Source organism: Capricornis sumatraensis, chromosome 17 (assembly GCF_032405125.1).
Source record: "Capricornis sumatraensis isolate serow.1 chromosome 17, serow.2, whole genome shotgun sequence".
Lineage (NCBI taxonomy): Eukaryota > Metazoa > Chordata > Mammalia > Artiodactyla > Bovidae > Capricornis > Capricornis sumatraensis.
The window spans coordinates 52,009,984-52,132,908 of record NC_091085.1 but is presented as its reverse complement, the minus strand read 5'-3'; the positions used below and the strand labels follow the sequence as shown (position 1 = coordinate 52,132,908).

General features: G+C 52.8%; 3 protein-coding genes across 6 annotated transcripts; all 3 read left to right on the top strand.

Annotated features, from left to right (window-relative positions):
• Positions 1–1,773: 1,773 nt before the first annotated feature.
• On the top strand, positions 1,774–23,906 carry MMP17 (matrix metallopeptidase 17). The gene is made up of 10 exons (XM_068989609.1): positions 1,774–1,917; positions 12,115–12,247; positions 13,060–13,189; positions 13,876–14,159; positions 15,055–15,231; positions 16,725–16,824; positions 19,101–19,183; positions 19,273–19,425; positions 22,318–22,575; positions 23,593–23,906. The coding sequence occupies exons 1-10, from the start codon at positions 1,774–1,776 to the stop codon at positions 23,904–23,906; spliced, it is 1,776 nt and encodes a 591-aa protein (XP_068845710.1).
• A 43,776-nt stretch (positions 23,907–67,682) lies between these two features.
• Positions 67,683–90,586, top strand: ULK1 (unc-51 like autophagy activating kinase 1). 3 transcript variants are annotated; one of them, XM_068990279.1, is made up of 28 exons: positions 67,683–67,948; positions 68,288–68,380; positions 68,463–68,504; positions 76,358–76,390; positions 76,695–76,731; positions 77,427–77,600; positions 77,677–77,750; positions 78,055–78,156; positions 79,200–79,258; positions 79,348–79,430; positions 79,874–79,924; positions 80,230–80,318; positions 81,155–81,308; positions 82,000–82,060; positions 82,267–82,356; positions 82,862–82,987; positions 83,401–83,549; positions 83,678–83,764; positions 84,598–84,830; positions 85,489–85,682; positions 85,966–86,075; positions 86,164–86,307; positions 86,744–86,937; positions 87,035–87,207; positions 87,288–87,406; positions 87,749–87,906; positions 88,736–88,871; positions 88,957–90,586. In XM_068990279.1, exons 1-28 carry the CDS (start codon positions 67,838–67,840, stop codon positions 89,010–89,012), a joined length of 3,132 nt encoding a protein of 1,043 aa, XP_068846380.1. In that variant the 5' UTR covers positions 67,683–67,837; the 3' UTR covers positions 89,013–90,586. The 3 variants fall into 3 exon arrangements, with proteins under 3 accessions (XP_068846380.1, XP_068846379.1, XP_068846381.1); XM_068990278.1 differs by having other exon boundaries at positions 84,562–84,830; XM_068990280.1 differs by lacking the exon at positions 82,267–82,356 and having other exon boundaries at positions 84,562–84,830.
• A 3,758-nt stretch (positions 90,587–94,344) lies between these two features.
• PUS1 (pseudouridine synthase 1) lies at positions 94,345–104,491 on the top strand. Of its 2 annotated transcripts, none has more exons than XM_068990015.1 (6): positions 94,345–94,363; positions 95,154–95,385; positions 98,183–98,320; positions 99,183–99,285; positions 101,944–102,635; positions 104,193–104,491. In XM_068990015.1, exons 2-6 carry the CDS (start codon positions 95,164–95,166, stop codon positions 104,238–104,240), a joined length of 1,203 nt encoding a protein of 400 aa, XP_068846116.1. In that variant the 5' UTR covers positions 94,345–94,363; positions 95,154–95,163; the 3' UTR covers positions 104,241–104,491. The 2 variants fall into 2 exon arrangements, with proteins under 2 accessions (XP_068846116.1, XP_068846115.1); XM_068990014.1 differs by lacking the exon at positions 94,345–94,363 and adding an exon at positions 94,671–94,846.
• Positions 104,492–122,925: the final 18,434 nt, after the last annotated feature.

Below are 122,925 nucleotides of genomic sequence, written 5' to 3'. Positions count from 1 at the left end.
TTTAGATGGCAATTTCCCCTTCCTCCCCACCACCAGGGCAGGCGGTTCTGCTCACTTCCATCCCCTGACCACAAGGTTGGTTCAGGGCTGGGCACATGGTCCACAGCATCCAATGAGAGATGGCCTCCGGACTGTGGCTTGACAGTCAGTCTGCTGGGTTTGCTAAACTGCCTTTGCTGCCGTTTGGAGAAATGTTGCCTGAGGATGAAGCCAACACAGAGATGGAAAAAGAAACCGTATTCTGATCACGTCTTTGTGCAACTTGATCCAGCCCTGCCTGACGTCAGTGTGCTCCGAAATGCCCCAGTTTACTGAGCCTATAGATTTCCTTTCCCTGACCAGAGCCAGTGTGAGCTAGGTTTTCGCCACTAGCACTTGAGCAAAGTTGGGGGGTATGCCTGTGAATGGTCAGGGAAGGGTCCTTGCTGAACCTGATCTCAGCAGATCAATATAATGGTCTTCTGAGCAGGTGCAGAGTCTCCATGCTCCAGAACAGGCCACTGAGGCTCTGAGAGTAAGGGTGAGGGTTGGCGGGGAGTAGGATAAGCAAGACCTTCCCAGAGGGAGCCAGTAGGGAGGGGACTCTGCCCTGAAACCCAGACCACACTTCAGTGGAGGGGCCACCGCTCCCCTCACACTGGGGGACGTGGGTTCAGAAGTGCCTGGGCCTCTAGAACTGGACCACAATCGACAGCTGGAGCTGAGAGTGGGGTGGGGCGTGGGAGGGGAGAGGTTGTAGGAATTGTAACTGAGGTGTAGGAATATTTGCATTGGAACCTTGGCCCCCACATGCCCTGGGGATCCTTTGATCCTTTGGCTCTGTGACCTCCCACAAGTTGGTTTATTCCTCTGAGGCCTCAGTTTCCTCATTTGAAAAATGGAATGATAGTTTCTATCTCGAAGGATGTTGTGAGAAGTAAACGGGTATATACGGTAGGCGATTAACTAGTGCACGGCACACACTAACCTCTCAGCAGACTTCAGCTATTAACATTGCCCTCCCCACATCCTCAATAAGCGTAACCCCGGGTCTTCGCTGACCCCTAGTAGCTCCCAGACCCCACCAGAGTCGGTCCCACCGCCCCAGCTCTCATTCCAGCCCCTCCCAAGATTCCCCCCGCCCCAGTTTCACCGCAACCCGGCTCCTCCCCCTCGCCCACCCCCCGACCCCCTCTCGGTGCCCACCCCTACGCCGACCCCTCCCACTCTCGCACCTCGCGCCTCACCCGACCCCCACCGCTCAAGCCCACCCAGCCCCCACCTCCTTTCTACCACGGTGCAAAGGCTCCCCCAAGCGTTCGCCGGGCGCGCTGCGGCTGCCGCTCCGGGTCCCCACCAGTGACCGCGAATTCGTGCTCAGCTCGAGGTCCACGTTCGCGCGGTCTGAAGGGAGAGGACGGGTCCGTCCCCCGGCGGGCGGCCCCGAGCTCCGGACTCTGTGCTCCCGCCAGCAGGCCTCCGCTTCCCCCGGGGCCGTCTGGAGACACTTGAGAAGTGCCTTCCTTCGGGCCGCCACAGCCAAGGTCCCCGTGTGGATTCGCCAGGCGGGGGCGTGCGCGGAATCTGAGCATCCTCTCGGGGGCGCGGGACGCGGACCCTTTAAGGAGGGGCGGGGCGAGCGCCGCCGGCGGCGGTCATTAGCATATATTAGCATGTCCCGCCCCGCCGCTGGGAGGCGGCGCTGGGCTCAGTCGGGCCGGGAGCCGGGCGCGGGCGCGGGGCGCACGGGTGCGGGGGGACTGCTGCCGCTGCGCCGCCCGCCCTTTGAGCGCGATGCTGCGCCGCGCTGCCCGGGGACCCGGCCCGCCGTTCCCCCGGGCCGGGGTCCCGCCGCTGCCGCTGCTGCTGTTCGCGCTGGCCGCTCGTGGGGGCTACGCGGCGCCCGCGCCCCACGCGGAGGACCTCAGCCTGGGAGTGGTGAGTGTGCGGCCGGGAGGCGGGCTCCCGCGGCCCGGGAAGACCCCATCAGGGCGCCTGCGGGAACCCGGACGCCCTGGACCCATTTCCTGGGCGGGAAAGCTGAGGCTGGGTCGTAGGCTGTGTCTGACGCGCGCCCACCCGGCTCTGGGAGAGGCGCGCTGGGTCCCTCCTGGGCTGCGTGCGCCGGGAGCCCGCCGCAGTCGCAGGAACCCTCGGAGGTTGGCGGCTTACCTGGCCGAAGCCCTGTCCCCGACTACGTGCAGCCCCAAAGAGGCCCCTGAGGCGGATGGGACAGCAGAGCTGGGCATCCCGCGTGCGTTCCCAGTGGGAGTGGCGGGGGTGGGAGGTGCGCACCCACAACAGAGAAAAGGACGGAGCTGCGGAGTGTGGGCGCCCCGGAAAGCTGGTGGTTTCGAGTTTGCTCCGTTGAGGATGTTGAGGAACAAGGGAACCGACCCCCAGCCCTCCACTAAGCATGGACCTTGGCCCTATTTCCTGTTCCCTTCCACCCCCAGGACGGCCAGCCTTGCCTTGCCACCCTTGTCCTCGTCCTGAACCTGATGAGGTGCCCCCCACAATTCGCAGGCTCGGATGTAGCCCCACCACCTTATCCTGCGCTTCCCCCCGCCCAGTATCAGCTGTGTCCCACTGGCTTGGAAACCATACCGAGGGGCTGCGCAGTGGCCTCTTCCCACGTCCCCTCCCCTGTTCAGTCCGCCAGGCTTGGAGCCTCCTCCTTGGGACTTGGAAGATTTAGATCACACTTTATGAGTCTCCACCCCCAAGCCCGAGGAGGCCAGGTGTGGGCACAAGGGGGCTGATGGATTAAGCAGATTCCTTCTGAGGCTTCCACCCTGCAGTTGCCCTCACTTGGGCTCCCTGCCTCTGCACCTGGCCCTCGGTAGTCTCCTAGAAGGATGCTGGCAGGGCTCCGCTCCCAGGCTATTAGCATTCTCGAGCTCCAGGTGGATTTCAGGCCAGTGCAAGCATTTGGGGGGCATCCACAGCCCCGTGGTTGGCAGGACTTGGCCACAGGTTCTGGGTGAGGAACAGTCTCTGGCCGCCCCCACCCAGCTGCCCTGGCCCCCCTGCAGTCATCTGGGAGGGCACAGCCACAGTCCCTGCTGGCTGCACTCGAGGGACCCCCAGAGCCGCTTCCTCCCAGCCAAACTGCTCTGAAATTCGGGTGCCTTTACCCACCTCTGGGGCTTGGGGTGTCCTGAATCCCCTCTTGGGGTGCAGGCTCTGAGGGCATCAAATCTCTAGGTCTGGGCTGGGTGGCAGTAGAACCAGGCTCTTCAGGCCCCCACCATCAGGACATGGAGCTCCTGGCCCAGTCAAGTTCATTCATCAGACCCAGTGCTGTTGTGAAGCTTCTCGATGCCCACCCGGAGGGAGCGGGTCAGATACATTCCTCCCGGTTTGCACCTCCATGCCTCCTCCTCTGTCTGCCCCTCTGGGTTCCCCGACACCAGGGGGTCCCCCGGGCCCACACCCTGTGGGAGGCACTAGGCAGGGGATGTGGCCCCTTAGTCTGGAGCCCCAGAGACTGCAGGGCCTTGGCATCTGACCCAGCCGATAAAGAGCAGAGGTTGCTGCCCTTGCCAGGAGAGACCCCCACCAGGGGAAGGCCAGGTCTCTTCCAGGCTGGTGTGGGAGAAACCTTCCTGCATTCTGCCCCCAATTTGCGGGCAGAGGGCGGTCTCTGGTGGTCTTCCAGGGAATGACACCTCAGTGCATCAGACCCAGAGGTGCAGGAAGACCAGCAGGGATTTGCAAGGAGGAGGGGGGACCTCCTTTCTACCCACCCTCTGCAGACCGCCCCCAGGGGCCCACTGACTCTGTATATTCAGGTCTAGGGCTGCCAGTGAAGAGAAGGGCCCCTTTGTAAGTGTGACCCAGCTTCTGCCAGACAGAGCCGTGCCCAGCGGGTCTCTCAAGCACTGGCTGCCCCCGGGAGGGGCTCCCTGGCCCAGCCGCCGCTGGAGCATCAGAGGAAAACAAAGCACCGGATTGAGGCCCGCTGCGCCGGCCCAACAGCAGGCTTTCAGGCCGCGGTGGAGCGGGACAAAAGAGCCCCATGCCCTCCTGGGGTTGTCGGCTGAGCCGCAAGTCCTTCTGGGCCCGTTTTCATTATTTTGTTTCTGAGTAAGTAATATCCACGGCAAAATGTTCAGGCCATACAGAAGGGTCCGCGGGGGCGATCGTCTCCCTCGTTTCCTAAGGATTCTTCCAGAGGTTGTCTGGGCATATAAAAGGGCATGGGGCCTCAGCCCCTTATTTCTATGGATGACAACCTGCTGTCCACTGCTGTCTGCCCTGCTGTTTTCACTTCCCAGTCTGTCTTGGGGAACGGTCGGTATTGGAACATCTTTATCTGCCTGGTTCTTTCTGTCCACCCATCGCATTTCACTGCAAGGATGTGACTGACATCCGTTAGCCAGACCCCGGCCCGGACGTGCAGGCTGTTCCTAATATTTCACCGTAGTCAGGAGCGGCCAGAACGCCCAGTCACTGCAGCGTGAGTATGTGAGGGGCTCAGCCCTGCGGGAGCCTGGTGACAGGCATGCACGGAACATGTTGCTAGCTGACAGATTTGCCGGCCAGTACTCTGAAGTTTGGGCTTCCCTGGTGGCTCAGTGGTAAAGAATCCGGCTGCCAATGCAGGCAACGCAGTTTTGATCCCTGGGTTGGGAAGATCCCCCGAAGAAGGAAATGACAACCCACTCCAGTATCCTTGCCTGGAAAATCTCATGGACAAAAGAGGAGCCTGGCAGGCTACAGTCCACGGGGTTGCAGAGTCAGACATGACTTAGCAACTGAGCACACACCTCTAAAGTTTGTTCTCAGGTTTCTATCCCAGCAACAAAGTCTTTGAGCTCTTGTGCCTCCTACCATGCGTGTTAGCAGTTCTTTTGGTTCTCTATGGTTTGTGGCTGAGAACGTGTGAGGGTGGCCGAGAATCACCAGGGCCCTCCCTCGGTGGCCCAGGGGGCTGGGCAGGGGCTGGAACACCTGTGAGCACCTGTACCCCTGCAGGGGTGGGGAGGGGGTGACGGGTGGCCATCACCCTGGCCTCAGCCAGTGGCCTCTGGGTCCCTGCTTCTCAGTACCAGCACCCAGGCAAGCCTGTGGGCGCTTGGTGTGCTCAAAATCCGCGTCAGACCTGGTTTGGAGCCAGAAATATTCCTCTTGGTGCAGTCAGAGAACCCAACCCAAGGGAACAGGGGCAGTCTCCCTGAGCGGCAGGGGGAGAGCCTCAGCTCCCAGGTCTCCCGCCCACCCCTCCAGAGCTTGAATTTAAGTGTGAAGGCCTTGGGATCCCCTCCCCATTCCCACCCTGCAGGCATGTTGTCAACAACTGAGTTCATTTCCTGGACACTCATTGCCCTGGGCATCTGAATGACTGAGAAGTCTTTGTGGCACTTTCGTGGGGGCCCATGTGGTGTGGGCACAACCACGCTGGACGCCTGTGGTCTGAGCCCTGGGAGTGTGGACTCACTAAACAGGCCGGTGACCAGCCTGGCCGCTGAGGAAGTGTCATTGCTCTTTCAAGAGCTCTGGAACCAGCCTCTGGGCGAGGGTCCCAGGCTGCTGCCTACCAGTCTCGGGGGAATCTGTGCTGTGCCTCAGTCTCCTTATCTGTAAAATGGGGCCATGAGAACAGAACAGTTGGGATATTACCTGACTGATGCCCCTGAATCACTCACCACAGAGTCTTGTGGGAAGTAAGCTGCCTTCACACACTGAGGGAGAGTGGAAACGGGGAAGGCTGGGGAGCAGTTAGGGGATCACCGGGGTGCTCTCCAATGCGGTGCCTTCCTGAGGGTTTCCGAGGGTGCTCTGAGCACACCACATGGTTTTTGCTTCTTGGTTAATGGTGGCTCAGAGCTTCAGGTGAGACACTCCAGGTGCAGTCTGTGCTGTGCACGTGAAGGGTGACAGATGCGTGTGTCACACACTAGCTCAGCCCTCTGGGTCCCTTCCAGACACCATCCTGCTCTCAGGAGGTAAGGACAGTCATCTGGGCAGGATGCCAACCCCACTTCCCCTCCTTACCTGGCCCACTCGTCCACTTCTCCACCCTCTCTTCTCTCTGTACCCCAGTCCCACCAACTCCTTTCTGTTTCCTGAACTTCCCACACTGGTTCCAACCACGGGGCCTTTGCACTGGCTGTTCCTACTGCTGTGAATTTTTATCTTGGCTCATCACCTAGCCAGCTCCTTCTCATCTTTCAGGGCTCTGCCCAACGCCACCCCACCAATCAGCCATTTAAGGAGCCCCTCCACGCTGTCTCATTTCTATCAGCACAGGGTTCCTGGAAATAGGCCCTGAAGCTAGAGAGCCTGGGTCCCCATCCCAGCTCTGTCCTGTGCTGTGTGACTGTGGGCAAGTGTCCTGACCTCTCTGCCCCTGTTTCCTCATCTGTAAAATGGGCATAATAATGGCCCCTACCTATAAAATCATTGCAGCAGTTCTTTATTGAGCACCTGCTGTGTGCCAAACGTGGATTGAACCCCACGAACCGCACACCCCTGTCCTCACAATTTCCCCCTATAGCTGCTGTGAACATAACTCAATAATCATTGGCCATTAGGATCGCTTATCATAGTTATCACCGTGACACCTATTTTTCACATGGTTAGTGCTGGTCTTTCCTGTGAGACCGTCTCTCCTGGGTTGACAGCAGGGTGGGATCTCCCCAGGTCTTCACCGTGCCCCAGCACCTGGCACAGGGAGCCCTCAATGAGGGTGTCCAATGGATGGATGGACTGTCCAAGGCGGGGCCTGGGAGCATTCCCCTGGGGAAGATGCTGGGATGAGGGATCATCCCAACCACAAGCAGCCCCCGGAGGAATTCCCACCCTGCTGGGGAGCCCCCAGGTCCTTTCTCTCTGGGTCTTTATTGGCTGGACATCCAAGGAGGTCACACACAGACTCGAGCCAGAGCCACACCATGTGACCGCAGGCCATTTCTGCAGCTGCACCTAGGCGGGTGGTGTGTGGGTGGCAGATGAATGGGTGAAGGTCAGACGTGGCAGCACTCAGTGGGTGCTGAGGGTCTGTTATTATTTGGGTCTGGGGGCAGGTGCTCTAAAGCCGCTGCCCACCCTCCTCCATTGTCCCTGATGGGTGGCGGTGTCTGCACTGCCCTGGCCTGTTTCCTTGTTGGTGCCCTGGGACCAATGACAGCCACTCTGCATACCCCCACGAGGCCAGCGGAGTCCAGTCAGTGACGGAGTACAAAGTGGGTGGCGGACAGTTCAGCCATCTGTCCCCATGGTCCCCACTGGCCCCAGGCCCCTCACAGCCCATCAGACGGGTGTCCTGGGGTCAGCTTGCTTCACTCCAGTCCCACTGCTGTCACGCAGGGCAAACCCTTCTGCGCCTCCATTTCCCCACCTGAAAATGGGGCAACAGTGGCCAGGCCAGGGCTGGGGGAGGACCTAAGGAGGCACTGCACACAGTAAATGCCTCTTGTTTACTGGCACCATCCACATGCATTACAGCAAGGCCTTCCCTCACCCTCCAGTCTAGCCACGTGGCAGGTTGGTTTACCGAGTCCCCTGGGAGCTGGCGCTAGGGCCGTGGGTTGAAGGCTGACCTGCTGGGTGGAGGGACTGCTTAGGACATGAGGCTCAAACACGAGGCCTCTTTGTGGGGGCCATGGCCCACTTGCCTGTGACTCTGATGAGGTCAGGAGGGAGTTTTGTGGTGTGTGCGTGAAACATCGTTAGCACTGTGAACAGATACACATTGTGTCAACCAGTGATAAACAATACGGAGAAAAATAAAACCAAACAGGCGGGGGCTGGGGGGGTTGGGAAAGCCTTGGGAAGGGTGATAGGTGACTTCGTCTGGTTTGTGGGAGGGGCCAACACCCCACCCCCTGCCAGTGCCTTGAGTAGAGCACGAACATCTCTGGGCCTCAGTTTCCCCATCTGCAGTAATGGCTCAGCTCACGGGGGTCCTGGCAGGGAGGAGAAAGAGAGCACGTCCTTGGCTGTTAGGAATTACCGATGATGAGGTGGCCCCTGCAAGTTTGGGGCTCCCCCTCCTTCCCTTCCCCCACTCCTCTTGGCCTTCTGGAAAGTTCACCCTCTGCCCACACAGCCTGGTTGCCCTGGAGACACAGTCGCCGTGGTGACAGAGGGAGGACCGGTGGGTGAGCACAGGAAGGGGCTGGCCCAGGCGACCCACAGGCTCTGTAGGTATTAGAGGACAAGGGGCGGGACTGGAGACAGCTGGCTGGACAGGAGGTCTGGGCCCCCAGCCCAGGGGCTGATGTTCCAGGGGCACTACCGTGGAAGGGGGCAGGAAGAGGGGCTGCAGTGGCTCCAGGGGAGGCCTAGGCAGGGCGTTTGGCAGCCTTTGCCCTGTGCACGGACCTCAGCTCTGAGGTTGAGTTCTCAGCCTGGTTCCCCTCTGATGTCCCAGCCTGTACTAACTACCAGGAAAAAAAATTAAACCCTGGCCATTCGGGAATTTTTGTCTCCCCAGAAGATCGGGATGAGCTGGCAAGTTGAGAGGGAGAGAGACAGAGAAATGAGTTTTTAGACATCCCCTCCCTCCCTGGGCTCCAGAGCTGTTCCTTTCCAGCAGCGATGGGGGCTTCTTGTATGGACATGTGTTTCCACTGAACAGGGCAGAACAGGATGGCTCAGGGCTGAGCTGGGGTCCCCATGGGCTCTTCAGGACCAGCAGCCTCCCCCTAAACTTACCAGAGATTTGTCCTGTTGTCAGACAGCTCCTGAGGACTTCTCCCCCAGTGCCCCCCACCCCCTCCAATGGCCCCCACCGCCCGCCAACCCCCTTGAGCTGAGGGTTGTTCCCAGCCCCCATTCTAGCTAGTCCAAGAATTAATGCAGAAGCCCACCAGCTCTGTGGGGGCCAAGGGGAGGAGGTGAGGTGAGGGTGTGAAGAGAGGGGACAGGCTTTGTGATGGGGGAGTGGCTGCACTGGGGGCAGGTGGGACAGCTGAGCCCAAGCCTGTGGGGAGGGGGAGGATGGGGCCCCTCCCTCCCACCAGCCCCCCAGATCCCATCAGCATGCTCTCATGCTCTTGCAGCCAGCAGGGGCCACAAACGGCAGTGCTCCGGAGCCTGGGCAGGTACCAGCAGCTGCTGATCATGGCCCAAGCAGTGCCTGTCCCAGGGCAGCACATGCCCCAGTCCTGCCCTTGATCCTTAAGTGGGCACAGAGACCAGCCACTTGGACCTGCAGCTAAAATCTCCCGCTCTGCAACGTTCGCAAACAATTCCAAACCATTTGAAGAACTCTTGAGGCCTGAAGTCTAAAAATGTGCATGGCCTCCCAGCAAGGCTGGCAAGACCAGAGGAAGCGACTCCTTTGTAACCCCCGTGGAGCCCTGGGAGGGCTGGGAGCGGGGGGCTGCTTGGGTCAGACACCCAGCTGTTCTCCCAACCTATAGTGTGACAGTTGGGAGGAGGGTGGTCCTCCCAGGGTGTCTCAGCCCCAGCCTGCCCAAAGCAACTGGCCTGAGTGGGGAAAGGCTCTCACTTGAGTAGATCATTACCTGGCAGGGGAAATGGGGCCAGCATCCTCACCTAGCATCATGTGCTATCTAAGGAAACTCTGGAGGACTTCCTGGAGGAGGCAGCCTCGTGGTGCTGAACAGCCCCCAGCTCTTTAGCTCAGGCCTGCAGTGTTAACAAAAAGCTGCAAAATGTGTGTGTGTTTTCTGACTTACTTTCAGAAGGAAAATGGCAGAATCAAGATTTTAAAATATCTTTAAAAATTGCCCCCAAAAATGTGTAGCCACAAATACACATCTGTCTTTTTTTTTTTTATAATTTTTATTGGAATATAGTTGATTTGGGCTTCCCAGATGGTACTAGTGGTAAAGAACCTGCCTGCCAATACAGGAGATGTGAGAGAGGCAGGTTTGATCCCTGGGTTGGGAAGATCTCCCAGAGGAGGGCATGGCAGCCCACTCCAGTATTCTTGCCTAGAGAATCCCATAGACAGAGGAGCCTGGCGGGCTACAGTCCATAGGGTCACACAGAGTTGGACACAGCTGAAGCAACTTAGCATGCACACATGCCCGTAGTTGACTTACAGTGTTGTGTTAGTTTCTGTTGTATAGCTATGTGAATAAAAATTCATATCTGAAACATGAAATGCTCTCGGGCGTTTCCAGGGCCCAGTGATTAGCCCTGAGACTCGCTCAGTAAACCTTGTTGATAACTGATGGGATACATTTTTAAAATAATTGTATTATTTATGTATTTACTTTTGGCTGTACTGGGTCTTCGTTGCTGTGCGAGCTTTCCTCTGGGAGCGCTGAGTGGGGGCTTCTCTCTAGTTGCCGTGCACGGGCTTCTCATTGCGGTGCCGCCTCTTGTTGCAGAGCCGGGGCTCTGGAGTGCGTGGCCTTCGGTACTTGTGCCATGTGGGCTCAGTAGTAGTGGCACACAGGCTTCATTGCTCCACAGCATGTGGGATCCTCCCAGATCAGGGATCAAACCCGAGTCTGCTGCGTTGGCAGGCAGACTCTTTACCACTGAGCTACCAGGAAAGCCCCTGGGCTGCATTTTAATGTGTTTGAAGTGATGTGAAGGGAAGTCCTCCCAAAAGAAGGGTGCTCAGGGGTGCGGAGGCGCCAGCACCTCAGAGGGCAGAGCCCAGAGTGGAGATTGAGCCTTTCTGCCTGCTCGTCTGAGCACAGGATGTCACTCGGGTGTGTCCACTGGGAGCACCCTGTGGTTGCTGTTCACTGTCCTGCCTGACAGCCTAATAGGGGCTCCCAGACCTGAGAGGGGTCCCCTGTGTCCCCCACTTGGGCACATTCTTGGAGGCCCCCAGAAGTTAGGGAGGAAGTCAAGGAACAGAGAGAACCCCAGCAAGGATTCAGTGTTTCCTAGAAAGCAAGGGTGGGGAGTGAGGGGGGAATCCGGCTGGTTCTCTACAGGTGTATGCAAATCGTTGAGGACACTCCTGGTCAGTTGAGGCTCCTAGGCATTCCCAGAGGATGGACCCCCTCCCACTAAGCACCTGCCAGGCCCCTGGAGGTAGTGGGCATAAGGAGTCAATAGGCAGGAGCTATGTACTCACCAGCTTCCTGGAGGCCCTATAAGTAGTGTAAATGAATAGAGCAGAAAAAGAAAAAGGAGACCTGAGAGTCAGTACCTCTCTTGAAGCCTGACCTGGAAGGGAGTGGAGCTCAGAGAATCGCCAGAACCCTGCCTTCCAGCCACCCACGGGTCTTCCCCAGACTGGCTGGTGAGCCTGCCCCCTGGCACTGCGTCCACGTGGCTGAGTGCTTTGCACGGGGTTGTCACCCAGCTTAGGAAGTGGGCGCCTGCACCATTTGCCTTGGAAGAAACAGCAGCCCCCCAGGGGGTCCCCATGGATGGGATCGGTGCCTCCCTTTCCCCCCAGATGGTAAAGGTGACTGGGCCAGGGAAGGGGGCTCTATATGTGCCCGTGGCGTAAAGGGTTGCGCCCGTTCCTGCTTCCTGCTTGGCTCGGGGGTTCCCCCAGGGCGCTTTGCAGAGACCCATCCCCTGACAACCAGCACACACATGCTTTATGTGGAGGGTGCTGTTTCAGATGCTGACCTGAGGCTTTCCACGTTCCAACTCATCCTCACTTCCCAGGTGAGGAAACGGCCTAGAGAGGGCACTGACTTGCCTCAGTTGCACAGTGAGGAGGGGGCTAGGTAGGATCTGAACCCAGGCAGCCTGGCTCTTAACTCCTGTGTGTGTGCAGCACATGACCAGATTCTTAAAACCGGTTTCTGAGCCCATTGCCCTTCTCAGCGTGGGTTTCAGAACTGCTGCCTCACTGCCAGCTCAAGGCCTGAATTTGACACTCATGATGTTAAATAAATAACCTTTTAAAAATTTCAATTTTGTAAGTGTCCCTTGGGCATTTTGCTGTCGCAGGAGGAGGGTGGTGGGGCAGGCTTCCATGAACAGTTGTACAAGTTGTGCACTGCTGAAGCCCATCCCATCTAAAGGGCATTGAGTTTATCAAGACACTTCTGCAGACTCCTGTAAAGAAATTTAAGGAAGGAGCAAGAGACACCCTGTGGGCTAGTGGGCAGGGGCTGGAGTGTTGAGCTGGGCTGGGAAAGGTGTGCCCCTTACAGCGATTGGGCCCCGGGCCATGGCTCTTCAGGTGGCTGAATCCCCCCCTCTACCGCCCCTCACTCTGCTCTCTGCCCACAGGAGTGGTTGAGCAGGTTTGGCTATCTGCCCCCAGCGGACCCCGAAACAGGACAGCTGCAGACACCAGAGGAGCTATCCAAGGCCATCGTGGCCATGCAGCGGTTCGGAGGCCTGGAGGCCACTGGCGTCCTAGGTCAGTCCTCGGGGTTCAGTGGGAGATGGGTGCCAACCTGGCTTCTCCCAAGTACCCCTGCAGCCCACCTTGCTGTTCAGGGACGGGGGGGAGGATTCTCACTGCCTGGGGGCCCTCCATCATCCCCCTCTCCTCCCCATCACCATCCCCAGTGTGCACACGCCAGTGGGTGAGTGTGCCAGCTGCACCCAGACCCCATTTTCACACTTACAGTGGGATCTCAAACTCCATGCCATGGGCCAGGCAGACCAGGTGTGGGAGTGAGTTCTGGCCACCCAGGCCCCAGTTAAGCCTTGCCCCATCAGGGATGGGGGGCAGCCCTGTGCTGTCAAAACTCCCCACTTTCCAAGGGAAACCAGAAATCTGGGGTGTTTATGCAATGCCCCACTTTTTACATTTTGACAACAAATTCCAATTTTGTAAAGACTCTCAGCAAGGCTGGCCGATCGAAACATGTCTGTCCCCAGACACGTGTGTCACAGACAGAGCCATTGGGCTGTGTGTCCTGTGAGAGGCAAGAAGCGCTGGCAACGGTCCCAGTTGGGGTTGTGCCCCCTCCAGTTGCTCGGGGCCCCTGCCGTACATTAGTAAATGCTTGGGCAGCCCCCACCCTGTTCGTGGACACACCCCTGGCAGTGGGGCCTGATGCAGCTGGAGACCCAGGCCTCATCCCCCCAGTCCTGGGGCAGGGAGCCAAGGGGATTGGACTGGGGCTTGGAGCCCGTTCTCAGGGAGCTGCTGGGAATGCCCGGTTGGGGGTGAGTGTGCACAGGGCTGGACTCCTGACCTCTGCCTGCCCACCCACCCTGCAGATGAGGCCACCCTGGCGCTGATGAAAACTCCTCGATGTTCCCTCCCTGACCTCCCGGCCGCAGCCCCTGCTCGAAAGAGACGCCAGGCTCCAGCCCTGACCAAGTGGAACAAGAGGAACCTGTCGTGGAGGTGGGCAGGGCTTTCCTGGGGCCTGGGTATCACAAGGGCAGCCAAAATGAGCACTTGCAAACCAAGGCTGAAGAGACAGGATTTTGTCCTCTTGCTTCTGGAGATCAGAAACCCAAGATCCAGGGGTGGCAGGGACCCCTTGGAGGCTGTGAGGGAGAGTCCAGCCTGGCCTCTATCCAGATGCTGCGGGCAGCTCTGGGTCCATGGCTCCAATCCCTGCTTCCGTCTCCACACGGCCTCCTTTGATGTCTGTGTCCCCTTCTGTCCCTTATAAGGACACTCACTGGATACAGAAAGTGAAGGTATTAGTCGCTCAGTCATGGCCGACTCTTCGCAACCCCATGGACTGTAGCCCACCAGGCTCCTCTGTCCATGGGATTCTCCAGGCAAGAATACTGGAGTGGGTTGCCATGCCCTTCTCCAGGAGTTCTTCCTAGTCCAGGGATCGAACCCAGGTATCCCATATTGCAGGCAGATCCTTTACCGTCTGAGCCACCAGGCCGCCCTAATCCTAGATGACCTCATCTCCATCCTTGTCCCAATGACACCTGCAAATCCCATTTCCAAATCAGGTCCCCGGTGCCCCACTCGAGGCAGAATGTTCCCAGGAGTGCACTGCAGCCTGGGCGGGGGCGCTGGGCCTGTCCCTGCGGCCTGACCCCGGGCTCTGACCCCACCCACCCCAGGGTCCGCACTTTCCCACGGGATTCGCCCCTGGGCCGCGACACAGTGCGGGCACTCATGCACTACGCACTCAAAGTCTGGAGCGACATCACTCCCCTGAACTTCCACGAGGTGGCCGGCAGCGCCGCCGACATCCAGATCGACTTCTCCACGGCTGACCACAACGACCGCTACCCCTTCGACGGCCCGGGTGGCACAGTGGCCCACGCCTTCTTCCCGGGCGACCACCACACCGCAGGGGACACCCACTTTGACGACGATGAGGCTTGGACATTCCGCTCCTCAGGTGTGTCCAGGGCAGCCCCAGGGACCCTGCATCACCCCCCCAACCCCCAATTGACCCACGATGGTGTAGGGAGTCACACCAGTGCCCCAGCACTGGAAACCGCCATGGCCTCCCCCTGAGCCATGCCCCGCCCCCAGCCTAAAGCCGTGGGCACCTGTCCAACTCGGGAGGACAGCGCTGTGGTCCTCGCCCAGGCTGATCTCACCAGCTGTCTCTGGCACAGGCAGCCCACCTGGCTAACCCTGGCTGGGATGTGACTATGTGAGCCCAGCTTGTCCTCATCCTGGTCTCCACTTCCAAGATGGAATGGGAACTTGCAAGGCCTTGGCAGGCCTGGGCACATCATCACTTCTGCTAAGTCCCACTGGCCAAAGAAGTTGCAGGCGCCCAGGTTCGAGGCGGGAGGAGGACCACGTGGCACAGGGCATGACCACAGACGGGGAGGTAGGACCCTTGAGAGGGTGGTCTCTATATCAGGCTGAGGAGCCCATCCCAGCTGGAGGAACCAGCAGGGACCCCATGGAAGCTGCAGGTTCTATGCCATGATGGGACCTAGGAAATCTGTTCAACTCTGTGGGGTTCAAGGAGCTTACAGTGACCCCTGAAACTTGGCTCCTGGTGGCCTGCAAAGCCTGAAGTATTTAACATGTAGCCTTTACAGTTTGCCAGCCTTACTGTGAGTGGCACATGTGGGGTGGAGAGACCAAGAGACCTCAGGGCCTAAGACACCCCTGAAGATCCCATCGGGCCTCCACAGAACCCCTCTGTCCAGGACTGGGGCCTCCTCCACAGCCATCCTGGCGGGCCCATCACATCCCACCCCACAGGTCCCGTCCCGGTGGCCCAGCAGGAGCTGGCAGCCCCTCCCCTGACTCACCAGCTCCTGTGTCCCCAGATGCCCACGGCATGGACCTGTTTGCGGTGGCTGTCCACGAGTTTGGCCACGCCATCGGGCTGAGCCACGTGGCAGCCACTCGCTCCATCATGCAGCCGTACTACCAGGGCCCGGTGGGTGACCCGCTGCGCTACGGGCTCCCCTACGAGGACAGGGTGCGCGTCTGGCAGCTGTACGGTGAGCCCTCCCCCCGAGAGCCAGCACCGGTCACCCGGGGATGGGGACAGCAATGCTGAGGACCCCCAGAGCCCGGAACCCCATGGAGGAGGGCTGGTGCTCTCTTCGCTGTGTGCCCAGCATCCAGGACCTGCACATGCTGGCTGCCCCTCAGTATGTGTGGAATGAATAAACAGGTGATTTCTGTCACCAGGGGCTTTTCACAGAGCTTGTCTCAGAGCCCCCGGGCAAGATCCCACGTTCAACCCCCAGGGGGTTTCAAGTTGTGACAGCTGACATTGATGGTGACCCAGGGCCCCCGCAAAGCACTTATATGTACTAAGTCATCCAGTCTTTACAAGCTGTGAAGTCCATACTGCACCCCTACTTAGAGATGGGAGAGCTAAGCCAGGACTGGCCCAGAGCCAGGGGTCACCTCAGGAAATGTGGCCGAAGGAAGCCGGTCCTGGGAGCTGACAGGAGCCTGGGGGTGGGGCAGTGATGGACCCTCCCCCATATACCTCCCCATCTTCACACTGGGACCCCTCACCCCCACCCACAGCAGCCAAAGCAATTCCCTTAAAGCCTGGGGTGGAGCCTCTCACCTGGGTGGGGGGAGGTCAGCCTCACTTTATGCCCCGTTGCAGCCCCTCCCCTGCTTCACTGTTGCCTTTGACGTCTATGGACTTTTTTCCTTGAATTCATTTATTTTTTAATTGCAGGATAATTGCTTTGTGATATTGGTTTCATTTCTGCCATACATCAACATGGGTTAGCCATGGGTGCACCTCTGTCCCCTCCCTCTTGAACCTCCCTCCCTAACTGTAGTAAAATTTGCCATTTTTACCACTTCAGAGCAAACCATTCAGGGACATTCGGCACATTAACGGTGTTGTTCAAGCATCATTTCTATCCACTTCTAGAACTTTTTCATCCCCCCACCCCACCTCCTGCTCCTGCTTCCCCCATTAGCAGTCTCTGCCCAGCCCCTGGCAAATCCTCAGCTCCGTTCTGTCTCCATGGATTTGCCTCTCTGGACAGTTCACATAAATGGAATCCTGCAATGTGTGGCCTTTTGTGTCTGGCTGCTTTCACTTAGCGCGTGTTTTCAAGGGTCATCCCCATCATAGCATGCATCAGGAATTCCCTCCTTTTGACGGCTGAATAATTTTATTTATGCATTCTTCCGGTGATGGACATTGGGGTTGTTTCCACCTTTTGGCCATGATGAATAATGTTGCTGTGCACATTCATGTGCAACTTTTTGTTTAAATTCTTGTTTTCTGAAACACTTGTTTAAGTCATCAAGGCACCCATGCCTTCTGCTCATGCGTCTCGATGCTCAGGCTTGGGTGGGGGGTGGGCATCTCCCCTGTCCTGCTCACCACCACAGTCCAGCTCCTGACTCAGTGCAGGCGCAGCACTTGATTCCATCCTGGCAGCTCCAGAAAGGGTGGTGGGGTCTACAGGGAGGCGGGCATGCCAGGTTCAATGCAGCCTCCTTGTCTCCACAGGCGTGCGGGAGTCGGTGTCCCCCACGGCTCAGCCGGACACCCCAGAGCCTGAGGAGCCACCCCTCCTGCCAGAGCCCCCTGACAATCGGCCCAGCACCCCGTAAGCCATGGGCCCCCGTCTCCACTCTGCAGCCAGCACCACCCTCAGCAGTGGCTTAGAGTCCTGAGCTCCAGGGTCATCTGGGCCTGCTGAACCCTGAGAAATAGTTTCTTTTCTTATGAACAGAACTGGAGGTGTTGCAGGAAGGGGGACCCCTTCCAGGGCCCAAGAGTGGGCTCGTGTCTAACACCTGGAAATGAACTGTCTGAGGAGACACACGTGCTGGCAAAGCAAGAGACCGTATTGGGAAGGGGAGCCTGGGCAGAGAGCAGGAGGGCCAGGGAACCCAGGAGAACGCCTCTGCCGCATGGCTCCCAGTCTCGGGTTTTATGGTCCTGGGGTTAGTTTCCAGCTTGTCTTTGGTCAATCATTCTGACTCAGATTCCTTCCTGGTGGCGCATGCATTGCTCAGCCATAATGGATGCCAGTGAGAAGGGTCTTGGGAAGTGGTAGGACACATGGGATCACCTTTTGACCTTTTCCGAACTCTTCCTGTTGGTGGTGGCTCATTAGTTCCGTGTTCCTTACAGGGACCTCCTGTCATAAACTAACTCACACAGATGGTTACTGTGGTGCCTGGGCAGGGTGGGCGGTTTCGGTCAGTGTGCTCCCCCTAACAGAAGGGACAACTAACCACCAGCCCAGAACTGTGCAGAGGCGTTACTTTCAAACCCACGATTTCCTCTCCCCCTTTGTCTCAGTCATCTGTCGCTGTATAACAAACAGCCCTGCCTTGTGGCATCAAACCACCACGTCGGTAGGCTCATGGATTCTGTGGGTCAGGAAGTTGGACAGGGCACAGGCGGCTGGTTAGCTCCACAGTGTTGGGAACATCTACTGGGGACTAGAATCCTCTGGGGGCATCTTGACTCGGGTCTGGTGCCTGGGCCGGGCTGACTCAGCTGGGCACTCCTCTGTGGCCTGTGCTGGAGGCTGGACTCCTCGAGTGGGTGTCCCAAGGGAGCGTCTGGAGGGTTGGCAGTGCCAGAGACCAGGCGACAGCTGCCTGTCTTTTAAGGCCCAGCCTCGGATTCGTCTCACTCAGTAGTAAAAACAGCAGCCAGAGCCCACCCACGCTCATCTCCCCCACCCCACCCCCACCCCGATGGAACAAGTGCCACTGAATCTGCAGGGGCCATCCTCATCCACCCCCCACCTCCACCCTCACAGCCTCCCTGCCCGCTTCACGCTCACACGAAACACACAAACAGAAATCTATGTATTTAGGCTTCCATGGTCCGGTTTGGTTTTCCAAGGGTGGAATGTTTTTATGCTTTTCTCACTCAGCTGTCCGTGGTGAATTTCCACTGAGGTCAACAGCTGTTGCTTTATCTTGTGTTGTTATTGTTCTTCCTTGCACTTACTTATTGAATAAGTAACACTCGTCAGTGTACACAGCTCCAGAGGCACAAAGAAGTACCCGCGGTGAAAAGTTAGTCCTCACCGCTGATGGACCAGCCCACTGCCCAGGGCACGCAATTGTTGATGTGCGTGTCCTTCCAGAGATTCTACACGCGTATAAGAACGTTAAGCATGTAGATACACACATGTGAACCGAGTGGGACGCTCGAGTGCTGGTCTGCACCATGCCTCTGGCCGCAGGGCCCGTGGAGGCCTCTGTGTCTGTGAAGACACCTGATTCTCTGAGCTTGAGCTGCTTGATGGTGCTCATGTGCCTGTTTTATTTTTTATTTTATTTATTTTCTTGGCCACACCGCATGGCATATGGGATCTTAGTTCCCCAACCACGGATGGAACCCGGAGCCCTTGCAGTTAGGAAGCACGGATTCCTAACCACTGGACCGCCAGGGAAATCCCCTGCCCTGCCCTGCTTTTTAAGTTCTGGATCGGTGGGCATTTAAGTTCCTGATCTTTTGTCCTCACAAATGATGTTGCTGTGAGTGCTGTCAGTGGGCAGAGCTGCAAGACCCAGAACGAGGGGACCCAGCAAGTATGCTCAGCGTTTCTATAGAAAGCGCCCGGCTGGCTTCTCGATGCTTCTCTGGCAGCATTGAAGGTGCCTGCTGGTGCTCTCTGACGCTCGCTCACCCAGTGATCCATCTTCGCCAACCTGAAGGGCCAGAATAAGACTTGTTTTCACCCACTTTTCTCTCCTGACTAAACTGCTGCGGTCAGTGAGCCTGCAGGCAGTGATGCAGGATGAGGGGGTCCTCAGAGGAGGCTCGTCCTGGTGGCCTTGTGCAGCCCAGCTCCCCAGGGCGGCTCAGCTCAGAGTGGGGCTGCCTCCCTGCCCTGCCCTCTCTCTCTGCCCCCAGGCCCAGGAAGGACGTGCCCCACAGATGCAGCGCCCACTTTGACGCAGTGGCCCAGATCCGCGGTGAGGCCTTCTTCTTCAAAGGTAACCCCCACGGGGTCCAGCGGCCGGTGGACGGAAGAGCGGGTCCCACCCCAGACCGGCCACCTGCAGCCCCACCCCATGTCCCCCAGGCAAGTACTTCTGGCGGCTGACCCGGGACCGCCACCTGGTGTCGCTGCAGCCGGCACAGGTGCACCGTTTCTGGCGGGGCCTGCCACTGCACCTGGACAGCGTGGACGCCGTGTATGAGCGCACCAGTGACCACAAGATCGTCTTCTTCAAAGGTGGGCGGGCCCCTCCCCGGGTGCCTGCCGGGCATCGCTGACCGGGGGGACCGAAGCCCTCACTCTCCAGGACCCCCAAGCTTGCCTCCGCCCAGGAGCACTGGTCCTGTGGATCTAGAGCTCGGCGCAGATAGCAGCTCATTCTTTTGTGCACTCAGCCAGTTTGTATTTATTGAGCACCTGCTGTGTATCCCGCACCTAGGTAGGCACTGCAGGCACACAGTGGGCAAAACAGATATATCCCTGCCCTCACTCTGGGCAGGGGGGGGACACAGTAAGCACCCACAAGTAACGAGGAAGTTAATTTCAGATAGACCTGAGGGAACAGCATTCCAGGCAGAGGGAACTGCAAGCGCAAAAGCCCTGAGGCAGGAACAGTCTTGCTGATTGAAAGACCTTAGAAGAAAGTGGTGAGGCTGGAGCAGAGTGAAGGATGAAGGTTCAGGGGAGGCGATGCAGGTCAGGGTGACGCCTGAGGAGCCGTGGGTGTCAGGCTGGATTTATTCTAAGTGCAGAGAGGAAACTGAGGACCTCCCTGGCCCAGGCCCAGCTCCCCAGTCTCAGTCCAGGGTGACAGGTCCACTGGAGGAGGGGCGTCACTTCACCCTCTAACACTTCCTCTCCTGGGCTGGGCTGGGGAGGCTGTCTCTGTTCCTGGGGAGCATGCTGTCTTTGAGGGGCAAAGGCAGGGTGCCCGCCTGCAGCAGGAGACCAACCCCTGCCAATTCTGTGGGCACTCGGGGCTCTGAGCCTTCCTCCATCTCATAGGCATGGCTGTGCGCACATACAGATGTGTTTTGGGGATCTGTAGCTCCCCAGAGTGAAGCCATCCTGCTGCCCTGATCAGGCCTCTTCAGCCTGGCCTTCCTTGAATGGGGCCCGAGTTCACCTGCTTCACACCCACCCTGGCACCACCACCACCCCCGACAGTGGAATCACTGTCTCCCAACCTGGATGCCTAAGGCGAGCTACAGTCGTGATGGTGGGACCTGCCTGGCATCTTCTAAATAATTTGGATTATTTCTCAGCATTTAAAACTCAGGAAATCCCCGTGAGAAACCATAGCTCTGTCCTGAAATGTAAGACAGTGTGGGCACTTGGGGCCTGTGCATTTGCCTGGCAGAGTCAGCTGCAGCAGGTCGGGCTGCCCTGGCCAGGTCACCCACGCCAGGCGCCCACTTGGAGGAAAAGCTCACAGCCCTTTTCGTTGTTTGTATGGGGCCCTTTCTGCAGCTGTGCCATCCTTTCCTTCAGTGATTTTCAGTCTCTGACGGAGGATATTTTAGAAATTATTTTTAATTGTGGTTAAAAAAAACACAATGTGAAATTTACTATCTTAACCACTTTTAAATGTACAGTTCAGGAGCATTAAATACATTCACCCTGTGTCCAGCCATCACCTCCATCCGTCTCTACAGCTTCTTCATCTTGCAAAGTTAGCTGGAACTCTGTCCCCCATGAACACTACCCCCCATGCCCCTCTCCCAGCCCCTGGCACCCGGCACCTGACTTTCTGTCTCCATGGATTTGATCACTTTAGGGGCCTCGCACAGTGGATCCATACAGGACTTGTCCTTCTGTGATCGGCTCATTTCACTGAGCATAAGGCTCCAAGGTTCATCCATGTTGTAGCATGTGTCAGAAACGCCCTTCTTTTTTTTAAGGCTGAATAAAATTACATTATCCTGGAGGAGGAAATGGCAACCCACCCCCGTATTCTTGCCTGGGAAATCCCATGGACAGCAGAGCCTGGCGGGCTCCAGTCCATGGGGTCCCAGAGCCGGACAGGACTGATTGAATGTTCCATTGTATGGATGGACCACGTTTTGTTTACTGTCTGTTGATGGACACTTGAGTTGCTCTCACCTCTTAGCTGTTGTGAATAACCATGAGTGTACAGACCGCTCTTGGAGAACCTGCTTTCAGTTCCTTTGTGTATATTCCCAGGGGTGGGGTTGCTGGATCCTGTACTAATTCCATGTTTAATTCTTTGAGGAACTGCCAGACTTTTCCACAGCAGCTGCACCATTTTACATTCCCACCAGCAGTGCCCAATTTCCCCACACCCTCAGCTACACTTGTTATTTTCTAGGTGTGGAGGGGGGAGGTTGATAATGGCTGTGCTAGTGAGTGTGAGGCGGTATCTCATCATGTTTGGACACGCGTGTCCCTGGTGATTAGTGATGTCAGAAGCACGTCTTCTCCTGTGCTGCTATCTGACCATCTGATTATTTTCTTTAGAGAACTGTCTACTCTAGGCCTTTATCCGGCCAAGGATTTTTTTATGTTTTGCTTTTTTTTCCCAACTGTTTTCTAAATAACTGGGCTAATTTTTGCTAAACCTGAGCTGGGGTAGGGGTACATGACAACACCTACTCAAACTTATTTCTCACATTCCCACCCTTGTGTGGCAGAATAGCTAACGATGTTTCTAGAGCTCAAAGCCCAGGATATACCCAACAAGCATCTTAATCACACCATTTTTGGAAAGTTGTACAAACATATTTGAAGTTCTTGGTGATTTCTCTGCTTCTGTGTAGTCAGACAAGGCTGCACCCAACCAGGTCCAGTTGGGCCTTGACCCAGTGCCCTCCTGCCCATGAACAAATTCACCCACCTCACCACAGATCTGACTGAACTAGGCCCCGCAGACCAAAATGGCTTCTCCGGGTGGGGGTGGGGACCCCCATCTGTGATGTGGCCGCCTTATCAGACCCCACGTCCTCTGGCTGCTTTGGTGTGGGACCCCATCCCAGCTCACAGCAGGTGCTCGGTGAATCTCAGGGGCGCGCGCACATCGGGGTGTCTGCCCGCGGGAGGAGCAAGGGCTGGGGCCCCCGCCTGGCGGGCTGGGCGAGCCCCGGCCCACGGCTCTTTCTCTCACCCCCCCAGGAGACAGATACTGGGTGTTTAAGGACAATAACGTAGAGGAAGGATACCCGCGGCCTGTCTCGGACTTCGGCCTCCCGTCGGGCGGCGTCGATGCCGCCTTCTCCTGGGCCCACAATGACAAGACTTATTTCTTTAAGGACCAGCTGTACTGGCGCTACGATGAGCACACACGCCGCATGGACCCCGGCCACCCGGCCCAGAGCCCCCCGTGGAGGGGTGTCCCCAGCACGCTCGACGACGCCATGCGCTGGTCCGACGGTGAGCCGGGCAAGGGCGAATCCCTGGCAGCCTCAGCCTCCCCACTTGGGGAGTGGGGATCCAGGGGCACAGGGGTGCGCCTGCCCCGCCTCCTTGGCCACAGACCTCCCCAAGAGCCCCCTGGCCTACTCCTCTGGCGCTTGTTCACCTCTCCCCTCATCCCTTCCTTGCCCCCGTCACCCTTCCAGCCGTGGCATCCTCACCTCTTGCTGCCACACAGACACGTGCGCACGCACGCGCGCAGGCACACACCCCAAGGCCTTTGCACTTGCGGCGCTTCCTCCTGGAACACTTTTCCCCCCGCATACCCACGCGGCTCCTCCTCTACCCACCTCAGTTCTCGCAAACGTCCTTGCAGCGCCCCCCTGCCTGCAGTGAGAAGTACACCACCTTCCTACAAGGGCAGTTCAGTTCAGTCGCTTAATTGTGTCTGACTCTGCAACCCCATGGACTGCAGCACGCCAGACCTCCCTGTTCATCGCCAACTCCCGGAGGTTACTCAAATTCATGTGCATTGAGCCGGTGATGCCATCCAACCATATCATCCTCCGTCATACCCTTTCCTCCTGCCTTCAATCTTTTCCCAGCATCAGGGTCTTTTCAAATGAGTTAGTTCAGGTGGCCAAAGTATTGGAGTTTCAGCTTCAGCATCAGTCCTACAAGGGCAGCTTGTGTTCTATTTTCAAAGCAATGTCCCCAGCATCTAGAAGAGTCTGGTACATACTAGGCTCTCAGTAACTATCCAGTAGGGGAAGGAAAAAAAAAAACAAAACAGGGTTACTTCATTCATGCCCCTGCCTCCAGGTGGCTCCGTGAGCTTTCCCAGGCCCCTTAAGGTTCTGAATGCCCACCAATGAGCTAGCCGGGGGCTGAGAGCAAGACTCTGACTCTCACCTAAGACATTTTGCATCTTCTCTACTGGCCCCGCAGCTCTCCGCTCCCGGTCCTCCTGCTGTCTAGCCTGAATCCCGCGTGCTGCAGCAGCCGGAGCTCAGGTGCCCGCTCTCTTCTCCCTAGGTGCCGCCTATTTCTTCCGCGGCAAGGAGTACTGGAAGGTGCTGGACGGCGAGCTGGAGGTGGCGCCCGGGTACCCACAGTCCACCGCTCGGGACTGGCTGGTCTGCAGAGACCTACCCGCCGACCCCGAGGGCATGGATGGAGAGGCCGGGGCCCACGCGCGGCCGGGACAGCGCGACCATAGCCGCTCGGAGGACGCCTATGAGGTCTGCTCCTGCACCTCCCTCGCTGCCCCTGCCTCGCGGGTCGCGGGCCCACCGCTGGCCGTGCTGCTAAGTTTCCTGTGGACAGCGGCCCAGGCCCCGACGCTGTGACATTCGGTGCTGGCCTTCTGGCCAGGGCCCGGAGCTATGAAGTACAAGGACTGGTGCCCGCCCCTCCAGCACCCTAGGCAAGCGTGGCAGCAGAGCGGACCCCGCCTTGAGGCTGGGGACGGGCTCCCCCTATTCCCGGGCCGAGGCCACCAGCTGCAGCCTCCCTAGCTCTGGCAGAGGCCAGCAGAGGGCGCTGCTCCTCGGGCCGTGGATGCTGGAGTAGCGCGCGCCTGGCCTTGACTGCCGGCTGTGAGCTGGGAAGACTTCTTCACGGCCCTGATGGGGGCCGGAGCTGTCTTTTTCAGCCTGTGAGTGACGGCGTCTCATGGAAATTAACAGAAGATTAATATCTCACGGAGACTGACAGGAATGGGCAGGAATGGGGGCGTTACATTAGGCCTCGGGGCCCCCAGCTCCGCAGGCCCTGGGAAGGGCAGCCCGGGGGTCCCACGGCCACCCCCTTCCCATCACCGGACCGCACTGCCGCCCCTGGTGCTTCCGCCCACCCGTGGGGCTTCCTCTCCTGGTCCCTGTGGGCCAGCTGGTTGCCTTGATGAGGGCAGCCTCCCCACACACCGGCGCGTCCCCAAGCTGGGGCCGTGGTGGTCTTGTGACGCATTTCAAACAAACACGACCTCTTCCTGCTTGGAAACGGCTCAGACTCGGCTCCCTGATGCGCCCAGGCGGGTGGAGACTGGGCAGCCTCTGGGCCTGGAAGGACTCTTGCAGCCCTGACCCCAGACCACCAGCACTCTGGAGTGGAGTGTGTGTGTGGGGGGGGGGGCCTCCAGGAATGCCTGTGTAGTGCTCACCAACACCTTCCTGCCCAGCACCTCCTTGACTCCTCCATGACCATCCCAGGTGGTTACACCCATTTCACAGATGGACAAGTTGAGGCCTGGTTCAGGGAAACGCACCTCCTGCCAGCAGGCAGAGGTCAGGCTGGTTCAGGTCTCAGAACCTGAGGTTCTGGCACGTTGGCCCAGCCCTCCCTGACAGATTTACTGCCTACTTGCACGTGCAAGTACTGCAGTCAGTATGGGATGTGCAGAACGAGACAGGTTCTTGGGTGAGGCACCTGGGTTGCCATATGCCACCCTGTGTACCCCAAGGCGTGGCCCAACAGGAAGTGTGGGTAGATGGCTTGGCTGGCCAATCCAGGGACTCCACTCCATCCCGTTGCTCCTCTGCCCCATGGCTCCATATTCAGGAAGGCAGCCGCAAGTCCCACCCAGAGGCAGAGAGTGCGAGCTGTACCCTCCGCCCTGCAGGGGACCTTTCCCTGAAGCCCTGGCTGCCTGCCTGCCTGCTCTCACTGGCAGGTAGTGACTTTTCCTGGGGGTGCATAGCTGTGGGAGCAGGATGTTCTTTGCCCATCCCTGCAGCAGCCATAGATGCCCCAGGGTAGGGCACTTGGCCTGAGAACCTCTGGCCTAGAAGAATCACTAACATCTCTTCACTGGGACTGGGGAGAGGCAAACACCTTTGGCAAAAACGGGGTTGGTCAGGAAGAGGATAAATAGGTGGGGGTGAGCATCAGGCCCTAAGATGGCGTGAAGAGACCCTGCAGGGACTGCTTTAGAGCAGGGATCTCCAGGCCGGGTGCCCAGCTGGAAGCATCATCATCACCTGGAACCAGCAGAAACGCAGATTCTCCGGCCTGCCTTTACCTGCTGATCAGAAGGCTGGGGGCAGGGCCATGTGTTACCCTACCCCCATTCTCTAAGTGTGAACTGCTGCTTTCCAGGGGGCTCCAGAAAGGCCTCCCAGAGCAGGGGGATGAGCAGAAACCAAGGAAGGAGGGAGGAGGAGGAGCTGGTTGTGCTGAGATGAGAGAGAAGAGTCCAGAGTCCAGCCAGGGTGTGGGGGAAATGGGGGGTAGGTGCATACATCTGGGGGTAAGATGGGCATGCTCCAACAGAAGATACTCCATCCTTTGGCCAGAGATTTTCCAGAGGAGAGTGGGAGCCCAGGAGGGCAGGGGCAGTCTTTGTCGAGGGCTTGCAGGCTGCTGTAAGGCGTTGGGATCCACTCCCCATGTCATGGGAAGTTGCCAGCCCCAGCTCTAGGGAGAAGCAGGAATGTTCCCATTTTCAGAAGAGAGCGCAGGCTCCTGCAGCTACTCAGCTCCTCCCCTACCTGCCGTGCAGGTAGCAGAGGTCAGCTCAGGGCCATCCCGGGACACATGGGCAGCATGACGCCGCAGGCAGGCAGGCAGTCTCCAGGCCTGGCTCTGTGTTTGCTGAGCCAAGCCAGGCCGCATCCCACATCCATCTGTCCGCCATCTGGTCTCTGGACCCGGAAGGGCTCTTTGCCTGTCAGACCAGACCAGATGGACTAAAGATCCCTCGTGGGTGGAACAGGCTGCCTTTGCTCAACAAGGGCACCTCTCCCCACATGGTCCCACTCCTTTGCATTCTCCAGCAGTCTGTAAGGGGAGCCAGTCCTAGGCCCTTGTGCAGTTGGGGAAACGGCCTGGATAGGGTCCCCTGGGCACACAGCCCATGGGCCAGAGCCAGCCGTGGTCTGCAAGAAGCCAGATTCTCTCTTGGTGGGTGATGGTTTTACTCTAGAGTTAAAGCCAAAGATCATTTTATAAAACTTTCCCTGTAACTCTGTCTCACATGAAGTATACAGCAGACACGTAAGTGGTGCATCTCTGTGTTCAGTCCTAAGGGACAGATTCATAGGAGAAGTAGTAGCAGCAGCAGCTGCTTCCACCAGGAGCTGAAAACCGGGAGCCTGGGCATCAAACAAACCCACAGAAATACTTGGCTTGATCCTACCTTTTTATAAAACATTCATATTTTTTAAATTTTGAAATTGTCTCATGTTTACGAAGAAGATGCAGGTAGAGTACCAGACTTTTTCTTTTTTTTTTTTCAACTTAAATTATTTGGGAGCACACCAACAGCCTCGGACACTTTTCTGTGTATTTCCTGCCAACCAGGACTTTCAAGTCTGTGTAAAATCAGGAAATAACAGGACACATTTGACCCCACTTGATCTCTGCATTGGTTTCCACATCCTTTGCTGACAGGACCCAACCCAGCATCACACTCAGCTGTCCTGAGGTTTTATTCTCTCTGAGCCTTGGTTTTCCTTTGAACTCCATGACCTTGGCCCCTATGAAGGTCACAGGTTGGCTGTTCTGTAGACTGCCCCCAACGCCAGCAGCCTCAAGTGTCCCCATGGTTCAATTCCAACTCTGTATCTCTGGTGGGGATGTCACAGAATGCTATTATACGTGCAGTTGCTTCAGTCGTGTCCAGCTGTTGGTGACCCCATGGACTGTAGCCCGCCAGGCCCCTCTGTCCAGGGGCTTCTCCAGGCAAGAATACTGGAGTGAGCTGCCATTTCCTTCTCCAGGGGATCTTCCCAACCCAGGGATCGAACCCATGTTCCTTACGTCTCCTGCACTGGCAGGTCAGTTCTTTTATCACCAGTGCCACCTGAGAAACCCCGAATGATATTATGCTCACAAAAAATTTTCAGTTTTAGGTGAGTCACTATTTAAACACCTGGGGCTTTCATGTAAAATTATGAATTTTCAGTCAAAGTCTTGATTTTGATCCCACCCTGTGCTAGCTTTACTTGAAGGAACTGTGGACCCCCCTGGGGGAGTCTGCTGCCATGGTGACAGACCCAAAGAAACCCCTCAGAAGGAAGTCAATGAGGGCATTGACCTTAGGAGAGTTCAGCCGTGGAGTCCCAGGTGCTGGCTGACCTCAGCATGACTGGGTCCTGCGAGCAAACACTCATATCCCCGTGTGCGTGTCAAGTTTACAAAACACATCTACACAGGTGACCGTGGGGGCCAGAACATCTATACTCTCGCTCCCACTTCACAAGTGGGGAAATTGAGCTCTGGTCTCGGCTCATGCTGTCATAACAAAAGCCACAGTGTGGGCTCAAACAGCAGCTACTGATTTCTCACAGTCCTGGAGAATGGACATCCAAGATCAAGGTGACGGCCGACTTGGTTCCCAGGGAAAGCCTGCTCCCCAGCTTGCAGGCGGCACCTTCTGACTGTGTGTTCACACGGCAGAGAGCGAATCTGATCTCTTCTTCTTTTAAAATTTATTTTTATTTATTTTTTGGCCGCGCTGGGTCTTCACTGTCACACTCAGGCTTTCCACAGTTGCAGTGAGCGGGCGCTACTCTGTTGTGGTGCGCAGGAGCTTCTCATTGCGGTGGCGTCTTTTGTTCTGGAGAACAGGCTCTAAGGCACAGGCCCAGCAGTTGTGGTACATGGGTTTAGTTGTTCTGCAGCATGAGGGATCTTCCCAGACCAGGGATCAAACCCACGTCCCCTGCATTGGGAGACAGAGTCTTACCACTGGACCACAGGGAAGTCCCTTTTCATCTTCTTATGGGGAGACTAATTCCATCCTGAGGGCCCCACCCTCATGACCTCATCTCAACTTATCACCTCCCATAATTCTCATTTCCAAGTACCGTCATGTCAGGGGTTAGAGCTTCCACATGCGATCTTTGGTGGGACACCAACACTTAGCCTGTAATCCGCAGGGAGAGGAAGCCACAGCCCTGCAGCTGCCCCCCAGATGGGACCGAGGCCAGTCCCAGATTCCAGCCACACCTCATCCTCATAGTAGCAAACTGTGGGGGCTCTGGCGCTCTGGGTGACTCCCCCCCAAAGAATAATCATGATGATACAGTTACCGGTACTGTTCTGCACTTCACAAACACACGAGAGGGAAGGCACTTATGTCCATTTTCCAGATGTGGAATCTGAGGCTCAGAGAGGAGCAGTGACTTGCTGAAGCTCAGCCACTTAGTGGGTAGATGGTCTCGCTCTGGGGGTCTTGCTCCCAAGGTGTGGCTCTCCTTGTGTGGGGACGGGGTGTGATTATGGGATGGCAGCGTGGATGCTCCTTGTTGGAATCCCGTGAGTGACTTTTCCTCCAGGGCTCTGGGGACTAACCATCGCCCAGCCGGAGTCCTCCCAGCTCCCTCCCAGGTGTCCCCCGGGCCTGCCACCCCAGCCAAATATTGGGCCCCTGCTGGTTCACTTTCATGCATTGGAGAAGGAAATGGCAACCCACTCCAGTGTTCTTGCCAGGAGAATCCAGGGAACAGGGGAGCCTGGTGGGCTGCCGTCTATGAGGTCGCACAGAGTTGGACACGACTGAAGCGACTTAGCAGCAGCAGCTGGTTCTGCAGCCCAAGCCCTCTCTGAGTCAGCAAAGGGTGACAGGAACCCCGGGGGGGGGGGCAGTCCAAAGAAACAAGAGGACCCCGAAACAGATGGGCCCCAGCACAGCCGCCTGCTCCCCTTCCTCCCCAAGGAGCTGCAGCAGCCACAGCCACCTGCCCTCTCCTGTCTCTGGGTTCTCACCTGGACTTGCAGCCAGGTGGCGGCCAGGGCCGCGTCCTCCTCCCCCGTGAGGCTGGTTGGCGGTTGCTGGAGAACCCGTGTGGCCTGGGTTTCCTTGCTCTGTGGCTGGTGCCAAGGGCAAGAGTCCCCAAATGGGCAGAAGTCACAGGTCACCTCCGTCTCAAGCCTGCTGGCTGCAAGGGAAGGGAGCAGACCCCTCCTCTCAGTGGATAACGAGAGTCAGTCCACAGTCCGAGGAACTATGTGAGGTTCAAGGACTTGTTTTACCCATCTTAGAAAACCCAACTGGCCACCCTACTCCACATGAGAAAACCAGGGGTTGGAGCACCCCAAACCTGCTCCTGCGTGGGTGAACAGCAGGCCACTCCCACTGCTCAGGAAGAGATCCTGCTCTTACCTCCCGCCCAGCTTGCCAGCTCTTCTCACCCCCTTGCAAGTCACCATCCCCTGTGCCTCCTGACTGCTCTCTTTTCCCCACATGACAGCCACATGACCCTTTAAAAAGTTCATCAGACCAGGTCCCTCTGGTTTCAAAGCCCTCATGTGAGCCCCAAGGCCTTGTGGGTGGAGTAAAAACCCAGTCCTTACTATGTCCTAAAACTGCGTCCCCACCCTACCCCCTCTTCCTCTGTCCTCTGTCCCCCATCTCCTGTCCCCTTCACTCCAGCCACACTGATCCAGCCCCTCCCGGACCATAGCTCCTGCCCCAGGACAGACGCGGGTCCCCAGGCCCATCTCCAGTGCCACCTTCAAAGCGGTGCCTCTCTGACCACCTCCCTGAAATCGCAAACATCCCTCATTCCCCACAAACACACCCAGACCCTTTCCCACCTTTATTTTCTCCTTACTACCACCTGACCTATTATTTAGTCAATTTATATACTCAGCTTGAATTTTGTTGACTATCTTTCCTCTCCACTGGAGTATAAAGATTTGGCCTATTTTGTTCAATGCCCTGGTCCAGGGTTACTAAATGTTGAGCGAATAAACAGATGGGGAAAATGCCACAGGTGGACGTGGGCCCCTTGCTGGTGTCTGGTCTGGGCCTTCTTTTCCTGTGGAGTTTCGTCTGGAGTCCCCTCTTCCTCCTGGTCCAGGAAGTGGCCTTTGGGAGAGCAGCTGCTCAGTTTGGATGAAAACCAGGACTGTCCTGTACAGACCTGGCCCCTAGATCTAGGCCACACCAGGGGTGCAGGGCCTAAACTCCCTGGGACTTAAACAAACTCCATGCCCAGGTCTCCCTCAATCAAGCCTTCATCCTGGGGTCCATGGTGTCGGTCTCGCTCTCTCTCTCTTTTTTTTTTTTTTTTGGCCTTGCTTCAAGGCTTGTGGCATTCTAGTTCCCGGACCAGGGATTGAACCTGTGCCCCCCCAGCAGTGAAAGTTTGGAGTCCCAACCCCTGGAGTGCCAGGGAATTCCCAGTCCATGGTGTTTGAATCTCTCCCCATCCAGTGTTGGTTTCAGAGGGGAGAGGTAAGCATCTTACAATCAACTATGGGGAGACCCAGAGGTGGCGCAGCAGAGACCGCCGAGCTAACTGCAGAGAGCAACACACGGACCTCAAAAGAGCACCTAGAGAGACAGAGTGAGACAGGGCAGGCTCAGCAGACAGAGCCGCCCAGAGGCCTCAAGATCTCCTGGCCGTTTGTTTAGTGATGAAGACACGAACAAGGGATTCCGGAACAATACGGCTTGTCACAGAGACGCAGGGGCACTGAGCTAGAAGTACTGACTGAGCCCACAGAGGGCATGGGTGGTTCCTGAGAGGATGGCACTGTGGCCTTTACGCTCAGACCTATTTCACAATCGGGTCCAGGAGTCAACAGGTTAGGGTTATATAAGACGTGTGCTCTGCATGGGGCAGGAGTCCAGGGGGAAAAGTGAGTAAATAGAAGGAAAATGAGTGGCGACTGAGTGTGGCGAAACGGGGGTGGGAGTTCCAGAAAGAATGAAGCTTCCAGGGGTCTCCGTGGAGCACCCAGGGCTGAGAGCTGTCTGGGGACTGTCCAGGGCGTCGTGGAATGTGAGCTCCAGGAGCTCACCCTGGTCACAGTCATGGCCAGCAGAGGTGGCCACCGGCCAGGTTTGCATCACCCCAGCGATGCCCCGGAGCCCCGTGCCACAGCGGCAGGGACCCTGATGCAATCCTCTGCCATTGTGCAGCCTGGCTGTCCTGTCAGCTGGACTCTGCCCTTCGCGGGGCCCAGCCCCCACTGCGGCCTCCAGCTCCCCTCTTCTTCCAGGCTCCGTCTAGAAGCCCTTGGGGTCATGGCCCTGTGGCACCAAGCAAGCCACTTTTGGTCTCAGAACCTTCCTTTGCCACCTCCCGAGCGGCGCCGGGGCTTGAGGAGCCACGTGGGGGCTGCTAGGGACGTGGGCTCCCTAGCCAAGCCCCTGTGTACATCTGCTCTTCTTCTCCTTGATGGTGGGACCCCAACCAGTTACTCAACTGCTCCATCTGTGAATTGGGTACCTGCCTGGTGGGCTGGTACCACACCTGGAGGAGAAGGACCAGCCAGGGCACAGGTGCAGTACCAGGGTCTGCTAGTGTGATGACCGAATTCCACTGAGGACTCAGTGAACAGTTTTTCACGTGAAATTAGGGATGTGCCTTAAAATTGATGAGGGGTCAAAGTACAGCCCACCGCATTCCACTTTTCCTTGTTGTTCAGTCACTCTGTCCTGTCCAACTCTTTGTGACCCCACAGACTGCAGCACGCCAGGCTTCCCTGTCCTTCACCGTCTCCCAGAGTCTGCTCAGACTCATGTCCATTGAGTCAATGACACCATCCAACCATCTCATCCTCTGTCATCCCCTTTCTCCTCCTGCCCTCGATCTTGCCCAGCATCAGGGTCTTTTCCAATGAGTCGGCTCTTTGCATCAGGTGGCCAAAGTATTGGAGCTTCAATAGAAAGAGTAACGGCTGCTCTTTCTAGCAGCTTGTAAATGAACCAGGGTCTTTTCCACCAATGACATTTAGATGTGATGGAACACAGAATTGTTACTAAGCACAGCTGCGCAGGGCATGACAAAATCCACAGAGGGGAAGTTGGGGAAGGGCTCTGTGAACCAGGAGTGGTGTTAACAATGCCTGGGCTCAGGGTCCCCAGAGAAGGTCCCGAGCTGTACCCTGGGCACCACAGCCCCTTGACCCTTGATCCCCTTCCGGGAGTCTCAGAGACTCCAAGGCGCCCACAGACAGTCATAATCTCTCAATGCAGAGGCGGAAGAGAGGGGTGAACAGGTCAGTGCAGCCATCAATAAAAGGGGGGTCATGAGCAGTGATGATCACAGTGACTGAGGTCAAGGTGGCAGGACAAAGAGGAGGAGAGAGGGCAGCTCTGAGTACTTGGGAGGCAGGGCGGCAGGTGTCTGGGAGGGGTCAGAGGGTGGCCAGCAGAGGTGTACCTTATATTTGATCCAATGCACCCCTTACCGTCACCACGGGAGGGACTGTGCAGACCAAAAGCGTTCCCAGGCCAGGCGGCCCTCCAGGTGGAAACAGGCAGCTGGGCAATGGGGGCAGTGCTGCGGGGAACCCGGGGATCCTTCTTGCTGTGCCCAAGCCCCTCCCCTCAGGATGAGGTGCTGAGGCAGCAGCCACACCCCAGCTCACACCTCAGGTTACTGATCCCTCCCCACGGAAACCGACATGTAGATTTGACTTCCCTTTTCATGTATTCATGCTTTATTTCAGCTCATACCTTTTTCAACAATTGTATGATAAAACACTCATGACACAAAATTGGCCATTGGTGTCACTGAATACACTCCCAGAGCTGTGCAGCAAACCCCCCATCCAATTCCCAAATATTTTTTGCATCTAGAGGGAAGCCTTGTGCCCACGATCAGTCACCCCCCAGCCCTGTGCCACCCCCCAGCGAACACAAATCTACCTGAAGTCTCTGTACATTTGCTCATTCAGGGAACCTCTTCTGGGAGGAAATCATACAATAGTTACTATTTTCTTAAAAACATTTTTTTTTAATCTATGTGTCTGGCCTGTGGGATCTTTAGTTGTGACATGTGGAATCTCGTTCCCTGTCCAGGGTTCGAAACGAACCTCAGCCGCTTGCATGTGGAGTTCAGAGCCTTAGTCTCTGGGCCACCAGGGACGTCTCAAGTCTGGCTTCCTTAACATAACGTGTTTTCAAGGTTCATTCATATTGAGGCGTGAATCAGAGCTTCATTCATTTTTATGGTTGAATCATATTCTCTTGTACGGCTGGGCCACACTGGTTTACTCATTCCTCTGTGGACACCGGGGTTGGTGACTGTGGGTTACCCTGTTGTGAGCGTGGGTGTATGTTTCTGCTGAGCTCTGGTTTTAGTTCTCCAGGGGATAGACACAGGAGTAGAAGCACCGGCTTTACGGGGGAACCCGAGTGGGCTTCTGTGAGCATGGCAGGGGTGCACGTGGTGGCTACGCTGACTCACCCAGCCCAAGCCAGGCCTGAAAGAGCAAAGCTCCTCAGCCTCCCCCACACCCCTCCACCCAGCCGTGACCCAGCAGCTGTGCCCAGGGAGCAGGTGCTGACTGGGCCTAGCCTCTGGGCTGGAGCCAAGGAGTTCCCACCCACTAGCCCAGTGGACAGTCTGCAGCTCAAAACTGATAGGACAAAGTAGATGGTTAAATAGTTAATCCCACCAGGGGATTATAAGTAGAAAAATATGGGAGACCCCTATACGTTAATGATTATTCAAGAGAGCAGGTTTGCTTAAATATAAAACCAAGCAGGCTTGCGTAGCAACAAAGCCTTGCAACAGAAGCACGAGACGTGTCCCCAAACAGTAAAACAATGGTGGCATGAGCCCCACATCCTGCCCAGTGAGCTCAGCAGGTTAATGATCCCTAGGACATGTTGTCTGCACACATGAGAAACAATTTGTGGGCCTAGCTTGAAACGTAGGGACAAGAAAACTCCCCTGCCCAACCTGGAGGAGAAACTGATGATGAAAGCCTGATGTCTTCTCAAGAAACACAAAGGCGGTCTTCTCCCCCTCCCCACTTTCCTTTGATTATAGCCCAGCAAATTCTCACCCGCCCACTTGTGAGCCCCACAAGCATCCTATCCTAGTGCCTGTGTCCTTAGGCACTCAGCGTGTCCGACTCTTTGCAACCCCATGGACTGTTGCCCACCAGGCTCCTCTGTCCATGGGGATTCTCCAGGCAAGAATACTGGAGTGGGTTGCCATGCCCTCCTCCAGGGGATCTTCCCAACCCAGGAATCGAACCAGGGTCTCCTGCATTGCGGGCAGATCTTTTTATCTGCTGAGCTACCAGGGAAACCCCATCCTATTTTAATAAATCACTTCATCTCTCGCTGAATTCTCTCTGTGCTGAGATACACAGGATTGCAGTACTGGGGCATCTCCCCCACCCGGAAATGCCGCCCAAATGGTTTCACAAGCATAAGTGCTTGTAACACCTTTGGTCAGGTTTGTGCAATACTGGGCACCCTCCATGTCCTGCAGAGGCTCTGCTGCACCCCTGAGGGCATCTGGGTTTGAGACCTAGGAACCTGCCTTGGTTCAGGGAGGGGTAGGTTCTCCTGAAAAGGCCCACCAGGTAAGTCCTGTTCCAGGTGAGACCAGGGATGCCCAGGTGTGGGCTAAGCTGGACCTGTAGTTACTAAAACCTTTGCCAGGCAAAGGGGGAACACAGTAGGCTAGTACTTCAGGAACCATACCCATCTCCAAGCTGAGTAGGGAGAAGCTATATAGTCAGGCAGGGGTATGTGATAAGGATCAAGGCAGTAACAGTCTTAGTTCCTTCTTCTGCAAAGTTTCAAAAGGGGGGGTGTGCTGTGTGCTCAGCTGCTTCAGTGTCCAACTCTTTGCAACCCCATGGAGCCCACCAGGCTCCTCTGTGCATGGGATTCTCCAGGCAAGAATATTGGAATGGGCTGCCATTTCGTTCTCCAGGGGATCTTCCCAACCCTCATTCCCTGCATTGCAGGTTGATTGTTTATCTACTGAGCCATCTGGGAAGCTCCAAAGGGTGGGGTTGCTGACCTGATTAGCGTGGGGGGGGGGGGGGGCGGGGGGTGCTGGGCAAGGAGTGTGGTATCTTAGCTGGTCTCTATCCTAATCTTGATGAGCCTCTCTGGTCCCTTCGATCTGGCCTCAGGTGATTTCACCGCTGTTTCTCCCTTTGATTAGCCTCTGTCCTGCCCTTTGGAACTGAGAGGAAGTCATGGAGGCTGGAGTCTTACCTATAAGGAATGGGGGATTAAAAGGCCTCCATGCCCAGGAACCCCACAAGGCCCTGCTGGGCATCACTATTTCCTTGTAGGGGGGGTCACCTACTGTGGCTAGGGTGTGAGGGGTGTGAGAGCACAGAACAGAGGGCACCCCTGCAGGGACACTGAGGTAATTACCCCACAAAAGCCACGTATGAGGCAAATTGATCTGGAGCCAGTACCAAAGTTTGGCCACCTGATGCAAAGAGCATCTTTTTCACTGGAAAAGATCCTAATGCTGGGAAAGATTGAGGGCAAGAAGAGAAAGAGGTGACAAAGGATAAGATGGTTGGATAGCATCACCAGCTCGATGGACATGAGTCTGAGCAAACTCAGGGACATAGTGAAGGACAGGGAAGCCTGGGGTGCTGCAGTTCATGGGGTCACAGAGTCAGACATGACTTAGTGACTGAACAGCAACAACCACCAGAGCTTATCACTTATCAGCATGGGAAGCAGCAGGAGATAAGAGAGTGCCCTTCTCAAAGGGTTTGGAGAATGCAGTTTAGGTACGTGGGAAAGAGAACAGATGTCTGTTTTGTTTCAGATGATCCTAAAACATTTTGCTCCCATCAGTTTGTAGACAAAGAATGTCACCTGCCTTTTCAGTAAACAAAGGATATTGTGGCCATAAATCCATGAGCCACTGCAGCTGACCCTGTGGTACACCCTGAGGGGAACTCAAGATGCAGAAAAACAGGATACTGGCCCTAAGTAGTTAAGATGTATATTCAAGAATGAGAGAGAAGGGGCGGGGGTGGGGAGAGACATGTCATAGGAATGATTTCAATGACTCTTGTATCTTACCATACAAAGAAAGGCACTAAAATCATTAATTTGAGGACTTTGCTGATGGAGTAATAGATAAGAATCCTCCTGCCAATGCAGAGGACAGGGGTTCGATCCCTGGTCCAGCAAGATTCCACATGTTTCAGAGCAACTAAGCCTGTGTGCCACAACTACCGAGCCTGCACTCTAAGGCCTGCGTGGGGCAACTCCTGAAGCCTGCATGCGCTACAGCCTGTGCAACGCAACAAGAGAAGCCTCCAGAGTGAGAAGCGTGTGCACCACAACGAAGCCAAGATAGATCTCGATGTAAACGCGTCTGGAAAAAGCAAGGCTCGTTATAACCTGGCTCTGTCCTCTGACTTTTGACCCCAAGAAGCCTTTATGACCATGTGCAGCATCTCCCTCGCCCCAGAATGGGACGTATACGACCTCTTGATGCTTTACTCACACAAGGTTTAGTCCTTGTCTGTTCCTGCCCTGACTATTATCTTAAGGTGTCCACAGGAGACAAAGCCTGGCTATTTACCGTTTCTGTCTACTTCCATTTCAGACAGCAAACAGGAGGCTGGTTGTAAATGTCTAACCAGGAGCCCATCTATCTACTGCCTGAAGGAATGTAAACAGAAGACCAGTTGTAAATGCCTAGCCTGGGGCCCATCCATCTCCTACCTCAGTGTCAGAAAATGTTGGCTGCGTGCCTGCGTTCAGCTGACACTCATCCCCGACTTCGTTCACCGCAGAGCTATTTGTGGAGCACCTACTCCCTTCCATGAGCTGTTCCAGGCATAAGGGATGGCCGACAACCTGAGCCCCAAGGGCAGATCCTCCTCCACCCTCGCCCAGCCTGCTGAAGCATGAACAGTCACTTCACAAAAGAGGTTGGAAGGAGCTGCAATTTGAGGCAGCAAGGAGCTATTCTTTGATTAACTTTTTTATTTTATTTACTTTTGGCTGCGCTGGATTTGGTTGCTTTGCGAGGGCTTTCCCTGGCTGCAGTGAGCGGGGGCTACTCTTTCTTGCCATGCATGGACTTACTGCTGTGGCTTCTCCTGTTGCAGAGCACAGCCTCTAGGGCATGCAGACTCAATGGTTGTGGCTCCCGGGCTCTGCCCTGGCTCGGTAGTTGTGGTGCACGGGGAGCTCCGTGGGATCTTCCTGGGCCAGGAATCAAACCTATGTACCCTGCACTGGCAAGTGGATTCTTATCCACTGTGTCACCAGGGAAGTCCAAGAAATGCTCTTTGAAATTGACACTGTCCAGTACCAAGTGCTGTCATTGGCCGGTGTTGAGGGATGGAGGACGCGGGGTCAGGGGGCTCTGGTGAGTGTGTGGTGGTGGTTTTAGTCGCTAAGTCATTTCCGACTCTTGCAATCGCTATCCCATGAACTGTAGCCTACAAGGCGCTTCTGTTCAGGGGATTTTCCAAGCGAGAATACTGGAGTGGGTTGCCATCTCCTTCTCCAAATCCTTTCCTTCTCTGCAACCCTTTTGGAACATAAATTGGCATGATTTTGTAAAGTGGAACCTTAGCATACTTAGTTGCGCTGCAATTCCACCCCTCGATATGGCCCCCAGAGAAACTCTGGCAGTGGACGTGAAGGAGAATGTTTGTGGCAGCCGGTTCCAAATAGCAAAAATCTGGAAACAACCCACATGTCCATCATCAGGAAGAATCGTGGTTCTGGGGTAGATCTTACAGGGCGGTGTTAGGCAGCAGTTGAGGACAATGAGATGCTGCTGTGGGACAGTTTGGAATGGATCTCAGCAACACAATGAGAAGAGCAAGGTGCAGAAGACTGCAAGTGCTACTGTTAAAGATGATGAAGAAAGGAAAACTTAGGATTCAGAGCTATAAAAGTGAAGAGGTGTTAAAGAGTTTGCTTAAGGAGGGCCCCAGGCAGACATTAGAAATTTCAAAAGAAAATTAAGAGAGACTTCCCTGGTGGTCCAGGGATTAGGAGTCTGCTTCCACTACAGGGTCACAGGTTCGATCCCTGATTAGGGAACTAAGAGCCTGCATGCCTGGCTGTAAGGTTAAAAAAAAAAAAAAAACCGAGAAAAAGATACCTTTATAGATAAGGAATATTGAAAATGCATATGGAAAAGGAGGAAAAATCTGTGTTTTCCCTTGGGGTGAAAGGAAGATAAGCTCTGTGGATATGAAATAATTTGCATGTCTCTCAGTTACTGACAACTTGCAAAGTGTTGTAAAACAGCTCAGAAACAAATGGGAGCCCTGAAGCATCACTGTGTGTCCTTGATCCTTGGAATATTTTTCCATTCCTACACTTCAGCCTGCACTTGTCCTTAAATCTAAACAGAGCAGCTTATGGAAGGCAGCACATAGTTGAGTCTGGGTTTTTTAATCCATTCAGCCATTCAGTGATTTTCTGTTTAGGAAGTTTAATCCATTTGCATTTATGAATTTACATTTACATTTATGTAATTGTAATCTAATTACTCTGCATTCAAATGGGTATATCTTTCCTTTTCTCCTTTGCTTTTCTCTTCCCTTTTCACAGCTATTTGAAAGGCCTCAGACAGCCATTTTGCTTTTTTGCATTTCTTTTTCTTGGGGATGGTCTTGATTCCTGTCTCCTGTACAGTGTCACAAACAAAGGAGAGATAAGAAACCCTTCCTCAGTGATCAATGCAAAGAAATAGAGGAACACAACAGAATGGGAAAGATGAGAGATCTCAAGAAAATTAGAGATACCAAGGGAACATTTCATGCAAAGATGGGCTCAATAAAGGACCGAAATGGTAGGGACCTAACAGAAGCAGAAGGTATTAAGAAGAGGTGGCAAGAATACACAGAAGAACTGTACAAAAAATATCTTCACGACCAAGATAATCATGATGGTGTGATCACTCACCTAGAGCCAGATATCCTGGAAGGTGAAGTCAAGTGGGCCTTAGAAAGCATCACTACTAACAAAGCTAGTGGAGGTAATGGAATTCCAGTTGAGCTATCTCAAATCCTGAAAGATGATGCTGTGAAAGTGCTGCACTCAATATGCCAGCAAATTTGGAAAATTCAGCAGTGGCCACAGGACTGGAAAAGGTCAGGTTTCATTCCAATTCCAAAGAAAGGCAATGCCAAAGAATGCTCAAACTACCGCACAATTGCACTCATCTCATATGCTAGTAAAGTGATGCTTAAAATTCTCCAAGCCAGGCTTCAGCAATACATGAACTGTGAACTTCCTGATGTTCAAGCTGGTTTTAGAAAAGGCAGGGGAACCAGAGATCAAATTGCCAGTATCTGCTGGATCATGGAAAAAGCAAGAGAGTTCCAGAAACACATCTATTTCTGCTTTATTGCCTAGGCCAAAGCCTTTGACTGTGTGGATTACAATAAACTGTGGAAAATTCTGAAAGAGGTGGGAATACCAGACCACCTGACCTACCTCTTGAGAAACCTGTATGCAAGTCAGGAAGCACCAGTTTAGAACTGGACATGAAACAACAGACTGGTTCCAAATAGGAAAAGGAGTATGTCAAGGCTGTATATTGTCACCCTGCTTATTTAACTTCTATGCAGAGTACAGCATGAGAAACATTGGGCTGGAAGAAGCATAAGCTGGAATCAAGATTGCCGGGAGAAATATCAATAACCTCAGATATGCAGATGACACCACCCTTATGGCAGAAAGTGAAGAAGAACTAAAGAGCCTCTTGATGAAAGTGAAAGAGGAGAGTGGAAAAGTTGGCTTAAAGCTCAACATTCAGAAAACGAAGATCATGGCATCTGGTCCCATCATTTCATGTCAAATAGATGGAGAAACAGTGGTTGAATTTATTTATCTGGGCTCCAAAATCACTGCAGATGGTGATTGCAGCCATGAAATTAAAAGACACTTACTCCTTGGAAGGAAAGTTATGACCAACCTAGACAGCATATTAAAGAGCAGAGACATTATTCTGTCAACAAAGGTCCGTCTAATCAAGGCTATGGTTTTTCCAGTGGTCATGTATGGATGTGAGAGTTGGACTGTGAAGAAAGCTGAGCACCAAAGAACTGATGCTTTTGAACTGTGGTGTTGGAGAAGACTCTTGAGAGTCCCTTGGTCTGCCAGGAGATCCAACCAGTCCATTCTAAAGGAGATCAGTCTTGGGTGTTCATTGGAAGGATTGATGTTGAAGCTGAAACTCCAGTCCTTTGGCCATCTGATGTGATTAGATGACTCATTTGAAAAGACCCTGATGCTAGGAAAGATTGAGGGCGGGAGGAGAAAGGGATGACAGAGGATAAGATGGTTGGATGGCATCACCGACTCAATGGACATGGGTTTGGGTGGACTCCCAGAGTCGGTGATGGACAGGGAGGCCTGGCATGCTGTGGTTCATTGGGTTGCAAAGAGTCGGACACGACTGAGCGACTGAACTGAACTGAACTGAATCCAATTACACAAAGTAATTACTAATAGGGAAGGATTTGCTCTTGCCGTTTTGTTTGTGCTCTTGCCATTTCCTTTCATCTTTCTTTCTTATTTATTTATTTATTCTTTGGCTGTGGTATGTCTTCCTTGCTACATGTAGGTTTTCTCTAGTTGCAGCAAGCGGGGGCTACTCTCTAGTTGCGATGCGCAGGCTTCTCGTTAGGATAGCTCCTTTTGCTGCGGAGCACAGGCTCTAAGGCGTGGGCTTCAGGAGCTGTGGCTCCCGAGCTCTAGCTCACAGGCTAAGTATTTGCGGTGCACGGGCTTAGTTGCTCCCCAGCATGTGGGATCTTCCCGGACTGTTGCAGAAAAGGGAAACCTCTTCCAGGCTCGAGAATGAGCTTTTATCTAACACTCGGAAATGAATTATCTGAAGAAACACCCGAGCTGACAAAGCAAGAGAGTTTACTGGAAAGGGGCACCCAGGTGGAGAGCAGCAAGGTAAAGGAACCCAGGAGGACTGCTCTGCCACGTGGCTCTCAGTTTCCGGTTTTATGGTGATGGGATTAGTTTCTGGGTTGTCTTTGGCCGATCACTGTGACTCAGGGTCCTTCCTGGTGGCGCACACCTTACTCATGATGGATGCCAGTGAGAAGGATTCTGGGAGGTGGTTGGACATGTGGCGTTTCCTTTTGACCTTTCCCAAACCCTTCTGGTTGGTGGTCGCTTATTAGTTCCGTGTTCCTTACCAGGACCTGGGGTAAAACAGCTCACGCCAATGGTTACTATGGTGCCTGGCCAGGGTGGGCAGCTTCAGTCAGTGCTTCCCTAAGAGGACCAGGGATGGGACTAGTGTCTCCTGCATCCTAAGGCGATTCTTAACCACTGGACCACCAGGGAAGCCCCATCTTATAATCTTTTTTCCTTTTGCCTGCTTCCTTGGGTTTGCTGATTTTTTTTTTTTAATATTGATATGCTTTAATTGCTTTCTCCTCTTTTGTATAACCCCATAGGTGATTTTTTGGTGTGTGGTTACTTTGGAATATACATAAACTATCTTAGTTATAAAACCCAACTTTAAGCTGATAACGTATGTTCAGTTGCATACAAAAGCCCTAAGTTACCTTCCCACCCTACACACACATTTTTTTTAAAATTGAAGTATAGTCGATTGTATTAGATTGTATTAGAGTCAAGTGTACAACAGCAATTCAATGTTTTTATAGATTGTACCCTATTTAAAGTTATTATAAAGCACTGTTTCCCTTGTGCTTTGCAATAGATCCCTGTAGCATCTTCATTTTATTGATAGTAGTTTAAACCTCTTAATTCCCTATCCCAGTCTTGCCCCTCCCCTCTCTCTCTCCTCACTGGTAACCACTAGTTTGTTGTCTGTATCTGTTTTGTTATGTTCATAGGTGTGTTTTACTTTTTAGATTCCAGATATAAATTACAGTATAGAGTATCTGTCTTTATTTCGCTAAGCATAATACCCTCCAGGTCGATTCACGTGTTGCAAATAGGAACATTTCATCCTTTTTTATGGCTGAGTAATATTGCATTGTGTATATGTACACTACATCTTCTTTATCCACTTATCTATTGATTAGCATTTAGGTTTCTTCTGTACCTTGGCTATTGTAAATAATGATGCGATGAACATTGGGGTGAATGTATCTTTTCAATTTTGGGTTAATGATTTCTTTGGCTATACACCCAGGAGTAAAACTGCTGGACTATATGGTATTTTTAGTTTTAGTTTTTGAGGAACCACCATAATGTTTTTGTTAGTGACTGCACCAATTTACATTCCCACCACACACACACACACATGTTATGGTATTGTCACAATTTATATCTATTCATATTGTGTATTTTAACATGTTTATAAATTATAGTTATTGTTTAATACTTTTGTCTTAAAACTGTTATACTAGAATTAAGAGTGACTTACCACCACCATTGCAGTGACATGCTACATTTGTCTATATATTTACCTTCACCAACAAATTTCATACTTTTCTTATGGTACTGGGCTGTGTTTTTATAAACACAGTCAGTTTTATAAAACTTGAGAACAAACAAAGCTGAAAAAAAAAGAACCCGCCAACCAATGTAGGAGACAACAGAATCGTGGGTTCAGTCCCCGGGTTGGGAAGATCCCCTGGAGAAGGGCACGGCAACCCTCTCCAGTATTCTTGCCTGGAGAATCCCGTGGACAGAGGAGCCTGGCGGGCCACAGTCCATGGAGTTGCAAAGAGTCAGATACAACTGAGGTGACTTAACACAGTACATGCTAAGAAGAATACTGGAGTGGGTTGCCATGCCCCCCTCCAGGGGATCTTTCCGACCCAGGGATTGAACCCGTGTCCCTTACGTCTCCCGCATTGGCAGGCAGGTTCTTTACCACTAGTGCTGGGAAGCACGTACAGACATGTGAATATATATATATCCACAGGCGCATACATATGTACATTATATATATAACACACACATATATAATATGCATTAAGATTGTTTTGTGAAAGCGAGGGAAGGATGGAATTTCGTGGGTGAATCTTATGGACACAACTCTTCCTGAAAGAAGCCAGACACAGAGACTGAACTCTGTGCGATCCATTTTCACCAAGTTCAAGAGCAGGCAGCATCGCTGTGTGGTGAAAGAGGCCAGGACAGTGGTTCATTTCAGGGGCGATGGGGGGCACCTGGGAGTTTTCTGGCGCCAGGAAAGCACCTCATCTTGAGCTGGGCAGTGGTCACACAGGTGCAGACAGTTGTAAAAATTAATCACCGTATCCATCAGATTAATGCACTAACTGTGTTGACCAAACCCGAGAATCCTGCATTGCAGGCAGATTCTTTACTGATTGAGCCACCAGGGGAGCCATTGTAAGTTACGTCTCAGTTAAAATTAAAGCAAAAGGAGGACCTCCCTCCTGTCACAGTGGATAAGAATCTGACTGCCAGTGCAACCGACACGGGTTCGATACCTGGTCTGGGAAGATTCCACAGGCCAAGGAGCAGAAGCCCATGCTCCACAACTTCTGAGCCCACACTCTAGGGTCATCAAGCTGCAACTATTAAGCCGATGCATGGCAACTACTGAAGCCCGCGCTTCTAGAGCCTGTGCTGCGCAACACGAGAAGCCACGGCAGTGGGAAGCCTGTGCAACACAACAAAGAATAGCCCCCGCTCACCGCAACTATAGAAACCCGTGCACAGCAACAAAGACCCAGCGCAGCCAAAAATAAAGAAAAATAAAATTATTTTTAAAATTTTAAGCAAAGGAATAATAAACCCAGGTACTGATACCTTCTGGCTGAGGGATCGAGCAGACAGGATGGGAAGAAACACAGACAGAAATGGAAATTATTGGGACTCTTTAGCCTGGTGGGGGTTTCAAGCTTGTCTGTTGTCTGTGTCTCCCATGTGTGCTATACATGTTATTTTGGATGTTGCTGTTTTTCAGTTGCGAAGTCTTGTTTCACTCTTACAAACCCCTGGACTGTGTCATGACAGGTTCCTCTGTCCTCCACTATCTCCTGGGGTTTGCTCAAATCCACGTTGAGTCAGTGATGCTGTGTAACCATCTCACCTTCTGCTGCCCCCTTCTTTTGCCATCAGTCTTTCCCAGCATCAGGGTCTTTTCCAATGAGTCAGCTCTGCACATCAGGTGGCCAAAATATTGGAGCCTCAGCTTCGGCATCAGTCCTTTCAATGAATATTCAGGGTTTATTTCCTTGAGGATTGACTGGTTTGATCTCCTTGCTGCCCAAGGGACTCTCAAGAGTCTTCTCCAGAACCACAATTTGAAAGTATCAGTTCTTCAGCACTCAGCCTTCTTTATGCATACATGACTACTGGAAAAACCATACGTTTGACTATATGGACCTTAGCTGGCAAAGTGGTATCTCTGCTTTTTAATATGCTGCCTAGGTTTGTCATAGCTTTCCTTCCAAGGAGTTAAGTGTCTTTTAATGTCATGACTGTAGTCACCATCTGCAGTGATTTTTGGGGCCCAAGAAAATAAAATTTGTCACTGCTCCCACTTTTCCCCTATTTGCAATGAAGTGATGGGACCAGATGCCATGATCTTAGTTTTTTTTAAATATTGTTTCAAGCCAGCTTTTTCACTCTCCTCTTTCACCCTCCTCAAGAGACTCTTTAGTTCCTCTTAACCCTCTGCCATTAGAGTGGTATCATCTGTGTATCTGAGGTTGTTGATATTTCTCCCAACAACCTTGATTCCACCGTGTGCTTCATCCAGCCCAGTATTTTGCATGATATACTCTGCATATAAGTTAAATAAGCAGGGTAACAATATACAACCTTGTTGTACTCTTTTGAACAATTTTGACCCAGTAAATTATTGTATGTCCAGCTCTAACTGTTGCTTCTTGATCTGCATACAGCAATCTCAGGAAACAGGTAAGGTGGTCTGGTATTCCCATCTCTTAAAGAATTTTCCACAGTTTGTTGTGGATGTTTTTCTGGAGCTCCCCTACTTTCTCCATGATTCAGTGAGTGTTGACAATTTGATCTCTGGTTCCTCTGCCTCTTCAAAACCCAGCTTATATATCTGGAAGTTCTTGTTTCACATACTGCTAAAGCCTAGCTTGAAGGATTTTGAGCATAACCTTGCTAGCATGTGAAATTAGCTTAATAGTATGGTAGTCTGAACATTCTTTGGCGTTGTCCTTCTTTGGAATTGAAATGAAAACTGACCTTTTTCAGTTCTGTGGCCACTGCTGAGTTTTCCAACTTTGCTGGCATATTGAGTGCAGAGCTTTAACAGCATCATCTTTTAGGATTTGAAATAGCTCAGCTGGAATTCCATCACATCTACTAGTTTTGTTTGTAGTAATGCTTTCTAAGGCTGACTTGACTCCACACTCCAGGATGTCGGGTCTAGGTGAGTGACCACACCATCGCGGTTATCTGGGACATTAAGACCTCTCTTGTATAGTTCTTCTGTGTATTCTTGCCACCTCGTCTTAATCTTTTATGCTTCAGTTAAGTCCTTACCATTTCTGTCCTTTAACATGCCCATCATTGCATGAAATGTTCCCTTGATATCTCAAATTTTTTTGAGGAGATCTCTAGTCTTCCCATTCTGCTGTGTTCCTCTATTTCTTTGCATTGTTCACCACCAGACACATTCACAACTGAGCATCATTTCTGCTTTCCCCCAGCCACTTCTTCTTTCTGTAGCTATTAGTGATTGCCCTCTGCTCTGCCCTAGTAGAATACTGGACACCTTCTGATTGGGATGGGGGTGGGGAGGGGCTTGCACCATATCTTTTTGCTTTTTTATACTGTCCATGGGGTTTTCTAGACAAGAATACTGGAATGGGTTCCCATTTCCTCCTCCAGTGGACCACATTTTGTCAGAACTCTTTGCTATGACCCATCTATCTTGGATGGCCTTGCATGGCATGGGTCGTAGCTTCATTGAGCTACACAAGCCCCTTCTCCAGGACAAGACTGTGTTCCATGGACAGGATTTTGTATGTAATTGAATGTCAATAAACATTTTCAAAATAGATAGGAATGAATGTCCAATAAGTACTTTTTTATATCTCTTATGAAGAATTTATTTTCTGTTTGTCGTGAAAAATGTCAAGCTTAGAAAATAGTTCATTGAATAGTCACACAGAACCTAAATTTAATCACTGTTAGCATTTTGCCATATTGTTTCACTTATTTTTGTCCTTGCTGAAGTAATTTTACATAAAATAGACCTTGTTCCATTTCTACTGCATTTTACAAAAATGTAGACTTGCGTTTTTTTTGGACCAATTAAGGTGGTAAGTGAATTACATTACTTGGAAAACATAATTTGCTTTATCAGGAGACTTCATTGTCTTAATGCAAAAAAGTTTCAAGTGCAGTGGCTTCAGGCAAGACCGAAAGTAGTGAAGGAGTTAAGTTTTTGACATTTGTTCAATAAATATTTCCTGAGTACCTGGTAAAAGCAAGATAGTGTGTATTAGGTGCTGTGAAAGAAATCCAGTTGCAGGAGACCTGATCCTTGCTTTCACAATTTGGAAAGTGAATTAAAATATTTATGCTGTTCAGTTCAGTTCAGTTCAGTCGCTCAGTCGTGTCCGACTCTTTGCGACCCCATGAATTGCAGCACGCCAGGCCTCCCTGTCCATCACCAACTCCCGGAGTTCACTCAGATTCTCATCCATCAAGTCCGTGATGCCATCCAGCCATCTCATCCTCTGTCGTCCCCTTCTCCTCCTGCCCCCAATCCCTCCCAGCATCAGAATCTTTTCCAGTGAGTCAACTCTTCGCATGAGGTGGCCAAAGTACTGGAGTTTCAGCTTTAGCATCATTCCTTCCAAAGAAATCCCAGGGCTGATCTCCTTCAGAATGGACTGGTTGGATCTCCTTGCAGTGCAGGTATCCCCCAAACTTTAAAAATAAAGTAACATCATGACACATTATCCTAACTGCTTTGTATACCTCTCTTTCAGAATAAAGACATTTTTATATGTAATTGTGAAATGAAGTCGTTCAGTCATGTCCGACTCTTTGCAACCCTGTGGACTATAGCCTGCTAGGCTCCTCCATCCATGGGATTCTCCAGGCAAGAATACTGGAGTGGGCTGCCATTTACTTCTCCAGAGGATCTTCCCAACCCAGGGATTGAACCCGGGTCTCCCGCATTGCAGGCAGACCCTTTAACCTCTGAGCCACCATGTAATTACATGTCAATTAAAAAGGTCATTTTCCTATACGATAGCACTATCACTGTCATACTTTCCAAAACTGACAATGATGCCCGTGTCATTTCACATGTGACCATATTCAAAGTTGCCCCCTTGTCCTCCCAAATGTCTTTACAGTGGATTCGTTCAATTAAGCCTAGGCCAGAGCCATGGTTACATTTGTAAATCTCCTTTAATCTACAACACATGCTTATTTTCCCATGCTCTTAACTTGATGAGCAGCTAGGACTGATTGTCCCCAGACAAGAAGTTTATTTATTTTTTTAAGTTTAATTTTATTTAGTATTAGAGTATAGTTGATTTACAGTGTTGTGTTAATTTCAGGTGTAACCTATATGGTTATGACAGAATACTGAGTAGACTTCTCTGTGCTGTACAGTAGGCCCTTGATGGTTATCTATTTTATATATTGTTCTGTGTATATGTTAATCTCAAACTCCTAACTTATCCCCACCCCCAACTTTTCCCCTTTGGTAACCATAAAGGTTTTTTTGAAGTCTGTGACTCTGTTTCTGTTTTATAAATAAGTTCATTTGTGTCATTTTTTAGATTCCACATATGTGATGTCATAGGATATTTGTCCAAGACAAGAACTTTATTTTTTTTTAACTTAAAAAAAATATTTATTTATTTGGCAGCCCTGGGTCTTAGTTGCGGCATCCAGGATCTTTAGTTGTGGGATGCAGTTTCTTAGTTACAGCACATGGGGCCTATTTCCCTGACCAGCCCCTTGCATTGGGAGCATGGAGTCTTAGCCCCTGGACCACCACAGAAGTCCCCCGAGACAGGTACTTTAGACAAAGTAGACCAGAGCGAAGTGATGGAGTTGGGGTGAGGGAGCATGGCTTTGCTTTAAGTGGCCAGGGATGCCCTTAGAGGAGGAGGAGGAGACACCTGGGCTGACCCAGAAGCCAGCCACGTAAATTTCTAGGGGGAGGGTGTGCCCCGCAAGGGTGAGGCACAGGCTCAGCATGTTTGAGGAGGAACGTGGAGGCCTGAGTGGGAGGGCCAGTGGCAGGAGGAAGCGCTAGAAGTACAGTCAGAGGAGCTGGGGGAGCCGGATCATGAGGAGCTGAACAAGCCAGTGGATAAGGCTGGCGCAGACATTCCAGGTGGATGACCTCCCGTATCTATGAATCATGTGCTGAGCATGAGCTGCGTGCTGGGCACGACACATGCCCACCCTCACGACAGCCCAGTGAATTCCTGTCAGGACTCGCTAGGCTCTGCAGCAGTGACAGACAGCTCCACAAAGCTCCGAGACCTGAAGCATACAGGTTTATTTCTTCCTCCTGCTACGTGGTCCTCCATCACAGGGTTGGCTGGGGGCTCCAGAACAAACGTTTGACTGTCTGACATCGACATACCAGGGGCAAGCTCAGGAGGGGCCATTAGAAGCTCCCTTCTGGAAGCTCCTACTGATAACTCATCAGCCAGAATCCCTAGCATGGCTGTAACCCTGAGAAGGGCAGAAAGTTTGTGCCCAGGACCTGGGAAGCTGGAAACATCCTCATAGCATTGTGGCCCCATCGTACAGATGAGAAAGCTAGTTTAAAAAAGATAAAAATGTATTACCCAAGGCCTCACACCTGGTCATGGGAAAGGCAGGGAGAGTTGACCTGGACTTTGGCTCAGATGCCAGAGGTCCCAGCAGAAGGATGTGTCGGGTGTGGTGGGTGTGGCTGCTCTTCCCAGCCCTGACATGGGGCACAAGCGTGCTGTCCGTCTGCCTCAGAAGACTGGAATCTGCCTCCAGACAGATTCCGGACTTGCTTCCTAGCCTGAAGACTCCCCAAGTTCCCAGGGGGCCACGCAGCTGGTGGTGGGGGCTGGGACCAGGAGCCACCTGCCTTCTCCGCCTAGGCCTCCCCCACCTGCGTTTTCTCCCCTGAGAGGGGTGTCCTGCACGCTCTCTATGCCCCACATCCAGACCAGGCTCTGGACCCTGGATGCTGCAGCACCCAGGCTTCTGATTTCTTCTGGGTTTGGTCAAGCAGAGGCCCTCAGTCCCACCCGCTTCACAGCTGTGAGCCCTGGGACCACCTCCCCATCCACTCACCCAGCTCCAGAAGCCCCTGAAGGTCTACGAAGTCCCAGCTCCTTACAGCTCTGGAACGGGGCTTCATTAACATCCAGTGAAGCTCTCCAGAGTGGAATCCTGTTTCCCGCCAGGACACTGACAGGGGTTGGTAAGGATAATGGTCACTTCATCAGGGAGGTCTGGAGGTGAGGCACGGACCTCGCACATGACTGCTCACACAACAATTTCCACGGAGTGCTTCCTGAGGGCCAGGTACCAACCGAGGTTCTGGAAAACCCCTTCCATCATGGAACTCACGTTCCAGTGACGGCAACAAACACTGGATGCCATTAAGCAAGGTCCGTTAGACGATGCTAGGTTTCCTGGAGGAAAACAGAACTGTGAAGGGGGATTGAGTGTGTGGGAAGGGTCACAAGTTTAATTTGGAGGTCAGGACCTGAGGGAAGGGGTGCTGGGGGAGATCTAGGGAAGACAGGTCCCTCCCAGCAGAGTGAACAGCAAGTGCAAAGGCCCTGGGGCAGAAGCGATGTCCTATGTGTTCAGGAGGACCATGGAGGCTGGATGGGGAGGCAAAGGTGTCCAGCCTGGAGTGTGAGGACCTGGGCTTCTGTTTGGAGTTACCTGGGAGTCCTTGGAGAGGAGGTGCACTTTCCAGCTTGGGATTTTCCAGAACCGTGAGCCTGCAGAAGTGAGAAGAGATTGCAGTGGGAACCAGCTAGAGGCTGGGGATATGACCCAGGAGGGAGATGCTGGTGGCAGAAACCAGCTCCTCCCACCTGGAGCAGGTGCTGTACTGGGTAGCATAGAGTCCCCAAAAATTCATGTCCACCTGGAACCTCAGAATATGAGCTTATTTAGAGAGAAGGTTTTTGCAGATGTACTTAGTTGAGTTGAGGTCATGTTCAATTAGGGTGGGTTCTAAATCCAACCACTCAGGTCTTCCCTGGAGGCTCAGTGGTAGAGAACACGCCTGCCAATGCAGGAGACACAGGTTTGATCCTTAATCCGGGAAGATCCCACATGCCTTGGAGCAACTAAGCCCTTGCACCACAACTATTGAGACTGCACTCTAGAGCTATGGAGCTGCAGCAACGGAAGCCCATGCACCTTGGAGCCCATGCTCTGCTGCAAAAGAAGCCACCGCAGTGAGAAGCCTGTGCAACACAACTCGAGTGTGGCCCCCGCTCTCCGAAACTAGAGCGAAGCAAGCACAGCGACTGAGACCCAGCGTAGCCACATGGAAACAAATAAGTAAAATTATTGTGTGTGTGTTTTTTAATAAATCCAATGACTCATATTCTCATAAGAGGAAAGGACACACAGACACAGGAGAGGAGGCCATGTAAAGAAGCAGGCAGAGATGGAGAGACGCAGCCACAAGACAAGGGCTGTCTGGCAATAGCAGGAGCCTCCCCACCCCAGGGCCTCCAGAGGGAGCACAGCCCTGCCCACACCTTGATTTTGAATTTCTGGCCTCCAAGGCTGTGTGGGTGGTCATTTGTTACAACAGCCCCGGGAAACGAATCCCCGTGGTGGGATGTGGCAGGATTCTAGATGTGACTTGAATATAGAGGCAACAGGGTTTCCAGATGTGGGAGAAAGTGTGGGTCAAGGACACTGCAGGGTTCTGGCCTGTATAGCACAAAGGATGGAGCTGGCATCCTTCAGTTACTGGGATGCCTTCAGTAAATGTGATCTGGAGTTGCTAGTCTGCCCACCCTGTCCCGAGACCATCAGGGAAACAGCCAAGATGTTCCTGGGCTGGGGCTGCCTCAGCAAAGGTCCCTGCCTCTCCGTGCAGCCCCCTGTGGCCCCAGCAGGATTGCTCTGATCAAAGACCCTCAGTGAGCAGAACACATGGTCCTCTGAAGTCCCCTGACAGGCTAGGGCCGTCCAAACCTCAGACAGCAGGGCCTGGAGCTGGAAGGAAGTTTTGATGGATGGGGAAAGAGCTGCGACTTCTCTCAGAATGCCTTTGGGCCTTCTTCTTTCTGACGGGGGCCCCAGAGCCTTTGCACTGGCTGGTTTGTGTGCCCAACTCAGTTTGCCACCAGCTCCTGTCCACACAGGCACTTTGACCCTACCCTGAACAGGTCTTCTCTCCCCACAGACCCAGGGTTTCCTCACCTGGAAACTGGGATAAGGGCTTATAACAGCATTCTGTGTAATAGCCAAAGGTAGGTTCAAAAAAAGTCAGGCTCAGACGGTAAAGAATCTGCCTGCAATTCTTTACCAGGAGACCTGGTTTCAATCCCTGGGTCAGGAAGATCCCCTGGAGAAGGGAATGCAACCCACTTCAGGATTCTTGCCTGGAGAATCCCATGGACAGAGGAGCCTAACAGGTTACAGCCCAGGAGATCACAGAGTCGGACACAACTTAGCGACTAACAAACTCACTTAACTGTTCAATTAAAAAATGTGGAGTAAAAAAAAAAAATGTGGAGTATCATTCAGCAAGAGAAAGGAATAAGGCATCAATATATGCCACAGCATAGATGTACCTTGAAAAGAATATACTGAGTGAAAGAAGCCAGACACAAACAAAACAATAAATAAATGAAATAGAAGAAAAAAAAAAAAACAAACAGAAATGTCAGACACAAAAGGCCACACGTTTTACAATTCCATTCATACAAAATGTTCAGAAGGGCTAAATCCAGAGAGACAGAGAGACTAGCAGTCGCCAGGGGCTGGGGCGGGGAGTGGGTGGTACCTGTCAGTGGATGTTGGGTTTCTTTTCAGTGTGTTGAAAATGTTGTGGAATTAGATAATGATGATGGTCACAGAACTACGTATGCTAAAAACCACCAAGTGTCCACTTTAAAAGCCTGAATGTTATGGTATGTAAATTATAGCATAAAAACATTTTTAATTATGAAAAATAGAGTACTACCTGACCCGCCTGTCTCTGGGTGCCAGCAGTTGGAAAAGCAACCTGGGTTGGAGGATGCAAGGCGTCAGGGGTGCCTGACAGAGGTGTGGGGTGCCACGCCCCTGTGCACTGCCCTCAGGACATACTGGTGAGTGTGGATGCTGGTCCAGAGCCGAGCTCCAGGGCGGCAGGGTGTGGCTCTGGGCTAGGCCTCAGCTTTCTCACCTGTAGAATGGTCCAGTGGTTAAGACTTCAAGCTGCCACAGCTAGGGGCACAGGTTCAAACTCCAGTCTGGGAACCGAGATCCCATAAGCCGAACAGTACAGACAAAGAGAAAAAAAAAAAAAGAATGGGGAGGGTAATGGTACCCACCTGGGGGTGGAAGTGAAAAGGATGTGGGTTGGTTTCCAAGGAGCCCCTAGAGCCAGGCCTGAACAGGGCACTGTGCTATCCATCCCCTCACAGATCCCTCGGAGCGCCTCTCCCCAAGCCAGAGCCCCTCAAGGTGTCTTCTCTGAGGTGCGATTCACATAACACAAAATCACCCGTTTTAAAATGAACACTTCTGGGACGTTTAGCACATCCACAACGCTGTGCAGCCACCACCTCTGTCTGGTTCCAGAACATTACATCACCCTGAAATAAACCCCGCCCCCATTAGCAGCCCCTCCGCCCCCCTTCGGGCTCTGGCAACCTGTCTCTGTGCCTTCACCTCTTCCAAGTGTTTCCTATAAATGGACCACCCACGTGGGACCTCAGACTTTCCCTCGTTTGAGGCTGCCAGGAGATAAGAAAATAAAAATAGGTCCCCACATGGTTATATAAATTGTCCTTTTCAAAAAAAATTCTAAACAAACCTCAGATGCACTATTTGGTTGAATCTTAGCTCGTAATGCAGTGTCACCAGGAAACTGGACTTATTTTATTTATGGTATAAAAATGCATGAATTCGCCAACCCCCGCCAAGAACCAGGGTATCAACAGTAACTTCTTTCGCCTGCCTCTGTGCCCCACACTGTCTCATCCGTCCCAGGAACCACTGATTTCTTGTTGATGGCAGTTTTAGCACAGACAATCACCCACATGTTCATCATACGTGCATCACAAAGTCATGCTGAGGTTTAATCGTCTTCAGCTTTGTAGACAGGGTGTCACGTTCTAGGTCATCTTCTAGGACTCATTTTTCCCCATCGCATATTAAGAAAGTAGAAAGCATCTTAGTTGTTGCAGGAAGTTGGCATCTGTTCCTTTTTTCACCACTGGGTAATATTCCACTGAATAATATGTTAAACATGTTATAACAAAGTTGAGGGGGGGTTCTAAGTTTTTGTGTTTTTTTTTCCTTTTATAAAGACTACTGCTGGGACTTTCCTAGTGGTCCAGTGGTTAAGACTCAATGCTCCCAACACAGGGGCCCCAAGTTCAGTCCCTGGTCAGGGAACAAGACCCCTCATGCTTGACCTTGCATACTGCAACTAAAGATCCTCCATGCCACCACTAAAGAAAAAAGTCCCACGAGCCACAACTCAAGACCTTGTGCAGCCAAATAAATATTAAAAAAAGAAAAAAGACTACTGCTGTAAACATCCCAAGTTCCCCTTTGTGAGTGTGAGTGAGGCCAGGGCAGGGGCCTGGACGGGGTTCCACAGGAAGAGAGAACCATGCTCTGTCAGCAGAGAGTAGAGGAGGGTCTCTGGGGACAGATGGACAGAAGAGCGCCTGGACACGCTCAGGCCTTGTCCCCTTCCATTCATTTGCTCATTCTTTCATCGATCAACAATAATGAATTGAAGTTTTCCTCTGCTGCTGCTGCTGCTAAGTTGCTTCAGTCGTGTCCGACTCTGTGCGACCCCATAGACGGCAGCCCAGAAGGCTCCCCCATCCCTGGGATTCTCCAGGCAAGAACACTGGAGTGGGTTGCCATTTCCTTCTCCAATGCATGAAAGTGAAAAGTGAAAGTGAAGGCGCTCAGTCGTGCCCGACTCTTTGCGACCCCATGGACTGCAGCCTACCAGGCTCCTCCGTCCATGGGATTTTCCAGGCAAGAGTACTGGAATGGGGTGCTATCACCTTCTCCGAACTTCTCCTCAGTTCCTTTTAAATTAATGACAGATTCAAGTTTCCTGTGTTAGAGCTTCGACACTAGTGGAGAGAGTTAAGCCTGTGAGCCACAACAATTGAGCCCAAGCTCTAGAGCCTGCAAGTCACAACTGCTAAGCCCACGCATCACAACAAGAGAAGTCACTGCTGTGAGAAGCCTGCTGCACACCACAGCTAAGGAAAGCCCTTGTCCAACAACAAAGACCCAGAGCAGCCAAGATAAATTAAAAAAAGACAAAGTTCCTATAAGGATAAGGTAGGAAGAAAATGATATGGGGATGAAGGACTCTAACTTTTTTAAATCTTAAGCACTTTGGAGAGGGTGAATACTAGCTTTCTATTGGAAGTAAGTGAAACAAGGATTTAAGTGTCTCTCAACCCTCTTCCCTCAGCTTCCCAGGTGGCTCAAGTGGTAAAGAAGTGGCTTGCAATGCAGGAGATGCAGGTTAGATCCCTGGGTCAGGCAGATCCCCTGGAGAAGGAAATGGCAACCCACTCCAGTGTTCTTGCTTAGAGAATCCCATGGACGGAAGAGCCTGGTGGACTACAGTCCATGGGGTCACAAAAGAGACACCACTGAGGACACATTCCTGCTTCATAGACCCTTGATTGTGTTCTAACAACAGCCCACTATCGTTAGAGTGCCTGGAGAGAAGGGGGTTCTTCAGATGGAATGGCAATCAGGGAAAGCCTCTGTAGGAGGTGACCTTAGAGCTGAAACTAGCATTTGGCCCAAGATTGGGGCAATGCAAAGGCCCTGTGGCTGGGACAGGTGGAGTGGGGCTGGATGAGGGAGGTGAAGAGGGAAGAAGACAGCATTTCTCTGAGGAGTGTGGCTGAGAAGCAGGTAGCAGGACTAAGGGATCCTGGGGTGGCCCAGGCTCCAGACAGGGGTCTGGACAAGGGTGTGGCCAGTGCATGGAACTGAGGGAGGGAGAGGACAGCAGGTTGTGGTTGGGAGGCAGGAAGAGCCTGGGCATCATCAGAAGACACACTGAGGTGCTACTTAAAACAGGGACAAATAGAGGGAGAACAGGTTTGCCAGGCTGGGAGAGTAAGAGCTCACAGGATTCCGGAGCTGGGGCCCAGAGGCTTAAAGAAAGCCCCAAATCTTGGTCCCTGCCCCAGGCCTGGCAGAGGTGTGGGCATGACTTTAAGATGTCCCACAAGGCTCCTGACTGTCTGTCATCCATCAGCAGTGTGGCTACTGTCCATGTCAGGCTGAGTCACCCACCTGGCAGTATACGAAGGCCTTGGGGCACTCTACTTTGACTTCTGCAGGAACCAGTCTGGTCAGCTGACGGCCCTGAGCCAGCCTGGGTCTCACTCAGGAGCTGCTGACTTCCACGGCTGGGAAGATGAAAGGTAAAGCTCGGGTCACTGGACGCAGCAGTCACTCACTCCTTCTCCCTCCAGCCTCCACTGACACTGACTCCTGATGTGTATCCTAGGGCCACACCACCAGCTCCCCAGGGCAGCATCAGTGGGCACAGAGGGAAGCCCCCATACACGTCAGCAGTCACTGCCCCTCCCCATCCCCATAGCCCCTGCCAGCCACCAATCCTCTTTCTGTCTCCATGGATTTGCCTGTCTGAACATTTCACATAAATGCATGTAAGATGTGGCCTTCTGTGTCTGGCTTCTTTCACTTCCCAGGACGTTTTCTGGGTTCATCCACTGTAGTGCATCAGGGCTTCCATGTGGCGGCACGCAAGAGTTTTAGTCACAGCTTGCAAACTCTCAGTTGTGGCATGTGGGACCTAGTTCCCCACCCAGGGATCAAACCCAGGCCTCCTGCACTGGGAGTGTGGAGTCTTACCCACTGGACCACCAGGGAAGAGCCCCCAGTGCTTCTTTTTTAAATTAACTTTTAAAATTGAGGTATAATTCACACACAATTAAATACTTTTTTTCGGGACTTCCCTGGTGGTCCTGAAACTGTTTACCTCAGACTGGGACTTGAACCTATGTGCTGGGACTCGAACCTGGCCAAAACCCAGCTTGGGGCTCTAACGCGTGTGGCTAAGGCTCAAACCCAGCCAAAACCCAACTCAGTCTTACAACTGAGATCACAGACCTGGTTTCAGGACCTAATGAAGCTCTGGTTCTTGATGTTCATTGCAGAAAGAATTCAGTGAGAAACAAAGTGATAGATAAGACGTGGATTTATTTAGAGAGAAACACATTCCACAGACATCTCAGAAGGTGAGTGTGGCCTCGGAATGTGGTGTGGTTAGCTTTTATGAGCTGGGTAATTTCATAGGCTGGATCATGGAAAAAGCAAGAGAGTTCCAGAAAAACATCTATTTCTGCTTTATTGACTATGCCAAAGCCTTTGACTGTGTGGATCACAATAAACTGTGGAAAATTCTGAAAGAGGTGCGAATACCAGACCACCTAACCTGCCTCTTGAGAAACGTATATGCAGGTCAGGAAGCAACAGTTAGAACTGGACATGGAACAACAGACTGGTTCCAAATAGGAAAAGGAGTATGTCAAGGCTGTATATTGTCATCCTGCTTATTTAACTTCTATGCAGAGTACATCATGAGAAATGCTGGACTGGAAGAAACACAAGCTGGAATCAAGATTGCCAGGAGAAATATCAATAACCTCAGATATGCAGATGACACCACCCTTCTGGCAGAAAGTGAAGAGGGACTGAAAAGCCTCTTGATGAAAGTGAAAGAGGAGAGTGAAAAAGTTGGCTGAAAGCTCAACATTCATAAAACTAAGATCATGACATCTGGTCCCATCACTTCATGGGAAATAGATTGGGAAACAGTGGAAACAGTGTCAGACTTTATTTTCTTGGGCTCCAAAATCACTGCAGATGGTGACGCAGCCATGAAATTAAAAGAAGCGTACTCCTTGGAAGAAAAGTTATGACCAACCTAGATAGTATATTCAAAAGCAGAGACATTACTTTGCTGACTAAGGTCCGTCTAGTCAAGGCTATGGTTTTTCCTGTGGTCATGTATGGATGTGAAAGTTGGACTATGAAGAAGGCTGAGCACCGAAGAATTGATGCTTTTGAACTGTGGTGTTGGAGAAGACTCTAGAGCGTCCCTTGGACTGCAAGGAGATCCAACCAGTCCATTCTGAAGGAGATCAGCCCTGGGATTTCTTTGGAAGGAATGATGCTAAAACTGAAACTCCAGTACTTTGGCCACCTCATGCGAAGAGTTGACTCATTGGAAAAGACTCTGATGCTGGGAGGGATTGGGGGCAGGAGGAGAAGGGGACGACAGAGGATGAGATGGCTGGATGGCATCACAGACTCAGACATGAGTCTGAGTGAACGCCGGGAGTTGGTGATGGACAGGGAGGCCTGGCGTGCTGCGATTCACGGGGTCACAAAGAGTCGGACCGACTGAGCGACTGAAATGAACTGAACTGAACTGAACTGAATTTCATAGGCTAATGAGTGGGAGGATTATTCCAATCACTTGGGGAGAGGGGGAGATTTCCAGGAATTGGGCTACCACAGAGTTTTTGGTCTTCGATGGTCGTTTTGGCCTTGGAACTGTCGTGGCACCTCTGGATGTATCATTTAATTTGCTGATGTGTTAGAATGAGCACGCAAAGGATCTAAGTGTAGTCAAAGTTGCCTGCGTACTGATCCCATTTGGCTCTAATCAGTTTATGCTGTGTCCTCGGGCTATGTCATTCTTTGTGTTCTGCCCTCTTCTCTCCTGTGTCAGTCCAGGGGTTAAGAATCTGCCTTCCAATGCAGGAGTTACAGGTTTGATCCCTGATTGAACTGAAATTCTATGTGACTCCTGGTCAAAAAACCCAAAAACATAAGAAACAGAAGCAATATTGTAACAAATTCAATAAAGACTTTAAAAATGGTCAACATCAAAAATCTTTAAGAAATACTAACAATTCAAGGGTTTTGAGAACTGTATAAAGCCCTGTATCTACCACCACCCCAGTCACCATAGAACATCTGTCACCTGCAAAGTCCCACCTGTCCTTTCTCAGTCAATCCTCCCAACCCAGACAACCAACAAGTGATCCAGTTTCTGACAGATGAATTCTTTTTTTTTTTTTTTTTTTGACAGATGAATTCTACACAGGATGAGTCCTTGCAAGAGAAGTCTGTGTCTGGCTCCTCCTGCTATGCATCCAGGGTGTCGAGGTTCACCCACGCGGTTGCATGGATCACATGCTTTTTCTCTCCACTCCAGAGTGTGGATATACTCCTCTAAGTCTGCCTTCACCTGTTGAGGGACATTTGTTTCCACCTCTGGGCTACTCTGAATAAAGCTGTAATTAACATTTACCATCAGGGACTCTGTGTAGACATCTAGGAGTGGATTTCTAGGTAGTAAGGTACACGCTAGTAAAGTAATGCTCAAAATTCTCCAAGCCAGGCTTCAGCAGTCCATGAACCATGAACTTCCATATATTCAACCTGGTTTTAGAAGAGGCAGAGGAACCAGAGATCAAAGTGCCAACATCCGCTGTATCATCAAAAAAGCAAGAGAGTTCCAGAAAAACATCTATTTCTGCTTTATTGACTATGCCAAAGCCTTTGACTGTGTGGATCACAATAAACTGTGGAAAATTCTGAAAGAGATGGGAATACCAGACCACCTAACCTGCCTCTTGAGAAACGTATATGCAGGTCAGGAAGCAACAGTTAGAACTGGACATGAAAAAACAGACTGGTTCCAAATAGGGGAAGGAGTACGTCAAGGCTGTATATTGTCATCCTGCTTATTTAACTTCTATGCAGAGTACATCATGAGAAACGCTGGACTGGAAGAACCACAGGCTGGAATTAAGATTGCCTGGAGAAATATCAATAACCTCAGATATGCAGATGACACCACCCTTCTGGCAGAAAGTGAAGAGGGACTGAAAAGCCTCTTGATGAAAGTGAAAGAGGAGAGTGAAAAAGTTGGCTTAAGGCTCAATATTCAGAAAACGAAGATCATGACATCTCGTCCTATCACTTCATGGGAAATAGATGGGGAAACAGTAGAAACAGTGTCAGACTTTATATTTTTGGGCTCCAAAATCACTGCAGATGGTGACTGCAGCCATGAAATTAAAAGACGCGTACTCCTTGGAAGAAAAGTTATGACCAACCTAGATAGTATATTCAAAAGTAGAGACATTACTTTGCCGACTAAGGTCCATCTAGTCAAGGCTATGGTTTTTCCTGTGGTCATGTATGGATGTGAGAGTTGGACTGTGAAGAAGGCTGAGCGCCGAAGAATTGATGCTTTTGAACTGTGGTGTTGGAGAAGACTCTAGAGCGTCCCTTGGACTGCAAGGAGATCCAACCAGTCCATCGTAAAGGAGACCAGTCCTGGGTGCTCATTGGAAGGACTGATGCTGAGGCTGAAACTCCAGTACTTTGGCCACCTCATACGAAGAGTTGACTCATGGGAACAGACTCTGATGCTGGGAGGGATTGGGGACAGGAGGAGAAGGGGATGACAGAGGATGAGATGGCTGGATGACATCACTGACTCGATGGACATGAGTCTGAGTGAACGCCGGGAGTTGGTGATGGACAGGGAGGCCTGGCGTACTGCGATTCGTGGGGTCACAAAGAGTCGGACACGACTGAGCGACTGAACTGAACTGAACTGACAGTAAGTTGAGGGCTTCCCTGGTGGCTCCACGGTGAAGAATCCAGCTGCCAGTGCAGGAGATGAGGGTTTGATGCGTGGGTTGGGAAGATCCCCTGGGGAAGGGAATGGCATCCTTCAGTATTCTTGCCTGGGAAACCCCATGGACAAGGAGCCTGGTGGGCTACAGTCCATGGGGTTGCAGAGTCAGACAGGACTGAGCAACTAAAACAGCAAGGTAAGTTTATGTTTAGCGTTTCCTGCCTGGGGTTCACAGGTGTAGCCCTTCCCTCTGGACTTGGAGCTGGAAGGGATTGGCTGAGAAGCCATGGTGGGTGTGGCCTTGTGGTTCACCCAGTTCAGTTCAGTTCAGTTCAGTCGCTCAGTCTTCCGAATCTTTGCTGACCCCACGGACTGCAGCACGCCAGACTTCCCTATCTATCACCAATTCACCGAGTTTACTCAAACTCATGTCCATTGAGTGCATGATGCCATCCAACCATCTCATCCTCTGTCGTCCCCTTCTCCTCCTGCCTTCAATCTTTCCCAGCATCAGGGTCTTTTCAAATGAGTCAGTTCTTCGTGGCCAAAGATTTGGAGTTTCAGCTTCAACATCAGTCATATTAAGGACGGATTTCCTTTAGGATGGACTGATTGGATCTCCTTGCAGTCCGAGGGACTCTCAAGAGTCTTCTCCAACACCAGAGTTCAAAAGCATCAATTCTTCGGCGCTCAGCTTTCTTTATAATCCAACTCTTACAACTGGAAAAACCATAGCTTTGACTAGATGAACCTTTGTTGGCAAAGTAATGTCTCTGCTTTTTAATACGCTGTCTAGGTTGTTCACAACTTTTCTTCTAAGGAGTAAACGTCTTTTAATTTCATGGCTGCAGTCACCATCTGCAGTGATTTTGGAGCCCCCCAAAATGAAGTCTGCCACTGTTTCCACTGTTTCCCCATCTATTTGCCATGAAGTGATGGGACCGGATGCCATGATCTTAATTTTCTGAATGTTGAGCTTTAAGCCAACTTTTTCACTCTCCTGTTTCACTTTCATCAAAAGGCTCTTAAGTTCTTCATGGTGTCACCTGCATATCTGAGGTTATTGATATTTCTCCAGGCAATCTTGATTCCAGCTTGTGCTTCATCCAGCCCAGAGTTTCTCATGATGTACTCTGCACATAAGTTAAATGAGCAGCATGACAATATACAGCCTTGATGTACTCCTTCTCCTATTTGGAACCAGTCCGCTGTTCCATGTCCCAGGGGCCCCTTCAAATGCCCATCCTGCCCAATACTAATCTTAGAACCAATACTGGCACCAAGGCAAAAGTCGTTTCACCCTGCTGATGTTTAAACAAAGTCTGAAGCCCCTGAGATGAGCCTAACCCCTGGGAAGCTTTGCTTAACATCCCCTAGGGGAGGACAAAGATCTTTCCTGGATGAGCTCACTCGCTCTCTCTTCAGCAGTGTGCTCTCTTGGCTGGAATTAGCTTGGACAGGCAGGGAGATGGTGGCATTCTAGCGAACTCCTCTTGAGGAAGCTGGTTACCTACATTGTTCTAATTAATCCTCTTTATTATCCTGGGTGAGATAACCCAGGCTCAGAGGACCTAGGTGGCTACCCCAGTCTCCACCCTGTGCCTGGAGCGGACCCACCCAGGCAATGTCATCCATTCAGTTGCCCAACCCATGGTAGGGAGAGGGATCAGGGCTAGAGGAGGAAGAGGGCGTCCCACACACCATCAGCAAGTAGTGTTTCAGTGGAATTTGAGGAGCAGATTCATCTGTGGGCATCACGGACTGGGGTGATACAGACAGAAACTCCTAAATTTTGTTTGTATCCCCTACCACTCTTTGGAAAAATGACCCAAAGCTTGTCAGTAATGACTTCACCATGCTCTTTTGTGGTCCTGTTGGAGCACCAATGAAGTTCTACTTAATAATTCAGGCCAGGGTCACCAAACTCATTTTGTAAAGGGCCAGATGGCAAATACAGCTTTGCGGGTCAGGCAGCCATCTTTGCAGCTACTTAGCTTTCCAGGTACAGCTTGGAAGCAGCCAGAGACAATAAATGAGCAAGTGGGTGTGGCTGTGTTTCAATAAACTTTATTTACTAAGGTAGGCAATTAATCTCCAGAAAGTATAAACAAACTGGTCAAAGGACTTGAGTAGGCATTTCTCCAAAGAAAATAAACAAATGGCCAATAAACACATAAGATGCTCAACATCACTAATCATTAAGGAAATGCAAATAAAAACCACAGTGACAAACCACAATCACTAGGACAGCTATTTTTAAAAAGGCAGAAAACAATAAGTGTTGGTGAGGATGTGGAGAGATTGTGATTGCTGATGGGAATGTGAAATGGTGCAGCTTCAGTGAAAACCAGTATGGAGGCTCCTCAAAATACTAAAAATAGAATTACTAGTAATCCCACTTCTGGGTGTACAGCTAAAAGAATTGAAAACAGGATCTGGAAGAGACACATACCCAGATCTGGAAGAGACACATACACGCTCATCATATTCATAACCACCGTATCCACAATAGGTAAAATGTGGAAGCAACCCAAGTGTCCATCAATGGATGAATGGATAAACAAAATGTAGCATATGCATATAATGGAATATCATCCAGCCTTTAAAAAGAAGGGAATTCTAACACACACTACAACACAGATGAAACTTTGGGACATTATGCTAAGAGAAATAAGGCAGATGTTAAAAGACTGTAGGATTCCAGTTTGATGAAATACCTAGAACTGTCAAAGCCACAGTGACAGAAAGTGGGATGGTGGATGCCAGGGGTGTTAGTGGGTTTTTGCGGGGTGGCACATTAGTGTTTAATGGAAATAGAATTTCAGTTTGGGAAGATGAAAAAGTTCTGGGGATGATGTTGGTGATGGCTGCACAATGATATGAATTGTACACTTAAAAATGGTTAATTTAAGATGGCAAATTTTGTTATGTATATTTTAAAACTACTCAAAAATAATAAGAAGGAAAAACGCAAGAGGAGGGCTGGATTTGGCCCCTTAGACCATAAGTTTGTGATGCTTGTTGCAGGGGTTCTGCACCTGTGTTTACCTATCTGTTGACTATAGATTGAAAGCAAAGGGTCTGTGACATTATCTCCTAGTTAACTTGCAGGTTTCTGTCAAACAGAAGATAAATGATTTCTCTGAAATAGAAAAGATAATCAAAGGTTAAGGTTTTACCCTGGGAAACAGTAACCAGTTCTGAATGTGACTGAATCCATCTTATTCTAACATTCTTCTTTTCAAATCCCTGTAAATAACCAATTCCTCAAATTTTCCCCCAGGAACCATCTTTCCTATCTGGTTGCTTCCCTCATTATTGAATTAACTAGCCCACTTTTTGTGCCACATTCATGTAAGAGTTTTTAACTTCTTGAAAATTACACTGGTGAAGTCACGGTGACAGGAGCCCTCCATCTGTTTTAAGGCACAGGATCCCCTCTCCCCTCTCCTGTGACAGACACTACTAATCAATCACAGAACTCTTCAGAACTCTGAAGCTTAAGGCTGTGGGGAGCCGCCTCAGTTCCTTTGAAATAACACCTGTTCACTATTCCTTTCACAAAAGGTGGCAGCTGTACTGGAGCCCTGCCTGGGTAGGCAAGTGGCACCTCTATGGAAGGCGTTGTGTTTTGTGTGTTGAGTAAGCAAGTAGGAGGTGGTCTTCATTCTTTCAGCAAGTTTCTTTACTGATTGTTGGGCATTGAGCTAAGCACTGGAGGTCAGAGATGAACAGGATTTAATCCTTGCCTTTGGAGGTTTGGGCGGCTTTCCTGGTGGCTTAGATGGTAAAGAATCTGCCTGCAAAGCAGGAGACCCAGGTTCAATCCCTGGGTCAGGAAGATTCCCCTGGAGAAAGGAATGGCTACCCACTCCAATATTCTTGCCTGGAGAATTCCATGGACAGAGGAGCCTGATGGGCTACAGTCCATGGGGTCACAAAGAGTTGGACACAACTGAGCGAGTTTCACTTTTGGAGGTTTGGAGACCTAGAAGGATGAGGAGCAAGGGCTTGCAGTGGAGAGACACCACTTCCTTAGACCACAGGAGTCTACCTCCAAAGGGTTGATGCGGGTATGAGTTACTTCCTATAAAGAGTATTGCCTGCATATAGCAAGGATAGTTGATTCTCACTGTTCAAATACTGGAAATAAAAACTGTCACCTGCCACATCCTTCAGTAAACAAAGGGTGTTGCAGCCATCAAGCCATCACATTACAGCTGCCCAGATGGGGCACTCTGAGGCAACTTGGACTGGAATGCACAGGATACCGGCCCCAGATTGCTGGGGTGCACATGAAAGCAATGATTTCAATGAGCTCAGACTTTGCATCTTCCTATACACAGAAAAGTGCTAAATTCCTTAAGTTGAGGTATCTGGTTTTCCTTAATGAACAGTAATCTTTTGATGTTCCAACTACCTGGTCTTTGTTGCAGATCTCCTATATATCTTGGCTCCCCTTTTGCCTCTTTAGAGTAGTCCACTCTCAGAGTTATCTGAGATGCTGTGTCCTAGGCTTAAGTCCTCAGTTTTGTCCTTCAAATAAAGCATAACTCTCAAATTTTAGGTTGTGCATTTTTTTCAGTTAACAGTACCTATGCTCTATGAAAGCTGCCACCAATACAGGATTAAGAGATTTGGAATCTGCTCCAGGCAAAATAGAGGGTTAGGCTCCTGCCACCCTCCAATTACATTTTTGCCAACTGTTCAATCCATCATGGTGTCTTTATGTGAGTTTTTATTTTTATTTGATACAGGCAGTTGATTCATTAATATTGTTTCATTTTGAACAGCGAAATCACCAAGAGAAAGCACAGAGATTCAAGGAGTGTGGCCCTAAGTAGCTCATAGGACACCTGTTTGCAATATGAGAGCTGCCAACACAAGGCAGTCCCCTCCCTCACCCTCATGAGGGCATGAGGGCCTCAGGAGACTCAAACATTTTGCCCGTGAAAGCATCAAAGTATGGATTTGAAAGTTATAAAAAAAAAGTGAATGAATAGGCAAATTTGCAAATATGGAATCTGAATTATGAGGATTGACTTGGCACAGACCATGGAGGTCATGTCCCACAGAAGAGGGTGGCAGCCTGAGCCACTGAGCAGGGCCCAAGGCCGTGGGGGTCAAGCATATGTAGCCTCCCTGCTTTTCCTCCCTTGAGGGCTTAGAAAACTCTTCCAGATGCATATTCCATCTCATCTGCCCCCTCCTAACTTCTACTCCATCAATTCACAAGTTAAGGGTAAAGATCTCCTTCCCAGGATGGGTGGACTCCCTCTAGCAATCTTAGCCCCTCCTGTCTGCCCTGCTCATTCTTTTCACTTTCCTGGGTTGAAATTTTACAACTCTTTCTGCAGTCATTGCTCATCTTGTTTCCCAATCCCAACCACTGAACAGCAAGGTCATAGGCTTCCCTGGCGGCTCAGTGGTAAAGAATCCACCTGCCATTGCAGGATACATGGGTTCCATCCTTGGTCTGGGACGATCCCGCATGCCTCGGAGCAACTAAACCTATGCGCCACAACTACTGAGCCCGTACTTTAGAGCCCAGGAGCGACAACTACCGAACCCATGCACCACAGCCACTGAAGCCTGAGCACCTAGGGCCCATGCTCGGCAACAGGAGAAGCCACTGCAATGAGAAGCCCTCACACCCACTGCAACTACAGAAGAGCCCCCGCTAGCCACGACTAGAGAAAAGCCCACATGAAGCAACGAAGACCCAGCACAGCCAAAAATTAAATAAATAAATAAAACTGTATATTTTTAAAAAGGAAGGTCTTGAAGGAGGGGATTCTCTCTTTTTGTCCTGCGGCAACTCCTGGCATTAAATAGTCATTGAATGAAGTAGGGGGACAGATGAGGAGGTAAGGGCAAGCTATGGCTGACCCCGTGGCACTGCAACACCTGGTCCTTGGAGAACAAAGATAACCCATTGTCCAATCCTGCTCTGATGGCCTCTGGCCCCAGTCTAGGGTAGAGAGCCCTCATGTCCTGAGGCTTGGAGTGGGGTTTCTCCCTGAGTGGCCTGGGAGCCTGCCCCTCAGGACTGCATTCCCACAGGCTGATGCAACCATCCAGGGCTATTACTGAAGATTGGGAGTGGCAGCAGAGATTGTTGAAGATTCTGCATTTCCAAAAGCAATACTTGAAGGTGACAAGAGCAATTCACACTAGTACTCAAGGAGTAAGGTGAAAAGGACTTACTCTTCCCAAAGCAACTGCTATTAATATTTTCTCCTGTGAGAATCCAGACTCTTTTGTCAGCTGTGTGACCTTTGAGCCTACTACCTAACTTCTCTGGGCCTTAAATGTTCTCATCTGTAAAACAGGGATTTAATAGTAAGCACCTCATGGAATCGCTGTGAAGAATAAATGTATTAATATATAAAAAGACAATAGCCTGGCATATGGTAAGCAACAGTTAGCTGTTATAAATTATACAATGTGCTGGATATACATACGTATAGTACTAAGTACCCTATACCTGTAGGTGCTCAGTCGCTTTCATGTCTGACTCTGTGTGACCCCGTGGAGTATAGCCTGTCAGGCTCCTCTGGCCAAGGAGTTTTCCAGGCAAAAATATTGGAGCAGGTAGCCATTTCCTATTCCAGGGGATCTCCCGATCAAGGGATGGAACTTGCATCTCTTTCATCTCCTGCATTGGCAGGTGGATTCTTTACCACTGTCCCACCTAGAGAGCCCTCTATATATGTTTACAAATATATGTATACATTTGCAGGTATTGTATACACATCTCCTTCTCCAGTGACTTTCTAAAATGACAGTGACCAATCCATTGTTCAAAATCTTGCTTTCATTGAATTATACTTTGGAGCACTTTTTTTTTTTTTGCCAAGATCCATGGCATGTGGAATCTTCCCCCAGCAGGAATATACCCCTGTAGCGGAAGGGTAGAGTCTTAACCACTGAACCACCAGGGAAGTCCTGGAGCACTTTTTATCTGACCACCTCTGCCTTTAAGAATCTGCTGTGTATTATTCCGTAGAAAAGATGCACCAGAATTGACCTAACCTTTAGGACTTCTGGGCTATTTCTTCGGTTTGGTGCAGTTTTGGGGAAAAGTTTGTAACTGTTGAGCACAATTTTAAATGCTTAACCTGCAATGCAGTAGTTGTTTTTCGAATAATTTATTCTATCCAATCCCCAGCCCTTGGGGTACGAAGAACACGTCCCAGGTATTAATGGCGACTATGGCACATGTGCACCACTCGGGTGCACAGACAAAGGACGTAGTGCAAGGCTGCTGGATGAGAACTGGCTGGAGGACCAACCTTGGCCTATGCCCAGGCTTGCAGCTCCCATGCCATTCCCAAGGGGGAGGGCCCGTTATTGTCCCCGCCCAACCATCCGATAGGTCCCGCCCCTAATAAGACCCGCCCACTATGGCCCCGCCCCACAACCGGCGCCACCACCTACTAAGCGCGGCCGCCGGCCAGGCCCCGCCCTTCCTAGGCCAGACACGCACCAGTCCCCGCCCCTTCCTGGACAGGCCCGCCCCCAGGCTCCGCCCCACCCGGCGCTCAATGCGCTTGCGCGGGCGTCTCAGGCTCCGGGCCCCGGCGGCAGCGGCTCTTTTGTTTCCCCGCCGGAGCCCGAGTCAGATCCGAAGCTAGGGTCTGAGCCCGGGTCGAGACCGGGTTGGAGTCGAATCGCGTCCGCATCCCGGGCTGCCCGATGGGGTGCGCCCCCTGCCTACCGCCCCCGGTCTGTGCCGTCGCCTGAGCCCCGGCCTGCCTGGCCCCGTCCGCGCCATGGAGCCCGGCCGCGGCGGCCTGGAGGCCGTGGGCAAGTTCGAGTTCTCGCGCAAGGACCTGATTGGGCACGGCGCTTTCGCCGTGGTCTTCAAGGGGCGCCACCGCGAGGTGAGGGGCAGGCGAGCCAGGGCAGAGCCCTGGTGAGGGCGGCCCCCCGCCCCGGGGGCCCCCAGCTTCCGCTCCAGGGACCCCCTTATCCCTACCACCGGGCACCCCCCCGTCCCCACCTCCACATCCCGGAGACCCCCCTCATCCCGCCGGGGGCCCCACACGTACATAGCCAGGCGTCCCCTCATCTCCACCCCACAACCCCGGGACCATATCCCTCTCATACGCTCCTGACCGGTCATCTCCAGGGACCTGCCAGGTGCTTACCTGGCTTGGGCAAGGCCTTCAAGGGGTTGCCAGGTTCTCGGCACTTGAGGGACACCCACGCTTCGTTTTCAGAAACACGACCTGGAGGTCGCCGTCAAGTGCATTAATAAGAAGAATCTCGCCAAGTCTCAGACTCTCCTAGGGAAAGAAATAAAAATCCTCAAGGTGAGCCGACACCAGAAGCCAGAGGGGCGAGGGTGGTGGGTGAGTCCACCTCACTCACCGGAAACTTGGCTTTCTGTCCTAGGAATTGAAACATGAAAACATCGTGGCTTTGTACGACTTTCAGGTAAGGCTTGGGGCTGTGGTTGTGGTGGGGAGGGGGTGTGCTCCCCCCAGGCTGGCCCCAGCGCAGCCTCAGGCCCTGGTGACTCCCGTTCCCAGGCCAGCTAACTGCTGGAGACCCTGTCAGGAGTAGGTTGTTCTAGGCCAGCATCTCGTATCTCGTGTTGGGGGAAGGAGCTGGGCACCCCTATTTGTTGGATGGGTGTTGGAGGCCTGATGGGACCTTGGAGACCCCACCCTCAGTCCAGTTCTTGTGTCTGGGCTTCCTCTGGGCCTGTTGGGAGAGCTGCCACCTTCCCCGGCCCCCTAATCGCCACGGGCACCAGCACTTTTCCACCAAGGGAGGTCTGGCTACTATGTGGCCCTCCAGAGGTGTTGGACCCAGTGGTCCAGAAGGTGAGTCCTGTCCCCAGCCCAGGACCAGGCTTATCCCGCCGGCCTGGACCACCTGTCTGGGCCGACCGATTGTTTGTTGACATTACTCCAGTGGCCTGGCATTGGCCAGTGTCTCCCTGCGTCAGACTGGGGGAGGGGAGGAGCCAAGGGAGATTCCTTCTTGCTGGCAGTTGGGGCCAGCCACCCAGGCAGGAGGCAGGAGGGAGGCCGGCCCCCAGCTGATGAGGCTACCCCAGGCCTAGCTGGCCCAGAAAGCTGAGGCCAGCTTCCCCCAATGCCCCTGGCCTGTGGGCCTGGCGGTGGGGCCCAGCCTTGGCCCGGGTCTGAGACCCTGGAGACCCAGTTTGGGACCGAGGAACCTGAGGCAGCAAATCTGAGGGCCAAAGTGCTGACTAATGGTTTTGAAACCTGTTTACTGAGGCCATGGGACCAGCCCCTGGCTGAGGGGAAGTTCCCAGCCCGACTGTGTTTTGGTGGCCTCCTCCCTCCTGCCCTGTCCTCTCCCTCCCCCTTCAGAGCTGGGCTGTGGCCTTGGGTGCTGTGGCATGACATGAGGTGACTTGGGGAGGGCCCACGTCCAATGTGACAGCGAGAGCGAGTGCCTGGAAGCTGTGTCCTGGGGCTAAGAGGGCGGCCCCTGTCTCCTCCTCTTCTTCCTCCTCTCCCACTCTTCCCTACCTGCCCCCGCCCCAGACGCACACATATATACACACTTCTCTCCCTTCTTCCCATCCTGGCTGGGCCACACACCTGGTTGTGGGCAGTGCCACTTCCTCCAGGGCTGGCAATGCTGTGGCTTCCCCTGTGTGGAGGAAGTGTTTCGGGGCTAGCCAGCCTCTCCTTTCCAGGCTCCTCACCTGGGGCTCTGTGCTTTCAGCCCTCGAAGTGTAAGGTGGCTCCCCAAGTCCTTAGACACCAGTCTGAGACATGCTTTGTTTAGTTGCTAAGTCGTATCTGACTCTTGTAATCATATGGACTGTAGCCCACCAGGTTCCTATGTCCATGGTATTTCCCAGGCAAGAATACTGGAGTGGGTTGCCATTACCTTCTCCACTGAGACACCCATGGGACCCAGGAAATCATGGCTTTAAAAAGCAATTAATGATTTGACTTAAAAAACAAAAATGAAGAAGCAGTACAGAACGGGGATGGAAAAAGGTGACTCTACCACGCCTGTCCCAGTGAGCCCATCTCCCCCAGAGGGTCTCACTGGGATCAGGACACGTCCTCACTGACCTTGCTGCCACACCATTCACTGTTCTACTATGGTATTTTCTGCTTAAGTGTATGTTTTGGAGAAAGTCTGTGTCACTCCACGTTAACTGTCTCAGTCCCGAGGTGAGAAATGACATCCCCTCTCCTCCCAGGAAAATTATCCCCCATTCCTTCTGCAAGATTCAGAGCCCCAGCTCTGAAGCTAGGTGACCTAGTTCCAGTCCTGGTTCTGCCACTTAAACTAGCTGTGTGTCCTTGGACAAGTATCTTAATTTCTCTGTGCCTCCATCTCTTTCTCTGTAAAACAGAGTCTGGAGTTGTTTGGTTGAAACTGGTATGCCAGTAAGCACTGAGCACTGTGTGTCTTAGTGTTGTTAATGATTGTGGCTGTGGGTGCTATTTGCAGCTGTGGGGCGTTCATGGCCCCATATTCCACAGTTGACCTCACCAATCCGCCGCTGATGGAACATGGGGTTATTCTGGGATTCTGACATGTCAGCAGTGTGGTGGTGACTCTCCTTGATTCACCTTTGCCATGTGTATGTGTCTGCAGGGTGGATTCCTAGAAGTAAGAGGATGCGTATTTTAGTTGGGAACAGTTGCCAGATTGTGGTCCATTGAGGATGGACCGTGGACATAGCAGAGCTGCCTGTGAGAGGGCCTGTCTCCCCGCATTGCTGCCAGGAGATCTGTTATCAGAGTTTCATCTTGGCCACTCTGAGTGGTGGGAAATGGCATCTCGTATGGTTTTGTTTTTCACTTTTGAGTTAGGCTCAGCATCTCTCCTGTGCCCAGGAACACTAGGAATGCCTCCTGCCCAGGGATGTATTCCTGTAGGTCTTGTGATTCCCAAGGCCGGACAGCATGATGGTGAATGGCATGGGCCCTGTGCCATACTGCCTTTCTGGGCCCAGCTCCCCCATGTACTTACCTGTGTGACCTTGGGCAAACTACTCAGCCTCCTGGTGCCTCTCTGTTACCCAGAAAATTGGAGATTTTTACAGTACACCTGTGTCGTAGGGTGGTGGTGATGACAACTTGAGTCTATGTATATTGAGTGCTTAGACCTGTGCGTGCTAAGTCGCTTCCAGTCATGTCCAACTCTTTGCAACCCTATGGACTGTGGACTGCCAGGCTCCTCTGTCATGGGATTCTCCAGGCAAGAATACTGGAGTGAGTTGTCATGCCCTCCTCCCCTGGGATCTTCCCAACCCAGGGATCGAACCCAAGTCTCTTATGTCTCCTATACTAGGTGGGTTCTTTACCACCAGTACTACCTGGGAAGCCTGGCTAGACCTGTACTTGCTACTTAGTAAGAGCTATATAAATATCATTGATTTGTAGGAACTCTTTATATATTGAAACTGTTTATATATTAAGGAAAGCCCTTCTGTGATAGTTTACAAATATTCCCCCTCAGGTTGCCTCTTGTCTGTTGAGGTGGTTTTGTTTTGGGGCCATATGGAATAGTGACTGTTGTCAGGCCAGGCTGATGTGGGTGGGTGGGTGATAGGCACTCGGCGGGGGTGGGGGTGGGGTGGGGTGGGGGATGGGGTGGTGCTCTGCAGACTTGTGCGGAGGCACCTGGAGCCCTGGCCTTTTCTTGAGGGGTAAGGCCCTCGGTCTTACGCTAGCCTGCTGTGTGGTGTCCAGATGTGCTCTTTCTGGGGAGAGCAGCCATCCTAGGAATCTGGGGACCAGCCCTACCCAGCGTGCCCTGGGAGGAGGGCCTTCCTGAGGCCCGCACGCCGTCTGGCTGGTTCCCACAGCTGGATGACTCACTCTCGCCAGCCTGGCCGACAGAGCCAGCCTCTTGTGACTTTGGGCTGGTGGACACCTCCTCGGGGGTGGCGGGGGGTTGGTCTGCCTCCCTGTGGGAACTTTGAGGACAGTGGCAGCCCTTGGCCTTGCTTTCTTCAGAGCCCCGGCTCAGTAGTGAGTGGACTTGGCCGTCCCAGGGACGACCGTGTCGATTCCGTGTTTTCCATTCTGGAAGTGTCCTTGCTTTTCCTGAACCAGGGGCAGGCCCGGCATGTGGGAAGAAGGGGGCTGGAGAGAGCAGCCAGCCTCCCCTTCCCCCTCCCGGGAGCCGCAGGCACACAATAGAAGCTGAAGGAGGCTCCCTGAGGACGGAGGGTGGGCCTTCCTCCTCAGGGTGGGGCCGGGCATCCCTTCCTGTCTGGGCGCTGTCCAGGAGAGCCCAGCCTGGGGGCAGGGAGCAGCCTTGCTCCCGTGGGCGGCCCGCACTTTGACGCTGGCTGTGGCTTTTGCCACCTTGTTGGGAGCCAAGACAGCCCACTCCCCAGGAGGTAACTAGGTCAGTGCCCGCCCACCCACCTGCCCACCAGGCCCAGCCCAGGATCACCAGACAGAGTGGGCTCGGCCCAGCCCGGGAGCTCGGATCCTATTAAGCAAAGCACCTTAGCACCCTGTGGCGGGGCAGCCTCCTACGTGCCTGGGCGCCCGTGCCAGGCTGCTCAGGACACCTGGCCCTGACACCCAGGCCAACCTTGTCCCCAGGGCCTGTGGGAGCACCATGGAGAGAGAGAGAGGGTTCGTGTCATCCCGCCTTGAAGGTCTTGCCTGTTCACCTCAGGCACACAGGTTGGGGCTCACCGCCCCCTGCCTTGGGGGCTGCACGGTGGGGTGGTCAAGACTCCGGTACCCAGCACTTCCCCTCCCTCGACAGTTGTGTGAGAAGCAGAATTGCAGGACCTCTCTGCCCTCAAATAGGAGGACATCACTGGGACCCGCGCAGTCCTCAGGTTGCCCTGGGGGTGACTGAAGTGATGGAGGTGGTGGCCCCGGTGTGCTCCCTGCAGAACCCAGGGGCCTGGGCGGGCCAGCGCCTCAGTCGCGCATGTGTGTGTGTCCTCAGCCGCGTGTGCGTACGTGCATGCATGCGTGCGTGCGTGTGTGTGTGTGTGTGTGTGTATGTATGTATTCTTGTGTTAATGACGTAACAGACCCCTGAGGACAAGAATATGGCTGGTAGTGCTCATCTGCCTACCTTCTCTTGCTCCGGCGATCACTGCAGCCCCAGGAAGCAGTCGGGTGTCTGGACTGACCCCTAAGGAGGAGGCCTGCCCTCTGGAGCCCACTTGGTCCCCACTTCCTGGGGGAGTTTGTGAAGACCAAGTTTAGCTCATGAGGAGGCAGGCCGGGGCAGAACCTTTTCAGGCTCTGGGTGGGCAGCAGGCTGCCAGGGGCTGACCAGCTGTGCCCTCGAGGCCGCACTGACCTCTCTTTCCCCAGGGGCCCCAGAGAGTCGTCGTCTTCAGGGATCGGTGGGTGGTGGGGGACGCCCAGTGAGGCCCCAGGTGGCAGGAGGGCCTGGGCACACAGCCTCCTTGGAAAAGTGTTCCACTGGGGGCCCTGCAGGCCCTGTCATTGGGGCTCTTGTTGTTGGACCTGGCCTGGGGTTGGCATGAGGGGTGGCAGGGCCTTGGGCATGTTTCCTGACCTCAGGGAATGGCCGAGGCTTGTGCCAGCCGGCTGGTTTAGTGCCTTACAAGGTGATACCACTGGCAGGGAGACAGGTCCTGGCCTAAGAGGCCCTCTGACGCTAGGCTTGAATCCCACGTGGTGAGGTTTGGTGGGTGCGACTCCCCCCACCCCCCACCCTTGATCCTCTATGCCCAGTAGGACCTGTGGGGTATGGGGCAGGCCCCAGGCCTACGAGCTCCAGGGCAGTGGGCCCTGTGGGCTGGCACAAGGGAGGGAGTGCGTCTGGCCTGGCATCTGGAAGCTCCTTGGCTGGAGTAGGTACAGTGGGTGTGGGGGTCCCGTGGATTCCTGGGTGCGAAAGACAGCATGTTGTCATTGAGGCCACAGGGACATCCTGGTGAGGAGGTGATCGTGTGGTGGATGCACCCAGATTTGGGGGACGATGGGTGCATCTACCAGCTGGCAGGCCCCTCATCCCCAAGCAGGCATGGTGGTGGCAGCGTTCCTGCCAGGCCTGGGTGACTCTGGGGACAGACACCCCTTGGGCATGGATGCTGCATCCGTCTCCTGTCCTTGTCACCCGGTCCCTGGCTCGGTGGGGGAGTTGGCTTTTCTGGGAAGCAGGGGCCCTGAGTCCCCGCTCTGCTGCCCGTTTGGCTGCATGGCCCAGGCGAGGGGCCGAGCCTCTGGGCCACTTGAGACAAGGGTGCTCCCTGGTGAGTGAGTTTGGGAGCCTGCTCAGCACATCTGCAGAGGTGGCCATGGTCAGGGTGACAGCAGGTGAGGGAGCAGGTGGCCTGGATGTCACGGGGAGTGGGTGTTCCGATCTCCGGGGTTATTTCTGGGTCCTTATCTCTGGCCCCTCCCTCCATCCTATGCTGGGTCCTCTGCTGGGAGCCTCCGACTCTGCTCCTGAGCCTCCATGTGTCTTCCTCTGTTGTGATCTTCCTCTTTCTGTCCCCCTGTCTCCCTGTGTGCCTTCCCCCCTGGCCTGGGCTCCCCCAACCAGTCCCCGTGTGACCTCCTGGGACTCCCTCCCGCCCCTACCCTGAGTTATCTCTGCCCACAGCTGGCCTGGGAGGGCGGGGCCTGCAGGCAGCTCCCACGCTGTCACTCCTGGGGGGAGGGGCAGGGCCCCTGTGGACTTCTGTGGACAGCGCCTGCCCCCCTCCTGGAGGAGCCCCAGCTGGGCACTTTGGAGGCTTCTTGCATGCCTGCTGGGACGCAGAGTGTAACCAGCCTGGGGAGGCGGGGTGGGGACATGTGGAAATGGGCTTGATCCGGGCCCCAGCCAGCTCTAAGAGGTTTCCATGTTGACCTCATCCCTGCTCCTTGGGGTATCTCCATGCCAGACCCATAGGCCCTCTGTTGGTAGAGCTCTGGAGGCGGGGTAGAGGGGTTTTCTTGTTACAGGGCACTGACATTTACACAGAGGGTGTCACTAGTGGCTTTGTGTCCCCGTTGATGTGGGTCTGAGCCCGGAACCAACCTCCTGGGGGCAGGGTGACTGAGTCAGGGTCCTCTGTCCTGCCGGGTGGGAATGGGGACATGTCTGGGATCTGAGTAGGGGTAGAAGGCGGTGGCCCGCTGCTGAGGGGTCAGGTCTATCTGGGCCTCAGGTGCCTTCCCCCAGAGGCCACTGAGACATGTCCCTCCTGCAGCCACCTCCCCCTTGGGGCTCCCCTCTTGCCTTGAGAGCTACAGGGCCAGCTCACACACTTGCCCCTTGCATGGGGGTCGGGGGTGGGTTAGAAGTTGGAGTTCCTGGGAATAGCGTGCTGATGAGGAATGAAGACTTACTGATTTTGCAGCGGGGGGGGGGGGGGGGGGGTTGGCGGGAGGGGCTCTTCCTGGTTTCCAAGACCCTGCAACGTACTGGTGCTGAAGGGGCTTGGGGACCTTGTCTTGGCTGGCAGAGCCCCCGCAGTTAGGGAAAACCCCACCTGGGGAAGACTGGAGGGAGCGGTCTGCAGGAGAGCAGAGAGTTCAGGTCCACACCTGCCTGGTAGACTTGGCTCCTCCAGCCTGTTTCCTCATTGGTGACCTGGGATCTCAAGGGCACCTCGCGTGGGGACACTGGTGGGGTTCCCTACCGGCCCAGGCAACTGGCCCCTCAGACTTGCAGGTGTGGACCCACCCAAGAATGCCAGTGTCTCCTCAAGGCCATGGGTGGCCAAGGGCTGAGCCGGAAGCTGGCCTGCTGCTCCTGGCTAGCAGTGGGCTGACAGCACTGACCTGTAATCCTCTTGGCATCTTTGAGTCTGAAGGCAGGAGTGGTTGCCTTGGCCCGAGAGACAGGCCCTCATACCCCAGTTGTGTCGTTTATGCGGGCCTGGATCCCCCACCTGGTGGGTCTACTCGGCCACAACTCGCTACTCAATAGGACAGGAAGTCCCGTCAGGACCCCAGGGCTGGAGCTGACCCTGATCCTGTTGGAGTCCTGGGGTTACTGGGGCCCCTCCCTGGAAGTGGGGTCATCACTCCAGCCCTGACATCTCTCCTGGGACCTCAGTTCCTTTCCCCGCCTTGAGAAACAGTGTGATATGATTTGCTCCTCCTCCCGTCACTCAAGCTCACTTGGCCCTCAGATGTTCTTATGTCCTGGTCACTAACCAACTGGCTGAGCCCTGATATGACCCCCGGAGCTGCTGCCTGAGCCCAGGCAGTATGTTGAGGGCAGCTGCAGAGGCCGGGCACCCAGGTCACACTGGGGCTAAGTCGGGCTTCCCAGACGGTTGCTAGACTGGGGGGCAGGGCATGCTCCCCACCACCTCTCACTGCCTCTTCTGTATCTTGCAGGAAATGGCCAATTCCGTCTACCTGGTCATGGAGGTGAGTCCTGGCGGCCAGCTGTAAGGACCGGGAGGCTGGGCCCTCCTGTTTCTCAGGCCCCTTGTCATCTGGGGGTTAGAAGTTGTCCTCATGTCTGTGGGCTTATCAAGCCAGCAGCCCAGGGGCCACAGCAGGGGCTGAAGGGGTGGTGAGCGTCCCTGTTGACCTGCTTGAGAGTTGCAAGGCACGTCTGCCCCAAGTGCCAACGGAGCAGGTGTCCTGGAGTTGGGTGATGGGGAGACCTGGGCTGGGCTGCAGGGTCTCTCCTGGCAGCTGACCAAGACATGTGGCTGATCTTTTGCAGTACTGTAACGGCGGGGATCTGGCCGACTACCTGCACAGTGAGTGGACACCCGTGGCTGGATGGGCTGCGCACTCAGGCTCACCCTGACCCAGTGTGAGAGGTGGCCTGGTGTGAACGAGCTTTCTTAGGCCTAATGGTGGTGACGCCTGCTGAGAAGGATGGAAGGGTGACTGAAGCCCTGTTAGGGTTACATGCTATGTCAAAACCACGAAGGATGGCCTTGCAGGCAGACTTGGTCTGGAAGGGTCACTCTTGAGCTGGGCTCTATTCAGTCTGCTGGGATGTGGTGCCCTGTGGGGTGTCCCTACGGCCACTGATTGGTGGCTCTGCGGGAGACAGGCCTGTCCTGAGTGCTCTGGACTCCAGAGATCCCTGGCTATCCACAGGGGGCAGGCCTCCCCAGGGTCCTGGTGAAAGTGGGGAATTACTCTCTCACCTGTTGGATGAGCCCTTCGCTGCTTAAAGCTGGACCTGGGGCTTGTCAAGCAGCCACTGGCCATGGTTTTTACCCTGAGCAGTAGGTGGAGGAAGCTGTTGAGAGGTGGTCCTAAACTGAGAAGGGGCAGGGTGTGCTGGGCAACACCATGGAGCTGGCAGATGGGGAGGGGACACCGGAGCAGCTCAGGATCAGGTAGTGTGAAGGATGGGTTCAGAGGCCACAGGAGCAGTAGGAGGCCCCTCACTCTGGGTGCCTGGGCGAGCTGTGCCCACCTGAACCCTGTCTCCCTGCAGCCATGCGCACACTAAGCGAGGACACCATCCGGCTCTTCCTGCAGCAGATCGCGGGCGCCATGCGGCTCCTGCACAGCAAGGGCATCATCCACCGGGACCTGAAGCCCCAGAACATCCTGCTATCCAACCCTGGCGGGCGTCGCGCCAACCCCAACAACATCCGGGTCAAGATTGGTGAGGTGGGGTGGCTGTGGCCCAGGGGGCCCAGGGGCCTCAGCCACGCCCCTCACACATCTCTCCTTGCCTGCAGCCGACTTCGGCTTCGCTCGGTACCTGCAGAGCAACATGATGGCAGCCACACTTTGTGGCTCCCCCATGTACATGGTAGGTGGCTCCCCACAGCCCCTGCTGCCTTGTCCTGTCAGAGGGGGCCTCCATCCACACGGGGGCAGGGTTCCCTCCCGTGTCCAGAGCTGAGCCCCATTCTGTGGTCTCACCTTGGGTGGCAGCCCACGTGGATATACCATTTGTTCCCCACCATGTCTCTGGCGTTTGACACTTCGCTCGTGTCTGTGTGACTGGCCCCTGGCTGGTGTCTGTTCTGATTGGCTGATGCCCGGCTGGAGGCAGGCTTTGGTCAGCACAGTTCAGTGTCCATGCTCGCCATACAAACTTGTACGCCCCGCAGGCCCCAGAGGTCATCATGTCCCAGCACTATGACGGAAAGGCAGACCTGTGGAGCATCGGCACCATCGTGTACCAGTGCCTGACAGGGAAGGCGCCGTTCCAGGTGAGCGCCCAGGGCAGAGGGGTCCACTGCAGGTGTGTGCGTGCTTGTCTCTGCAGCCTGCCATAGTCGTGGGTCGTTAAAGTCCTGCAGCCTTCCCTCCACCTGCATGACATGGTCACCCAGCTTCCCACTGTGCAGTCAGTTCAGGGGCCTATCCTGCTTAGAGCCAAGGCAGGAGTCTCCACTGGCTCTGGAGCACTTCTGTGTATGTCCATGTGTATGTCTGAACCAAGTGTCACGGCCTCCCTCCCACCCATTCTAGTGCCAGAGTGAGCCAAGATATTGATACCAGGACCCCAAATTCTGGGGTGTACCCTACATTTGGAAGGCAGTGGCCTGTCCTGCGCTGGACCCTAGAGGGCCCATGTGTCTGAGCCCACCCCACAAACACGTGTCCTGCAGTGACCCCTTGGCCTGACCTGGTAGCCTTCCTTTGCTACCAGCTTGCCCCAGAGCCTCTGTGCCTGCCCAGTGACCTAGGCCAGCCTCTACCCCCCACTCCCTCCACCCCTTCCTGCCTACCGTTTTCCCCATGTGGGCAAGCACAGGGCTGTCCCTGGCTGGCAGGTAGGCCTTGGGAACGTTGTACCCTCGTGCCTGGAACAGTGCCTGGCACATAGCAGGGCTCAGTGAATGATTAATGAACACGCATGTGCCAGCCATGTGTTATCAAGGGAGGCAGGGCCCACTTGGGGAGCGAACTTACTCAGGCCCTCTTCTGGAGCTGGAGCATGGGCTACTTTTCAATTTCAAGAAGCAAACAACCAGTTACAGCAGTTACCCAGAAGTCATCCACAGCAGGTGGGGGAAGGCCCAGCAACCTTCTCTGGGGCCCCCCAGCCTCCGCCTTTGTGCGGTCTCTGCGATTCCCACAGCCTGAGTGGGGAGAGGGGGCGCCCCTTCCTTGGAAGCATGTGAGGGCTCTGTGTTCAGACAGACAGGCTGGCAGTGCTGGACCACGGACCTCTCAGGGTCAGGCGCAGAGTGGGCAGTGGCCAGGTGGAGTGGGCGCTCACTCCTCACCCCCTGTCCCCGCCTTCCAGGCTAGCAGTCCCCAGGACCTCCGCCTCTTCTATGAGAAGAACAAGACGCTGGTCCCCACGTGAGTGCCCCTCCTGGCGGCAGACCCCTGCCCGCTTCCTCTCTGCCCCAACCAGGCTGCCCTGTCAACGCTGTGTTCTGTGCCCCCAGCATCCCCCGGGAGACCTCAGCCCCGCTGAGACAGCTGCTCCTGGCTCTGCTTCAGCGCAACCACAAAGACCGCATGGACTTCGGTGAGTGCCGGCCTCCCGGTCCCCCTACTCCTTCTGACAGGCCCGGGGGTCAGGAGCCCTTCTAGCTCTTGGCCCTGGACCCCTCATCCTGTACCCCCAGCTTCCAGGTCCCCTGTGGCCACAGTGAGTGGGTTTCCCCGTTCCCACAGCTCCTTTCCCAGCTGCACAGATAGAAAAACCCCCACTTGTGCAACAGGCAGCGTTGCTGGGAACTGTCGGAAGGGTGGGTGGAGCCAGCCTGGACCACACTAGGGGTGCCAGATGTGTTCAAGAGCTGCCAGCTGGGGCTCTGTCTCCCCCGCGCCTGGTGTGAGGCAGCCAGGACAGGGGCCAGAGCCTGCAGGAGCTCAGGCCCACAGGAGGGGATGGTGGGGGCTCAGCCTTCACCCTGGGAGTTCTGGTGTCGGACCCTCCTGAGCCCTGGCCCAACTTTTCTCCTACAGATGAGTTTTTCCATCACCCCTTTTTGGATGCCAGTGCCGCTGTGAAGAAGTGTGAGTCCCCTGAGAGTTCTAGGACTCCTGTGCCTCCCTTCTCCCCATGGGCTTCCAGCCCCACGCCCACTTCCAGCTCCCCAGTCTTGCTCCAGTCTGTAGTCCCCAGGGACCCCCGAGGCCATGGAGTGGGCTTGAGCTCAGCTGACTTGGTGCAGTGGGATTGGGGAGGTGGGGGCAGGGGCCTCGCACAGGTCTTCTCCCTGGCGTCCTGGAGGGGGTGGGGTTGTCATGGGCAGGGTAGGAGTGTGCAGGGCCCGGGGAGCATCCCGTGCTGACGTGCGCTGACCCACACCCTCCCCCAGCCCCTCCTGTGCCCGTGCCCTCATACCCGAGCTCAGGGTCTGGCAGCAGCTCCAGCAGCAGCTCCACCTCACACCTGGCCTCCCCACCGGTGAGTCACGTGCAGGGTCGGGGCTACGGGCTCCTCTCCCTCGGCTTTGGGGCATGTAGGCGGCTGCAGGAACCCTGTTGGGGCTTCTGTCCTAGCCAGGCCCCCACATTTATTTCTGCAGTATAGTCTGGTGAGATGACACCAGACTTACACGTTCTGTGTGTGGACGTGGAGCGGTAGAAGTGGGTGAAGTCCCCTTTCAGGCTCCTCCGCTCGTGTCCCGGTGGCTGACCTGATGGCTGTCAGTGGGCTGCATCAGCTCTGAACCTTCTTGTGCATGGGTGGACACGGACAGGGGCCCCGGGCAGGATTGTGTGCAGGGGTCCCTGTGTCCTGGGATCTGATTCCTGCAGCCCACGTTCCCAGCACGGGTGGGGTGAGGTCTGCCGAGGTTGTGCGCGGGGTTGGGGGCGTTGGGACTTGAACCTCTACCTGTTCATCTGTCCGTCCTGCTAGGCAGGGACCAGGGCTGGACTGGTGGCGGAGAGAACACCTCTCTGATGCCCCGTCTGCTGAGCCTGGCACAGGGCTTGCGCACAGGCAGCCTTGCCCCCTGTACCTGTCCCCAGTGTGCCAGACTGTACAACCCTCCACAGGACGGAGGCAGAAGTGGAGGGTCGCCTGAAAGGGGCTCTCCCTGGAGCTTGTGGGAGTGAAGCGCCTCCTCACCCTGGGGGGCAGGTGGCTCTGTGAGATGACTGTCCTTGTGGGGAAGTCACAGGCGAGGCGTGACGCGGTGGGGAGAAGATCATGCAGAGCCCTGGCCTCGTCCCCAGCAGCCCCGCTTCCCCCAGGCCCTGGGCCTGAGTCTCAGCGGGCTTCCCTCTGACCCCCAGTCCCTGGGGGAGATGCAGCAGGAGCTCCAGAAGACCCTGACCTCCCCGGCCGAGGCCGCCGGCTTCCTGCAAGGCTCCCGGGACTCAGGCGGCAGCAGCAAGGACTCATCCTGTGACACCGACGACTTTGTCATGGTCCCGGCCCAGTTTCCAGGTAAGGGCCCCCCCACGGGGTGGGCAGGGGGCTCATTGCAGATGTGCCAGACATACCCCTAAGAAGGGACTTGGAAGCTCCCACCCCAGATACGCTTGGTCATCAAGTCAGAGCTGCGTCCTGCCTTTGGCCATGCACAGGGCCTGTGCCCCGGAGTGTCCAGATCGTCCAGAGCACCTGGCCATCTGTATCTGAGTTATAGCCTATGCCCTGCAGCCCTTCCAAAGCCCTGTCCTGGGGTCCTCAGTTCCTCTCCTGACCCTAGATGCTGGCGTGTCTCTCGCTGGCCCTGGCCACCAAGACTGCTGAGATGGGGCTGGGTGGGAGCCAGCCCTGGTGTCCAGTGGGGCACCCTGAGCCTGTCAGCTTGGCTCTGATGCAGAGGAGGGGCCTGGTACCCAGCCAAGGGCATCGCAAGGAGGAGGCAGCAGGAGGGAAGGTGGGAACCTGAAGATCTGGGAGGAGGGGCAGACCCAGATTGGAAGGTGTGGACACCCGGCCTGAGGTTGGCTGAAGGCTGGTATGCAGGGGAGGTTCCAGGGTCTCCTTTAGAGCCCTGAGTCCAGACAGGCAAAGGGAGGTGGCAATGTGAGTGCCAGAACAGGGACAGGAGAGCGCTGGGGCCCCACATGGCCCCCACCACCCCAGGAGGAGGTGTCTAGGTCCAACCTGACTCATTTCCTGTCCACAGGTGACCTGGTGTCTGAGGCAGCAGGTGCCAAGCCACCACCGGACAGCCTGATGTGCAGTGGGTAAGCATCCCCCAGCCCCGTGCCCCTTGCCCCCTGTTCTGCGGGGAGGGCAGCGCCTGCTCTCAGGTTATCTTTAGACGCTCCGGGTCAGAGTTTGGGCAGGGCCAGGTCTGCTGTGCCCAGTGCAGGGTGGAGTCTTGAGGGTGATACCAGAGTCCATGTGCACGTTTGTCCTGAGTGGGGGCTGCCTATTGCCCTGTCCGCAGGAGCTCGCTGGCAGCCTCTGCAGGCCTGGACAGCCGTGGCCGGACCCCGTCTCCTTCCCCGCCCTGTGGCAGCTCCCTTAGCCCCTCAGGGTAAGTGGGGCGGGGCCACCTAGGCTTCCCTTGGCGTCACAGGACGCCAGCCAGCGCCAAGCCGGGCCATGCAGGAAGCCGTCATGTCCAGAGGCTGGGCAGGCTGCCAGGCCCCTCATGGGTGGTCCGGCGGAAGGGAGGGTTTGTGGTGGGAAGGATGCAAGGTTGGGGCTGGGGCTGTAGAAACTGCCAGAGACCAGTGTCATCAGCCCTGCTCCCCGAGCTTGTAGGGCCACGGGGGCAGGTATGCCCAGAGCCCACAGGAGCAGCCCACTCACTGTCCTCTGTCCCCTTCCCACTGGCTGGTCCCAACCAGAAGCCACCTGAGTGCAGAGTAGCGGGGAGGAAGTGCCCACAGAGCCCTGGTGCCCCTGGAAGCGGTAGTGGCCATGTGCGGAGACAGGGAAGCAGGTGGCTGCAGTGGCCTCTGTCCCAGGATATTGGGCCTGGGCTTCAGCCCAGTGCCCCGCCTGCAGTGACCCCGACCTCTCTCTGCCCACCACAGCCGGACCGGCACGTTCTCCAGCAGCAGATGTGGGGCCTCTGTCCCCATCCCAGTCCCCACGCAGGTGCAGAACTACCAGCGCATTGAGCAGAACCTGCAGTCACCCACGCAGTATCAGACAGCGCGGTGAGTGCAGGGCCCCCTCACTGGCCAGGCTCGTCTGTGGTAAGGACCCCACCTGGGTGGTGCAGGGCCATCTCTCAAGCACAGTTGTGCAGGCTGAGCACTGCGTAACTGTCAGTGCCACCACTTGCTTCGTGGACTTTCTGGCACTCTAGCTGTATGGTGACTGCTTGTGTTTATAAAACTGATGGTGATTTGTGTTAGGTTCCAAAAGAGAGTGGGAAGGGGTACTTTTTAAATTAATTCCCAGAAACCCCTCTGAGTTCGCAGTCACCCTGGCAGGGACCGGGGACCCCCAACTGGTTTTGGCTCCTGGTGAGGCCCATTATTTGAATGGAGGGGGACAGACAGTGTGGCATGCTCGTGGCCCTTGAGCGTGGCTGGGGACCTCACACCTTGTACCTGCTTGTCCCCAGGTCCTCTGCCATCCGCAGGTCAGGCAGCACCAGTCCTTTGGGCTTTGCACGGGCCAGCCCATCACCCCCGTCCCATGCTGAGCACGGAGGCGCCCTGGCCAGGAAGCTGTCCCTGGGTGGGGGCCGGCCCTACACACCGTCTCCCCAGGGTGAGCCTATATACTCTACTGCTGGGAGACCCAGCATCTGAGCTGGGACTGGGTGTCTCCACCCTGGGGCAGGGGAGGGTCTTGCTCTCCATCACATGTTGACCCTGGCAATTTCTCTTTCCCCCAAGTCGGAACCATCCCTGAGCGGCCAGGCTGGACCGGAGCACCTTCCCCTCAAGCATCTGAGATGCGGGGTGGCAGGTCCCCTCGTCCAGGTGGGTGCAGCTCCAGCCTGATTGATGGGTTTGAGGGTGGAGCTGGGGAGGGGCACAGGAGCTGGGCTGACCTCCCTGGGCTGGCCTGTCACTGCTTAGAACAGTGGTTGTCTTCCTGTCCACAACCATCTTGTTTTTTTTAAGATTTACTTAAGTATAATTTTATTTCTTTATTTTTGGTTATGCTGGGTCTTATGGTGCTGTGCAGGCTTTTCTCTAGTTGTGGTGAGCATTTGTGCAGGCTTCTCATTGTGGTGGCTTTTGTTGCGGAGGACAGGCTCTTTAGTAGTTGCAGCACACAGGCTCAGTAATTGCAGTTCCTAGGCTCTAAAGCACAGGCTGATTAATTGTGATGCACAGGCTTAGTTGCTCCGCAGCACGTGGGATCTTCCTGGATCAGGGATCAAACCCAGGTCTCCTGCTTTGGCAGGTAGATTCTTTACCGTTGAGCCACCAGGAAAGCCCCCATAATCATCATTTCTTATGAGTTGTGAAGAGAGAAAGAAAATTCCATAAGACTGTTTAACAAGCGCCAGCCTTCAGGTTATGGAGGCTGACTACGGGGTTCAAATTCAGCCCATACTCCTGTCATGCTGTGTGACCTTGGGCAGGTGTCTCAGTGTCTGTGCCTATTTCCAGGTACACAGTAAAGCATGGGTGCAGTGTGGCTTGGGTGACTGTGAGGGTAAAGGGAATCCTGAGCAGACTGGGGGCCTTCATACACAATTGGTTGGTGGTGTGGGCCTGTCCAGGCGTCCGTGGACGGCTGTGACTGGGCCCATCCTGTCCCCTCCCAGGCTCCTCTGCGCCTGAGCACTCTCCCCACACCACAGGGCTGGGCTGCCGCCTGCACAGCGCCCCCAACCTGTCCGACCTGCATGTCGTCCGTCCCAAGCTGCCCAAACCCCCCACGGACCCACTGGGGGTAGCGTTCGGCCACCCGCAGGCCAGCCCCCCTCAGCCCTCCCACGGACTTCAATCCTGCCGGCCCCTGCGTGGCTCACCCAAGCTGCCCGACTTCCTGCAGCGGAACCCCCTGCCTCCTATCCTGGGCTCCCCCACCAAGGTATCAGGGCCCCAGACCTCCAGGGGCTGGGTGGGAGGGATGCTGTACTTGTCCCACGTGCCTGGGCCACTGGGCTTTCTCCCTGGTGGGATTCCCGCAGGACATGAGGGTCCCCAGAAGCCGGAGGTGAGCCTGCATGCTCCAGGACAGCCGGGCCTGCCCTCTGCACCCAGATCTTTTGCCCTGGCTGGTGGCTGACTCCATAAATCTCCCCATTTACACGCGGAGTGCCGCGATGAAGACTGGCCCCAAAGGCCTTGGCCCTTGATGGGAAGTATCTGACCCCGGTCCAGCATCCCGAGCACCAGAGAACCTAAGCTGCCGCCATGGGCAGATGACTTAGTTCAGCCCTTGCTTCAGTTTTTCTGTCTGTGAAGCGGGGCTAGTACCTCAGCCAGCTGATGGTGTCTGTGTCAGGGCATAGGTGCACACATGTGTGCCTGGTGTGGTACATGTCTGCATGTGTGCCTTTGTTCCAGCACAGGACAGAGTCAGCCACACAGAAGTCTCACTTCTTTGCTGTGAAGACTTGGGTCAGTGAGGGTTGGGCCTTTGCGGAGGTATGGGGCCTTGCAGATTCAGGCCAGCACTGCTAAGCCTGTCAGGATGTTAGCGTTACCAAGCAGGTCATTCTCAGCACCTTCCCTGCCCCTCCTAGACTGTGCCCGCATTCGAGTTCACCAAGACCCCCAGCTCCCAGAACCTGCTGACCCTCCTGGCCCGGCAAGGCGTTGTCATGACACCACCACGGAACCGGACGCTACCCGACCTCTCTGAGGCGGGGCCCTTCCAGGGACAGCAGCTGGGCCCTGGCCTGCGGCCCACAGAGGACACCAAGGGCCCCTTCGGAAGGTGAGTGTTGAGGATTCCCCCAACACTGCCTGGGGAGGTGAGGCCCAACCTGCCTGCTGTTTGCCTGCACCTCACTGCCTCCACCACCACTTCTGAGCCTCAGTTTGCACATCTGTTCAATGGGTGACAGTAACTGCCTGGAATGGGCGGGGCTGGGTACGCTGACCAGGCTGTGAGGCTCCCCAGGCCCTGCTTGTGGGGTGTAGGGGGCCAGCCCTGGGCAGTGGGTAGACTGGTACCCCCAGGGCGGCTCATGGTACCTCTACCACCCTTCGCCCTGCAGGTCCCTCAGCACTGGCCGCCTCACAGATCTGCTCCTTAAGGCTGCGTTTGGGACGCAGGCTCCCGACTCAGGCAGCACGGACAGCCTGCAGGAGAAGCCCATGGAGATTGGTGCGCCAGAGGGGGCCAGTGGGGAGTTCTCTGGGAAGTGGGGGGGCCATGGCGAGAGGAACCTGAGCGCCTCTTCTCACTCCCCCAGCGCCCTCTGCTGGCTTCGGAGGGAACCTGCACCCAGGAGCTCGCGCTGGGGGCGCCAGCAGCCCTTCCCCCGTAGTGTTCACAGTGGGCTCGCCCCCCAGCGGGACCACGCCACCCCAGGGCCCCCGCACAACCATGTTCTCAGGTGAGAACTGTCTGGTGGCCTTAGAGCTGCAGTGAGTCAGTGGCCCACGCCATCCTTCAGGAAGCAGGAGGGGTGGTGGCTGATGGCACCAGTGGAGCAGGGATGATAACCCTGGGCACCGGGGCACCACCCCCATGCTGAGGCCCTGGGAGGGTCCTCCCGGTAGGGTAGGGTCAGGGGTCTAGGGCTCAGAGCTGCCTCTGGGCGGGCACAGGTCATGCAGACAGGCCTCTGCAACCCCAACCTCTGAACTCGAGGGTTCCACCTACAGTGGATGGAGGCCCAGGAGTGGTGAGGCCTCCACTATGGGCTCTACTCCCTGGAGAGAGAGGAGCCGGGTGGTGGGGACCAGACTTTGCGTCTCAGAGTGGCAGAAGATTGGTGGGGAAGGGGCAGCCGTGATGGGGGACCCTGCTCACCAGCCCTCTCCCCACAGTGGGCTCCTCCAGCTCCCTCAGCTCGGCCGGCTCCTCCTCTGCCCGCCACCTGGCGCCTGGGGCCTACAGTGAGGCCACCCTTGAGGTCCCCGCCCCTGGCCACTGCTGCAGCTTTGCCGACCCTGTCACCGCCAACCTGGAGGGGGCCGTGACCTTCGAGGCCCCCGACCTCCCCGAGGAGACCCTGATGGAGGTGAGGGCTCAGGCCGGGGTGAGGCCCTGCCTGATCTCTGGGCAGGGCTGGTCACGGGGCTGTCAAGGTCCGTCACTCACCCACCCCATCTCCCCAGCAAGAGCACACGGAGATCCTGCACAGCCTGCGCTTCACGCTCGTCTTTGTCCAGCACGTCCTAGAGATCGCGGCTTTGAAGGGCAGCGCCAGCGAGGCGGCCGGGGGCCCTGAGGACCAGCTGCAGGAGAGCGTGGTGGCCGACCAGATCAGCCTGCTGAGCCGCGAGTGGGGGTGGGTGTGCCCAGCGGGTGCCCAGTGGGGAGGCCGCCTGGGGCGTGGGCCCCCTCTGACATATCCGTGCCGCCCTCCAGTTTTGCAGAGCAGCTGGTGCTCTACCTGAAGGTGGCTGAGCTCCTGTCCTCGGGCCTGCAGACCGCCATCGACCAGATCCGGGCTGGCAAGCTCTGCTTGTCGTCCACCGTGAAGCAAGGTGAGTGCGGATGGCTTGGGCTCCCAGCAGGGTCGGGGCAGGAGGCTCTGAGCTCGTGGGGAAGACAGGGAGGGTGAGGTGATGCAGGAGGCCTCTCTAAGGCTACCTGGTGCAGGCCCCACCCAGGTGGGATAACAGCCAGGGGGATGGTGGAAGGCCAAGTGCAAAGGCCCTGAAGCAGGGCCCTGTGTGTCTGGGGGTGGGAAGGCACAGTGTGCATTGGTGGGGCAGAATGCATAGAAGGTGGGGTCAGCAAGCTGCCCCGGGGGTGGAGTGAGGGGCTTTTTGCCTGTTGGTCCCCACTCCTGCAGTCAGCCTGAGCTGCAAGGCCCCCTCCTGCAGTGGTGCGGAAACTGAACGAGCTGTACAAGACCAGCGTAGTGTCCTGCCAAAGCCTGAGCCTGCGGCTGCAGCGCTTCTTCCTGGATAAGCAGCGGCTCCTGGACCGCATCCAGAGCGTCACTGCTGAGAAGCTCATCTTTAGCCACGCAGTGCAGACGGTACGACCTGCGGGACCCCGCGTGGGGAGGAGCTGGGAGAGTGGTCCAAGGAGTGGGCAGGGCTGGTTGATGGCCACAGCTCTGCCAGACTGCAGAGGGTGTTGCTCCACCATGCTGTCTACTCTGCCAACCAGTGATACCCAGGCCCCCTCCAGCCCCAGCAGGGAGCCCAGAGCTCACCTGAGCTTAAGCCCCACAGTGTGACTCCATTGTCCAAGTGTATCTCTGGTCACATCCCTCTCTAAACTCAGTTTCCTTACCAGGGAAACAGGGGACCTGGTTTTGAAGTCTCTTCACAGGCGAGTTGGTTTCTTCTGCAATGGAAGAAACCTGTGCAGGCATCTAGCTTGGAAGACACAGCGTGAAGACAGCTGGCGGCATGGAGGGGCCCTGCTCAGTGTTCTGCCTCTCTTGCTCTTCAAAAAGAGTGGCTTCTAAAGCAATCTATGGTTTTTGAAAAAAGTCACTTGTAGTAAAAGCAACGTTTGAATAAACATTTGGGAAAAGTCTGCCTTCTCATCCCCAAACTCCTGGGGTGATTGTTGCTAAGTTGTGCCATCGCTGGCCCGCACTGATAGTGACTGGGACCATGTCCGAGGAGCTCTCCCCAGTGGCCGACCTGGGGGCAGAGCTAGCCACCCTCGGGGGTCTGACCTGTAACCCCGACTGCCTGAGGTGAGCGAGCATCTGTTTAGGCCTCACGTGACTTGGATGGTGCCTGCACTACCCTGCCCCGTCACTCATGCCCTCCAGCCTGCAGGCAGTCAGCTCCGGGTCCTCCTACCCTGTTGGGGGGCAGCCAGACCCAGCCTCTACCCTTGCCCGGCAGGTGCAGTCGGCTGCCCTGGACGAGATGTTCCACCGCCGGGAGGACTGTGTCCAGCGCTACCACAAGGCCCTGCTGCTCATGGAGGGGCTGCAGCAGATTCTCACGGACCAGGCGGACGTGGAGAACATCGCCAAGTGTCAGTGCTGCTGGGCCTGGGGGGAGCGGGAGGGGGCAGCCGGGCACCCACTCATTGGGTACTCTCTCTCCCTCCCTCACTGCAGGCAAGCTGTGCATTGAGCGGAGACTCTCGGCCCTGCTGACTGGCATCTGTGCCTGACCTCTTGGAGGCCCGGCCTGTGGTGCCGAAAGGACCGGACCTTCTCTGCAGATCCATGGGGCGGGGAGCAGTGTGCTGGCCGGGCTAAAAGAGACAAGCCTGTGGCCTTGACACTGCTTGCTGGTGCTGGGGAAAGGACCTTGGCTCCCCACCCAGCGACCAGAGCCAGGCCTCAAGCCACATCTCCATCTCCTGGGCTCCTCTGCCGTGGACTTCAGGGTGGTGGAGGGCCCCACCCAGAACCTCAGCATAGGCCAGTTCCCTGGCCTGGCTGACGGGCAGAACTCCTAGCCCAGCCAGCAATCTGAAGTTTTCTCTCAGCTGCCTTGATGGCAGGTGGGGATGCGTGGGCATCCCCCGACCCCACCCAGACCCCAGGGCTGTCATGTTGAAGACAGAGGCCCTGAAACCATGATGCCCACTCAAGCCAAAGCCGCCAGGCCTGCCCAGTGGATCCACCCAGGAAAAGGTGTATCCTCCTGGCTCCCTCCTCTGCCCTTCCCCGAGACCACCACCCAGCTTTGTGAATCACCCAGCACTTTATGCAGGCGGACTGGACCCGGGGCTGCCACTTGGTCCTGGCTGTTGCACTATGAGGCGTGTGTGCACACCCGTATTCTCATGTACGTGTATAAACAGCCCCACGAGCACATGTTCTGTGCCCGCCGCCCGGGACCCTCTTCGGGAGACAGCCGTCTTATTTAAATGTTCTTTTAGGGACGGACAGTACGAAGCACCGAGCTTCCAAAACCCAGCACAGACGTTGCAGTCTTTCACATTTTTCTCCTAAAACGTGTCTTATTTTCCGTAACTTTTTTTTTTTTAAGAAATCTCATACGAGTTGATGTTTCATTTTGAAAGGGTGGGAACAGGGCAGGGACAGCCTTGGCAGCGATGTCGAGACCTGGGGGGTCTGATGGTGCTAGGCGCGTGTGGTCTGCGCTTAGCTGTCTGCCCCACCCTCACCCTCACTTCCTGCCTGAAGATGGTGGGCAGGTGATGACCGTATTAGTGCAAAAGCCTCCCAGTCCAGCTTTCACAGTAGGTTTTAACATCAAGTCACCCCCCACACACCCAGGTCCTGGCCACATTTGAGGGGTTGGCGGAAAAGCCCTCATCTAGGCCCTAGGGTGCCCTTCCCTGATCTGCCCACCCTGCCCAACTCCTCTCAAACCTGTTCACAAGAATGCAGAGGGGGCCCCAGTCCATCACCCACAGCTTTGAGGTCTCACCCCAGGCCCAGGTGAAGACCCTCATTTTCTCTCTCGGTGATACTTGAAATCTTGCCTCTGTGCTTGGACCGAAAAGCCGCAAGCAGCCCTGGGACCCCTTTGTGTCTCATCACCAGTGACTTGAGTTTCTCCTCCAATGCAGAATGTGTTCGTATTTATTGCTTTATGATCAGCTGGAATCAGGGCCCACTGGGAGGCCAGCGCCATGGGAGTAGCCACTTGCAGCTCTGTTCGCTGCCAGCCTCCCAGGGCACAGGGTGCGTGCTGCCAGCCTGTCCTTTTCTCCATGACACAGCTCTCCCCTTGATCTACCTTAAAAGACGTTTTGTGTGACCCCCACATACCTTTATGTTAATTGTGTAATATCAATTTAAGGAAATAAACGTCTGGATTTGTTGAGCTGCTGTTACTGATGGGTTGTCACTCTCTTGCTCTGTCACCTCCTTTCTTGGTCCCCCCCATCCCCATGTCCTGCAGCATCACCTGGCGATTGGGGATCAGGCTCAAGGCAAGGCTGCGGAGCTCAGTCTTCTGGGGCTTCATCAGCAGCCAAACCATAACAGCAGCCACAGCATTTCCATGCCAGGAGGGTCCCCCGCTTCACATCTGTGTGGGTGTGAGAGGCTGTGGTTTTAATTTGCACTACCCTAATGGTTAGTGACCCCGAGTGTCTTCTCACAGGTCTGTCAGCAATTTCTAGATCTTTTCTGTTTTAAGTTTCTTACCCATCCTTGATTTGGATGGTTTCTCTATTGTTGAGTGGTAAGGTTTGCATTTTTAGACTACATATTGTTTCAGTAGGTTAAAAATAATTCATTGTTACCAAAGAGGCTAACCACAATGTGAGACAAAAGTTCCTGGAAAGGTAGCCTTAAGAGGAAGTGGAGGTGGGGCCCAAAAGGCCGGGTCCCAGCAGGGCTGCTTCAGTCTGGCTTCCTGGAGTGCATGCTCCCTTCTCTGTAGACAGGAAGGGTCGTGCTGGCGGAGAGGCTGCCCCTTCCGTTCTGTGGGCCTCCCCCGTATGTTAGAAACGCCAAAAGAGGATTAAGACAGCCATGGCATTTTGTTGTCACATTAATAGACTTCATTTCTTGCAGCAGTTTTAGGTTCACAGAAACACTGTGCAGGAAGTAACAGAGAACTCACACACATTACTCCCTCTCCCCCTCTGCCCCCTTCACTGCCCCATTAATAACTTGCATTGGTGGGATTCACCGGTTACCACTGTTGAACCGACATCAACACGTCATCACCCAGAGTCCACGGTTTACGTTGTGATTTGCTCTCGGTGCACATGCTGTGGGTTTAGATACGTGTACGGTGATGTACCGTTTCAGTATCATTTCACTGCCCTGAGAAATCCTCTGTGCCCTGTGTTCATTCCACCAACATCAATCCCTATCCCTTTACTGTCTCCATAGTTTTCCAGCCTCTTCCAGAATGCTGGAATCACACAGTGTGTAGTTTATTCACAGTGGCTTTTTCATGGCTTGATGGCTCATTTCTTTTCAGTGCTGATGATACCCCCGTCTGGAGGTACCAAGTTTATCTGTTCACCTACCAAAGGATGCCCTCTGGCTTCTGTGTCAGTATTTATAGGTGAAGCTGCTATAAATATCCCTGTGCAGGAGCCTGACAGTAAGGAGTGCCCAGGAGGACTGGCTGGGCCTGGGGCTGCAGCAAGCACACAGGAGGGACTGGCTTGCTTTCTGTAGACCTTGCATTGCACGTTCTGGCATGCTCACAGGGACCCTCAGCTAGGAGGCCCAACTCAGGGGCCTGTCCCACTTCAAACTGTCCCCTGGGCACCTATCCCAACCTCACAGGCTTTAATGTGCACTCCATAGGTCTGAGATGGCGAGATCAGAGCTGCTGGCGTCGATGAGGGAGCAGGCATGCTTGGCACTTCCATGGCCAGTTTGCAGGAAGCCGCCTCTGTGGCCTTTTCCTTTCATTCCGTCTTACCTGATGCAGGACCCGAGAGCAGGGCCCCAGGCTTCTGTGGTCCTGCTGACTCAGGCCCCCCGCCCCCAGGCACAACTCAGGGTCTTGGACCTGCCCCTGAGACTGCCCTCACCCCGCCCCGGGTTTCCGTTCCAGCACATTGGGCTTCTTGGTTCACTCGGGGAGGGAGAGGCTGACTGACCTCCAGGACACAACCCAGAGTCCCCATCACTGAGTTTCAACAGCTCTCCTCAGCAGCTCTAGCTCCTCTGCCATTTCAGCCATCACAGTTGCCCAGGTCATGCGCTCACACGAGCAGCTCAGCCTGGGCCCCCGTATCCGTCTGCAAGTGCCAGAGCGGGGCCCACGCCTCCGGAGCTGCAGAGGCTGAGAGCAGGAAAGAACCGGCCCCTGATAATGGGTCTCTGTCTATGGTAAGAGGTGAGGGGGGCTCTGTGTGAAAGTGCCCTGCTGCTTCTCAAGGCCACTCAGCCACTTGAGTTCCTAAGACCACACGTGACCTTGACTTTTACTCATGCCTGGAGTCCTCGTGCTGCTCTTTCTTCCCTTCCCCCAGAGGGATGGGCTGTCCTGAGGCCGTGGGGTCGGGGGGTTGTTTAGCACAGGTCAGCTGTCCCCTCCCATCTGCATGAGCTCTTGTCCAACCAGGTCTGACTTGTGTGCAGAGGAGGAGGCTGAGAAGAGTTTGATCCACAAAAGAATCCCTGGCAGCAGTCACGGATCTACTTTCTTTCTTTGTGGATTTGCTTGTTCTGGACATTTCATATAGAGTTGACCCATGAAAAACACGGTGGTTAGGGTCACAGACCCCTCAAGCAGTTTGAAAATCCATATATAACTGGACAGTTGGCTCTCTGTATCCATGGTTACACATCCGTGGATTCAACCACTGGCAGACTGAGTCGTACTGCAGTTCGGATTTAGTTACACAAACCCTGTGTAAGTGGAGCTGCATACTCAACCCTGCATTTTTAAAGGATCAACCGCACGTGGAGCCATGCAAGATGCGGCCTTTTGCGTGTGGAGGCCCCCATGTCCATGGGGACCAAGCAGGAGCAGGAGAAGAAGACCCGGAGTGGCTTCTCCCGCTGACCGTATTCTCAGGTACCCCCGACTGTAGCATGCACCAGTACTTCTGAGTCATTCTTCACTCGGCATTTACTACCTGATCACACACTCTCTGACTGTTGGTTTGTTATGACCTGTCCCCCCAGGAATGGAAGCTTCCTGTGGACAGGGGTTCTGCTCCTCATCTATTCCCAGCCTCTGGAGGCACCGGGAACCTAGCAGGTGCTCAGTAAATAGCTGCTGACCAAATGACCCACTCAGGGAGACATGAGGCCCATGCCTTCAGCAGCACTTCCTTCCACCTTCTGTGGATTCTGTTGCTCATTCCACCCACCCATAGTCTTCCAAACCCCACGCATGGATGAGTTTCCCAACTGTCTTCCACCAGTTCACGGGAGGTCATCACTCCCTGGAGCCTCGGCATGACTCACTCTTTCCCTGGCATTTCGGGACCTCTTGGTGTAAAATGGGGACAAGAAAACCTTCCTCAATGTTTCATGAGGATTGAATAAGCTAACATGCATCCGAGCCACTAGAACGGCACGTGGCACATAGCAAGTGCTTTCTTAGGACAGGTTTGTGGGAAGGCGCTGTCTGCATGCTGTTGAAAGACAGGCTCTCATTCCACATGCCAGGGCTTGCTGCTGTGAAACTTCAGGCAAGGGGCTCAGCCTCTTTGTGCCTCAGGTTCCTCTTCAGTAACGGGGAGATCCTATGGTGCTTCCTCCCTAGGGTGGGCGAAGGGACTGAATGAACTGACACATGTAACACGGAGCAGCGCCCGGGAGCGTTAGCTGCGAGGATGATTCGTTCGCTTTAAAATGGTGCATTCACAGTGCCACGAACCGGACGGGAGGCGGCGGCGGCGGCCGGGAACCCGGCTCCCGGCACCAGGCCCCGCCCCTAAACCACGCCCAATACCGCCCAAGCCCCGCCTAGTCCCACCCCCGACACCAAGGTCCGCCCCAAGCCACCTCGGCCCGCCTCGCCCAGAAGGACTTTTGTCCACGTCCGGCCGCCGTCCGGCAGTGCTCTCTACTTCCGCCTTCGCCCACGTGGTCAGGTTCGCGCTCAGTCCGCGGCTCCGTGAGTGGGGCCGGGTCAGGGCGCGCCCCGCTGGTCCCGGCGTGGGTGGTCGGGGTCTCCCCGACTCCCGAGGGAGAGCCGGCTGGGTGGGGCGAAAGGACGAAGGGGGAGCAGGAGGGACTAGGGAGGTCAGAGGTCAGCCTGGGGGTCAGGGACGTCTGAGGTTATCCGCGGGCAGGGCTGGAGCGGGAGAGGGTCCCAGGAAGGTTAGAGTCCAGAAGGGGCGGGGCTGGAGCGTGTCGGGTGGGCAGGGGGCGCGGGGAGTTCGGGAGGGGCGGGCTGGTGTGTAGGGGCCCCGGGGAGGTCAGGGATCTAAAGGGCCTGGGAGGGTGCGTCCCGGGGGAGGTCAGGGGTCGGGCGCGTGCCCCCTCACCCCCGCCACTCTCGGCACTGCATGGGGCTCCCCGGCCTGCGGGCGGCGGCCTGGGCCCTGAGGAGAGCCTGCGGACCGTGGACCCCGCACCTGGGACCGCGCCTCCTCTGGTAATGACGGTGCACTTGTCTGTGACCCTGGGGGTAGCACGCTGACCCCCACTGAGCCCGACTGCATGCCCGGCGAGCGCCAAGCCCTGATCGCGTTAAGTGCTGTCACTGCTCCGTTTCTCGGACAGGGAAACGAGGCCAAGTTAGTGGTTGGGCAAGATCTACAGTTAGTGCCCAGCTGGTGTTTGGACGCCGCGGTGGTCAGCCCAGGGTGTTTACCAGCCCATGCCGCCACCGTCACTCTTTCACTGTGTTTCCTTCTGTGTTGCTCACTGCCCCGCACCCTACCCCCACCGTGTCTTTTCAGTTTGCACCCGATGGCCGGGAACGGGGAGGCCCCTCTGCCCGTGGGAGCCAAACAGGAGCAGGCCAAGAAGGCCCGGAGTGGCTGGCAGGGCCCCACCAGGGTCTGGGAGGAAACAGAGCAGCAGGCCAAGAAGCTCAAGAGCAGTGAGGATGGGGAGCAGCAGAGGAAGCTGCCCAAGCGGAAGATCGTGCTGCTCATGGCTTATTCTGGGAAGGGCTACCACGGCATGCAGGTGAGGGCGCCCCGAGGGGCCTGCGCAGCTCTGACCTCTCAAGGCCACCATGTGCTTGGGGCAGGGACCTCAGAGTGACAGTTGCCCTGTGAGCCATCTCAGGAAATGGCAGAAAGCGAGGTCTCATTCTTCACCTATTCTATCGAGTGGTTCCCATCAAGTAAGATTCAAATGGAAGCAGCTTTGAGACTTGTGTCATCTATACATTGCTTGGATGCTTGTGGGGGGTGTTCACGAGCCTCCTAAGGTGATTAAGGTCCTAGGCCTGATGATGACCAAGCATTGTGGCCTCGGGCAAGTGACTGGAGCTCTCCGTGCCTCGCTTCCTCCTCTTTAAGATCACAGTCCTGGCATGAAGAGTCATTATTAGGCTGACTGATGCTGCTCACTAGGATTGGGACAGTGCCAGGGATGCTCAGAAGAGGCTGCTGTTTCTCTTTGTCAGAGTCGTGGAGGTGACAGTTTGCACGTGCATGGGCACATGAGAATTCCCTGCCCAGCCCCACCGTGCAGTCCTTTCCTGAAAAGCAGAAGGGTCTGGGTGCCCCGACAGATGCACGTGGGTTTTCTTCTTGTTCCTTGTGGTCAGCTCTGTGGCTCTTACACTTTGGTTTCTTGTTCTGTAAACTTCTTTAAGCTTGACTCCCAGGGAGTAATTCACTGCTGTGTAAGTATCTAACTGAAGCAGAAGTTTAAGAAAAGAATGCCCAACCTTACCAAGGGCTGTGGTAGCCTTTACTGTGAATAACAGTAGTAATGAGCTACTTCATTTCCTATTTCATTATTTTCTTTAAAGTACAAGGTTGCACCCATGAACCCAGTTTGATGACCACTGGTAGATTGTGACAGTGGGTGAAAACTGCTTCGGTCCCACTTAGTGGAACAAGCTAATCACCTTCGCTGCTCTTTGTGGTTATTTAAATGCTTTTTTGAGGGTGACTTTGATCACATGTGTTGTTGCCTTGTCGCTGACTTGAGAGTTTTGCCCATGTCTCATCATGTTCAGTTTGCCTCAGTTTCCTCATTAGGGGAATGAATGAAGGGTGGAGAGTGATGGTAGCTCATATGGAGACAGGACACGTCAGGATACGTGGAAGGGTTGTTATCCCTGTTTCCTAATACCCATGCCAATCGCTGGAGGAGCATTTACAGCTTCTTGCTGAGAGATTGGCTTACGGTGCCGTGGAGACTGTAAGGTGAACTTTGGGAAGAACCTTCCCACTGTGATGAGCCTTGGCGAAGTGCGTGTAGGACTGTGTCCCTTCCTGTCAAAGGTTTTCTTTGCAAATGTCAGGGTGGTGATCTCATCAATGTCATGGGATCCTGCAGGACTGGGCTGGGGTTACACTGCATCCCTCACCAACCGCATATTCCCATCTGTACCCACTAGATGCTGGTAGTACCCTGGGGTGGCTTCCTTCTTTAGTGGGGGGCCTGCCTCCCTGTAATGATGCAGGAGGGCATGCTCAGGACCTGAGGGGCGGGGTACCCTGGGGTGCTGGGGGAGGGGATTCCCTAGGGTGATGAGGGAGAGGAGTCCCTCTTTGGCCGGGTGCTGCAGACAGATGGGTCTTCAGCAGGAGGGTGCTGGTCTCTGACTTGTTATTCAGTCGTGTCTGACTCTTCGTGACCCCATGGACTGCAGCACGCCAGGCTCCCCTGTCCTTCACTATCTCTCGGAATTTGCTCACATCCACTGAGTTGGGGATGCTATCCAACCATCTCATCCTCTGTCACTCCCTTCTCCTCCTGCCCTCATCAGGGTCTTTTCCAATGAGCTGGCTCTTTGCGTCAGGTGGCCAAAGTGTTGGAGCTTCAGTTTCCAAAGAATATTCAGGACTGATTTCCTTTAGGTTGACTGGTTTGATCTTCTTACTGTCCAAGGGACTCTCAAGAGTCTTCTCCACCCAGCCCTAGTGGGGTTGCCCCCTCCCCACCACAGCAGTATTGCGCACGCCCTTGACCCCAGAGGGCAGCCTTGGACCCATGAGCCCAGCAGGTGTGTGGAATGCAGACTGAGGTCTCCTGGGGTCCTACCACTTGCTTCCTCTGCTCAGCTCCAGAAGAGACAGGTGTGGCTGGTGAGGAGCTGGGCCCCCAGGCACTGACCCTGCAACTTGAGGACTTCTGGCGACAGTACCAGCTTCAGGGGTGATGTCATCAACTGCACGCTGGCCTGGTGGTGTTGCTGACACGCTCATGACGTTACAGAGAAACTGTGTTAGAGCTGACTTTGCCTTGATAATTACTGTGAACACTTTGTTCATTTTTTTATTCACAAACTAAACCCATAGGAAATTATAAAGTTAAAAAAAAAGTCTTCTCCAGCATCACAGTTCGAAAGCATCAGTTCTTCGGAACTTAGCCTTCTTTATGGTCCAACTCTCATATCGGTACCTGACTACTGGAAAAGCCATAGCTTTGACTAGACGGACTTTTGTTGGCAAAGTGATACTTCTGCTTTTTAATATGCTGTCTAGGTTTATCATAGCTTTTCTTCCAAGGAGCAAGCGTCTTTTAATATCTGACTAGGTAGGGGGAAATATTGTCTCAGGTGAGGCCAATGTTGGCTGTCTAGGGTTGGAAATTTCTAGGACTGTGGGCACCCACAGGTGGCTTTCCTACTTCTCATAGGTCGGGGGACGAGCTGCAGGGTCTCTCCATGCCCACAGGTGTGGTCCCCACTTGCCAGGTGCGGGCACACCACGCACATCCCTCCCTGGACCAGCCCTGGCCTGGGGCCCCTTTCTGTGGGTCGTGACTGAGTGAAAAACAAGTTTTCTTCTCTTTTCCTCAGAGGAATGTTGGGTCCTCGAAATTCAAGACCATCGAAGATGACCTGGTGTCGGCTCTGGTCCGCTCGGGCTGTATTCCTGAGAATCACGGGGAGGACATGCGGAAGATGTCTTTCCAGCGCTGCGCCCGGACGGACAAGGTAGGTGCTGTCCCCACGTCCCCGGCAGGTGTGAGCAGCACCGCAGTCGCCTGTCTGTGGTTTGTGTTTGTCCTTGTCCCACTTTCCCTCTTAGTGTCTCTATCTCTCAAGATTCTCGTGGTCACAAATGACAGATGCACAGATCAAGCGAGTCTAAGTGGAAAGAAACATGTTGCCTTGTGCGACCAAGAAGCCAGGCCATTTCCGGCCCAGGTGTGGCTGGACCTAGGTGCTTGGAGCTACAGGGCCTGATGTCCTCTCTGCCTGTACTTTCTCTTTGGCTGCTCCTGCGGGTGGCGCAGTGGCCACGACATCTGCCTTAGAGCCAACCATCTCAGGCTCATGATACAAGCAGGACCATGTGGCCACAGAGGTGTAATATACAAATGGTTACTGCATTCATCCTGAGCACAGAGCTCGATCAGTTGTGTAACCAGCGCCCCATCCCCAAAGGATTCCTGCTGTTGCAACTCAGATAGTGACCTCTTCATTGCTCTGCCCTGGAGTTCTGTCATCTAACTTGCATTCTCTTTTTTTCCTAAGTCCTGGAGAATCACATCCAAGGTGGGACTTTATCTCCTATCTGTAGGATGTCATAGATTTGTTCCCTAAGTTTATGTTTTGTTGAGCTTCGAAGTTCACACTTGTAATGTTTTGTGAGTGGCACAGCGTTCACTCCCTTGTTATACAGAGCACTGTTCTCGTCTCTGATTATTCCCTTCAGATGCATTTCTAGAAGCAGAATTCCTCCGTGGAAAGACGCAGCGTGTGCGTGGTCCTTCTGCTGAAGAGACCAGCGTGCCGAGCGTCGTGCTCCAAGTGCAAGGCCCAGCTGGCCCTCCCACGTCTGCTTCCTTTGCAGGGCGTGTCTGCGGCCGGCCAGGTCGTGTCCCTGAAGGTGTGGCTGATTGATGACATTTTAGAAAAGATCAACAGCCACCTTCCATCTCACATTCGGATTCTGGGTAAGCCATGTGTCACCAGGGCTGCGCACCAGGTGGTGGCTGGTCCCAACAGGGACACGCAATTCCTTCTCTCGCCGAGTTTCTCTATTGTGGAGATCAGACAACCGAGCAGGTCCTCTGCAGTTGGTTGCAGTGGCTGTACGTCAGTTATAGAAAAGGACTGAGGACTCACGTCTCCTTCAGGAAGGGACACAGCCAGACAGACAGACGCGCCATCACTGTAGCACTTTGGCACCGCATGTGCCTTGTTTTAACCAAACGCTTGGGTATGAAAATCTGGATTCGATCAAATTAAAACAGGGGCAATTATTCCCTTTTGTAATAGGCCTGATAATGGGATTTCTAGGTCCTTTTCTTTTTTTAATCCAGTCTGACTCTCTGCCTTTTAGTGGTGTATATGTGCCATTGGTGTTAATAATTATTATAATGTGTGCTGGGATGGCTGGGTGAAGATCTTGCCTCCTGTTTCTCTCTGTCTCATCTGTTACTTTGTTCCCCTCCTCTGTTTCTCCCTCCTTTTGGATTAATTGATGTTTCTTAAAATTGCTTTTAATTATCACTTTGGGCTTCCCTGGTGGCTCAGCTGGTAAAGAATCTGCCTGCAATGTGGGAGACTTGAGTTTGATACCTGGATTGGGAATATCCTCTGGAGAAAGGAGCGGTTTGGTTAGTTAATGCTATGACTCACTATAGTTTTGTTTGTTTGTTTTTTTAAGTGATTGCTTTGGGGTTTAAATTTAAAGCAAGAGTTGGCAAACTTTTTCTGCAGAGGGCCAGAGGGCTGCAAAAGTCCTGTCTTGACTCTTGCGACCACATGGACTGTAGCCTGCCAGGCTCATCTGTCCATGGTATTTCCTAGGTAAGAATACTGGAGTGGGTTACCGTTTCCTTCTCCAGGGGATCTTCCTGATCCAGGGATCAAACCTGTGTCTCCTGCATTGGCAGGCAGATTCTTTACCACTGAGTCTCCAGGGAAGCCTGAATTTACTTTTAGTATAATATAGTTTTGTTTTTATTACACTGTGGTCTTTCTCTCCCTGGTAGGGTAATCCCTCTTGAGAACCTCCTCCTAGAGCCAGTCCTCTTAAAGTCCCATTTGATGCTTCTTAACAGTCATTTCCCTAGGGAATATTCTAATGTTTGCCATGGGTTATTCTCCAGTTTTGCTAAAACAATACCAAATCCTGTGCACAATTGCAGCTGTTTACACTGCTTCTGTAACATGACACAACACGACCATTAACAGCCCAGCTGTATGGTCGACTGCCAGCCTCCCCCAGCCTCTTGAAGATTATGTTCCACACAATGGAAATTATGTGCTAAAGCATATTTGTGATGCTCAGTGTCGACCGAAATGAATTCTTAAAGCAAGACAAAAAACAAAAATAAGATTACCCCAAATCAAACATAACAGCAGAAACAGATGGTGGCGAGCACAGGGAAGGTGCAGCCTTGAACTGGCAGTGGCGGGCAGAGGGGCAGGGGCAGGCTGGAGGCGCTGGCTGCTGTGGAGGGCTGGCGGGGGGCGGGCATCGAATCACCCCTTGAAATATGAAGCCAAAGTTGGCCTTTAAGTCAGGCTCCTTGTGAGGCTGACTCCTTGCAACTTGGTTGTGCCTCCAGCGTGAGGACAGCCATGCGGCAGGGAGCATCCAGGCCACGGGGGACTTCCTGGTCCCCAGCTCCCAGAAACCATCCCCACCAACAGTTCTCGCCATCCTTGTAGAAATTTTCTGTACAGATATAGACATAATCTCTATATATGTATTCCTGTCACAAAAAATTCCCCTTTCTGTAGTTCTCCATTTGCTTTTCTTTCTTTATAATTTCTTTTTTTGTTGCTGTTGTCGCTCTGGGTCTCCATTGCTGCGAGGGCTCGCTCTAGCTGTGGCAGGTGGGGACTGTACTCTCAATTGCAGTGCACAGGCTTCTCATTGCGGTCGATTCTTTTGCTGAGAGTACAGGCTCTAGGTGCGCAGACTCAGTAGTTGTGGTGCACGAGCTTAGTTGTCCTGAAACGTGGGATCTTTCCAGACCAGGGATTGAACCCACGTCTCTTGCATTGGCAGGCAGATTTTTATCCACTGTACCACTAGGGAAGCCCCATTTTGCTTTTTTTTTTTTTTTCCACTTAATGGTTAAATATTTTTGGAGCTCCTGCCAATACAATGAGCCCTCAGCCATGAGGCCTCCGGTCTGGGTGACGTGCCACCTGCTCTGCGGGCCTGCCTCTCATTTCTTCCTGCAGATGTCTAGGAGCCACTGATGGCTTTCCTATTGCTGGGCTTTTTAAGCTTCTTTTGCTGTTGATCACACTGCTGCCCCTGGGCTCACCTGCAGAATGGCTTCTGACCCATGGGTTCCGAGTCAGGGTCACCGGCTGGTGCTTTGGTCTCCATGGCAACTGTTCCGGGTCCCCCTGGGATCCTAGAGGCAAGAGCAGGATGCCCAGCACCTTGGCCGACCCTGGGTTCTGACAGATGCCTGAGAGTTGGCTGTACTGGTTGGTTTGGTTCTGAGACGGAGTGTCTGGTGGACTGAGGGTTTAGCACATGGAGCCAGGTCCCGCTCGGGCTCATCTGGGTTTGGGAGGCTAGGTGCCAGCGCTCAAAGCTGGTCATGGTGTCAGTCTGTCCTCATCACTTCCTCTGCCCCCAGGACTGAAGAGGGTCACGGGCGGCTTCAACTCCAAGAACAAGTGCGACGCCAGGACCTACTTCTACATGCTGCCCACATTTGCCTTCGCCCATAAGGACCACGACTTGCAGGACGAGACGTACCGACTGAGTGCGGAGACGCTGGGGCGTGTGAACCGACTCCTGGCCTGCTACAAAGGCACCCACAACTTCCACAACTTCACCTCCCAGAAGGGGCCCCATGAGCCCAGTGCCCGGCGCTATATCCTTGACATGTTCTGTGAGGAGCCCTTTGTGCGTGAGGGCATGGAGTTCGCTGTGATCAAGGTCAAGGGCCAGAGCTTCATGACGCACCAGATCAGGAAGATGGTGGGGCTTGTGGTGGCCATCATCAAGGGCTACGCGCCTGAGAGTGTGCTGGAGCGCTGTTGGGGGGAGGCCAAGGTGGACGTGCCCAAAGCGCCGGGGCTGGGCCTGGTCCTGGAGCGGGTGCACTTTGAGAAGTACAACCAGCGCTTCGGCCACGACGGGCTGCACGAGCCACTGGACTGGGCACGGGAGGAGGCAGAGGTCACAGCCTTCAAGGAGCAGCACATCTACCCCACGATCATCAGCACTGAGCGCCAGGAAAGGTCCATGGCCCAGTGGCTGAGCACCCTGCCTATGCATGACTTCAGCGCCACTGCCCACGCTGCGGCTGGCCTAGGCACCAAGGTGGGGCTGGGGGCTGGGGACCACGGGGACCATGGGGCCTGGTGCTGGCCTTCCCAGGAGCTCAGCCAGGCGCTTGTCCACACCTGTAATTGATTGCACCCATTCTATAGATGAGCAAGCGTAGGCGCCAAGAGCTGCGTCAGTCCTCCAGGGTCACAGCAGCAGCAGGAGCAAAGGCCAGGGCAGAGGTTCTGGTGGCTGGCTCACCTGCTCTGTGCTTGGTGACCCCAGGTGAGGAGCACACTCAGTGGCCCATCTTCTCAAGTGTGAGATGTAGGTGATACTAGGACATCCTTCTCTGGCTCATGTACTTGGTCGGTATGCATGTGTCTGACTCCAGAATGTGGGATCGTTTGGGCCTAGGACACTGAGCAGCCCAGTGGTGTTCTCGCCCAGGACGGTGCTCCTGTCCAGGCCCATGGTGCTGCCTTCCATCTGCGGGGTAATGCAGGCTGATGCAGACCCTGCATTGTGGCCCAGCTCCCAATCAGGCTGCTCTGCTCAGCAAGCAAGGGAGCCAGGCTTGCTGTCAAGTATCTTCCAGGGCCCTGGCTCAAAGTGTGACTCATCTGTTACGTAACTACCAACCTTATGTTAGAAGGAGAATATCCATGACTCAAGGTGCTGGAGCTAAAAGTTAACATTTTAACTTTAGTTCTTAATTCTTTACCCTGCAGTGAGGGAGGTCCCCAAAGCCCATGTTCTCTTTTGGTGGCCCAGCAGCCAGTCAGAGGGTGAGATTCCCATCTGGAGCTCTGGGAGATCTCTTCCCACGTTCTAGATATCCAGAAAGACACTGCCCTTCCTCCGCAGCAAGGCTTGTAAACTCAGGTGCATCCAGGGAAGGGAAGTAAGCAAGGTGGGCCAGGTGTAAAGAAAGCAGGCATGCAGGTCGGATGGTAAGTAGCATGCAGTGTCAGGAAGCAGTAGGGCTCGGTGGAGACTGGCCAATAGGAGAGCTCTTGCTCCACCTGAAGGGGCAGGTGTGGTCAGTTCAGCCAGTGGAGGTGGAGCCAAGTGTTGGAGAGCTTAGGGTTTTTTTTTCCAGAAAAACGCATTCTGGGATTTTATATGAAATATTCTACCTTTTATTTATATACTTTGGGTTGCGCTTCTACCCTTTGATGGTTGATGGTTATCAGTTTTCCCAAGCACCATGAGGCCAAGTCGAGCACATGTACAGATATGACCTGGGGCCAGGCTTGCCCTCTGCTTGATTCTGTGAATAGAGGCCTCCGGCCATTTGCCATCTGTGCATACTGCTGAGGGGCTTGTACTCGTCCAGCTTTGCAGTGGCTCAGTTTTATGTTCCCAGGGTTCCACAGTAGTGGCCTCTGGGCGTTTGAAGGATCCCAGTGAAGACCTCCCTTCTTGTTCCCAGCCTCTGGCTTTCCCAGTCTTAAGACAGGTTCTTGAACCAGTTAAGAGAGACACGGTGTCAGGGTGAGCCCTGCCTCAGGCAGGTCAGGGCAGCCTGCCCTCCACCCTGGGAGGAAGTGCCTGCCCCTGGACAACATGGTTCTTCACGGCTGTCTCCTGTGTGCTGTTGCTCTGCAGGCCCCCAGCTCCCTGGAAGGCAGTGACGGGGTCGGGGACAGTGACTGAGGCCCTGGGAACATCTTGGAAGTGGCCCACGACACGTGCCGGGACCTGCCAGCCTGCTGTTGGCTGTGTGCCTTCGCCAGACGGGAGAGCCCCCGCATGCCCTCTTCACCTCAGGGTCTTGTGACCTGCGTCATTCTGAGTTTTCCTCACAGGGAGAACCTGCTGCAAATCTATTTTCAGCTCAACATGTTGACTACACACACCTGAGCATGTAAAGACTTATTTTTTTAAAGAAGTGATTTTCTTATTAAATAAGTACAAACTTGGCTTAGTCACTTCTATTCATTTTTGAGCTGTGGCACTGGGCATGTGGGATTCTTAGTTCCCCAACGAGGGATTGAACCCGGGCTCCCTGCAGAGGCCTAAGCACTGAACACCAGGGAATTCCCACTTAAGATACTTCTTTGACTTTTTTTCTCGGTCTTTTCTGTGGGTCTTTTGTGGAGAGAGACGGTATGCGCTGTGTTAGCAACAGGCCTGGCTCTGCCTCCACCCCGAGCTGTGAGAAGCGTGGGTTGGTCAGTGCGCATGCGCGGGCTGGCTAGCCAGTGGAGGCTGGAATGGGCGGGACGCTTCTGGCAGGATGAGGCTCGGTGGCCAGGAGAGCCGCACAGACAAGAGAACAGGGTAACTGTTGGGCCGTGCAGAGTGGTCCCCAGCGCCAGAGAACGTGCGTTCCTTCTGTGTGTGCACCTGGCCCCCTGCAGCACATAGCTTTCATCTGGATCCATCCATCCCTGGCATGTTCCACACTCAGGGAAGAAGCATGAGACCCTGGTGGGAACACTGAGGGCAGAAGGAAGGGGCACATTGTTGAACCTCTCCCTTAGCGAGCTCTCCTGCTAGCAACTTCATCCCCTCATTGGCTAGAAGTGTGTCATGTGGTTTTCTGTAGCTGCAAGGGAGGCAGGGAATGCTTTTTAGGTGATGCCCTGCAGAAGAACAGTGATGTTCTGTCAGCAAGGAAGAGGCGGTCAGGAGGTGGCAGTCGCTGAGTAGCAGCAGAAGTTCATTTCAGTTCAGTTGCTCAGTTGTGTCTGACTCTTTGTGACCCCATGGACTGCAGCATACCAGGCTCCCCTGTCCATCACAGTTGTCCCTGTCCAACTCCCGGAGCTTACGCAAACTCTTGTCCATCGAGTTGGTGATGCCATCCAACCATCTCATCCTCTGTCATCCCCTTGTCCTCCTGCCTTCAGTCTTTCCCAGAATTAAGGTCTTTTCCAATGAGTCAGTTCTTCACATCAGGTGGCCAAAGTATTGGAGTTTCAGCTTCAGCATCAGTCCTTCCAATGAATATTCAGGACTGATTTCCTTTAGAATGGACTGGTTGGATCTCCTTGCAGTCCAAGGGACTCTCAAGAGTCTCCTCCAACACCACAGTTCAAAAGCATCAGTTCTTTGGTGCTCAGCTTTATAGTCCAACTCTCACATCCATACATGACTACTGGAAAAACCGCAGCTTTGACTAGATGGACCTTTTTTGGCAAAGTAATGTCTCTGCTTTTTAATATGCTGTCTAGGTTGGTCATACTTTTCTACCAAGGAGCAAGCCTCTTTTAATCTCATGGCTGTAGTCACTACCTGCAGTGATTTGAGAGCCTCCAAAAATAAAGTCTGTTACTGTTTCCATTGTTTCCCAATCTATTTGCCATGAAGTGATGGGACTAGATGCCATGATCTTAGTTTTCTGAATGTTGAGTTTTAAGCCAACTTTTTCACTCTTTTCTTGCACTTTCATCGAGAGGCTCTTTAGTTCTTTGTTTTCTGACATAAGGGTGGTGTCATCTGCATATATCAGGTTATTGATATTTCTCCCAGCAATCTTGATTCCAGCTTGTGCTTCATCCACACCGGCACTTCTCATGACGTATTCTGCATATAAGTTAAATAAGCAGGGTGACAATATACAGCTTTGACATACTTCTTCCCCAATCTGGAACCAGTCTGTTGTTCCATGTCCAATTCTAACTGTTGCATCTTGACCTGCATACAGATTTCTCAGGAGGCAGGTCAGGTGGTTTGGTATTCCCATCTCTTTAAGAATTTTCCACAGTTTTTTGTGATCCACACAGTCAAAGGCTTTGGCATAGTCAATAAAGCAGATGTTTTTCCAGAACTCTTGCTTTTTCGATGATCCAATGAATGTTGGCAATTTGATCTCTGATTCCTCTGCCTTTTCTAAATCCAACTTGAATATCTGGAAGTTCACAGTTCACGTACTGTTGAAGCCTGGCTTGAAGAATTTTGAGGATTACTTTGCCAGTGGAGACCCAGGAGCTTTCAAGTGGAGAAGTGGTATGTGTGTGTGTTGGGCCTGTGTGGGTACATGTGTCACCTGGGATGCAAACATTCATGTGCTGTGTGATATGTGCTTACCCATGTGTATGCATGTGTGGTGTGCAAGTGGTCTATACATGTTTGTTTATGTCATATATAAGTGTAGGTGATGTGTGTGCACAGATACCTGTGTGCGCACAGATACCTGTGTGTGCACAGATACCTGTGTGTGCATGTGATACTTGTGTGTGTTGCACACCCATGTGCACAATGGGGCGGATCTCTTTGAGGGGCTGTTCCATTTGGGAGAATAGATGGAGTTGGGCAATAGAATCAGGAAGACTGGCAGTGATATAGGGGAGGCACTGTGGTTGGGGAGAGGCCGAGTGAGGTGTGCCTTTGGGTCACTGCAGGTGGTCCCTGGACTACTGGGACAGGAGGGAGGGTTTAATGCTGACTTGGGCTTTGTGTTTGATGAATTGATGAGCTGGGCCATTAACAGGTGGGGTGATTGAGAACAGGATGGGCTTGAAGGAGAAATATTGGGGGTTGTCTTTAAGCATGTTAATTTTACCTGTGATAGGGCTTTGTAAGTCACTTTTTAAGTCACCAAAGCAGAAAGTAACCTAAAAACTGCTGCAGTCATGGGGTTTTCCCCATGAAAAGTTACATGGTCTTGGCTTCAGGGTCAAATTGTAGACAATTCCCAAGTGTGACTCCAGGCAATTAGTGGGTAATCATTTCAGTCATCTTGGAGGATTCATAGGCATGTGATAGTTTAAAATAATCTGTGTTTGGAGGGACTTCCCTGGTATTCCAGGGGCTAGGACTCTGCTTCCACTGCAGGAGGTATAGGTTTGATCATCCCAAAGTCCCTAACTGTCCCTTCCCCTGCAGGTAAGTCTTTAGTCTCTTGGTTGGCCATTTCTCCTATTTTCCCTTTGCTCCCCTTTTCCCATTTGTTTGCCAATGGCCCCATGTCTGGAGATGTGTGATCCCTGCCCAGAGCTGAGTCCAGGGCCAGGGGTTCAGGTCAAGAAGTCACTCACAACTGGGCCTCCCTTATAGGAGAGACTCAAAATTGTCAACTCCTGCAGCAAGTGCAGCCAGGAGCAGCAAGGAAGCTGCCTCCCGGTACCTCCACTCCTGCAGAGATGCAGCCAGTGGGAGGGGCTGGGACTCTGACCTCCAAGGAGTCTGAGGGGTGTAGTTTTTGAGCTTTCCAAATTCACTGAGTGGGAGGTGGAGTGAAGATTGAAAGGGCCTCCCTATCAGTGCTCAGAAACACGAAATTGAACTTTTCTGGTGGTTCAGTGGTTAAGAATCTGCCTGCCAATGCAGGGGACACAGGTTCGATCCCTGTGTCTGGGAATCTTCCTGGTCTGGAAAGATCCTGCATGCCAAGGAACAACTAAGCCAAGCACTGCAACTATGAAAGCCTGCAGCTCGAGCTCTGCAGCAAGACATCAGCACCCGCCCCCCTCCATCTCCACAATTAGAATTTCACACTCCTTGTGGCTCAGTTGGTAAAGAATCTGCCCGAAATGCAGGAGACCTGGGTTCGACCCCTGGGTTGGGAAGATCCCCTGGAGAAGGGAAAGCCTACCCACTCCAGTATTCTGGCCTGGAGAATTCCATGGACTGTATAGCCCATGGGATTTCAAAGAGTTGGACAGGACTGAGCAACTTTCACTTTTAAAGCCCGAGTGCACAGCAATGAAGACCCAGCACAGCCAAAAATAAAAATGTTTTAAAAAGTAAAAGAAACATGCAATTACTCCACTCTGTTCTTTTATCCAACTAATTATACCCCTTTATGCTCCTTTATGGTCTCCCATTTATAGTCGTTTGTTCTTTTTTTTTCTTTTTCTGTGTGTTTAATATCAGAGGTGGTATTTGCATCTGCATTTTGCTGAGGAGTTGGATCACTTTCAGTTCAGTTCAGTCGCTCAGTCATGTCTGACTCTGCGACCCCATGAATCGCAGCACGCCAGGCCTCCCTGTCCATCACCAACTCCCGGAGTTCACTCAGACTCGCGTCCATCGAGTCAGTGATGCCATCCAGCCATCTCATCCTCTGTCGTCCCCTTCTTCTCCTGTCCCCAATCCCTCCCAGCATCAGAGTCTTTTCCAATGAGTCAACTCTTCGCATGAGGTGGCCAAAGGACTGGAGTTTCAGCTTTAGCATCATTCCTTCCAAAGAAATCCCAGGGTTGATCTCCTTCAGAATGGACTGGTTGGATCTCCTTGCAGTCCAAGGGACTCTCAAGAGTCTTCTCCAACACCACAGTTCAAAAGCATCAATTCTTCAGCGCTCAGCCTTCTTCACAGTCCAACTCTCACATCCATACATGACCACAGGAAAAACCATAGCCTTGACTAGATGGACCTTTGTTGGCAAAGTAATGTCTTTGCTTTTGAATATACTATCTAGGTTGGTCATAACTTTTCTTCCAAGGAGTAAGCATCTTTTAATTTCATGGCTGCAATCACCATCTGCAGTGATCTTGGAGCCCCCAAAAATAAAGTCTGACACTGTTTCCGCTGTTTCTCCATCTATTTCCCATATCACTTTAGCCTGCATCTTTTTTAAAATGGAATTGTAATTGAGGTATAATTCATGCACCACAAGGCTCATCATTTCAAAGTGCACAATTCAGTGGTATTTAGTAGATACACAAAGTGGTGCAATTGTCAGCACTACCTAAATTCATATATATATATATACATAAACATTGGCTGTGCTGGGTTTTTGCTGGGGCGCATGGGCTTTCTCTAGTTGTGGTGAGTGGGCTTCTCTTGCTGCAGAACATGGGCTCCAGAGTATGTGGGTTCACTGATTTCCAAGCATAGGCTCTTTAGTCATGTTGCACAGGCTTAGTTGCCCTGTGGCATGCCCTGCGGCATGTTCACAGACCAGGGATCGAACCTGTGTCCCCTGCATTGGAAGGCAGATTCTTAACCACTGGACCACCAGGGAAGTCCCTGTACATTTGACATAAATGGAATCATGATATGTGGCCTTTTGTATCTGACTACCTTAACTTACTGTAGTATTTTCAAGGTTCATCTATGTCAAATTCCATCCTTTTTTTTTTTTTTGGCTGAATAATACTCCATTGTATATATTTAATGTAATTTTAAATAATATATAATATTCCATTATATACATATATTCTCAAGTTAAACAGATTCATTAGCTCCAGTGGCCACAGCAGCCAGCTCTTGGCAGATGGAGGCTTTGGGACCAGTGAGCTGCATGGATGGTCCAGTACAAACTACAGTATTGAATCAGGCCCTGAGAGAGTGCCCAGGGGTCCTTGCCTCCCTCCCTGCCCTGTGAAGAGGGCCCAGCAGGTGGGAGGCAGGCGTGTGGGCTCCGTTTCTGGCTGACTGGCTGTAGCCTGGAGGCTTCCTGGACTGGTCTTAGCTGCCCTTGGCAACAGGGAGTTCAAGTGCCCACACCCAGTGACGTAGTTTATTTATGCATCAGTTGATGGATATTTTGGTTGTTTCCATTACTTGGGGATTATGAGTAATGCTGCTAAGAATATTTTCATATGTGCTTTCATGTGGATGTGTTTTTAATTCTCTTGGATATATACTTAGTAGTGGTATTCCTAGGTCATATGTTAAGTCCTAACAACTCTTTTGTGGAACAGCCAAACCATTTTTTCAAGTGGCTGAATCACTTATTTTTTATTTAAAAAAGTATTTATTTAGGCCGTGTCAGTTCTCAGTTGTGGCAAGAGGGATTTTTGTTGTGGCATGCAAACTCCTGGTTGTGGCATGTGGGATCTAGTTCCCTGACCAGGGATTGAACCCAAGCCCCCTGCATTCAGACTGTGGCTTAATCGCTGGACCACTGGGCAAGTCCCTGACTGCATCATTTTAAATTCTGACTAGCAGCAGATGAGGTTTCTGATTTTTCCAATGGGCTTGTAAACACTAGTTACCTGACTCTTTGGTTTAAGCCATCCTAGTGGTTTTGGTTTATATTTCCCTGATCCCTAATGTTGCTGAAGATCTTTTCATGTGCTTATTTGTACATCTTCTTTTGAGGCATGTATTCAAGTCCTTTGCCCATTCCAAATGTTTCTTTAATTGAAGTATAGTTGATTTACAATGTTGTGTTAATTTCTTTTGTACAGCAAAGTGACTCAGCTTTATAGATCGATAGATAGATAGGTAAGGAGGATTATTTATTTTTAATTTTAAACATCACAAAAGCAGTCTGGATTTCCAGCATGGTAGTAATACAGATTTTAAGCAACATCCAGTTTATACAGGTTCTGGATTAATATTTTAATGTTTTATGCCCAGTTCAATACTTTGAAGCAGAATTAGGAATAAAGCAGTAAATATTATAAAATGCATTTTGTACATTTTGGAAAAAACAAATTTCTTCATTAGAGCAAATGTTTTCGCAAAACAGTAAAACAGCAAATAGATTACCTTTTCTAAGGTAACATGCACTTTTTATAATGTAATAAAAAAAAGTTGCTCAAGTAAATGTACAAGATCTATACTGTTTCAAGTCATCTGCTTAAATTAAGTATTACAAAATCTATACTATTTCAAGTTATTCCAAGTATGGGCTTCCCAAGTTGCACAGTGGTAAAAAGTCCACCTGTCACCAATGCAAGAGACGCAGGAGAACCCAGTACGAACCCTGGATCAGGAAGACACCTTGGAGTAGAAAATGGCAACCCACTGCAGTATTCTTGCCTGGAAAATTTTTTGGACAGAGGAGCTGGCAGGCTATAGTCCATGGGGTCCCAAAGAGTTGGACACAACCGAGCATACACATACACACACATATGTGTGTGTATCTGTAGATATATATATATATATATATATATATATATACACACACACACATATATATATATACACACACATATATATATATAATCTTTTTCATATTCTTTTCCATGATGGTTTGTCACAGGATATTGAACATAATTCCCTGTGGTATACAGCAGGAGCTTGTTATCTATTCCTTTGCCCATTTTAGAATTAATTGTCTTTTAATTATTTAGTTGCAAGTTCTGTATTCTCTCCCTTATTTGGTATATTATTTGCAAATATTTTCTCTCATTCTGTGGGTTGTCTTTTCTTAATGGTGTCATCTGAAGCACAAGTTTTTTTATTTTGATGATGTCCAACCTATTTTTTTTGTAGTTATTGTTACTTCTGTTTTTGGTGTCATAAAAAAATCACTGCCTGATCTATGATACTGAAGGTTTGTATCTATGTTACTTTTTGAGACTTTTGTAATTTTAGCACTTACATTTAGGTCTTTGATCCATTTTGATTTCAGTTTTGCATAAAGCATATGGTTGGGATCCAACTCCATTCTTTATGAAAGCAGCTCTTTTGTCCCTTTCCTGTTGGCCCATTTCTGTCCCCCTCTGACCTTCAGTTCAGTTGCTCAGTCGTGTCCGATCGAGGCCTCCCTGTCCATCACCAACTCTCAGAGTTCACTCAAACTCATGTCCATCGAGTCAGTGATGCCATCCAGCCATCTCATCCTCTGTCGTCCCCTTCTCCTCCTGCCCCCAATCCCTCCCAGCATCAGAGTCTTTTCCAATGAGTCAACTCTTCGCATGAGGTGACCAAAGTACTGGAGTTTCAGCTTTAGCATCATTCCTTTCAAAGAACACCCAGGACTGATCTCCTTTAGAATGGACTGGTTGGATCTCCTTGTAGTCCAAGGGACTCTCAAGAGTCTTCTCCAGCACCACAGTTTAAAAGCATCAATTCTTCGGTGCTCAGCTTTCTTCACAGTCCAACTCCCACATCCATACACGACTACTGGAAAAACCATAGCCTTGACTAGATGGACCTTTGTTGACAAAGTAATGTCTTTGCTTTCGAATATGCTATCTAGGTTGGTCATAACTTTCCTTCCAAGGAGTAGTGTCTTTTAATTTCATGGCTGCAATCACCATCTTCAGTGATACTGGAGCCCCGCCAAAATAAAGTCTGACACTGTTTCCCCTGTTTCCCCATCTAAGAACCTACTTACAGGAATGAGATCACTGGGTAATTTAACCGAACTCCTGACTTGTGCTCTCCTTATTGCCCACTATGCCTGTGCCTAACATGTTGATTCTTTTCCTACGTTGAAAGAAGTCAGAATGAAGAAGTTAAAGAATGACTAGTTTTCTCCCCACAGCGGCTCCCTCAGCAATCCAGAGGGTAGATCGCTTGCGCAATATCTGAAGAGTCAGCCAGTCGGCACACGGAGGAAAAGGATGCAGAACCCACCCTCCAGATTGACGATTCCCTGAGGTTCTCTCCGCTTTTTCCCTTTAAAAACTGTCAAGGCTGAGCAGAATCTTCAGAGTTGGCCTCAGGATATAAGAACACCTCCTGCCTAGAACACCAGATTTCTTTTTCTTTTCAAAAATTAATTAATTATTTTGGTTGTGTCAGGTATTAGTTATAGCACACCGCATCTCTGTCCTCTCTTGTTGCCCTGCACAGACTCTCTAGTTGCGGTACACGGACTTAGTTGCCTGAGGAGGAATCAAACCTGTGTTCTCTGCACTGCAAGGTGGATTCTTAACCACTGGCAGTTCCGATTGCGTTTTTCTGATTAAAGCACCTTCCCTTTCTCCTGACTCTTGCGTCTCTTTATTGGCTTTGAGCAATCAATAAGCTGAGTTGAGTAACACTTACAGGTGGACACCCGGTCTCCCCGTGTCCTTTTGTTTGCTCCTGAGGCATGACTTCCTCGGCCCCGCCCCGTTTCTGCACCTCCTCCTCAGCCCTGGACTGGCCTTTTCACCTGCTTGGTCCGCCCAGCTGTCAGCCCCTCGCCCCACCCGCAGCAGTCCCAGCCAACCCCACTTCTTGGAGAGGCGGCTCCACAGGCTTTCGAGGTCTCCTCCCCAAACCTAGAGCCGGCGCTTAACGGGCGATCCGGCCGGCCGGAGTGAACGCAAGCCCGCACCGTCGTCTACGCAGCGCCCTCATGGCAACCTCCACTCTTCACAAACCCGGGACCGCTCCGCCGCCAGCCCATCGGCCCTTGCCCTCGCCCTGCAGGTCTAGCTCTCCCAGCCGCCTCGGCGTCTCCCGCTCCGCCGACGTCACACCAACGCGCAGCTGCGAGAGCGCAGCGCGCGTCCCTTCCGGCTCGCCGTAGCAGCCGCGCCGCCGCTTCTTCCGGCCGGGCCCCGGATGTGTCGAGCGGAACGGCGCTGTCTGGGCCCGGACCCCAGACCCAGCCCCAGAGCTGAGGAACGCGGCCCACACTCGGGGTAGGTGTGGGCGTGGCGCGGACGACCGACTTGCTGGTTAGATGGCCCGCGCCCCTGCCTCGGTTCGCCCTGGAGCCCCCGGCGGAGGCCCGGGGCGGCGAGGAGGGAGGCCCGGAGCGGCGCTGGCTGTGGGACGGCACTGAATCTGTGCGGGGACCGCGGGTCGTGACGGGGGCCGCCGGCGGCCGGGGGCGCTGCGGGTTCCCTGCCTGCCTCACAGGGTTCCTCCTTGTGAGCGGGGCACCTCGCGTTGTTTTTTCTGCGCGGGGTTAAAGTTAGGTCCGGTGCTTTCTTTTCACCTGGTTTTCCGGGTTCGATGCTCGACTCCTTCCTTCCACAGGATGGGGATCGCACCAGTTTGCTTCTTCGCGCGAGGTGCTCCGCGCAGGGGTAAGCAAAGGTGCAGAGGGAAAGTGACTTGTCAGACGCGTCGTCCAGGAACACCTGCGCCGCTCCCTCCAGCTCCTCTCCGCCGCCCACTAGCATCCCTTAAGTGGCGAAGCCTGTTCGCCCCCGGGCCTTTGCGTTGCGCGCCCGCCCTGCCCGGAACTTACCTTCCTGCAGAGGTCTGCAACCCGCCTCTCTGCTCAGACGTCAGCTTATCAGTTAGAGAAAAATAATAGAGCGGCATGCTAGTAGTGTTTAACCCGGGCGTTATAGATACGTTTTTTTCTCTTCGTTTATTTGTGTTTTCTGATGGATTGGATTTTTATTTTTTACGTGATATATACCATGAAATAGTTTCTGTGACTTTTTTAGTGGAACCAATGAAATAGAAATAGGCTTTCTGAATGATTGGAAAAAAAGTAAAAATACATCTTAAAACTAAATCATTCAACCACCCAAAGATAAGCATAGGTAACAGTTTCTTTGTGGCCTCTTGTCCTTTTCATTTATTTTTTTTTATTGTACGATGTAATTTCATGTGCTTTTAAAAATAAGTAGTTAGCATGATCAGGTGCCATTAAATCTACAACAGTTGCTGTTAGTAGAGCAATATCTGTAAGGCATTGGCCGTTTAATCTCTCGTATTGGATCCACCCCTTCTTGCCTTTTCCAGCCCGTGGCTCTAATATTCTTGTTTTGCCTTCAGTTTATCTTCTCTCCAGAGTATATCCATCAGTATGCAAACTCTCCAGCTACCGTTACCTTTTCTGGATCTTCAGATCTTCTTGTTTAATTGATAAATCTTGTCTGACTCTTTTGCAATCCCCTGGACTGTAGCCCACCAGGCTCCTCTGTGGGATTTCCCAGGCAAGAATAATGGACTGGGTTGTCATTTCCTTCTCTAGGGGATCTTCTCAACACAGGAATTGAACCCTCATCTCTTGTATTGGCAGGCGTATTCTTTACCACTGAGCTACCAGGGAAACCCTTTCTTGGTCTTCACTTCCTTTTATATCAGAATTAGGAAGAATCCTGAACTCCTATCTCTTCTTCTCTCATTTCTCTTGAACGTGGTTCAGGCTAAGCTTTTGGTCCCACCTCTCCTCTGAAACAGCTCCTCTTGGGGTTGGGGACCACTATATTGCCAAGTCCCCCTTTGGTAGCCTTTGGTTAGGCCTCCCATGGCTTTCTTGAATCACTCTCCCTTGGTGACCCTGGGACACAACTCAGTTGGTTGTCCTTTTATCTTGAAGGCTGCTGTCCCTAGCCTCCTTGCTGGTTCCTTCTCATCTCCTTGATGCTGCTACTGCTGCTGCTAAGTCGCTTCAGTCGTGTCCGACTCTGTGCGACCCCAGAGACAGCAGCCCACCAGGCTCCCCTGTCCCTGGGATTCTCCAGGCAAGAACACTGGAGTGGGTTGCCGTTTCCTTCTCCAATACATGAAAGTAAAGTGAAAAGTGAAAGTAAAGTTGCTCAGTCGTGTCTGACTCCTAGCGAGCCCATGGACTGCAGCCTACCAGGCTCCTCTGTCCATGGGATTTGCCAGGCAAGAGTACTGGAGTGGGTTGCCATTGCCTTCTCTGTCTCATCTCCTTAACTGCTACAGATTGCACTGCCTGGGAGTGGTCCTCCCACCTCCTCTCTGGTCTGTACCCTGGGGTGATCTCATCCCGGGTCATGGCTAGGCCACTTGTCAATACTCCCAGAATGTGTAGCTCTTAGCTGGATCTTCCCGTTCCAAACAGCCACTTTTACTGGTGTGTAATCTACTGATACCTTGTTGCATCTCAGTCAGAGGTAACTCCCTTCTTCCTATTGCTCAGGACAGAGCTCTTTGGGTGGTGTGTGCATTTCTTCCAGGTACCAAATTAGATTGGTCGGCACTCAAACCTGGCGCTTCTTACTGCCTTCTTGAGTGCAGCTGTCACTTAAGCCCCCTACACCATCTTGCCTGGGTTATTCCAGTGACCTCCCTGCTCTCTACTCACCTGGGCTGAGCTGCTCTGCAGTTGACTCTTAATACAGATCTGGGTGATGCACCGCTTAGCTCAGAGCCCTCCGTGGTTTGTCATCTCCCTCAGAAAAAAAAGCCAGAGTCCCTAAGGCAGTTTATGAAGCCCCTTGTGGCTAGGTTCCTGCTGCCCCTGTGACTTCCTGTCCTCCCACTCCACTGGTTGTCACCTGGCTCCAGCTACACCCAGCTCCGTGCCTGGGCCCACATCGGCTCTGCCTGAAACATCAGGTTCCTGCGTGCCTCAGGTCTGCTTCTTACTCAGTTCTCTTTTCAGAAGTTCCCTCAGAGAAGCTGCTGGGTAACCCAGGGCCCACATGCTCCTATCTCTTACCCTGACTTTGCCATTGCACGGATGGTCTGGCACTTACGGTTTTGTTCATTGCCTCACTGCCCCCTCCTCTCACCCCCAGCCTCAGGGCAGGAACTACGCTTTGTTCACTCTCCTACACACAGTGGTTCAGATACTGTCTGATGGAGTATATGCTTAATAAATGTTGCGTAAGTAAATTAATGAACAAATTCTTTCCTAAAGCAGATTAATTTGGTAGGGACCTAGGCCTGCAGGGTATTAAAAGTTATAGGGGTTGCTGAGGAACAGACTTCACCTGCTGTAAGTTAGAGGAGAGAAGTTGGCTTTTCTAGTAGAGAGAAGCTTATGCAGGAGGTGAGGTTTGATGTAGATGTTGGGTTTCGTAGGTAGAAATGAAAAGAATTGGATATGACTCCTCCAGTGGAAGATGAGAGCTCTTGAGGCCCTTGAAGGAAGGATTCAGCTGCCAGATTTCTCATTCAAGGGCCTTGTGTGAAGCTGGATGTCCCACACTGGCAGTGTGGTGCCCTTCAGAGGGACAAGATCTTCATCCATCTTCTGTTTTGAGTTCTCTTGTTGGCATTCTCTCTGCACAGCAGGCCCCACCCCCTCCGACAGATCTGCACAAACCCCCGCACCCCCACCCCAGGTCCCATGTTCCCATTGTGGTGGCAGTGAGTGCCTGGTGCATCTGCCCCCTTCCTCCAGGAGGGCGAGCAGCTGATGGTGGCTGTGACCTGCACATCTTCCTCTGGAGCCTGGCTCTGCTCCTCAGCTCCCTGTAGAGGGACCAAGTACCTGTTGCCTTTAGAAGTCAAAACCCTGACCCTTAAGAGTTTTCTTCTGGGTAGAGCATCCTTTGGGCTTGTCATCTCTTGCCCACCAGCGCTGTGATTTCTGCTTTATTTCTAATCAACAGAAATTTTTATCTTGTTTTGGTGCATTATCATATTATAGAAATAAATTTTAAACGTCATTTATGTTCTGAGTGAAAGGGAAGGTCTTTGGACATCCTCACTTTGTTATTTTACTTAGCTGTCTTTTTTTTTTTAAAATGCATATGTGATAGTACTCACTTTTTTGGTATAGAATTCAGAGAATTTTGACAGATGTCTAATTTCTGCAATAGTTAAGAGTACAAAGAAGTTTCTTCCCTCCCCAAAATTCCCTTGTGCTGCCTCTCTGTGGTCAGCTCCTCCCTAAGTGCTCAGTAGCCTCTGACCCCTAAGTGTGTGTTTGTGTTTTTTCCAGGATGTCAGTTAAAGGAGCTTACAGTGTGGGGCCTTTTGAGTCTGGCTTCTTCCACTGAGCATAATGCATTTGCGATTCATCCAGGTTGCTGCATATACCAAGAATGTGTCTCTTTTTGTGGAGGTGTGGTCTGCAGTGTGGATGGACTACAGTTTATCTGTTCACTCATTGAAGGGCTTTGGGTTGTTGCCAGACTTTTAATACAAGTAATGAATGAACAAGTCACTGTGTTATAGTCAGACAGTACAGAAGTACCCCGAGCATGCTAAAGTTCCTCTTTGCTCTTTCTCCTCATTCTTGACTTTCCCAAACTAACTGATTTGGCATCCACTTCTTTTGGTTTTAATTTTTTTAAAAAGTGACTTATTTTTGGCTGTGCTGGGCCTTCGTTGCTGTGCAGGCTGTTCTGCAGCTGTGGTGAGCGGGGGCCACTCTAGTTGCGGCACTCGGGCGTCTCGTTGTGGAGCGTCCACACTGTTGTGGAGCTCGCGCTCTAGGGTGTGTGGGCTTAGTCGTGGCTCCCAGGCTCGAGAGCCCAGGCTCAATAGTTGTGGTGCATCGTCTTCATGCTTCCTCGCATGTGGGATCTTGCCGGATCAGGGACTGAACCTGTGTCTCCTGCATTGGCAGGCAGATTATTTACCATTGAGCCAGCAGGGAAGCCCAGTTTGGGTTTATTTTTAAATTAAAAAAATTTTTTTAAACATTGGCAGCTTGCAGGATCTTAGTTCCCTAACCAGGAATTGAACCTTGGCCTTCTGCAGTGAAAGCACCTAATCCTAACCAGTGGGTCATCAGAGAATTCCTCACTATCTGTTTATTATATTTTTTAAAGGTTTATTTATTTTTGACTGTGCTGGGTCTTCACTGCTGCTGGCTTTTGCTAGTTGTGACAAACGGAGGCCACTCTCTAGTTGCTGTGGGCAGGCTTCTCACTGTAGTGGCTTCTCTTGTTGTGGTGCTTGGGCTGAGTTGCCCGGCATGTGGGATCTTCCCAGACCAGGGATGGAACCTGTGTCCCCTGCACTGGCAAGTGGATTCATAACCACTGAACCACAGAGAAGCCCCTCCATTTCTTTTAAAAGTGTATTATTGTAAACAGCATAGGAAAAGTGAGAAGTCGCTCAGCTGTGTCCGACTCTTTGACACCCCATGGACTGTAGCCTGCCAGACTCCTCTGTCAATGGAATTCTCCAGGAAAGAAAACTGGAGTGGGTAGCTGTTCCCTTCACCAGGGGATCTTCTTAACCCAGGGATTGAACCCACCTCTCTCGTATTGCAGGCAAATTCTTTACCATCTGAGCCACCAAGAAAGCCCAAGAATCCTGGAGTGGGTAGCCTATCCTTTTTCCAGAGGATCTTCCTGACCCAGGAATTGAACCTGGGTGTCCTGCATTCCAGGCAAATTCTTTACTAGCTGAGCTTTCAGGGAAGCCCTTTTTAAAAATAAATTGAGGCATGTCACTCATGGTAGGAATACTGTGTGTTTGTATATGCTGTTGCTTTAGTTATGTCTGACTCTTTGAGACCCCATGGACTGTAGCCCTTGAGGCTTCTCTGTCTGTGGGATTCTCCAGGCAAGAATACTTGAGTGAATTGTCATACCCTTCCTCCAGGAGATCTTCGCAACCTGGGGATCGAACCCAACCAAGTCTCCTGCCTCTCCTGCATTGCAGGCAGGTTCTTTACCCACTGAGCCACCTGGGAAGCTCAAGCAGCATATAGTTGAGTCTTATGTTCTTAATCCGAATTGAGACTATAGGATTTTAATTGGATATTTGGTCTATTTAATTTTTAAACGCTTTGGAGTAACTTTAGATGTACAGAAAAGTCGCAAAAATATGTTTCTTTCTATGCATTAGATATGTTCTCTGTGAAGGTGATATTTCCCCCAAGGGGGTCAGAATGGCTCTTGGGAGGAGGGTGAAAAAAAATTAGATGTGACAGTGTTTTGTGGCCTCCTGAAGGGTCATAGTTCTTCACAGAGGTACAGTATGGCTGTGGTTTAAAACTTCATGGGCGGTGATTCAGAGAGAGGCCTAAATAGACTTCTTAGGGGGACAATAGGGGGCAAAAAGACTGAGAAATAGCAGCAGAATAATAAATTGGGCTTTTGTGGCTTTATTGCCTAGAGTTTGAGGAAGCACTTCTTCAGTTTGTCTTGAATGTTCTTCTCAAACTGAGATAGAGCCTACTTACTGTAGTCCAGGGGCTCTGGCCCATCGGATTAAGGACCTGCACCACTGACATGATTTTGATCAGAAGGCATAGGTGGCATCAAGTCTGGGCTTCCCTGTTTCCACTGCAGCCCCTCGAGAGGTCAGTTCTCTGTATTAGCATATGTAATGCATTCTAGACAGTTTTGTTTCATTTTTTTTTAGAATACAACGAATTGCTTTTACTTCGATATGCGTCCACATCTCAGGATTTAGTCATCCTAGACGGTTTGAAAAATTCAGTTCGGTTGCTAAGTCATGTCCGACTCTTTGCGACCCCATGAATCGCAGCATGCCAGGCCTCCCTGTCCATCACCAACTCCCGGAGTTCACTCAGACTCACGTCCATCGAGTCAGTGTTGCCATCCAGCCTTCTCATCCTCTGTCGTCCCCTTCTCCTCCTGCCCCCAATCCCTCCCAGCATCAGAGTCTTTTCCAATGAGTCAACTCTTTGCATGAGGTGGCCAAAGGACTGGAGTTTCAGCTTTAGCATCATTCCTTCCAAAGAACACCCAGGGCTGATCTCCTTCAGAATGGACTGGCTGGATCTCCTTGCAGTCCAAGGGACTCTCAAGAGTCTTCTCCAACACCACGGTTCAAAAGTATCAATTCTTCGGCGCTCAGCCTTCTTCACAGTCCAACTCTCACATCCATACGTGACCACTGGGAAAACCATAGCCTTGACTAGATGGACCTTTGTTGGCAAAGAAATGTCTCTGCTTTTCAATATGCTATCTAGGTTGGTCATAACTTTCCTTCCAAGGAGTAAGCGTCTTTTAATTTCATGGCTGCAGTCACTATCAGCAGTGATTTTGGAGCCCCCCAAAATAAAGTCTGCCACTGTTTCCACTGTTTCCCCATCTATTTCCCATGAAATGATGGGACCAGATGCCATGATCTTCGTTTTCTGAATGTTGAGCTTTAAGCCAACCTTTTCACTCTCTTCTTTCACTTTCATCAAGAGGCTTTTTAGTTCCTCTTCACTTTCTCCCTTAAGGGTGGTGTCATCTGCATATCTGAGATTATTGATATTTCTCCCGGCAATCTTGATTCCAGCTTGTGCTTCTTTCAGCCCAGCGTTTCTCATGATGTACTCTGCGTAGAAGTTAAATAAGAAGGGTGACAATATACAGCCTTGATGTACTCCTTTTCCTATTTGAAACCAGTCTGTTGTTCCATGTCCAGTTCTAACTGTTGCTTCCTGACCTGCATATAGGTTTCTCAAGAGGCAGGTCAGGTGGTCGGGTATTCCCATCTCTTTGAGAATTTTTCACAGTTTCTTGTGATCCACACAGTCAAAGGCTTTGGCATAGTCAATAAAGCAGAAATAGATGTTTTTCTGGAACTCTCTTGCTTTTTCCATGATCCAGCGGATGTTGGCAATTTGATCTCTGGTTCCTCTGCGTTTTCTAAAACCAGCTTGAACATCTGGAAGTTCACGGTTCACGTATTGCTGAAGCCTGGCTTGGAGAATTTTGAGCATTACTTTACTAGTGTGTGAGATGAGTGCAATTGTGCGGTAGTTTGAGCATTCTTTGGCATTGCCTTTGTTTGGAATTGGAATGAAAACTGACCTTTTCCAGTCCTGTGGCCACTGCTGAGTTTTCCAAATTTGCTGGCATATTGAGTGCAGCACTTTCACAGCATCATCTTTCAGGATTTGAGATAGCTCAACTGAAATTCCATCACCTCCACTAGCTTTGTTCGTAGTGATGCTTTCTAAGGCCCACTTGACTTCACATTCCAAGATGTCTGGCTCTAGGTGAGTGATCATACCATCGTGATTATCTTGGTCGTGAAGATCTTTTTTTGTACAGTTCTTCTGTGTATTCTTGCCACCTCTTCTTAATATCTTCTGCTTCTGTTAAGTCCATACCATTTCTGTCCTTTATCGAGCCCATCTTTGCATGAAATGTTCCCTTGGTATCTCTAATTTTCTTGAAGAGATCTCTCATCTTTCCCATTCTGTTGTTTTCCTCTATTTCTTTGCATTGATCGCTGAGGAAGGCTTTCTTATCTCCTATTGCTCTTCTGTGGAACTCTGCATTCAGATGCTTATATCTTTCCTTTTCTCCTTTGCTTCTCGCTTCTCTTCTTTTCACAGCTATTTGTAAGGCCTCCTCAGACAGCCGTTTTACTTTTTTTCATTTCTTTTCCATGGGGATGGTCTTGATCCCTGTCTCCTGTACAGTGTCACAAACCTCTGTCCATAGTTCATCAAGCACTCTATCTATCAGATCTAGTCCCTTAAATCTATTTCTCACTTCCGCTGTATAATCATAAGGGATTTGATTTAGGTCGTACCTGAATGGTCTAGTGTTTTTCCCTACTTTCTTTAATTTAAGTCTGAAATTGGCAATAAGGTGCTCATGATCTGAGCTGCAGTCAGCTCCTGGTCTTGTTTTTGCTGACTGTATAGAGCTTCTCCATCTTTGGCTGCAAAGAATATAATCAGTCTGATTTCAGTGTTGACCATCTGGTGATGTCCATGTGTAGAGTCTTCTTTTGTGTTGTTAAAAATTAGTTTAGTCCATTTTATCTTTTGGAACTTGCATATTTTAAGGTCTAATATGGAACCTTCATAACCTGCTCTTAGGTGGAAGAATGAAGTTTTGTTAGCAAATAGGACTTTTGTTACAGCCCTTTATTTATTAAGTGACATGTGACATTGCCATCTTAATAGATGCTAACATTCTACTATGAAAAATTTCAAAGATATACCAGGATTGAAAGAATTTTATAGTAAATGCCTGTATGCCCACCACTTGATTTTCTATTATTAACGTTTTACTGACCTGGTTTATCACACATCCATCCACCCATCATCTTTTAAAAATTTGGGGGAGCAATTCAAGGTGAGTGAAAGCATTGTTTTTAACGTGTTTAAGCCCTTTTTACTCCATCTGGCAGATGTAACTGGTCCATTTTGGGGGTATCTATCAAGTCGCTTAGGCCA

What these genes read in the sequence shown, in the direction of transcription:
- MMP17 (XM_068989609.1), top strand. Translation starts at nt 1,774, where the DNA reads ATGCTGCGCCGCGCTGCCCGGGGACCCGGCCCGCCGTTCCCCCGGGCC. An exon ending in GACAATCGGCCCAGCACCCC is followed by an intron (nt 16,825 to 19,100) that starts GTAAGCCATGGG and finishes CTCTGCCCCCAG; the next exon opens with GCCCAGGAAGGACGTGCCCC. An exon ending in TGAGGCCTTCTTCTTCAAAG is followed by an intron (nt 19,184 to 19,272) that starts GTAACCCCCACG and finishes CATGTCCCCCAG; the next exon opens with GCAAGTACTTCTGGCGGCTG.
- ULK1 (XM_068990278.1), top strand. Translation starts at nt 67,838, where the DNA reads ATGGAGCCCGGCCGCGGCGGCCTGGAGGCCGTGGGCAAGTTCGAGTTC. An exon ending in CTACACACCGTCTCCCCAGG is followed by an intron (nt 83,550 to 83,677) that starts GTGAGCCTATAT and finishes CTTTCCCCCAAG; the next exon opens with TCGGAACCATCCCTGAGCGG. An exon ending in TTAGCCACGCAGTGCAGACG is followed by an intron (nt 87,907 to 88,735) that starts GTACGACCTGCG and finishes CTTGCCCGGCAG; the next exon opens with GTGCAGTCGGCTGCCCTGGA.
- PUS1 (XM_068990014.1), top strand. Translation starts at nt 94,758, where the DNA reads ATGGGGCTCCCCGGCCTGCGGGCGGCGGCCTGGGCCCTGAGGAGAGCC. An exon ending in AGGGCTACCACGGCATGCAG is followed by an intron (nt 95,386 to 98,182) that starts GTGAGGGCGCCC and finishes TCTTTTCCTCAG; the next exon opens with AGGAATGTTGGGTCCTCGAA. An exon ending in ATCTCACATTCGGATTCTGG is followed by an intron (nt 99,286 to 101,943) that starts GTAAGCCATGTG and finishes CTCTGCCCCCAG; the next exon opens with GACTGAAGAGGGTCACGGGC.